Raw genomic sequence first — 140,571 nt, 5'->3', positions numbered from 1 at the left:
TGGGCAAGATCACACAGAACAGAGGGGTAGGGCTAAGAGGTAGGGCCAAGGGGTGAGATAGGAATGGGCCTGTTACCTGTATACAATCATAAGCATATGTGTAATGAAATTAATTTAGTGTGTTCAGTGTCCAGGTCAATATTCACAAGAATGTGGGCGTGGAAGAATCCACCCACGGAAACAGTGAGCAAATCCTAGTAAAACTTACTAAGGTTGTGGTTGTCCTTTTTCTGCCGTTCCTTAATGAGAGCTTTAGCCTCAGCATCTGGAAAACAGCATTAAAAGGTACTACTATTTAATTAATAACAGACAACATGAAATAGAATACAACAGAATATAGAAAGACTGTTCCCAAATACCTTACTGTACTCTACAAACATGACTAAATATGTGACAAAGGACTGACATCACACACTTTATTTACTATGTTAGGAAATTTCAGAACACCACTACCACTACCTGAACTATTAAATTCACCTTTTCCACTAGAGGTTAAAGATTACTAATCAATGTATAAACTCCATAGTCTGCAATGTGATTTTGTTGATTCAATATACATGCATTGATCCATATTGTGAAACTACACAGACAATAGGAAGAGCAAATTTACTGATATAGCACTTTTCATACACAGTGGCAATTCAAAATGCTTCACATAAAATTATTAAATAACAAGCTTAAAACATCTAGAGATGCATCACCTCAGGAATGTTTTGCAAAAAGAAACATTACATAGATTAATAAATATATGGATTAAAATTGAAAATGTAAATTAAATACATCTTAAATAAAACAAAATACCAATGGAGTGTCAAAATGAAAAATCCAAAGCTAGGAACTAAAAGCAAAAATTAAAGTGCTGAAAGAGTTCAAATTAAAAATGTAGTGTCAAGATAAAAAGATGACAATAAAGACAGTAAATTAAGAATTAAAATTATTAAAATGACATTGTAGCTTTGAAAATGAAAAGTTAAAAGTGCAGTGTTATACAAGGGCACAAGAAATTCAAATTGGCTTTAAAAACGTCATTTGATGAAGGTTAATCCAACATTTGGCAGCCCAGTAACTAAAAGTTTGGTTCTCATGTTTGGCTTTATTAGCTGACCAGTTGCAACCGATCTGAGAGGCCTATTGGATTACTATAAATTGTAAACCAAAGTAATCCAAATAATTATACAACTAGCTCAAAGATATTTTTGGGCCATTTAGTGATTTATATACATGTTGAGATAAATGCGTGTGTGATAAAATCAGTTCTGTACTAAATGGTTAACCAGTGTAGGTTTTCAAGAGCTGGGGTTATGAGGTCTATTCTCTTTGTTCTGGTAAGCATGCTAGCAGGTGCATTTTGAGTAAGATTAAACTGTTTAATTGTGGTATTTGGAAGGCAGGTCTAAATACCACTGTATGAATCAGTTTTTTAACATCCTGCTTAGACATGAAATGTCTAAGCAGTCATATCCTGCTTACACACTAAAACCTTGCTATGTTCTATAGATGGTAAAAAGCTGACTTGACACTGATTTGATGTGAACGCTGATGTTCAGATCTCAATCCATTATTATGCAAAGATTTCTCACTTGGTTTCCAGTCATCAGGGCTCTGGTGTCAAGATGAGTAATGACCTCATGTCTGTGCCCTTTACCGCTAAATATAATCACCTGTGTCTTTTCTTTGTTTAGTTGTGGAAAGCGTCCTCTCATCCAGTTGTTTACTAGCCTTCGGCACTGTTACGTGATCAACAAAACCGTAGCCATTTGAGTCCCATAAATCTGTGCGACATCTGCATAGCAATGAAAAGCTATTTTGTGATTTTGAAGGATTTGTCCTAGTTAAAGCATATTCTGATTGAACAGGTTCAGTGCACTGAACAGCATGAATACAGCTCTCACTCCATAACACAGAGGTTCATCATCACTGCCACAGAGCAACACACTCCTAGAGTTCACTAAAGCAGTGAAACTGGGAAGTAGAAACAGCGGGAACCACGTGAAAGGAACATACTGAGGCTGACCACTCAGACTGACTCAGTCAAACGTAACGGAGGGGTGTTGTGCAGAAATAAGGAAAAGGGGGATGAGCGTGAGACAGTGAAGACAGGAAGAGGGGGAGAGAGGAAGGACAAGGAAGTGACTGAGGTACCTGTCAGTTCTCTTTTGACGTTGTGCAAGTTTGCAGGACAGGAATTGCTGACTGTGATGGTCGGAGCTGCCATCCCAGCACTGCTGTACACATCCAGGATATTTCCTGAGACTGGCAGCTGAAACCCACCAATAGCAGAACGTTAAAACAGGACCACCCCACCACTTTATCTCATAACCACGTCCCAACCCCACCCAGTGGCACAGCGTGGTTGCCATGTGGACCCCATACAATAACTGAACCATACTGGAACATCTGAAGTTTCCCTCACACACAATCGAGCTCAGCAGACCCTGGGAGCATCACTCTGGCCTGTGTATGGTCATTGACTAATAACACCAAAAACTAGCCAATACAAAAGGTAAGTAAAATGGTCTCTCTCTTTCCCTGCCAGTCTTCCCAGTCTGAAGGCATCTTTGGCGGAAGTCAGATTGCTGCTTGGAAGTGAAAGAGTGTTGGCATTCGCTGGGAGTGAGGAACCCCCTCCTTGTGCACAGTCCTCCTGGACTCATCTTCTCCATTGCTCTCATGTGCTACACAGCTGAGAACATGAGCTAACTCTTTTGCTCACATTTACTCCTATAGCTCCTTCTGTGCTAACAAAAATAAAAACATACAATACAAGACTGCCTGATAAAATGCCTGTATAATTGATTTGGTCATGATTTACATCAATTATTCATTGTAAGTTAATAGTATCTATTTCGTTTCTCTGTGTACATTGTATGTGGTCTGAGATGGCAATAAAGCTGACTTGATTATATTAATCTCCCTCCAGGCCACTGTGCATAATAACATCATCTTAAAACTGGATTTTAAAGCCTGCTGCATTTCTGAACAGCTACAACTTGAGGTTTTGCCAACACTAGTGCTACTAAAAACAAATAGAAGTGTATGGCCATGTGCTGCACTGTTGACTGGAATCAGTCTTGGCATTCGTCTTGGCATAGAGACATTGGAAGAACTCATAACTATTCACCCACAGTAATAGATCTTTAAAAAAACAAAACCTAAAATATAACGGATACAGTGACAGATTTGGCACTCTGCACAAAACTACTAGAATACTACTTTACCACTGTTAATTTCTAGTAAGACGGAAAGTGTGATGTCTAAAATAATATTAATTCATAACTTTTAAATACTATTGTATTTGGTAATTATAAATTAATATTATTGATTATTAGTATCTGATAAGTTAAGTTTTCATTGTTGTGTTATTTTAAGCTTCTTGCTGTACTCTGACACAAATATGACATAAATGTATTATTCAATAAGGTTTAATCATAACCATAACAAAGCAGATCAGGTTGGAACTTCTGGTTTAAAGATTTTTAGGGAACACTGAGATATGAAAACAGCCTATATAAAAAATCTGTGGCATTTTTACTTCCCCAATAGCATCCTCTTTCTCTCCAAAACCAGAGCTTTGTGCACGCTCCAAAACCAGAGCTTTGTTAGCCATGTGCACTCTTACACTAACAATTTACAATAATACACATGATCTACAACAGTAAAGCAAATCAATCAACATCACAACATCCCACTGAACAGTAAACAATTGATATCAGTGATAGATGAGCTTGCAAAGAACAAATCTAGAAACAACAAACATCCTTCATAAATGCTGGAACAATCATCTGGTTTTAATTCATAAAATCAAGCAAGACAAAATTCAAAATCTGCCCAGTTTACCTCAGTTTTAATTCTTTTCTTTTCATTCTCCGGCACTAAAACCAGAATCCTCATCTTCTCCTAACAACAGCACACACTTCTTCCTCTTTCTCGGACAGTTAAAAAAAAAGAACGTTGAGAATGGGGAAATATCTTTCAAAGGGCAAAAAAAAAAAACCCTCCCACTGTTAGCTATCAGCTTAACACACACAGACAGAACTCCCTCTCACTGGCCACTCAGTACTGTGTGTGTGTGTGTTTTCTGACCCCCTCCCTCTTTAGCCCAGTGCATGTTCCCCACCCAGCACTACCCATTGGTAGCCATGTGTCAGAAGTGCATGTTGGTCTCCAGATCAGCAGTGGACTCCAGCAACTCTTGCAAAAATTCAACTACTCTGAGCCAAAAACAGAGAAAGAAATCCAGAAAAAATCCACCAACAAAAAAATCCCAAAACCTTGGTAGCTGAAACGATGAGGCACAAGTCCTCTGAGACCAGCCCTGCTGAAGGAATTCGAACTGCAGTGACGACCAGTGCTGCCTGTACTACACAGGAAGTGAAACTGTCTGGAATATCAAACAACTTTCAATAATCAGCGGGCAATTTTTCACAAACAAAAGTATAACGTTATGCTTAAAAATTCATATAAAAAAAAAAATCATAAAATGAAGAATTAAATTAATTAACAACATAGAAAATAGAATTACGCAAAAACAACAAAGTCTGGTTAAGACGAATTAAGAGTGCAATGCCAAAAAAAAGCGATGAGAGAAGCTTAGTGGAATTCATTAAGAAACTAGGCAGCATCTTTGCTCCATCTTTAATGTGACAGTAAGCAAAACAAACCAATTGCAATAAAGAAGAGTAAGATCTGCAGCGATTCAGACCACTGCCACCAGTGATACTCTAAGATCTGTGACTTTTACCCACTCTGCTTGCGAAATCAATGATAAGAGAAGTTAAATGGCTGACAGTAGAAAGGTCCCAGACTAAGCTCAGGCTCCAGCCACCAACACATACTCCTTGGGTATTACCGGGAACAGGGAGACATACCGTGCTGGGAAGCTGCAGGCCAGAGTCGATCAGCGTCGTCACAAATTCATCGTTCAGGCTGGACTCCAGGCTGATGATGTCATCGATGACATCTTCGATCTTAATCGAGAAACAAAATCAATTTGAAAAGTGCAGACAAAGAGGATAAAAAAAGTACAGCCTTTGCTAGGTCTTTACAACATGAATGTGTCTGAGTATTTCTGTGCTGAATCATAAGGTAGAAGTCTTTTTAAAAATTTGGAAAAACCTGACACAGATTCATAATGTTATTAGTGACATAACCAGCACATCCATGAGACACGGCAGCAGTCAAGCCCATGCATTTTAAACAGCAACAAAATCCCCTTTATAGCCTGCTGAAGGCAGGTATGATGGCAATCGTTACGAGATAAAAACACACTGGACCTCAGACAGTGTGCACTTCATAATGTGGCAGCCTGGCAGGTCGGGCCAGCAACCCACGCGAGCTTGGCTGAAGTAGTCTGTGCAGTTTAAGAGTGATTAGAGAGGAGTCCCACATGTCTTGCAGCTATGATAGCCAAGCCCACAGTGTGTGCTATGTGTGCAGGGGCCCATTGAGCCACTGGTGTGATATTTACCAGCACAATGCTGTACTAAACAGCAAGCGCAGGAGAGGGCTTGGCCCACTTGACGAGGACCTGACAAAGCATGCTATTGTATTTACAGAGGGAACTGACCACACTTAAAAAGGATCAGGACACACTGCCGAGGTAAACACCCTAGTTTTAAAGCATTAAATATTACACACGTCTACAAAGCTCACTGGACTTCCTTGAGCATTGCGATACAGTACCATTGAACACAGTTAGTTGTGAAATCTTCATGCACGCCATGCAGCTTTTTGGCAAGCAGATTTCTGTATTTCTTACTTCATATCCAGTTAAACCTGCTGTAGACTACCTCAGATTGGAGGGGGTGTTATTTTTAAGGAACTTCCAAGTTTGAACATCAGCATTTTGCCATTTCACATGCAAGTCCTTTTCCACAGCAACGTATTATTAGTGGTTTCACAAATAAGTAACCAGTTCACTGGACTTCAGCTAATGAACTGGACCCAGTTCACAATGGGGTCCTATGAAAATATCACCTCTAATCCATAACTAATCTCCAAATGGCATTTGTCGTGTGCCACCACTGGGAAATAAAGGCACCCATAAACTCAAAGGTCTCTAAAAAGATAGCTCTGAATTCCTGTACAGTCAATCGCACAACCTGTTTTTCATAGTTTAGATGTGTTTGTGTTTCTGCGTCATTCACGTTAAATGTTAGCGCTGCCACTCTGCTTTTTGGCCACACAGTGGGCGTAACCACAGTGACTCCCACCAATTATGATGTGATGTGTTTACACTCTATTGGGGCTGTAGTTCTATACTGGCTGTCTATTTATTGATTTATTTGCCATTGTACAATTAACATGACTGAAATATCAGCTATTTAGTCACATTTCACACTAGATAAAATTACCTATTCCCCTCAGCCTTATTCTTCTTAGAAGCAGATAAATGTTTTTTTTTTATTTAAAGTGAACAAGCACAGGATATGGTTAGAAAAATATACAAATATTATATATAAAATATATATATATAAAAATTCTTGTGTTAGTTATAAATACAGTCAAAACTTACTCAGTGCCTAAAAATACACTGCTTTACCATGATTACAAACAGTAAAACACACAGCTTTGTGTCTACTTTACGATCCTTTTTTAATTTCAGCTTTGTAAAAACTGCACTACTTTTACTTTGCACTACAATTTCAAATAATGGAATCACATTTCAAAAAATTACTTAATTAAAATGACATCATAATTTTATACTGTAATTTAAAAGTATCTTCTAAATATAATATGATGCATGAAACATAATGAAACATAATAGAGATATTATGAAACATAATAGAGAAGACATTTTATGTCTTCAAAATGCAGGGCATTGACCATGAGCCTAAATTACATTTCAAGGACTTCTAATATGAAGGGCATATCTTTTGGACACTATGAATGACTACCTGCCCATTAACACTTGTGTAACAATTGCTAAGTAACCAATGGTGCTGTGGCAAAACTAGGCTTGCCTAGTCTTATTTTGATTACTCACTTAATTATGTTAATTATGCAGTGAATGAATCCACACCATTATATTAAGGATAAGGGTGATCTAGAACAAAAATACATGCAGTAGAGAATCCAAGCCAACTGTGCTAACCAAAAAAATCATCAGTATTCTTATTTTTAATTGTTCTGTTGCAAGGCTTTCTGGTCAATGAACCAACACCCTTCCGAGATTACAAAGGTGTTGAAATAGTGAAATTCCAGCTACAGTCCAGTAGCCCATGATGGATCGGGCCTTACCTCCTCTTTGTTTGGGCCAAGGCTGAGTACAGCCAAGGGGCTGCTTGGAGTGCTGTTGGTGGCCGGCGCCAGCTCGGGGGCGGAGCCTGACTGAGGTGAGGAAGATGTGGCCAGCGTCTGGTTGGCCACCTTGTTGCCAAGCGTGTGGGAGAGGTACTGTTTCACCTGCTGTCTCTGAGCCTGCTGGATGTGGTACTTAGTAGGGTTCTCCAGGTGAGTCTGAACCTGTCGAGAGAGAAACAGAGCATGAGCACATCTTCTGTTTGTGTGTGTTGTAAAGATACATCTTCATTGCTGATCAGTAATTCATGTATATTTATAACAGGGTAATCAAGCCTGCACTGAAAACAGAGGCTCTTCTGTTTTACAAAAATAAATAGGTGTAACATAAGATGTAGCTATAACACTCCAGTAACCACAACTGTGGATCAATGAACTATTCTTTTAAACACCATTTAAAATCAGGCCTAAAGAAAATCAAGGTTTAGTGCAGCATTTCCGTACATGCCACACTAAGATAATGTGGAGATGTTGCCGGAAATGCCAGGAAATATACTAAAAACTGATCTGTCTGTGCTTTTCCACTGTGTAGCAGTGCAAGAGTCACTGCTAAATACCTCCCCAACTCTGCTCCTACCTTCAGCACCTCCACAGGGACCTGTGTGGGTGTGGGGCGAGCAGAAGGCAGGGTGGAGGAGACGGAGATGGCAGGTGAAATGTCGGTGGAGCGTAGCAGGGCACTGGAGGCCTGCTGTTGGGCTTCTCTCCGTTCTTGGTCCTGCGCCTGCTGCCTCATCAGGTCCTGCCTCATCAACACCCGCGACGTCATTGCCGAGGCGCCCGGGCTCGCCACAGACACAGCAGGGGCAACTGAGTCACTAGGAAGGGGGCAGAAGGGGAAATCATCTTCAGGATATGGGCAGGACCCCCAGCCACCCCTGCCCTGATAATAATAATCCTATTATTACTAAGCGGTTTCAAAAACACTGGGTGAAACCAAGCCGTAGGTTATAATTATGCAGCATCTTAAACTTCTAATGTAGGGCCAGTTTACATCTGTCAATATAAGGGTATTATAACTCTATTCACTGTACATCCCAGAGCAGAATTCTTACTCCAAGAAGTATAATAAATGTAGACCTATTGGTCCCATTTTTAAATGGGTGACCCAGGGCTTTTTATGTTATAAAGCATCAATGGGTTTGTTAAAGGCACTATATAAATCTAAATTATTGTTGTCATTATAAAAGTAGCCTAACTACCACAGACAAACCAACCATGGAAACAATGGGCAGAGATAACAAGTAAAGAAATGGAAACATAAGTAAAGCCGTGTTCCAACCGCATGGTATGCCACTGTCTAATCCATCATCTGAGAACACCTCTACTTACTCTAGTGGCTCACAGCTACTCAAAGTTTATGCTCAACTACAGAGTAATTATATAATGAGACACTGTAGAAGAGAATACTCATCATTATAAATGGACCACTAACCACACATTATAATTTACCTCTTGGCTATGAATTTAATATTACTAATAGTTGGGGGAAAAAAAAAATCACTTAGTATCTGATCAAATCAGTGTGTGTGTATATACTGGTAAACAAATGGTGAAAGCTATTAAATAAATCCTGCAGAAACAACAACAAAGCTAAGATGGTTGACATGGCTTCAGGCTAGTATTTCCCACAAAAGTACCTAACACCTCTTCCCAGCATGTCCAAAATTTCTGCTGAGTCACTGTGGGAACTCCCAGAACAGAGTCTCTCTTTCTCTCTCTCTCTCTCTCTCTCTCCGCATAGAGGGCCAAAGGGCAGTGTGCCACACAGATCGCAGCTGCAAGGCTGTGAGAGAGTTCAACCCGTGCACTCTGACTCCTCTCCTGACCCCTCCCCTGACTGTGCAACCCTGCAATCAATCTGGTTTAGTCAAAGGTTGGGTTTTACAGAACGGTATCCAGGAAAAAGAGCCCCGTGCAGTCCATGCCAGCGCAGGGCTGCTTCAGGAGCCCACAAAGACAGAAGAGACAAACAGCCTAGTTCTGAGTCCCTGGAAAGTATGCACTGAGACATAGAGAAATTCAGAGGTAAAGACCTCGCCATTTCACTGCTGATCTATACCAGCAGTACCATCTATACCATCTATAACAACAACAATGATGCACATTCATTACTTGATAGGGGTGCAAGGGTGAAAAATGAAGCTGAATCCACTGTTCACAGCCACTCATCTAAAGACACCATGAGTAACGGGCTTTCAAGTCCTTCTCTGAATAAACACTACAAATGAAAAACAAACATCTGATTATCTTGAGTGCAACAATCTGTTATGCCAAAGAGAGTGAGGATGTTCCCATCCTTTTAAGTAGGTCTGGAATGTAGGTGGACCTTGACACGTTGGTTCAGTTAGAGTAGATTACTGGGTAATCTGGTTACGGGTGAGTATATCTGAATTTGAGGTAAGAAGGTATGGTTCAATGAGATTTGGTAAAGCTGAACATTTTATAAAAAAATAAACAAACATGATTGTTTTTGAGTTAAACTGATACTGCAACCGTTAGGCTGCACAAGCACCAGTGCATAGATTTACCAGTATGTTCAGAGTAGATGCCAAGCAAATTTCTGTAACAACTCACAACAGAAATATCAAACAGCAAAAAGCAGTTTAAAATTAGAAATGCTTGATTGTGATGCACTAAATCAATACATAAAATGCATTAGTCGCATTTTAATTATGACCTGATCTGAAGTGCTGGCATGTATCTGAACTCACCTGATTGTGATGGGCTGACTCTTCAGCTGATAGAAAGTTTCTGAATCAGATTCGAGGATGCTGTCCACTTCGATGTCAGCAACGATTCCGGATTCTGGTAATAGGGGCTCCACACTGAGGGCATAAGAACATAACTAGACTGAAGTATAAGAATGGAACTAAGCTAGAATAGAAGATAACTAAGGTAACAGAATGTAAAGGTGGCTCCAAAGCAACAAACATCTCTCAGTAATGGACAAGCCCACTGTGAGACCAGCTCACCAGGAAATGTAGTTGGGGTGACTGAGAAGGTCATTAGTGTGGTAGACCACAATGCTGGATTCAAGGACTAGGGAATCTCTTTGAACTCAACTTAAAGCATTGCTGAGCTACTCTGGCTTCAGCCCAGACATGTTGAGATGTCACCTTGTCCTATCTGAATGGATGCTGGTGGTCAACATCATGCCCTCCCCCAAACTGCAGAGCTGGATTTCTTTCTCCCTGCACTGATCATATATTTGATTGACAGCTGTGAAGAATTTCTCCAGAGATTAGAACAAGTGTTTTGACTTTAACCTGCCGACTATACCTGTAATTGATCCAATAAGTGTCACCAAACCCACCACTACTGCACCAGTACCACTTCCACAGTAAACAGCGGCCCACCCCTCCAAACATATTACAATGACAAATTCATAGGTAGAGGACGCGGAACAAAAACATTTAGGCTATCTAACCGTTTAGAATGGCACAAATGTACTATTCTATAGGATAGGAAAATGGTTGCTTGATCATATTTTAAAAGAGCAAGGGAGCCATGCTTTATATTTTCTGCTGTGTGTGCGACACTTAGGAAAATGATTAAAAGTCCGTTGCTCCTGGTCTGCCCTACTCTATAATGCGTGCGCCGCCCGAGCGTCAACACAGACTCAGGGCCAAGGTGCTCACTTCACCAACACAGCATTACAAATGTCAACAAAACCAACCTTCACATCCGATCGGTATGAAGATGTAGGGCCCCGCAACGAATTTCCGGTAAATACACAAAACATGCGTATAAACTCCAGCCGCGTTAACGATGTACGAGAATGTGGGTTATCCAAGTGATGGAAAATAAACGTCATTCCAGTTCCGGTTATCCGACGGCAAATCTGCAATTATCAGTTGAATTAACAATGGAGAAGGTAATGTGTCAATGTTAAACTGTTTCTAAAACGCCAGCTACGAAGTAAAGCGTAGCTCTCTCCGCCGAGATTTGGTTATAGTCCAGGGACAAATCGTGCCATGATGGGACGTGCTCAGCTAACATTCCAGTAGCCTACCCAGTTCCTCCTGACGAGATGATAAAACAAATCTCATCGCAACTTACACAATACTGGATGTCAAAAGTGTAAAAAGTTCAAATAAAAAGGCTTCCCTCGATCCTGGAAAGTCCGCTTCTAATCGTCTGAGTTACGCACGACCAAGCAGCGCTCGGTATTTACGCCAAAATAGGAAGCTGTTTCAAAAGCATAACATACCGCTCTCACCGCCAGGGGGAGCACCTGCACCACTTCATGCACACTGGAGGCAAAAACATATTTCTCTACATGCGATAAATGGCGATTTCATCGCAACTTCAGTGTAACGAATATATGTGAAACTCAGATCACATAAAAAACTAAGCCTTTTATAAGATAAATAAGAAAGCCTTTTAAGATATTTGTCAATTATTTTACTGACAGCTGAAGAAACCTTTGAGTTAGAAAGTAGTTCTTATAGTAAATAAAACCCCCCATCCTTAACTGAATCTTCACGTACATTAACAGAAAAATCACAACAAAATTAGTTTACCTATACTATACTACTATACTAATAATCACCTATAACAATGTATTAATGGTATTACCAGGTTATACCAGTTATTTGTAGTAATTCTGACAATTGAACATTATTGAAACTACAGTCGCAAAAAAAAAAAAAAAAAATTATTTCAGTGTCATTTTAAAACGTAGACGTAAACAGCCCAATCATTTAGAAGAGCTAGTGGCTAATATTAAAATCCTGGCAAATATATGGTGGAGTAATGATTGTGTTGAACAACTACAGGATGTATGTTAAGAGAACATAATAAGTAAAAAGTTCAACATAAGCATAAGGCAAATTTAGAGCACAAAACAAGATAAGAGTTCATGCGAGGACTATCAGTCAATGTATCTGTCTAAAATATAAATAGTATAAGATATTTTTTCTAGCCTGCACTGCTTGTCAGTTGTTTTCTTTCTTGCCACATATGTATCTGCCATATTTCCTGAGGAACAAAAAAATAAAAAACCCACAAAACTCACTGGACTCAGCAATTCTTCATGTTCTATTCATTTAAAATACGGAGCTCACTGGAAACAAAGGTGTGAAACTTGCAGAGTCATTTCCTGTGAAATCTAAGTTCAGGATGGAGGCAATAAAATTGGGCCTGTGAGCTCAACAAGGCTCACATTTCAGCAAAAGACAGTCGTGCTCTCTGGAACACCTCATTAGTTTTGATTCCAAGAATTGAAAGTCTGCAGTTTTGACTTTCAAAAGATCTGCAGCACACTGCTCACAGCTAGATGGCAGAGTGTGTATTTTAAACATTATTTTCACAAGTTAATATAACTTCCACACAACCAGACTGTCAGATGGGACATCTCATATTTCAGATGCTCAACATTTCAAAGACCAAATTTAATTTTGAAAAGAATAGGAACCTCTAATGAGAGAGAATATTTTCGGGGTGCTTCATACTTTAAGCCTAGAAGATAGGACTTTGGGATATCAATAGGAAGGTTGTGGGTTAGAATCCAGGCTCTGCCATGCAGCCACTTTGGGCCCTTGAGCAAGGCCCTTAACCCTTTCGGCTCCAGGAGCACAGTATAATGGCTGACACTGCACTCTGACCCCAGCCCACAAAGAAGCTGGGATATGTGAAGAGAAGCATTTAATTGTACTATACACGTGTATATGTATATATGACAAAATAAAGGTATTTCAACCGACCTAGATTTACATTTACAGAATTTAGCAAACACTCTTATCCAGAGCGACTTACAAAAGTCATAGATCATAATCAAATTATATTACTAGGATTTCGCGTTAATTAAACACTACTATTCATTTTATAAACAACACTTCTGCCTTCCCAAAACAAGCAAGACTATCACAACAAATCGTTGTTTCCACAGCGACTAGCAAACACACTAACTATAGGCTCAGGCTAAAATCTGGTAGATATTTGAAGATTTACCACCCTATGTTTGCTGACTTAAAATGGCTTTACATCAACAGTATTTGTGGTCTATAATCATCCCAATTATATGTCTTAATGACGAGCACAAACATGTTGCTTGTCTGCCTGTGAAAAGTGAAAGTACTGTTCAAGAATCAGCATCACTCCAATCATACTCAGAGAAAAGGAAAAAGTTATTTTAAATCAGCACTTAAATCCTGTGCCTTGCACAAACCACATTTATTTTTCCAGTAAAGAAGCGCTTACTCTGCATTCTTCTGGATGACTTACCAATGGATCACAGAGGAATAACTTGCAAGTACTGCAAATTAGTCAGATGAGGCAGTGTGACAAGCATCAGATCAACAACCAGGTCAATTGCTCTCTTATGCCCTGAGAAACATTCTGAAATTACAGGTCTTAAAATGGGTGCAGGTGCACAAGCCTATATCTAGAAATGCCTTAATCAAGACTTCAGAGCTGCTGTACACATGTCTAATGTTATTTACAAGAAGTCAGTTCACTTTTGAACTGTGTTGCAAGCAGCCAAACAACAAAGTCTGGGATTATCTTCAACTGTTCAAAAGATACATTCCAGTCTTTGTTGTCATATGGCCTATCTATGGGCCCAAATCTCCAAGTCAATAAGGAAAATCAAGTTTCATATCATAACAGTAAACAGATTGATCAACTAAGCAAATGAAATCAGTCTAAATGTTATCTTACAGCTGTATTCAGCCATTGTGTAACATTTTAAGTACAATGTTTATACAATGTTACTGCCTGCCCTTGATTTTCTGTATAGAGACGAGAGCAAATAGTTGAAGATGCAACGAAGGTGAATACAATATATGCAACGTCAGACAGCGCAGCTCGTAAACATGAAGTCTGTAAATAACACAGTGGTTCGTAGACTCACCTGATGAGATTAACGGATTCAGCCGTGGAATCAAGAATCACGAAGACCGTCTGCTGTTGTTCGTGAGGTAGCACTATCTGACCGATGCTCTTCTGTGGAAATGAAGACTGCAAAATTCCCTTTCCTTCTCCGTGCTCCTGTTTTGTTACAGACACGCCAGACATTTCTCCACAGACTCGGCAGCAGATATTTGCTGTCAAACTATCTCGCTAGCTACCCAGCTAAAGTAGGTTAATTAAGATGCCCGAATAAAACCAAAAATATTTCACATGTAGGACAGTTCGCTGGCCCTCTAGTTTGGTAATATGATTTCAATAGCCAGCTAGCTAGTTGCGTAAAGCCTTAACTAAAAAAAATCCACTGGTAATGGACACGGTCGAATTGCGAAATCTCAACAGCTATGTCACCGCTATCGGTGTGAAACAAGGTATTATTTTGTATACTGATGGCGACACACCATTATCTTCGCTAACTCCCTTTAGTTGCCAGTAAAGCTCCGCGTACAGTAGCTATCTTTGCCTCTTAAGAGTTAGTTCAGATGACTCAGTCTAGTAACCTAAAGCATCCAGAGGTGGGGAACAACCGCAGGCGCTCTGGACCGGGAAAACCCCGAAATGACGGCGCTTCGAGACGACTGAGCTGCAGAGGTTGGACCGACACAGGAGTGGACCAATGGCCGTGCTCTACGGGCGGGCTATATATTTTCCTTTCCAATAGCACGGCGAGCGAAAATTCTTGTTTACTTGTAACATTAGACGGCCCGACTCTGAAATAATTTTTAGCAATTTCATCATCGTTCTGATAGACATCATAGATCACTATTATTTCGTTAAATGGGTAAAGATACATTTTTTAACGACTATAACCGAAACCTTAAGCACCGTATTTAAAATGATTGGCTTTAAATTCCTATAAATTTATGTAGGTGATAAAAAATAATTTTAACTTCTAATGTAACAGTAAACCGCGTTCACATGATCTTTCGTCGGGTTTTAACATCAAGTGTGGTTTATCACACATTTTATTTAGTCTTATATTTTTGTTCATAAGAGATTTAACAAAGGTAATAGACAAAACACATAGCATTTTGTAATCTGAAGTGAATTTTGACACTCAAGTCTTTCTTTTATTACTTTAATTCATAAACAATTTCATGATCTTGCACAGATTTCATTGGATCATTAACATACAATGGTACCCAGTGGCCTGCCACTAATATAATTAATGATAGTAATTAGAATAGTACTTGTAATAACAGTAATAGTCATCATGTGTACAGCAAATCTATACAGATTCAATGTAGATGGAAACAAAGAAAATTATTCTGTTTGGCATACTTAGGAAATGAATGACTGATTTGCATAATGCAACAGTGTTTATGATAATTTCTTGTCAGATTTTTGTTTGTTTCTTTAAATAGGTTAACATAGTGACATTTTTTAATACTTCCTTTTTGGGGTTATCTGGCAGTTTTCTCCTGTTTTCTTGGAGGCAGCTTTAACACTGGTATGATAAAAGAAGCAATACTCCCATACGCCGTATAATACTGCCATACTCATTCAGTAATGATGCCAGACTTCAGTAAGGTTTTCAGGTGTTGGCACATGTTTAAGATCACCATTTATTACGAACCGCAAACAAGCCTGTCCATGCTCAACCATCATTCAAATCCAACCTCATTACACTCACACATTTATCCGGGCCAATTATCTGTGTTCAGACAGGCAGGATGTTAGCAATTAATCCACTAGGGAAAAAAAAAAAAAACAATTTAAATCCGAGGCCAATTTATCTTAAGAATGATTGAGCACTGAATGGAATGCAAAGTGACTGTGATGTTATTAGAACTGTCTGGAAACATTAGGAAAGAGATCAAACAAAAACATTAGAGATGAGATAAAACAAAAACATCAGGGGAGTGATCTAACAAACAAAAACAAACCAAAAAAAAACCGCATCAGTTTAGATCCACCCATCTTTGGTCCAACAAAGACAAGACAAGACTTTAATCCTAAGTCCATGTGCAGTTGAGTACCTAGGAAGCACTGTCACTTGATTTTATATGGTTCAGTATTTCCATATCTGTATGTCTGTGTAAAATAATTAAGATACCTTCTATTTGGAGTATAAAAACATGTAGATTAACAGCAATATTGCCAGATAACCCTACAAGCCAGAACAATACTAAAAGGATATGTCCACCTACAGCACTGCTTTCTTTAAAAGCTTTGCCTACAATACCTTGGTAAGGCATTATGCAAGAAAGCTTAATTGTCCTGTCGTAGCAATGGGTGATTTATAAATACTTGCTCAGCAAAGCTGCTCCTGTGATTATGCATCACTTTCACATCAATTTCATTGTGCAACAGCAATAAAGGAATCCATCAAACTGGAAGGAGTGCTCAACTGAAACAGTTGTTCAGAAGTACTGAAATGTTACATATTCTGACGTCTTTTGTTAAAATATGCAAAACAGTGCAATCACAAAGATATGCCTGTTAAAATAGACTACATAGGAATCCCCTAAGGCATACTGTAAAGTTTAATCTTGTGTCCTGACACATCAAATTATATTTTAGTGCTTAATAATACCAGCACAGCTTAGAGGAGGAGTTTGTAGACCAGGAATGACAAAACTATACTGTGATAATGCTCGATTTTCAGTATTTACAAAATCAAAATTCATGCACCAGTTCAAAATATTTTGTAAAATACAGGATATAAGGAACTAATTGAGGATGGCTGTAATTCTCTGCACATCCTTCATAATTTCAATATCTTGTATTTTTGGTCTGCACTGCACACAGTCATTCTTGCTCATCAGCTGTCAAAGCAAGAACTGTAAGAAAAGAAGTTCTTAAAGTAAAAAAAAGACAATAAATATATGTGGTAAAAACATGATAACAGACCAACGCAACACACAAAATAATAGATATTTCCTGAAGTATACTTTGTCAAAAAGAAAAAAATTGAATAAAGTCTAATGTAGAAATGTAGTTTGATATGGCATAATGAAGATGAAAAAAAAACAAAAACAGGTAAACAAAACCATGCTTTCCAACAACAGGCAAAGAAAAACACGCGTTTTTGTGAGGATGCTGATAGTTGGCATGAGTGAAGGAGTGGCAGGCTCAACTGAAGACTAGACAATGATAAATATGCACCATGAACACACCCACACACACACACACCCACACACCAACCCACTCAATCCTCCCCAGACAAGCATACACATATCACTCTTTAAATGACCGTTTAAATGTCCATTCCATAGTGATTCAATCTTTTCAGCCCTACCCTTATCATTTAATTGCTCATTTCTCTTACATCTTTGTCCAGAGTGACAACAAAAGCTGAGCAGGCAACAACGAGGTCACTTGAACCGTGAAACACAACCGGACTGGCCGTGCTTCACTTTGAATCAGGCCCTTTCGACCACAGAGTGCAAGGTCAAAAACCAACGTCCAACAAAAACAGTCACAGAGGTTCCGCGTGAGTGACCTGGAGATCACACTGGGCCCATTTTTAAAAAACGATTTAATGAGGAGGGGAAAAAATTAAATTCTATTTTAAAACACTGCGTACCGACGTTTTGATAAAATTGGTGAAAAAAAAGAAGTTGGCTTTTGATAGTCTCCACAGGATTCTCTGACTTCCATCAAAACAGCACATAATGAAGGGAACACCAAGCTTGTCCGTAAAACCTGACCCACAAAACTGGGTTCTGAGGAATAAATTATATTTACAAATGCAGTTGTCTTTTAACCTTCTACCACTTTCATACACAAATACAACACTGTTTAAAACGCTTAATATTGTCATCAAAACCTTTACCATGTTTAATTTATATATACTCTCGATTTTCTTATCAAAAACCCCCTTCTCAGTAATGCAGAGCTATCACAGATGTTAGAATGATAAAAACTGGCCCAATACACAAATACCCTTGTTACATCTCTCACTCACTCTCTCTATATAAAGTCTCCCAATATCCAGTCTTGTTAAACAACAGTCTCCGTGTATACAACTTACAAGCACAACTGAACAGTCTCTTATTTTCTAAAGAGAAGCAGGAGACTTGCTCACACATGCGGTCACATATATCTAGAGCCCTATGATTTGATTCGGTCATTTTCTGTTGTACTACTTTGTGCTACATTATACGAGACACTCCTTTTGTTTATCTGCATGAGGTCGAATAAGAAAATCATGTAGCTTTAGGCTGCAATACAGTAAACTTCCACAGAGTGGCGGAAGTGAGCTAGTCTGATGGAAACGTTGCTTGTGGAAGCTGCCTGTTTTACATATGCTAATGTGTAACCAAGTTCTATAGTTTGCATTGCTTGGGAGAAACTGATCACAAATGGGTAAAAGGTCACCTTGACAAACTTCAGAGGCACAAGATTTGTGATTCTGGCAAAACCCTTCAAAAAAATTTTCATTCTACATGCATCCCATATTTAAGAGAACTCCCCAATTCCAGAATCTCATTGGTGTATTCCCACTATTATTAAATGCTGTAATCTTAGGACAAAGAAACTAGAATTCCATACTATTGTTTAATCTATTTTGGGGTGAAACTGGGCTTCTTGATTATGTGTGCAGCCTGTTTACTCTCTAAGAAACCTTACCTCTCTAAGAAACTCTTACAGCAAATTTAAGCATAGCCAGCCCTTCTTACCACTGGCTTTGCAATACTGAACTCGATAGCGGTATTGATACTGATTTGCCTAATCATGCTGTGAAACCCACTGGCTTTCTCCTCAAACAACATGTACAACTTTACAAGCATTGAAAACCCTGTCAAGAAAATCACTCATTTAGAACAACAAAGCCATGGCCGGCAGAACGAGTGGATCTATCTAACACTGAAGTCACTAGCTGCAGATGTGAAGCATGGCAACTGTATCTGACATGTCCTTGGATACGCAACGTGTAGAGGAGCACACTCACAGAAGATGAGCAATACACAGAGAAACGTACCTGTAGATATATCATGCAACTTACAACTAGAACAATTTTGTGTAAAAGTGAGTGTGTGTGTGTGTGTGTGTGTGTGTGTGTGTGTGAGTGTGTGTGTAGGGGTGCTTGTGTGCAGATAGTGTCCTTGCAGTCAAATTTGAACAGTTTATGTGTGCAAAAAGATATATTTATCAACCAGTCATGTGCTTTCTCCTAGAGAGGTTGGCTCCTCCCCCTCTTCTTCCAGGGCCTCAGAGATTGAGCCATGGGCTTGTAGCTCCTCCCCTTTTCCAGCTCTCGAGAGGACCTCCATCCAGCGTCGCTGTAGCTCCTCACTGTCCGCGCTGAAGTAAACGGTCAGGTGACTCTGGCTCATTTTGAAGGCGTTGCGACGCTCAAGACGGTCACATGACTCAGGCAGGGAGACTTCAAAGCCAATGAGGGGAATACTACGCTGGGCCTTCACATCCTGTTAATTCACACCACAAAGACGGAGGGAGAGAGAAGGGCAGAGTAAGACAGGACAGGAGAGAAAGAGAAAGAAGGAATACACAGGACCAAAGGATAAAGGGAATCCACACAACAGGAGAGAGGGAGGCAAGGGTGAGAAATGTTCCCTCTGTATTAACTAATGGCTCAGGTGCCTTCTCACCTGGGGAGCACCATAAATGTATAGCACCAGGGGTTCATTTTCAGGGACGACGCACCACGCCTTCTGCCAGCCCCGCCCACTGCTCTTTTCCATGTGATGCAGGAAGCTACAGAGTACACTGTTCTCAGCTGCCACAGAGGCCTGTTTCTGTATGAGAAAAATTAAAATAAACAAACTTTATATAATAACAATTTTCCGGTACTGGATGTCATTCATGTATGCAATATTGAGCAAATATACAAATTGATACAACTGTATATTGAGTTACTATATACTGCTATGAGTGACAGCATCTCTCATCATAAGGCTAAGAGTGACAGTATTAAGAACTGCAAAAGAGACTGAAGCTCATTTTGAATCAGAAGCGGAAATGTGGTCTTACTTCTAGAATGGAACGTCTCCGTTGAGTACTATTGGTCAGGCTGGCCGGAGAGGGCGGGACCCCCACCAGCATTGTGTAACAGTCTATACATACACGGTTTGCCCGATTGTTATCGTACAACAACCGTGCACGGAACTCCGAGCATTTCCCACACACCACCTGGAAACAAAACGGCTTACATCAGCCTCGTCCTGCTGCTACATGTGCTCTCTCTGTAGGGTACTGAAAACATGTTTTATGTGTCACTTCAAATCTTGGCATAATGACCAAAGATTTCTCCAACAAACACAAACACTCTAATTTTGGCTCACAGCATTCAATGTTGAGAAACAAAGGTCAAACCACACGAACAAACAGGAACGGACAAACCTAAAGACATTCAAAATAATTCCAAAAAGATGTGTTCACCCAACACCAGTGGATTGCCACTGGTGTGTTGTGACCTGGGTTACTATGGTAATAGCAGCTGTGTTATGGTGCGTATGTGTGTACTGCACCACTCACGTGTCCACATGCTTTACAGTGGTGGCGTCTCTTGGTGATGGAATTGAACGGCTCCTGACATTTCATACACAGTGTCACCTCTTTTTCCCGGATTGGAGTGGGTGCGCGTTTCCCGAGTTCCGTGCAGTTCTGAAATGGCAAGGGAGGGAGGGGTCATGCATACGCCCTGCATGACAGGGCATGACACACTACTGAACACAGGTACGCGGAGATCAGGGGAGCAGGAGGGGTCTAACCAGCCAGCTGGGAGGTGTGCAGTCCTCTTCCCGCACCGAGCTGTTCAGCATCCGGAATGTCTCAACAGTCTGCTCGTGCTTCTGGATAGTAGCCTGGATTGCCTAATAAACGCATGGGGGGGAAGGGAATGTAAGGGGATACAAGAGAAAGGAAAAACGGACAGTCAGAGAGACAGAGAGGAATCAAAACATAAGTGTGAAGATACGTGGAGAACAAGAAGAGGAAAGAACACACAAAAGAAGTAAATTCAATAAAATGGCAGGACCAGCAGGACAAGCTTACCTGAATCCAGTCTTTCTTTTCCTCTTCAGTCCTAGGAAGAAGGAAAAGACTCACATGACATTTCTGTTATGTCCAAATATAACTGTAAAATATAATAAATCCTTTGCAGCATATGCAAAAACTCAATTTTCTCTTGCTTTCGGCAAAACCAATGCTGTGACACTTCACAGCACCCATTAAGGGCTGTTTGCCTGTCCCTGAAAACTGAAATACTGGTTGTATAATGAAGAATGTCACCTTATTTTAGCAGGCTTAGCAAACAATCTGCACCTCTGTACGTTTGACATATTTTACTTTTTTGTACACATTTTTTACTTTGTTTCCACAATTTAACAGTTCCATGCCCTAAAAGAAACCTATGAACCTAAAAAATACACTACTTCAGTTACGCAGATAAGCAAAGCAGCCTAAAGAATCACGCTTTTTCTGTAAAAAGAAATATGCCACTACAACAAACACTTCACATTTTCACAACTTCTCTACTAGTAGACATAATATCAAGTCACACAGCCCACATGTAGACTGGCAAGAAAAATGAAAGAAAAAAAAAAGTGTTTACTTTCTCAATTAAAGGAATAATTTACTCAGAAATGGTAGCTAAAGTTGCAAGCTAACTAATGGGCATACTAAAAGGATCAGTTATCATCGGCCAAATTAAATAAAGCTGGCTGCTCCTGATCTAGTCTGAAGTGCTTTAAAACAGTTCCAACACCTTCTTAGACATGAGAATTTGTTCATTCATTTCTTCATTAATTTATTCATTTGTTTGAATATTTGTTTGAATACAAAACATTCATTTGTTCATTTGTTAAACTCACCTGGCCTGCAGTTCGAGTGAGCGCTGTTTTCCCGACACTAGAAACGTCCGTGGGACATTCATGCTGCTTGCTTCCTTTAGCTGTTAAGTACAGAGGCAAATTAGCACTTTTTGGCAGTGACAATTAAAATGATGAATACAAAATAAGGAAATAATATTTCAAGCTATTCTTGTTACAGCAAGGTGCAGAAGATGACAGACCTCCATTCCGTCGACATCAATCCTCGCCCGCACTCCAAATTTCTGTCCAATCAGTCTCAGTTTGGGGACGCAGTACAGTAACCTGTCATTAAACTTCAGCAGGAAGTGGAGTTTTACACACACACACACACACACACACACACACACACACACACACACACACACACACATGCACACACAGATAGACTTAGAAAATAAAATAAAAAATATATATTTTGAAATTCTGTCAGCACAAGTACCTCACCAGTATAAGGTATCTGTCCTGGGAAGTTCCATTCTTGGCAGACAGTTTTAGGATGTGTCCCTCCTTGATGAGCTCGTTAGTCGGGTTAACAATGTCCTCCTCTCCTCCGAGCAACTCATACACCTTTAGTAACTTTCTCATGCGCTCCTGAAGGACAGACAGACAGACATACAGACGCACACACACACACACACACACACACACAAGTAAACATGCACATAAACAGGCTGGCACATAAAATACAGCTTGTTGAGAGAAGTCACTGGTTCAAACTTGACATGGCTGACTCAGGTCAGTCACACACAGCTAAGCTTTTCTCTCCCATGACAGAGACCATGAAAGCAGAAACAGTTAGCAATTAGCAGTTCTAAATGACAGACTTAAGACATGCTCGTGCTCATGGAAAAGGCAACTGTTCCTAATTAGAAGGCAGCACAGCTAAGAGGCAGTATGGGATTTTGTCACAAGCCCTGAGCAGTCTTCACTGGGGCCTGAGGCAGGATGGTGCATAACAAGAGGATGGTGTGGTATCTCAGCAGCTCCGTCAGTTCAGGGTTTAACTCATCACTTGCGTACAGCAGCTGCGCATGCACAGGGTTTCAAGTCTCATGAGAAGACCCACTCACCATTTTTCTGATCGCAGCATTGGAATGTTCTGCTGCTGTGGCAATCAGCTCCAAAGATTCTAGTGGACAGAAATCAAAGAAAGATTGTTTTGACTGGCATGGGAGATACTGTAGCATACAGCATGAAGATAGTGCTATTGTCATGCTAATCCACGAGTAGGATTTATGGGTGAATCGTTCTGACCCGGAAGAAAACCTCAAACTTTAGATACGTTTTCTTATACTTAATCTGAATATTCTACATTTAGCATGCCTAATAGTTTAGGCGATATTTATTTGGACTAGTAAACCGCTGTCCATCAGGGGAAATAAGGCACTCCCGACCACAAAAGGGTCCTGGGCACTAGCAGGTAAAATGTCAGCACCTGTAAACTTATTGGTCAGAAAATGGCTTCTTACCACTGAACTATAATGTTAGATATTACTGCTCAGCACTTTTTACCCCCCACCTTCAGCACAGCAAAGGCAGAGCTCACTGTCTCCACGTATCACACACACTCACACTCACTCTGTGCGTCTTTAGAGTCGTCAGCATCCTCGGGCAGGCGGTGCAGATAGTCCTTTAACAGGAGCTCGTAGCGCGGAATCCGCTGCACGGGCTCCAGCATGTGGTGCTGGAGGGTGAGGTTACCACACATCTCCTGTTTCTGCCACACACACACACACACAGACAGGAGCATGGATGCCAACGCAGCTGAAAATTCAGTATTTTTTTTGAAACAGAAAAATCAGTATTGTTAAATTTGTATAAAGTATTTACATCACAATCCCCTAGTTATGAAAAGCCCCGAGTATAAATCTTCCCTGGCTGAAATCCTTGTGCTTCATTTTACCCTAATAAAACCTCTTAGGTTTTTCTTCACTCGTTTTTACCTTTAGTGCTTTAATAAAACAGGTTTCGTTTTATCCATCTTACTTTTACTGTTGTCACCGCTACAGTCTCTCAACTCAAGCACTTGTTTATTTTCATCATGCTGTCCCAGCAATGTAAGCAGGAATTAGATGATGATTGAAACCTGCTACATAACTTAAGCTGTAAATGCCAAAACAGATGACAGGATAAACGCAGGACAGGTGGGTAAGCCTGATAAAGGGTGTCTAGACACTGGCACCTGTCAAAACGTGACTTACCTGTATCCCAAGTGCACTTTGCTTGTGCCAAGGATGTAAAATAAGCAAGGTGTCATCCAATTAACACTAGATACATCTGCGACCGAGGTGGGCAAGAAATACTTTGTTTTTCACACATCTGCCAAAAGTGGAAGTCTTACTCATCTCAGCCCAGCATAGAGAGCACCGCCTCCACTGACTGATTGACACAAACCCTCCCATATCCTTGTTGTCCACCCACACACAAAAGGCGTGTTCCTCTGCTGGTGCGGGCTCGAAGCCAACTCATGCAGGAAGACCATTCACAAAAATCCCCAGGACTGGCGGATTTTTAAGCATGTTTACAGTGTGGAGCTACTTGCTTCCAGGCCCTCTAACACATGCAGGATTTGCGAAGACTAATGCCAAACTGTGTGCGTTCCAGTTCTCTGCTTACAATGTGTAATGTTGGCCTGCATCAAACAAATGTCACAGGTGTAAATCTTGCTGTTATTTTGCCCCGGGACTACAGCACAGTACTCAAAACCACGACACAAATACAGCTTTGTGTATGGAGAGCCTGAGGTTCTCTTTTTTTCCTTTTTGGCACTGACTGGGGCTCATATAACTCCTCATATTCAGAATAACCATTACAGAAGCTAAAATGAAAACGACAGGGTAGGTGCAGTCTTGCCATACCTGAATATCATGAATGATGGCTTTAAACTGCGAGGAGCGTTCCATCCAGGTGTTTACCAGCTCCATGGCCGTGTCAAAGTTCTTCACATACTCGCCGTACATCTTCAGGAAGGGAGCAAGCTTTTGCAGGATGTCACCTATCCTCGGGTTCGCTTCCCTAAGGGCAAAGGACAAATGTCAAGGTACAGCTGCCTGTCAAGCCGAGAACACTCATCCCACCTGTATCCCAGCTCTGCATATTTTTATCTACAAAGGAATGTACTGAGCTGCACACTGTGATCTCTCCGTGTTCTAGGATGGGGCGGTTATGTGAGAATGTGTACATTTTGGTTGAGAAGAGGAAACTACTAGGGCCTGAAGCAGATGTTCATCCTGAGATAGTACTGTTAGGATACAGAGATGATCGTCCTGAGATAGTACTGTTAGGATACAGATACAGCTGTCCTGAGACTGTAGTGTTAGGATACAGAGACAGTCGTCCTGAGACTGTAGTGTTAGGATACAGAAACAGCCGTCCTGAGACTGTAGTGTTAGGATACAGAGACAGCCGTCCTGAGACTGTAGACCCCCGAGACCCCCATATCTCCCTTAACTTCCCCCTCCCCACCCACCGCCCCAGTCCCACCCACCACTCTTCCATGCGTTTCTCCAGCGCTGGCAGCAGGAACTGCTGGTGGAAGCAGTAGATGGAGCAGATGTTGGAGAAGATGCCCATGACCACCTCGCAGGGGAAGGAGCCACGCACCCGGGCCTCCTCCATGAGCCGCCCACAGAACACCTGGTCGAGGAGGTGAAGCCTGGACACGTAGGCCTTCTCTGTATGGAGGAGCTCATTGGCGATGTTAAATACTCGCTGCTGGACTGACAGCTGTAAAGACAATGAAACACACATGTACACACACACACACATTCCTGTTGGGTCTTGCCAGTCTGCAGCCTTCAGCATTGACGAGCACTAAACTGCCCATCTGAGTGTAGGGAAAGCTCTGTCTCGTCCGAGAAGGCTGACATTCTTTTACTCTGCATTTGTAAGAAGGCTATCGAAGCTTCACCTTAAAATGTCACATTATTTTTGGTGATTTTGGAGATTTACTAGAAGGTTACACACAAATTCCAAATTAAAATAAGAATAAAATTCTTCCCAAAATTGCCAGTGCCTAATTGATTATTTGTAAATTCCCAAACTGAGTGCACCCAGACACACCATAGCTCACCTCAACAGAGTCCTGTCTGTCTGCTTTAGGCAGAGGCTGCAGAGCCATGGGGTTCATCTCACTTTCATCGCCACTCCCCTCCTCCAAGTCACTGTCACCCTCCGAGTCCCCGCCCCCTTCCGAGTCCCCGCCCCCCTCAGCTGCCACCATCACACCATCTCCTGCTGGACCTTCCACACAGCCGCACGAGGAAGAAGATGAGAGGCGAGGAAGGGTGACGGCCGAGCTGCACGGGCATGCCTCCCGCTCATGCCCAACTCGCTCCTCGTCTGTGGCGAAGCACAGCTCCTCGCTGTGGGAGGGTGAGCTAATGCTGTCAATGCCGCTGTCCCTATTGGCCAGCTTGACGTCCGTCTGCACCGGGGGGAGGGATAGCCGTTCAGAGGGGACATCCGATTGGTTGAGGTCCCTTACCTCGATGGAGTCAAGCAATCTATCAGAAGCACCGTAACCGGACTCTGTGGAGAGGCGCTTCTCGGAGGAGCAGGAGGTACCCGACTGGGTCTCATGCTCCTCTCGTGCCTCCTCCACCTCCTCCTCCACCTCCTCTTGTTGCTCCTGCTCGGCCTTAGCTAGCGGAGCATCCAGGGTCCCCTGGAGGGTGGTGCAGGGCAGGACGGTCCCCGTGGATGGCGGGATAAAAGCCCCCACAGTTGATTGTGGTTCGGGGACCCGTGGAAGACACATCACTCCACCAGTGATGTCAGGCACCACTATGATTTGCTCCCTAAAAATAAAACAAAATAACAGAAATTGGAATTTTTGGACATATTCCTGTATTATATTAAATACATTACTTTGTGGTATCAGCTTTATTTATTAATATTAATTAATTAATTGAAATCGTATCATATTGTATTTTACTATTATTTATTAACGGTATATATATATATATATATATATATATATATATATATATATATATATATATATATATATATATATATGGTAAACAACTACAGTACATTAAACAGCTAAACTTTGTGAAAGTCACTGATGTGGTGAGACCTCTCTCTGTCCCCCACCTCTCAAATCTCTCGATGAGCGAAAGGACACATGTTGGGGAGGAGCTTCCCTCAGCTTGTGGCAGTGTGGTCCGTGATTGGCGAGGGTCGGCAGGGAGTGGCCGAGATGGGGGTGGTGGGAGTGGCTTTTCTGGTGGGCGGGGTCTGCGGGTGTTCGGTTGCTGTAGGTGTGGTGGTTTTGGGGGCACTGAGCAACACAGAATCAATACCGCAATCGTTATTGCTTGGCCATGTTAAGTGACATGTGAACATATCCCAGTGAGGCACCCAGAGTGCCTCTTGGGTCCTCTTTTATATTACAAGCTTTTAATAATACTATAATATAATCTGACATATATCATAATTAGAAGCTGTGGTGCCACAGTTTAAAGTTCCTGTGGCGCTTATCCTAAAGCCCCAACACTAATCTACAACATCCAGAAACCATACTCAGAAACTCTTTGATAAGACATATCAGGTGTGTTAAATTAGGGTGGATACATAGCAGTGTAATGGTATTCAGGTACTTTGTTCATGAGATCACCTGTCACATTTCAAAAATCAAATCCAGAATTTTCTGCATTTTTGATGTTAACATTCGTTAATCCACCAAGCAAAATCCACCAGCCTACATCCACCTGCATCTTTTCTTAACATACAAAGTGCTGAGATGGACACCTTGTGGCTTGGGGCCAGGTAAGGGTGGGCGTGTCTTAGGCGGCAGAGGGAGCGGGTCTTGAGGCCCATTCTCACTCGTGCCATTGCAGTGCTGGGGCCCCAGGGGCCCAGGATCAGAACAGAGGCGCTGAGGGGTCTCGTGGTCTCCTGGGCAGGGGCCTGGCTCCAGGGACAGACTCTTAGTCAGGAGCCGAGGACTGGACGCGGACGGGCCTGCAATAGAAACAGAGCGAGAGAGTTGAGAGACAGAGGGAGAAAGAAAGACAGAGAGCAAGCAATTAATACAATTTTTACAGATATCCATATTTTTGTATCAAATGTCTAATATGTATATAATTTATGGTAATAAGGAAGGGACATTTTTAGCTTGCTTTTGAACAGATTAGTGACCAAGGCCTATAATTATTATCATGCTGCACTCTCTTTCTCTCTTTCTTTTTGTCATAATCATGAACACTACATCACCGTCTGGTTACAGTGTGTGAACACAGCAGGAAAAACTATGAGGCAAAAAGGAGTTATGATTGCACATTCCTGACTGCTGTGACTTGACTTTAGGCTGTGGTGAGAGAGCAGCAGATGAAAGAAGCACCACTATTCAAACGCAAATCCAAGCACCGAGTCCAGGCTGGATTAAAAACATTAATAAAAGGGCTCCTGATGGCTCTAAGAGGGTGAATAAGGCAAAAGCCCCTTTTACACTAGAAACACTTCAGCCTGATTTTAACATTTGAGTTGTAGACATTAACAGTAACAGTCTGGTGTAGTTTCAGAGAGAAACAAAAAACAGGAAATCCATACACAGTATAATTACGCCTGTTCCCATGTCATCTTTTAATCCAGTTTAAACTTTACTTTTAGATGCTCTTGAACTGCATCCAGTGGTCCAGTAATTGTACAGTTTGAATTGGTTATGTACAGGGGTGGAACTCTGTTACAGGAGGACCAGGGCATTGCACTTTAGTGCCCTACGCTAACACATCAGTTAATCTAATATAGGCCTCATAAAAAAGCTGAGTTGTTGCGCATATGTTGTCAGGGAAAACACTAGACTCTGCAGTGATGTGGCCCTCAAGAATTAGAGTCTAACACCTTTGGTCCAGACAACAAGAACTATGGCACACTGCTCCCATACAATGATGCCAGCTGTGTTATGTTCACCTGATAACATGTTAGTCAACACATGTCACTGCCCTCATGTAATTAGAGGATTTAGAGAACAGTCTGGTTAAAGAAAATGCCCTTACCCCAAATTCAGTCCGTCAGCTGAGATGTTTGTTTTCTAAATTTTGCTTATTTAGTTTTGCACTGGAGCTACAAAGCTCACATATCTAACAGGTCCAGAAGGTTTATTCATAGCACTAAGCATTGTGAAAACTGCATGCTGATATCAGCACATGCCTGCCTCACACCAGGTCTGTTAAACAATCTCAAAAACATGTGCTTATGTAGTTTCTGACACCATATGACATACTGCTATCTATTAAAATGACAAAAAAGGAAACCTTGACTGTCTTGACTAATCCGGGATAAGGAGAAAATTGTGGAAATTAGATTTTTCAGGTAACTATTCCTTTATTCTTGCAAAAAAGGATAAACAAGTTTTTAAATTCTTTAAAAAAACAAAATCTATAAAAAAATTATGTATAATACAAACTGCTTCCATGTTGCAATCTCATTACTCATGTGTGTTTGTTCCATAAAGATGTCAGCACTGTGATAATTTATCTGCAGTTGGCTACGTTAATATAGAGTATAGACAGAGTTAGTCGAGTAGACAGTAATCAAATTGCCTTGCTTGGCCTTTAAAAGCTTAATAGGAATGTTTTGAGAATTAGTGGAGAGATTGTCACTGTCTGGATCTGAATCGGATTATGTAGGTTAGTGTGTTAAGAATGCCAGACTGAAGTGTCTACATGCTGGTTTATGATTTGCCCATTTAGCAGTTCCATCAGTCCCTAAATGCCCAGGATTGCAAGCAGGTGCTGTAAGCCTCCCCCTTTATGCAACAGTGCCACAAACATGAAAACGTTGAACAAGCAATGCTGTCCACAGGGGCCGGAAAGGCCGTGTAAACACGTGTCCAAAATAAAAGGCTTCCTTTGATATTGAAATGAGCAAGCTTGTGCTTGTTTTGTTTTGGTTTGTTTTTTGTTAAACAAATCTCGTGGGGAATTTCTTAAAGTGGCATGTCCAGGTCAGATGGTGGGCAGTGCCAGCTGTGTGGCTTGAGTGATGTTGCCGTTTTAAAAAACAGGAAGAACCTGGCTTACATTCATAACGCAAAGCTAATTGGTTCCATATGATGACACTCATATCCATTGGGGCAGGCGTGGGGCTGGAATGACTTCCACATGGTGCGTTAAAATGGCTTAAAGGAGCGGAAAGACAAGCTGGAGGCTGGTCACAGACTTGACTGATCATCTATAGTTGCGTTTGTTTTGTTTTTATTTTCTACTTCAGAAACTTCCTCTGAAATACTTCAAAAACGTTTTCACAAATACGCAAGCATACAAAAATTACACAGACATTTGACCTGAAAGTCCATTTTAGGTGAGACATGAAATTTCCACTGCTGAGGTTGCACTTTTCAAAAGCAATGCAGAAGGCCATGCATCTAAAACATAATGGGCAATCCTATTAAGTAAAACTAAACAGAAATAATTACGAAGTACATACATTATGGGAATTTCCTAATTTCATCAAATAAGAAATGAACCATTAGCTCACATAGTCAAACGCTAATCATGTGGCATGGACAGAACGACTAAAATGCACACTTATTTCCATAATCATTAAGTCGCAACCCCCCATCCCAGTTACCAGTCATTCAGACATTTAAACAGATAAACAAACTCCCTTCCCTCTTCCCATTTGTCATCATTCTTTCAAAAGATTCCAATGAAAGCTACACATATGTTCAGTAATCCTGCATCACGCACACACACACTACATGCGAGACAGTTATAAGACACTGCTTAAACTTCCGGATCCAGCAGACAGGTCTAAAGATAGCTTTACTTCTACCACTACTACTAATATTACAGCACCTCTTTGCTCTTCACAGATTTATGCCTTTCTTAAGATGAGACCACGAAAACCGATGGCTTGGGCTCCTGTGACTGAAATCCTAATGGGTCACAGCTAGTCAAAAAAATTAACTCCATGTCTGTTCACTGCATTGAAGCCCCAGGCAGGGATTTCAGTTCAATAAGCTGATCGTCTGAAGACCCGCGGCAAGTTTTTGGATGCTTGTAGCACTCAACACAAGACCCAAGACTTTAGGGCATAATGGCCCACGGGGAAGACAGATGCTTCCTGGCTGGGTAAGGCAGGCTTAGCAGGGGGAGAGCAAGACGGAGCTGCTGTTTTGGGACAGACAGACTCTGCCTCCTGCTGGGCGTGATCACTGTTTAGGATGGACAGCTGCCTCCAGACAGGTCATGTCCCATCTTAAACTAGATAGCTCTCCAGGAGGATGAATTCCTAATTTCTGCAGTGCATGCGTGGTCTATTTCCCATCTCTGCACTGGAGAAATAACTGGATAGATTTTGGTTAAAGTAGTTTTATAAACATTGACTCTTGTTTTTTTTTTTTAAAGACAGTATAGTTATACCCACAAGTATAACATTAAGGCCCAACATTTTACATAATGGTATTCCACTTAAATGCTGAAATCCTTGGATGTGGTTAACAGATTGGCCTGAAAGCTTTACAAATTCACACTGGAAATCCATCGCCATTGAATGCAGGTGCTCTGCAATATGTTAAAGAGCTGAGCGCTGTGGAGGATAAAATCTGTAGGAAAGGGATGTGCTCCAAGGGCACTAGACACTGAGCACGTATCCAGAGATGGACACACACACACACACACTTCCCTGAATACAGATCACACTGCAGTGTAAAGAAGTGGGCGTTTAACTTTAAGAGAATCCCAGTTTAGGACACACAATTGGCCCATGCTCCCCCCAAAGACCTGTGGGTGAAAAGCCCTTTAGGGTGAGCTGTGCATGCCGGCTGGCTGCATGATGGAGATGGATGTGTAGCTGGCTAAGCAGAGGGCAGATTCATTTTTTACCACCGCAGCAGAGAGCACCTCCCACTGGGCAGGGCCATTTGTCCTGGTGATCGGCCTATATACAGGTCCGATCCAAACTGTGAAAGCAAAACTCTGCACTTCACTGTGATGTATTCTGCATTTTTGCAGAGGCAAGGCCACTGGTTTCCACAGCTTGTTCAATAACGACCACGCATGGTGAGAATATGGACCTGTAACCCCATGTGGAGGACCAACTTTGGGTTTATTTCTCTGCAATGCCACCCCTCAAACCTAGATGAGGGGGCTATGTTCAGATACTTGAAGTTATCTTGAAGTTACATTGGCAGTAATGCAAACATACAGACATTTGAAAAGTCCAAAACACAAATAGAAAACAGATAAAGATTACCAAACTGTATCTTGTGTTTTTCCGCTTATATTTTGTCTGTTCCCTGAGCATGTGATCTGAAATGCAGGAGGTCTGTTTGATGCTATCTGTGATTCTATGGATCTATTTGGGCTTTCTCTTAATGCACAGACCAATACAGTCAAGACCCTTCTGCCCTGCCAGTTGCTTATAAATCAATAAGCCATTCAAACTGTCAGCCTTCTGCTGACCAAAACAGCCATCTTATCTGACTTAATATGAATATTTCATGAATCCTGGGTAGCTCAATTGAGAGACTGAATCAAGAGACCAAAGCTTCTTTACTAGATCCAGTTATATGGTAAAAGGTATCTGCAATATAGCCATAATTGCTGCAGCATGAGAAACTTGCATCTTCTGAAACAGCTATTTAACTTTTCCAGAGAGAAGAAATACTTGTTTTCCATGTTGCATTTGACACATCACAAAACTTGTTCAGAAATGTTTATAGCCATTAAATCGCCAGAGGGCAGAAAAGGGTGCAGTGATTTCCGATTTCCGAACAACAGTGCAGACAGGAGGCTTTTGTGGTAGCACTACGGAAAAACACTTGAGCAGAGACAGAGGGTGTTTGACAATATCTAGTCAGCAGTGAGCTGAGAAACATGTTGAAAATTCTGAACCATGGACTATTTTTGTCCTGGCCTCATTACAGACTACAATGACAGGACAGTCGACACACGGCCAGCATGTGAGCCCTCTCTCATACGACACTCACACTCAACCTGACATGACATGAAAGATGATGGTGCACCACAGTGAAGACACTCTGTCAACAAATGAACGACTTTTCGACTTTTTTTCTCCTAATAGTGGAGGCTTTTCAAATACCAAACATAGGTTCCACGTTTCAAGTACCAAAAAATACTAAAAAAAACCACCATGGCCACAATAATAGAATTGGGGAAGAAGAACTACTTAAGGCAGTCAACTGCAGTAGCGCTGATATATGACCAAGATGAGATAAATTGCCTATGGCATCTGGGCCGCGGCTGTCTGCAGTAAAAGGGTCAGTATCACACAGAGCATTCTCAGATCGATTACACGGCACGTCATAGATCTGTCATTCACAATAACAGCTATGACACCGTATAACCATGTAATGTTACTGTGACAGGGACTGGCAATGCAACTGACCATCTTTTGGAAAGAAAACTGCAGTTTAGGTAAAGCCAGCAAAGACAGAGTGAAAGCTGAAGTGATTTCCATGATGCAGGAAGTGGGATGTTTGTGGAATGGGTCAATTAAACAGAGTGTGCTCAGAAGAGCTCAAACAGCAGAACTCAAACAGACATCAGATTGAGGAATTAGCAGCAGAGTGGAGAATTCATAATGTTCTCAGACATATCCACCACGTCACTTCATGACACTGGGAGTGTGTACAGTATTAGTATCCTGCAAAACATTTAGCTATTTGAAATCATAGCAGGTTTTTTATATATAAAAAATACTGCAACATGTGCCAAAACTACTAAACCTGATGCCAATAGCAACACTAACACACACATATACACCCTTACACACGCCACCTCCGACACACACACACACACACACACACACACACACACACAGACACACACACACACACACACACACACACAGAGCTATCACTCTTATTCAGTAATAGTAGCATGCAGACCCCACAATGGCAATGGCAGTAGTGCTCTCCACAATAGCATTTCTCTCTTGATTTTTCACTCACTCACACACACACACCTACATATCAGATCCTGGCTGCATCGCTGCCTGCAACCCCGCGTGCAGTATGGAATGCTGCGCCAGTGTGCAAAATGTAGGTGAAGCAGCAGCAACTCTAGAGGCTACTGTAAAGGCAGCCGATCGAATACAAATACGCACAGCGTACGAATCAGACCAGATGTTCTAAGACACATTAATCAAATATACTACGAAACGTGCAAATAGAAAATGGGCAGCGGTGTGGCCAACACATCAGACCTCGCATATTAGATCACTACGATGGAACGTGGGAATGCGGCTACTGATATCAGAAGCAATATTCAAGAACAGCAAATTTACGGAATGCATTTGTAACCTTATTTCGGTTAAACCGATGCACGCAATTCCACACTAAAATGCTAGCTCTATTCTAAATTATATTTCAACTCTAAGCTACCAAATGTTGCAGACGGATTTAGGGTCATGTAGCTAGCTAGCTCATACGTGGTGGAAATTCACGCTAGAAGCGTTTGTATTTGGGCCATTTGTATTGCAGTCATCAATCTATTAATCAAATAACCACATCGATGAGGGAAAAAATAAGTTGAATTCTCTTACCCCGGAGCACACTGGTTTTATCCATGTACATCGCGCAGCAAAACACGAAACCAGTCATTAAAATACAGAACGGGAGACTCTATTCCCCCACACGCCTCAAAAAAACGAAATTAAGAAAAAACGAGCACAATTAAGGCTTTTACAAATAATGCCGGTTCCTATACCACCGGTGTCGAGATTAAAAGGTTAAACAATCAAAAATGAAAGGGACTGCCCTCATGAAACAGCCAGGCAGACCGAGTGCATCTTCAGTAGGTCAAAAACAGCGGTGGTTTTCTCGATGAATAAAATTCAAAATTCTAATCTCGCATGGCTGAGCTTTAACAAAATAAAATTTACAAAATATTTATACTGCTAACATATAATGGCAGTCAAAAAGACGCCAATAACGAAATAAAATGCTTTTTCCTTACGTCCCCCCACCCGCTCTGGCTGCCCTATTAACGCCGACAGCAGCAGCCCACTTTAACATGGGGAATCACATACGAGATGAAACCCCCCCCACCCCCCCCCCACCCCATGTTCCCGCCCGCTCCTCAAAACAGCGAGCATCTCCCATCCTCATCTCTGTTTCCTTGACAACACATTTAGAGGCTTTAGTTTTGACTACTTGTCGCGGCTGACTCTAGTGCTTATTGATAGAGCTAATATTTACCATTTAGTAAACAAAATAATATCGGTAGTAACAAAGCAGTAACGCTGCAGTAAATGTTTTTTTCAACATAAGAATACCCTGCTGAGTGGAAATGTAACAGTAACAGTCTGAATGTTACAGTGACAGACCAATAATTCAGTGTAATTTTAATCTTAGGTCTAAGGAAGCTTTACTAAACTTGCAGCATCACCATTTGGAACAGGCATCATGCACTAAACAGCAGTGGAAAAACCTTAGAAAATCATATGTAAACACATGCCAAATCATGTGATCATAAGTAAATTCATATGTAAAAAGATGTGATCATATGTAAACTTGCATGTGAAATCATGTGATCATATGCAAACTAATATGCAAATCATGTGTTCATATGTAAACTTAGCAGAGAGTTGGCTGATTAGTAGCCTACTCTAAGATGCTGCAGCATCCTGGCAGTTCAGTAAATGGGCCTGGCTAAACTAAAATACATCTGAAGATGACAAATTTAAAAACAGATGTTTTAATTTATGCATCTCTTGGTACATTCTGTTTACAGGCATTAATAGCAATTCTTGTGTACATGTGTGTCCTTGTGGTGAGACTAAGGGTCAGATCTAGGATGTGTTAGGGTTTTGAAGTCAAGCTACCATTTACCCTTTATTGGGACAACCATCATTCAGTGGGGCAAACCATATTACACATGACTGGTTATAGGCTACAGCCAAAATCAGTTCAGCAACTCTGACATGACCCTGTTAATCTGTTTGCACTGAGGTTTTGAAATGTGCACAAACAGTACTACTAGTGTTAAATGTACCACTGACTCATATTTAAAGGACAACCAATCTTCGGTCAGCTGTTGTCTTTTAAAGCCTAATGAATGTGGTTCTATGGCCAGAGAGAACCTGATATGGGCCACTGATAATGATGACATCCAGTACTGTGAAGCCACTTTGACAAAAAAAAAAAAAAAAAAAGGTTTAAACACTGTTTACCACCATTTCACAAAAATCTATGTGAAATGATCCTTTGTGGCATGTAAAAGCAGCAGACAGACAAAGGCATATTGTGTTAGAAGTGTGAAAGACGATATGAAATGGAGGCAGTAATGGAGATCTCTGACAGAGGATCTCCAGATAGGCTTCTGGCTCGGTGAAGACATCGTAAGACTGGAGAGAGGAAGGAGAGACTGGTGTCATAGGCGGGCAGAGTACACCTGTCATCCATCCCACAATGTACTGATTACAGTACAGGTCGTCAGTGTCTAGCACATCTCTAACCTGCGCTGCCACTGTGTTCAGTCTGACAAACACTAATAACCTCCAGCAGGGACAGTGACATCAGATTTTGGCCACTGACTCTACACAACTATGTCCTTTCTCTTCCTTCCTCCCGGTCTCACTCCATCGCCCCCTGCTGGGGCCGTAGTACTGCTGCTCCATTTGTCCTTGGCGCAGGTTGAAGGATTTAAATGGAGAGATTTACCCCCCTGATTTCCCTGGGGAGAGGGCCATCTGCCTACTGTCACCCGGCCCACTCCTGCCTCTCTTACACACGCACACGTGCTCATGCTCAGCAACATACAATACGCTACCACTACACAGGCCATTCACTTACGCACACCCACCCACCCACACACACACCCAAACCCACACATATAATCGCCATCCATAAGATATTTTTTATCAGACCTAGCTGTGCATTTCAATTAAATTAAATATATTCTTTAAACGAGAAATATACAAATCTCATGTCACATAACACTATCCAATTCAATATCACTCTGAACCGTAATAAACCAAAGAAAGTTCCAGCCTGGGAGAAGCAAAGTCACATGCAGCTTGCAGTTTTTACTTCTCTGACCACAGACCACAGCTCATCAGTCAACATATCAAAACCCTTTGCGGGTAGGATCTGAGGCAATAGCGAAGGTCTGTAGCTGGGGAGGCCTGATGATCCTTTGTGCCCTGAAAGAGCTGGGTGAGCTGGAGGTTAATGGGGTCGCCCCGCTGAGCCCACAACCCAGCTCCACCCGCCTTTACTGTTCTCTCAACAAACACATGTAATGCCTTGGCGTAATTAACAGCACGCACGTCACACATGGGGACCTGCCATCAGTTTCGTCATCAGCTCAAAAGTGAATGAACTAAATGAGTCTGAAACATTGTTCAGTAACGATCCCTGCATGCAAGATAGCCACAGGAAAAGATGTATACAAATGGGTACCTTATTGAAACAATGCAGTGTTAAATCCTTGATATGACCCGTATTTTTTAAATACCCTTGTCATAAGAGTGCATGCTGAAAGTGAAGAGAAATAGAATTCAGGACTGTGACATGAAAGTAGAGTTTTTCAGGAAAATGATTCATACCCAGTTGCACTGGAAAGGTACAGCAATTCATCAACTACCACCGGTAGTGTGTGTTATACTGTTTCTGAGTCTCTTGAGATAAACTGAAACTTAATCACAGTGCATTAATTTAAATATTAAGTATGTCACTCACAAACATATTTCATTACAAACATCCTTCTCATGAGGGTACACCTGGTAAAAGCATGGATTAGCAGTGCAGAGATGCCATTATTACAGCTGGGAGTCTGAGAAATCTCAGTCCCAGCTGTGGAATGAGTTTCTCATGGCCATAGGACACTGAGAACAAAAAATGATGGCTACGTCCCAGTTGCCATGTGATGTACCAATCACTGGGCATCTACCTGGTATTTGGTGGTGTTTGGTCATCTATGATGGTCTCGGTGATCTGCTTGACCATGCCAGTATATAAAAAATCTGTGATGTCATACGTATCAAAGGTGGCAAGTGCTGAACTTCACCCCTCACAAACCCTGAAGCCATGTGATGAGGGTAATATACTAACCTGAGACCTGGCTCTGTGAGGTATTACAATCGACAATCACCAATTGAACTCTTTGCTTGACAAACCACAAAAACTGCTCCTTATTATGGGATGGGGATAGTTCAAGACAAAGGCTATAAATCTCCAGTAAAACAAACCCAGTAAACTTGGAAGGCCAGTTGTGATTGCTTTAAGAGCAATGCCTTTGGTTACAGTATTATGCATCCACATCAAGGTACATTGGACATGTCATGCACTCTCTTAATAACCTTAAAAGTACTAAGTACTAAGGTGGCTACAAACACGTGGACAACACATTTGGACACTGGAGATCTGAAACAACTGAGGCACCTGTTAAAATGAAGAGGAGCACATTTAGCAGCGCCGTGGCGCTGGTTGCCTCGGAGACTAGCAGTGCTGGTGTGAGTGGTGCCAGACAGAGCACAGCCCTGCACACTAAGCTGTTTGGTTGCTATCATTATCAACTCACTCCCAGAAGACTGCGTTTGTTTCAGTCCTTCTCCTTTCTTTTATTGACACACACACACACACACACACATACACACACGCACGCACACACACACACACACACACACACACACACACACACACACACACACACAAAGAAACTCACACAAACACACACACGCACACACACACACACAGAGGGCTGTCTTCTCCTCACCCCCATAAAGACAAGGAAACTTTAGATTTGTAAAGGTATTTGCATTCTCAGCCCAAGGTACTATTAGTGCTACTAATGAATTAAACTTATGGGCCACCAATTAGCAAATTAAGTGAATTAGAGCATTCAAATTGGTGGCTGCTAGGTTTCATTCATTAACAAAAGAATTATATTTAGCTAGATTAATAGTATTAAGGAAGCTCATTCCTTCTATATTTAAAAATAAATTCTTGTCCCATGTTTTTTTTTTTTTTTAAATTAAAATAGAATTCAAAGAACAACTTTAATAGACTTTTTCCTTGAGAGCCAAAAAGAGCTGGTGCAGCATAAAAAAGGAAGTGGTGCTGTTTACTTTGAGAACAAGGCAAAAACATCAAAAGAACCAAGAGAACCCACTGTGTGGCTACAATGGCTAGCTTTATCAGCACTTCCTCTGCTGCATACCAGGGCTTTCACTCTGCTTTAAAGAGACTGAGATAACCATGGCGAGTCTGGACCACTGCACAGCTAACCATCAGCTCCCAGAACAAGACAGAGAGAGAGACTAGAATTCAAGTTCTTTGAAGAAGAGGTTACTGGAAGTTACATTCTTATGTTGCTTGGTGAAGTTGCACTTTGGAATGACTGAAAGGAGAAAAACAGCCCTGTGTAGCAGACCGTAGCCATCGCACTGCTGGGATACTTGATAGCCCTGATCCAGAGTCTTTCCACACATTGCCTTACTTAGAGAGGATTCATATATATATATATATATATATATATATATATATATATATATATATATATATATATATATATATATATATGCGCATTTGTGTGTGTGTGTGTTCTGGAATGGAATGTGGTTGCTTTGTTAGCCTAAGAGAAGGTCGGAATGTTAGTTCAGTGATCTTTGACTTTGTATTTCAGAGCCTGGTATGCCACAGAAGGTCTGAAAGGAACCCAGCTGATGAGGAGGTGCTGGTCTGAGATTCGGGAGGTTCCACTGATGTACCCACGCATCAGAAGCTGATGTTTACCTCGTCCAGGAAACCCGACAGCGACAGACAGCAATTACTGACCGCATTTGAATGAAACCCATTTGTCCAGAATGCTACATGTTAAAGACCTGCAAGCAGTGTAAATGCTAGCTTATCCCATCACTCCTCGGGTGGAATAAAGTGTGGTTAAGGAGTCACGTGTCTTTTTCCTGCCTTCTCTTGTTACATTTTCTGCCATGCAACAGCAAAGGCTGAAGACTCTCCACAATGAAACAAACACACACGCACACACACACACACACACACAATTACTCACTTTACTTACTTTCTCAAGCATAGTAAATGACACTAGTAATTTGAGGGTCCCTCTCTAGGGTAAGCGCTTCCCTTCTCACTTGCTCAAAGAGATAAAAACACTTGAGAATTTGGATGAGGAGGTTAAATTTCTCTCCTGCGGCCTCTCTGGTGATTAAGACTTCTGCTTAGTCTTCCTCACACACACTTTCTCACTCTTCTCTGCCACGTTGTCTGTACTTTTTGATGGCAAGATGGCATTTCCACACACTGACACAGCGACACTCTTTCTCTCCTCTCCTCCTGCTTCTCTCTCCTCTCTTTTCCTCTTTCCACTGTAATTAGTCACATTCTCTCCTCCCTTCTTCGCTTGTCACTGTTCTCCTCTCTCCACTCCTCTCCCTTTCCTACTCTCCTCTATCTGCAGCTGCTGCAAATACTTTTTCATCATGTATGCACGCACACACACACACACACACACACACACACACACACACACACACATCCTAAGTATTAACATAATGTAAAGCCATCATTTCAATTCTAGGTTTTATACAAATAACAATGCTAGCTTTTCAGTGAAAAGTACCTACAGCGTTTCTCGGTGTAGTCTACAAAAGTTCCATCTCCTCTGTCTCACCTTGACTGCTTCAGGTAATACATTTGCATATCCCTATTTAAAAGTAGAAAGACAGGACAGGTTTTTTGGGGTTTTTTTTAAAAACAAAGTAAAAAAAAAAAAAAAAAGACAGACAGAAGGGAGAGAGAAGCCGGAAGAAGAAGAGGAAGAAGAAGATGATGAAGACAGAAGAAAGGAAGAAAAGCAGAATGTGACAGAACAGCCATTAAACTCAATCCTTACACAGTGTCACGCTGTTCGCAGCTAACCCACACACTCCCGGCGTACCTGCTAAAGATCCGCTGGGCTGCCGACACGGTGATTAATCACCCTCTCTCCAGGCTAGCAGGCAGAATGCGATACCATCACACACTTACTGTTACCTTTATTTGACTAAGGGAGTGCACGCTGGGGACTATCTCTAAAGTATGACCCAAGGCTGTTTTGGGGGGTTGGGCAGATTGAGGTTACTGAGGAACCAGAAAATTTGGATTGAAGGTTAAAGCTTTGTTCAAGAACATAATTGACTTGTACAGCCTTTGCAGAACCTTGCATTTCTGTCTTTCTGAACCTAAAAAGGAAAAGAAATCTGCAAATTCACTCATCTCCAGCAGCTTGCCTTACCAACGCAGCTGAGCACATGGCAAGGTAGCCCACTTAAAAGAAGAAGCAATAAACATAAAATTCCAAAGCTTTTATTTTTGTGGAAAAACCACCACACTATGAGGAAGTTATTTTTGTCCTTGCCCATCTGAAGTTCCGCTCAGAGTCCTAACTCAGGTTCTACTTGATAATCAAAAAGATAGAAAAAGGAAAACAATAATAAAGTTCTGTGTTACAGATCTGTGGTTCCACCCACTGGAATTCCATTTCTGTGGGTTCTACCGGCTCCTTTGTGACATCACTACCCTGCTCTTTGTCCCACTCTGAGGGTTGAGCCCCGGCTGAACCTCTGCGCGTACTATTTATACCAGCAGCTGGTGGGACTGTGACTGGAATTGCTGTCAGCCGTCCACGATAGCTACGTTCCCTCACTAGCATTAACTCTGAATGCACCATCCCCCTCTGCTGAAAGCAGCTGCACAGTATTGCAGTGTGCATTGCAGTTGCTATTCAGGTTTGAATCCTAGATTTGCCACATACAGTCTGGAGGTGGATGCTTCAATTAACTTTTTTTTTCTACGGCTGCATGGTTGTATCCTACTTTATGACATATAACACCAAACTAGTTGAGCTGCCTTCTCCAGTTATGTTGATATGAATGAAATGTTGATCTGCTCTGATGTCTCTGAGCCATATGGAAGTGGCATATTGTGGTATTTATATCAGAAAGTCTGAGATATTGATTTAATTAATAAATCAACTGGAACAATAGAACTTCATCAATGCGTTTTTTTCACCTTGCTGACTGCTTCACACTTTGTTTCCAGGGCTGAATTTCACTGAAACTTCTCGGTGCTTCCATCAGGCTTTCTAAGCTATCTTACCTTACCTGTAGCATCCATAATACATTACACTGTACACTGTGCTTAAAGACAGGTGCAACAATCCTTAATAGAGGCAATCTATGAATGCTGAGAGGAATATATCTTAACTGTCCCAATAGTGCACTGAGTTGATTAAATTATCCCACACCTTTCACCTCATGTTGTGTTCATTTCCAGCACATAATTTAAGTGACTGATACACTGTAGGAGTTAATCAAAACAACAAACAGCCAAGAGACAACAATTAGTGCAATTCTACAATGTTTTAGAGAAACGGTACAATTAATTCTCCTCAATACATGATGCGATTGCTCCATTGATTTATGTTTATTTTCCCACTGATCATAAATCATACGTTTCCACAGTAATGAAGTATAAACAATAAATGAATATTATGCAGGGCTTCTAAAACAATGCACTAAAATGGAAATTGCAACGAGCTGAACTCATTATGACCAAATCTCTGTATTTTTAACAGGGTAGGGTGTCTTCACATGGGGTTAAAGTACAGAGGAGAAAGGAATATTATTTTCACACCAGAAACCATATTTATCTGAGTTCAAACGCAATTATAGGTGTAACAGACTCAATTCATTGTAATACAATACAACACAATACAATACAGGTTTTTGGGCATCAAAATCTAAACAAAAAAACTGAAACTGAAAAAGTACTGAAACAGTACTTTTGGCAACTATATGACATCTGAAAGGAAAAGAAATCTAGCTCCTTACTTGAAAGGACAATGGGTAATTTATTCATGTGTCCTATAAATTCATGAAAACACTACAAACTATTTATCCTACAGCTCTAAAAGGTTTTCACACCATTATGCAATGACCAAAGAGCTACAACCACAAAACGTATTTCTTTCTTCTCTCTCTCTCTCTCTCTCTCTCTCTCTCTCTCTCTCTCTCTCTCTCTCTCTCTCTCTCTCTCTCTCTCTCTCTCACACACACACACACACACACACACACACACACACACACACAAACACCACACATGCATGCACAGAATAGAAATGGCAACTTCTATGTAATCTAATCTCTCAGCCAGATGTCTTTTATATGACTATGGGGGCGTTTATATACTCCTTAAAGGGCATGTCTACAGAACTGAAGGCACAGTTCCGGCTCCACTGGTCAAGAAGCTGAGGTCAGCCTGACCTTGTCCTGGCTGAGGAATCCAGCAACTGTTTCAAATTTTCATTTTGTCAATAACGTTGTCAAAGAACAGGTGGTTCCAGATTTCCTTCAGTAGAGCTGAGAGCGGAAAAAGGAAAAGTCAAAATTTAATCTTAATACAGAGCTTCAGCCAATGTCTCACTGGCTGGATGACTGCATTTATTATCTTGCAACTACTGACATTGAATACAGCCTGATTCAGCATCTGATGTTTGGCATCAATGTAGTGTCACAGCCATACAGCAAACACACTGGGGTAAGCCAACCCCTATACCATCAAAGCTAATGTTCCTCACTGCCTGCCCTGTATAGAAATATGTACAAAAGAGATTAATAGGATAAGAGTGTGGTTCTGTCTTGCACAGTGGGACCCTCAAAAGTAAGACATAGTTTGATACATCCGCGCTCATTCCTGCCCTATATATGGACACACAGACTGGTTCTCTGGGTACACCAGCACGCCACAGCTCTCCAGAAGGCCTGAATTACTCACACAAGTGTTATTCTCCTCACACAGCCAAGCTGAGCAGTGCGACAGACTTCCTGCTCATCCAAGACATAACTGGCTGTGGACCAATGAGCTCCTTGGAGTTTCCAAGCTGGCATAAGAACTACACATTAAGACACTCGGAGTGAGCGGCCCTTTAAATGTGGTTGAATGAGCCCTGCTTTTCTTGGGGTGAAGTCAGTCATGATCTCCTTCGGAGGAGGAGATAAGCATAGTTTACAGATGGCAGAGGTCCTGTGAAAGCCGTGTGACAGTGAGAAGAGGAGTTGTGGGCTCAGTGGAAGGCAGGCAGTGTAACAGCGACACACACCCATCCAGTGCGAAATGGATCCAAGATTTTGGACTAGATTACAGATCCACCAAAAATCCAGCACACTTCAATGTGGTACAGCCAGATTCCTTCACCCAAAATGTAGCCAGAAGAAGGGAAAGCATACGAAGATCTTAACCACTGCAAACTATTTCTACAATTGCTAAGCATGTTACTGTTATCAATCTCATACTAACCTCCCCTGCCAACTAGGGAGAAACAGAAAGGTGTGCACCTCAGATGAAACTGAAGAGCCTGTCTGCAGCAGGTGAGAGGGTCAAGGGATGGTTGTGCTATTTCTGGGCTACAATTTATCAAAACTCTCACAGAACCACCGATCATATGTGACTAGTCAGTCCATGCACTCAGTGTGCACAACGACCTAAACTGTCATCACACAATTAGTCAATAAAATGTAATGAGAGATGCCTGGATGTAATGCACCAGCCACACAGCCAAACAAAATGGATTAATATCAGCCTGTCGTGATTGACTAGATAAGAAGGCTAAAACCACAAGACTGGTTAATATATAATTAAATGTAGCCTTAGACTGTAAACATGTCTTATATACACACACACAGTCTCTTAATCAATAGGCTATAATTTATACAGCCAATTTAAAGAAAAGCCCTGCATGCAGGAAATGGCTCCTTCTTCCTCTCCAGCTCACAATACATTGGAGCAGAGCGCCTGCTCACATCGTGACAGGTAACAGTGTGTCCGCTGGTCACAACGGTCGCACCAGACACATGCTCCATTCTCCAGAGTTTAATTGGATTTCACAGCGCAGTGTTTGAACAAATAGCCCAAACTGACAGACGATGAAAGAAACACACACACACACACACACACACACACACACACACACACACACAAGTGCAAACATGGCAGCGCTGCACTAACGGAGGGCAAAGAGAAGCGTGCGGGCGCAATACCGTTTTCGTTCTTGCCTTGATTTGTGAGCATAGGCCACGTGAATATTATCGTTAGCATGTTACAAGCGTTTGGACCCCTGATTTGATTTCTAAATTGCATCAATTTCACTTAAGACTTTTTTGAAGACCTTATTTATGTGGCATACAGTGCACGGACCTTTCACGAAACCTTTTAAATTGACATTTTTACTTTCCGGTTATAGACTACCATCTACGTCTGACATCTTTGGCATTTCTTTCATTTGTCCTGATTGACGACCTTCGCTTGGAAGCGCATGGGCCGGACCATAAACGCAACTATCGAACTCATTTGAACGCTCCATTCATACAGCATACCGAATGTCCACTGATTAAATTCGGCAAGGTGTTTTTCATTTTAAATTATCTGTATGGGATTTAAAGCGAGAATGGCAATGAGAAAGGCAATGTTTTTCTCCAGGTAGGACATACCCTGTCTATCTGCGCTGGAGGTTCCTGTCATGTTTAACACCAAGATGTCATATTTGCGCTGCGTAAAACACCAACCTGTGTTAGTGATATACCGCGGGGGTCAAAAGTGCATTCTCTTACACGTTTCTCTCAGTGTCCTTGCACAATGAAATGACGCCGGTTGAACAATCAAACTGAATGACCAGAGGGGTTCCCTCGATTTTTTATTTGCATTATCCAGCAGAAAGACATCGCAAGGACACACACGATGTCATTTATCTCGATCACACCGCTACTTCGCTCAGGAGTCCGTGAACATGTTCTGTTCTCCATGACCAATGTCAAGCATTCGATTCATGCAAATGAATTGAAATGTAAATATCAAGTCTATGTAAGCTTAAAACCAAACCCTGTCTTTGTATCAACATCATTACTTACCTATTCTCCGCAAGGCAGGCTGTGGACTTGGGAAGCCACCGCTTATGTGGTATGAAAACCGCATTGTTTTGAACTGGCTGGAAAAAGAATTGTGTGTCTCCGAGGGCAGCAGCGGTGGAGTAAAGCTGACTAGAGCGCTCCTTGGTCGGTTCAGCTGCATGCCTGTTCGCTGTTAAGCGGGCATAGGATGCAGGATGTGGTTATCTTTCTTTGGGAGGAAAGGCAGGAATATGGCTTTTTATTCCAGCTTCAGCGACAAATTCCACCGAATAGGAATTCAGAGTGCTCCACTTCCAGCTCCAGACACTCCGCCAAGCTGCCTGTCCCAACAGTAGCCACGGGATCGTTGTCGTCTGTCTGTTGTAAACTGGAAGTTGAATGATCCCACAGTGGAACGGTAGCGATCAGACAGTATGCCAGGCAGATTGAGAGGGATGATCCTATCCACGGCCTGCTGAGCGGTATAAAACTCCATCAAAGACTATCTGGAATTAGGGGCAATTTCAGGTCGAAAAACAAGTTAATTACTAAAGCGAATTAACGATTAAAGTGGTTTAAACAATTATTTAATTTAACGTCACACTATATAAAAATTATAATACACATCTAAAGCGCTAATTTCATGAAATAACCTTCGGATTTTGCTAGTTTATAATTCCACAGATTACCGCTAACGGTGCTTCTGGGGTCATCGTGTCGGAAGAAACCCAAAGCCTTTCAAAGAAAAAAGTAACAATTAACACACTAGGAGGCTACTGACATCGCAGGAAAATGATAGATTTCATATCTTAATCCATCTTGTTGTTGGCCGTTTTTATTCAAGAATTATATCGCCGAAAAGTGGAGAAAAGACAGCAAAATGCATTTTAAAAGTTAGGCTTGCGCACGTGACTATAATCGTCTCCATATAACTTGCGTCCAATCGGTCTTTCTCCGTTTCCCGACAAAACGATCCTCAAAATATGCATACTCAGCTGCTTCACTAAAAATCAAAAGAAGATTTTCTCCTTCATGTCCTTGAATTGCTGTCCTCTAAAATAAATTTACCTAAATTATTCCTTAAATGGCTTAACTGTCGCTCCTTAAATCCGTGTACATTTTTCTTACGGTCTTCTCTGGTTGTAGATCCATTGTATGTTAAGAACCTCGGCGGTACCGTCAAATCCAGACTCTTATGAACGTTAAACGCCGACCCCCTCCTCTCCTTCTGGCTCCTTTTTTCACCGCTCCTGTGCGCATTACTTCGTCGACACATGAAACCCAGTCTCAACCCCCTCCTCCGCCATCTCTATTTTTCCCAAAGTCTGTTTCTCATTTGGGTTTTTTTCCCCTTGTCCATGGGGCTTGTGCTTGAAATTTGATGCGAAGAAAAACGTTGAAAGAATTTGAATGTCTTTCTCGTCACTGGAAAACGTCTTCTTTGAAAATAACACTTTTCATTGCATATCCTAATCGAGGGCGATAGTTTATGCTTCTCAAATTAAACATTTAATCTCAATAAAAAAGATGTGTACCAGGAGGGGAATGAGAAGGCTCTAAACATGAGCGCACAAGGTCACGCACTCCACTCCAATCTGATCCAAATTACTCAAATATCTTAAATTGCAGAAAAGTATATATATATATATATATATAAAAACAAAGAATATATGGAGAACTGTAGTTAAAATGTAGAGTGACAAGGATACGAACAAGGATTTTTTTTCAGTAAGTGCTTATATTTTACAAGTATTTACACTTTCAATAAGTACATGAAGCTTTTAAACCATATTATATATATATATATATATAAAAAACTACGAGATGCAGAAAAGGTCAGCTTCTTTGCTGACCAAAACAAACTGAAGTTTTTCCACCAGTTCAGTGAGTGGCAATTAACTACCAATTAAGATGTGCAAGGAATTGTTAACTTTGGATAGGGCAGTCACTGTAGCATCAGCCCTCAATTACCTGACTGTAGCATGTCTACAGCAAAAACACAACTATCTAAGAGGCCCCAGAGGATGATGCTAAAGCCAAGAACTAGTGTAAATACCACAGGCCAAAGGGGTCACTTCCTAATTCCGTGTCTGTTACTGGCTGTACAGAAATGGAACACAGAGCATTATAACACAGCTAAAGTAACTTAAAAATCCTTCTTCCATTTCTTAAAGAATGATGGGAAACAGATTTACCAAACTGAGTTGGTATTTCCTGTAAATGTTTATGTTGAGCTAAATTCATAAGAGCTGAGTAAGTAGCTCCTCTTAACAGCATGTAGTCCATCCCATCACAGAGCTATAAAGGACTTGCCTCTGACTATCCTGCCTTGATATAACTGAATAAGGTCATGGAGGTCAGAGTGAATGTACCCGGTTTGACACTTTGCTGCTAATCCACACAGTTTTGCCTTTGTTATATGTAACAAAGAAACCTACCTAGCCTTGACTACATTTTTTTCTTCTTCTTTTATCTACTTTATCCAAATAGTGTTGTTCAGTACTGGAGTTATAATCTATATAGGCCCCTTTGTGGTTTTCTTGGAAGGTTTTGCAAAGGGTACGAAAAGCAGTGACAGTATTTGACCAGAAGGTGGTGGTCTTGCTGAGGGAGTCCAACAGCCCAAACGGGCCCCTGTGGTATCCATGCAATACCCCCAAAACAAACCAAGTTTGCTCATTAAAGCACCAACATACTCCACCTGGGTTTATATACACATTATGTAGTCCAGACTATTAAAGTTACGTTTATTAGAGTAAGACACAAGAATAACCAATTTAAAACAAAAATAAAGAAAAACAACAACAACCCTAATTATAACAATTTGCAAGGCTCACTTGGCACTCTGTAGCTGTGGTTTCAGACATCAAATGGATAAACCAATACCCACAGACACAAATAGCTTTCAGAGTAATCTGCATCAGTCTCTCTGTCCTTTTGGCACCGGTCCACATAAGGATTTCCTGCTCCTCAGGCTATACCTTGGCTGTAGGGAGCAATTAAACCACATTAGCAAATGAATGTGTTCTAAATAAGATGCACTGTAAAACCAGAAGCAATTTAAAATAGTGTCTTAGTGAATTCCTCAAATGCCTGGACAATAGACAGGGATTTCCAGAATATACAGGCAAATTATTTTAAAACGAGAGTGAAATTAAAGGAGTCTTAAAACTACAATCGATCCACTACAATGATGTGCACGGTGGGAAATGGTTTTGTTTAAAAAAACCAAAAAAACCCCAAAAAACACATTCCTTATAATTAAAGCGCCAACTCTGGATTGACAACCTCTATGCAATGTCTCAGGAACATTCCTATTCATTTCAAATTTTCCCACACCTGCTTCAAGTCAAGAGGAGCTTGATTAGTCATGACTTGAAATCAGGTGCAAGGAAAACATCACTACATTGCAGATTGAAGTTCTAGGAATGACGCTGTGTCCTTGCCATCCATCTTTATCGGGGGGGGGGTATCTAGTTGACGTTCATACCTGGTTATTCTCCACATGTACGCTGTAGACCAGTGTGGAGGGGGGACATCTACCAGAGCCAGCGGAAGGTCTTTCCAAGATATCTGGGGAGCTTGGATCCTCCAGTGGTGGGACAAATCTGTCAATCTGTCTATCTGGCAAACAACTACAAACATGAGTTAACTATATAAAGAGAAAAATCTAATCTGTTATCTGACAAGAAAAAATGGTTTCTTACTGCTGTGAAGAGTAGAAATTGATGGTAAGGTTGCTTCTATGGCACTGGAAGAATGCAAAATAACCAAACTGCTCTCCTCTACCTGATCCCACTTCCTACCAGATAGCTTCTGCCTGGGTTTCCTCCACTCATTTATGGAACCTGAGAGACATTCTGGAAGGCAATTGTACATCAAAATCAGAACATACTCCAAAAACACCTAAGATGCATTTACAAGTATGTATTCCAACACAATCTGTGAAATGGTGTGTGCACTCACTGATGTCTTACCTGCTCTCTGCAATGTTTCCTGGAGATTAGAGTGAGTCTCTTTAAGCTCTCTCAGAATCTCCAGACTCTCTCTGTTAATGTTCCGGAACTGCACAGCAAAGTACACCAGAACAAAGCAGCCAATCAGAACCATGACTTTTCTGAGAAGTCCGACTAATGAGGAAATCTGCTCCTATATGACAACAGTGGCAAACAGTGAGATTACCTTGGACCAAGCATAACGAAGCAAATTTTACACAAGTTGATTCAATACAAGAAATATGAATTCTGGACCTGTGACTGAGTCCACTTATGTTTCCACTAACCCACCATTTGCTGATATCCTGGATTATCACTTTCCATCACCCTTTGACAGATCAACCTCTCCAGGTATATATTCAGGGCCACCAACCCAAACAGAAAAAATCTAAGACAAAACATTAAAAACATTACAGTTTAAATGGACATGCTTTTGCATTACTGTACAATATCAGCATGACAAAAGCAAAAAGCTGACGACTCAGGAATCACAATTAAGAAAATCTTACACAGCAAGGATGGAAGGTTCTAAAACTGCACATCAGCTAACGATGCTTCATATTAGAAAACTGAATCATGTGAATTCTCTCCTTTGAATGCAATAATGCTTCAATATGGGGTCTGGGTGTCAGGGTTATCCCCATTCATAATTATTTATTATTATTATTATTATTATTTATTATTATTCATTTATTTATTTTTTTTAAGACTATAAATGGTTTAACTCCCAATTTAGAGCTTTTGCTAATATAAGCAAGAACAGAAGCTTTCATGCACACGACAGTATCTATATCTTTGGCTGTGACTTGTTTAAATGCCATCAATGTGAGGTCATCAACCTCCAGACCAGTCACAAGCTTTGACGCGAGACCTGATGCCAAGGCAGCAGAGGGAGTGTGCACCGCTTCTGGCCTGGTGTCAAGTCAGCTCCTTGTTCACCTGGCCCCACAGGTGCGCCGTGTGGAGGTGAGCAGGAAGGAGGCGCAAAAACCTAGCGCATTGTAGAACAGAGAGCTCAGGGTGTGAGATTCTGCCATGATGAAGCTCTGGAGGAAAGCCACACGGTTAAAGACTTCCACAAATGCTATTTGCTGCTCCTGCACAGAATGTCTCATCTCAGCAAACACATCCCTCAAACCTGCAAAGAAATACCTTTAATTTAGTGGACAATAACAAGAATATAATAATAAACAATACCAGGAACCAAGCAAGACAACATGACAAATGTTTAAAAAAAAGTTTGCCCACATTTAACATTTTTGCCAACACACATTTAGATGATTTGGTCACAACAGAATATAAAACAAAGTCCTGTAAATGTTCAGGAATAAATCCCTGAACTTAAATTCTTGACAATCAGAAAACAAAACAAGGCTGGGTGTGGAGAGAAAGCAGGAAAAGCCTGACAAATTAAAAACCATTTACTCTCAGAGACTCTACTTTCTAAGAAACCGAAGATACATCAAAAATGCATTTTAACTTTAGGTTAGTGTTGAGTCTAGGTAAGTCAGTGAAAAACAGATCCACGTTTCAATATGAATATGTTCGATTTTACAGTCACTCGGTTTTATGACCTTTTGCAGAGTCCTGCAATGTGTGTTTAAGCTCCTCTCCATTGCGTAAGATGGCTTCCTGAGATTTGAGGGTCATGCTCTGGGCCTCTACTAGATCCTCCGCCATCCGCTGGGTGGACACAAGCCGCTCAGCCACGCTGGCCGAACTCTCTCTGAGTCTGAGACACAGAAGCACTTAGTGCCGTAACACAGATGCTTCCAATTTGCAGAAAATGACTAAAAACGCACATACACATTAGTGAATGTCAGGATGCTCACCTCAAGCACAAACACTATATTGCATTATCTGCTTGGTGTAACATCGTAAATTCAGAACGGTCAAATTAACGTAAGATTATAGCAGACAGACATTGCGTATGCAAATTTACTAAATAATTAAGCTTCTGTCAACCATGCACCACAAAACTGCACCCTCATTAAGAGTGACTGATCAGGTAAATTGAGTCCACTAAAACGCTACACCTAAAAACTGCTTTGTTTCTTGGAAGTACCTGTTGATTGTATTTTCTGCTTGATGCTGCCACCGCTCGCCCTGCAGATAATGACAGATGCTATGGGCATGGGTGAAGAACTCCGTGTAGGCGTTAAACGCAACAGGGTCCATGTTGCGGGTACAGGTTTTAACATCGCTGCCCTCCGGGCACTCTGGAAAACTACGGCCAGACCTACGATGACAAATATTAAACATTGATGTGGGAGAAAGCACAGACGGCATGCTGGTACTTGCTGGAACGATGCTGTTTGGTAGTAGCTTTCACCAGTCTCCTACGCATACAAAACACACTGGAAAAACAATGATGCATGCGTAGGTTGGTAGTGAGAAATTGTGACCTTCTCAGGTGACAGTGAGTGAAGGCCAACGCTATCATGCTTTGCATATCGTCGGAAAACTCTCGGCACCTCGTGTGGATTTTCTCCAGCGCTCGGGACCAACACTCGCCATAGCGTGGCAACGTAGCGAATTCGAGTACCTTTTGTAACTCATCTCGGCCTTTACTTTCTAAACCTTTATCGGCAGACACGATACAAAGAAAGCTGCAACCAACAATGTAAAGTCGTGTAACGGCACACATCTTTAAAGTCACAAAATTAATAAAAGGAATACAAAAATTGTACTGCGTCTACAAAAATAAAATAAAAATAACCTGGACACATCAGTTTCATCTCAGTGCAAAGAAAACTGCCGCGTGCTTTACCACGCCCTATTTTAATTAATTTGACGTTACCGCTTCCACAAAACAAGGATGGGGAACATTTTGTAGGCGTAATTGTGATTGACGCATAAGTGAAAAGCGATTCTAAATGTTTCAAGAGCGATTACGTTTCCCCAATAACCACTACAGTGTTTGGATGATAATCTATTCTACACTGATCGATGTGTTGCTGGGAAAGTCACTCATATCAGATTAAGTTTTAGCTCAAATAAAAATGGCCGTGAATTATATATTGAGATATCCAATTATGAGTTACTTGATTGTCACTGTGAAATTACGAAATTATCTTTCAAAAGCTTTTAGTTAAAATTTTGAATGGCATAAAGTAAATTGTGCTGTGCGCGCGAACCATTTGAGTCAGGTATTCGGGATCAAGCATGCGAGATGACCGTTCAACTTTGTGATGGCAAATGTAACTTGAGTCGGAGATGTTAAGGTTTCTAAATCTCTTACGAAACAAGAATAAGGATGGGAACGGAAAACATAATTAGTATGCGAATTCCAATGCATGTTACAGACAAATAGTCGCACTCAATTTTCAAGTTTATATAATTTCAAGTTTCAAGTTTAAATAATCGCAACTTCAGCGATTATTTTTGTTGGATCTTGAAATTGTAAATGATGACCAAAAGTAAAGCAGAAATTATTGTTCGTGTCCTGTCTCTTACTCTTACTCTTGCTTATTAGCTGATGGTAGGCTGCTGCACTCAGACTTCGCAGAGTCAGACTCCATATATAACCGACAGAACTGTGTAATTGTTCATAGTTGAAAATGTCTGAAAACAGCCCCTAGGTGTTTTGGGAAATATGTCAGGCAGTTTAGAGAATATTCTATGCATATAACAGGCCTACATGCAAAAACAGGTGACTTATACTTTAACCTGACGGTGACCATCAATTCAAGGCGCAACTTTTTTAGTCTATTTTGAGACAAAAAATCAATAATATTTAAAAACAAACGTAAATAAAGGGCGTCTAAAACGGTCCTGGACTGTTATTCTAATGTGCATTGCAGTGTCCCTTACACGGCCTAGACATTCTTCTCTGATGAGTACCTTTCACCAATTCTCGCGAGATGTTCTACTAATAACGGTTTCGTTTTACCTCGTATCTCGCGAGATCTCGTGCAGAAGCGATGGTGTAGAGGGAGTGGGAGAGGGTGAGGGGTAACCACAAAGATGTTGCGTGATTTTTTGGAAATTTATTTATTTAAATAAAAATGGCCGCCGCAGAGAGCGGAGAGGAGAGACTGTAAGTGTGAATTGCTACATTCACATCGCAATGCTGAGGCGGATTCAATTGTTGGGAATTGCGATTCGCTGTTGCGTATTCGTTGTACCATTGTGGAGTGTGGTAAAACGTTAGCTTGCTAGCCCGTTAGCTTCGCTCGCGAAGGCGTTGAGAATACGTCACTTGTATTTCCCCCGCTTTCCCAGATCATGGATGATCATGGCAACACTTTTGTGCGGCAGTTAGCTACTCGCTAGTCCGCTAGTAGTAGGAGGAGGTGTGTTTGTGTCATTTTCTGACGTTACTCAGAACTCTTCTAAAGCTCTGCAAGCTAGCTAATATCATCGAGTGTTTTTTTGTGGGACACTGTAGTGGCTTCATGTTTGTTGTCTGATATTCGAGGTTCTCTTAAGTGTATAAACTCTACATATTTTTTTCTAAGTTATGTTATTGCCGTTAGTGGCTGTCAAAACACCAGCCAGTTAGAAGTTAGCTAGCTAGCATACCTAGTTAGCAAACCAGCTAGTTTTGACGCTACACAGCGGCAGGCTGAAATTAGATTTATTCCAGAAAGCTGTTTAGCTAGCTATCTAATGGAGTTGTCTTAACATAGCCATATCATCTGGTAATCAAAATGACATAAACTCAGAGGTTCACTATTGGATATACAATTACACAGTTGTGGCCTTGTTCTATTTTCTGTTTATGTAGCCAAACACCCAAGTTTGCACATGGATGCAAGTTAGTTAGCTAGCTAGCCAGCTTGCAATCTATTTTTGTTTGTTGTCACTCAGCTTGAATTGCTACTCATTTGACATATAGCTAGCTAACTGGATAGCTAACCTAACTAGATGTATAGAGTGGACATATGCAGAATTGCGTTTTATCTCACTGTTCCTGAAATGTATGCAGCTAACATTTCTGTTTTTGGGAGGATGAGCTTGCGTGTAAATGCACAAGGCACTCCCATGTGAACAGGCTTGTGATTTCAGAGTAATATGGTTGAGCTAGCTTCCGGTTACTAGCTAACGGAGTCAGCGACATAACATTTATACATTTTGTCTCAAAAACCTTTCAGCACATATTCATGATATTATCGCCAGCACACATACCTTGCGTGTTCTTGCATGACTAACATGAAAATTCCTTTCCTAAGGGCAGTAAAGTGGCAGAGGTAGTACTGCCATATGGACATTTTATATGAATAAACTCAGGCTAACATGACCTGTATAATGCAGCATTAATTGCTACTACATCCCTTAACTGTGTGACGACCACATGCATTGACTTTGTTGACAGCATGGTTCTGAAATGAGAGAGAAGCGATATCAGGCAATTTCTCACCGACTGAAATTGTCATACATCACAAACATGGCGAGATATTAAAATGTATACAGATGTGCTCAGTTTCACTATAGTTCTAAACTGTATATTGTACACTACTCTTTAAAAAGTTGTATGCCCCTTGGTTATAAATTGTCTTTAAGACATTCTTCATTTGCGTAAAATAATATTTTTTCATGTGTAAAATAATGTGTTGTATTATGCAATTAATGTAATCCAGTAAAAATAAAATTTTGGGCCTAAACATTGACATTGCATAGCAATTGTGCCATTGATTTTCATAGCTGTTTGTAAAAATGGACTACTGTGTACCAAGCATAGCACTGTTTTCAAAGGTATATTAAAATGTTTTAATGCTACTCTTTTCATTTGCATTGTACTGACACCCAGCCCTATTCCTTGTGAAAACAGCCATGGGTAGTACATATGTGGTATTTGACAACAAATTGTGAGATGATTTATTAAAACTCCATGTGAACAATGTAGATATCACAATGCTTTTCACTTTGTATGTCAGAGTCAGTGAAAATTTAGGCGGGTTTCTGTAACACTTTGACATATCCGCTTTGCTATCTGACACGCATTCTTCAGTGTCGCCTGACCACAAATACGGTTTTCTGCTGTTGGTTGTCTTTGAATACACTTGTTCCAAGGCAGTCAGTGATAACTTGCTACATGAAATGACCCACTTTGTGAAGTGAACCATAACGTTTCTGTAGCTTACTAATGACACAAACAGGAAAGCAGCTTGATTACGTGCCACTCAAGACACAATCACATCACCTTGTTATCAGTATCTGCTTTGATAGTATTTGTAATGTAATAGTTTAGGGCTTCACATTTTCACATTTTAAACATTTATTTAAGTGTCAGTATTATATTTTACTGCTCATTGTAAAAATGAAAGATACTCTTTTCAAATGTATTTATTATTATTTTAAATTTGTGGGTATCCGTTAACACCTGACAATTTTTGTGGGAAGATTTTTGCTAAAGACTAAATGTTCTGAATCTCAAAAATTTGTACTCTCACAAGAAGCTTGTTTTGTGTGTCGCTTAGGAGAGTTGTCACTTGACTGAGAGATTTAGGATTTTAAACAGCATAGTCTATAAATTTACATAAATTCGGTATTATAATATTATATATTTTTCTTCAGATTGCTGTTCTTACATTAAATTTCAGTCTGTGAGAGTAACTCTCATGGGAGCAACTGTGAAAAGATTTCAGTAACTATAACCATTATACTCAAAAACATCACTGTGGAGTTTCACAGTATTAAATCATTAATATCCAGTTTTCCCTGCAATTGTCTGTATGGAAACCTCGTTCAGCCATTTAGAACCTAGTTGTAATAGGCCTATTCTCAGAGCATTTTTGCTACATTTTAAATATTTAAAGAAGGACGTTTGGAGGGGTGGACCTTGCACACATATGGTGACTTTTCTCAGCATAGTATCAGGACATATTGTAGAAAATGTAGCTCTTTTATCTGTAATAAAATGTATGTGATTTGACTTTCACTTATTATAGTTGAAACTATAGCATTTTATAACCAGCTCAAATTGGTATTTAAGTTTTTCTCAATACACAAGTCTGTTTTTATTATCAAATAAGTTGTTTTGTTGAGTAGCATAATGTATAATCTCACACTGACTGCCTTTCAAACACTAACTTCCAAATATAAATCAAATGTTGTAGACATGATAAGGTTTGTGAATGTGGCATCTCAGAAGTATGAGACATTTTGGAGTTGGAGACTTTTTGGAGTGGTACTTAAAGATGACATGCAGCTTTAGGGGAGCGAGGGTAGCACACCCGTCACTTAGAGCTAGTTCTGTGAGAGGCATTAGACATACTACAGTGAGCAGAAAAAGTGATCATTTCAACATGCTGTGGATAGAAGATGAGATTCTGACACCCTTTTGCATTTTCAGACCAGTGGGTGTACTCAAGGCCAAATATAGCCACTTAGGCAGCTTTGTAACTACTTAGGATTCTTTTTTCTCCTCGATAGCAAAACCACCTAAAACATGAGTGTTGGAGGTACATAGTGCAGTGGTCTTCCCCTCTCTGAACATCTGGGGTATCTTCACACTCTAGGGTGCAGTGGAAGAATGCATTTTACTGTTCCCTGCTGCACTATAATACATTGTCAGTGTTTCTAATTCTCTCAAACAAGGGAAGTTGATTAGAGACTGGAGACGTTTGCACTCATTTCACTGTCAACAGGTTGAGATCTGCGGTCAGAGGGTTTTTAGCCTTTTTCCTTTTTAGACTTTGGTGCCCCATGTGACTTCCTAGACTAGACAGGCAGTGTCAAATGTGACCTTGCCTAAAGTGTAATAAACATGTTTATTTGAATATGTGAAAATGAAGGCTGGTGGCACGCACACGCATACACACACACACACACACACAGATACACACACATACATATATTTATATATATATATATATATATATATAGCAAAAATTGTAGAAGGACACAAAGAAACAGCACATTTCAGACAGAGGTCCTTCATCAGCTGTGTAAGCAAGCTACATGAACAGGCACAGTTTTAAAAAAAAAGTCACCATACTATGCACTGAGGGGGGAATGAAAACCCTCGTGACCTCCCTTAGCAAATGAGATGACTTAAAGTGTAGGCCACGCAACATCTTGTCTGTGTAACTTTGAGCACCTCTTTCCTGTTGTTCTGCCTGCAGAGGTGAGGGGAAGGGGGAGGACCAGGAGGGCTCTAAAGAGAAGGCGCAGAAACAGAAGAAGAGCAAGAGGGAGCGGCAGGATGTGGAGGGTGTCGAGGCCACCGTGTCCACGCCCCCAGCCGTCATGGCCCTTGTGCGTCCTGATGATGGCCAGCAAGCTGAGGCCCTTGACGCTGGAGCAGCCAGCACTCCGGAAGCCACTTCCTCATCCAAGCAGCGGCGGTCCATCATCCGGGACCGAGGGCCGCTGTACGATGACCCGTCTCTGCCTCAAGGCTGGACGCGGAAGCTGAAGCAAAGGAAATCGGGGCGGTCCGCTGGCAAGTTTGACGTCTACCTGATCAAGTGAGTAGTTGGTAGTGCCAGTAGCGTGATAAGGACAGTTGTGGAACATTCACTAATTAAGACCAACTTTCTTCATAATGAGTTCAAGCCAGTAGTGGCCAAGAGTAGTCATTTACAGATTAATTAAATGTGATTCCCTCCATTTCTCAATGTTAGTTATGGTAGACATTTTGGGCAAAATATCCTTTTTAGAATGGAAAGGCTTTGTTCTAATTTAAAGCGACTGTCACTGATCAATATTTCAAGCATCTTCCTGACAGTCTCTGGAATCCCCAGACTTATTTTTTATTTATTTATTTTTTAATGGCCCGAAAATACACTGCCGTAGCTGGAGAAAAGGAATTGGATCAGACTTCCACAGTGTTATATTGCTCCATGGGCCAGACTGTGCTTGGACCCTGGAGAAACATGGACAAAACAACCTGGGTGACTGACTCTGGTAGTGCTACATTACAGCAGCAAATACATAAACCATAAAAGGACAGAATTGTCATGTGAGGGTTTATTTATTCTTTTTTTTTAAGTAAGATATGGTTTGTTCTGGTTCATACCTGGGAAATGTATGTTTCATTCTAGACATGTATGTGGACTCACTGTCAGAAGGTCGCTGTGGATAATTCAGTGGTGTGAAGTGTGTTCTACTGCCCATTATAACTTGATGGATAGGGTGTTTGTAGGTCAATGTGGACTGGCGCGTCCCAGTTCCCACAATGTTTATTTGTGCTGGCTTTTAATGTCAGCAGCACTGAAGAAGGCAGCCGGAATGATACACGGACATAAAGGTGTATTTCAGCTTGTGTTAAATAGCTCACATTTTCTCTCATCTCTGGATATTCTGGTGTTTTCTTCAATATGTGCAAATTGTTGTTTGTGTTGAATGTGAAGTAAAACATGTTTTTCTTTACTAATTTCTCCAGCCCAGAAGGGAAAGCCTTCCGTTCCAAAGTAGAACTCATGGCGTACTTCCAAAAGGTGGGCGACACCACCACAGACCCAAATGACTTTGACTTTACGGTAACAGGGCGAGGCAGCCCCTCTCGCAGGGAGAAGAGACCGCCGAAGAAGCCCAAAGTGGTCAAGCCGTCTGGCCGAGGGCGGGGTCGGCCGAAGGGAAGCGGCAAGGTACGGCAAGCCACAGAGGGTGTGGCCGTAAAACGCGTAGTAGAAAAGAGTCCGGGAAAACTCCTTGTCAAGATGCCCTTTGTTGCTCCGAAAACTGAGGCGGGGTCCCCTTCAGGACAAGTTCCTGTTCCCAAACTGCGTCCAGGGCGAAAGAGGAAAGCAGAAAAAGAACCACCAAGCACCCCAAAAAAGCGTGGGCGCAAGCCGGCCGCTGTATCCCAGTCCGCAGCGGGGATGGGGTCAAGTGCGGCTTATGCGGCCGCGGCCATCGTCACAGCAGAGGCCAAGAAGAAGGCGCAGAAGGAGACTGCTGCCAAACCCGTGCAGGAAAAGGCTCTTCCCATCAAGAAGCGCAAGACACGGGAGACAATGGAGGAGGCAGAGGGCTCTGCCACCGCTGCAGCCGAAGCAGCGCTGCCAAGTACCGGGACTGGCGTGGTGAAACGACCCATCCCCCAAACGGCGCCCCCTGCTGGAGCAGAGGCAGAAACAGGACAAAAGCTTCACAAGCACTCTGGCCGGAAGCACAAGGAGGCGTCGGCAGCGGATCCAGGAAATGGCGGTGCCAGCAGCAGTGGACCAAAGAGCCACAAGAAGAGAGATCAGAGAGGGCAACACCTCAAACACCTCCATCATCACCACCACCATCACCAACACCACATGCCGGTGATGGAACCTTCCATCTTCACTCCGCAGGCTCACCAGCTTTCCCTTGGGCATTCCACGCATGGGGGGCCACCAGCTCCTCCAGCTGCCCCAGTGGAGAATGAGCCTCAGGACCTGAGTACCTGCAGGCCCAGACAAGAGCCGTTAGCCTGCAGGGATGAGGCCAGAGCCGACAGCTGCGCGGCTAGAGACACTCCAACGGCCGGAAAGATGGTGGCCACAGAGCTCCGAGCCCAGCAGCAACAGCAGCATGGCACTGTGACGGGGGAGGGGAAGGAGCTCAGAGACATTGTTCCTCCCTCTGCTGTTCCGAGGCCGAGCCGGGAGGAAACGGTCGAGTCCAGGACACCTGTGAGTGAACGTGTGAGCTGACTGGCTGGCTGACAGATGGACAAACTGACCAATCAGCTGCGGCGGCTGTGTTTGTGTGCAGGAATAGAGGCACTCACAGGGGGAGGAGTCATTTTTGTTTTTTTGTTTTTTTCTTCCTTTTCTTTTCATTTTTTAACCAAGGGAAAAAACAACAAAAATACAAAAAAAGTAAAAATACTTAAACAAAAGGCAGCTGTTGTGTCTAGTTCTCTTTGTGAGTTGGATGCAGGGCGATAACTGACGTACTGCTTCCGGATGAATTCTCAGACGATTTCTTTAATTTGCCCATTTTGAGTTAATTAATATAAACATTTTGGGAGCCATGTGTTATACCTTTGTCAAAGCTTCTAGGTAATAGCAAGACACTGAAATAGTAATGGATGCACAAGTCATACTTCACGGAGAAGCTATTTTTAAACTAATTTTTCCCTGCCAAAATGCTTATGAAATTATCAAATGCCTCACAATCGTGTTACCCAGCACTATAAAGAAAAAAAATCCCCTTGTTTTCTAATGTCATAATCCCTCTTTTCCTTCATTTTATAGAGTTGTCTAGTAAATGAAGGTAGGCTGGTTGATTTCATGAAGAGTGTAAGGTGGAGCCGGGCTGGAGAGGGTAGTAAAGGGCCACAATGAAACTCCCTTACCTGTTTACGCAAATGTGGACACAGATGTCATAGCGCTGTCACCCCGTGACCATTGTTTTAAACCAGAGAGGCTAGTCAGACAGTGACAGACAAGAACCTCCTGTTGGTGGGGTTTGCATGATGGGAAGATGAATGTATTTTGGCGTATGAAGATCTTTGAGACATCAATCATGCTTTATGATGCCTGGCTGGGTTCTGAGCCTAAATGTCTTTTTCTCTGTCCTGCTGGTGTACTAAGTGCAGAGATGTGGAGAGAAGTTCTTGAATGATGAGTAATGTGATTGACCTTGTCACCCAGATTGAAGGCTACTGTATTGGGAAGGATTCTCTCTATTATAATTTGTTATGGGGAGGATAAAGCACAAATGTGTTTGTGAGGGAACGCTGAAAGCACAGTCCAAACTAGTGCATGAAATGAGCAGTTCACATAAAAGAATCGTTGAAATGAAATTCTGAAGCAGTGTATTCTAACATACAGCTTTTATTCCTTGTTTTCTGTATATATAAAGTGAAATTAAAAATGGTGGCCTTGTGTTTTCTAAACACATTACAGCCAACAGCATACCGTTTGGAAATGTAGCCTTTTATTTTTCCTCCTTAGTCATGGTGATAGAGTAGTCAAAGAAGTTGCTATGAAGAGAAGACACAATAGACCTGCTATATTTACTCAACTTCTAAGACAACAGCTGCGATAGTGTGCATGGGACGCTTATATTGGCGTGCTCCAGGTCTTAATGCTAAAAGGCACGGCTGTTAGCCACAGCACTTAGACATTTACCTTTTCTCTCACGTACTTACAAGAGGTCATCAAGCGATGCACAGTGCTACTGCCTAACAGTTAGTTGCGAGACAGTTTCCCAGATATCGTGAACTTAGTTGGGGGATAAAAAAGACACTTTAATTGTTCATAATCCATTTTTTTTTTTTTTTTTTTTAAATCCTTTTTTTTTTTTTTTTTTTTTTTTTTGGTCTTTGTGTTTACATTTAACATAGTATTGCTTTTGTAAAATAGGTTATGGTATTACATTGACCTAAGCCTTTTAAAATATATATATATTTATTAAAATCAAACGAAGACAAATTCAACACCTCATACAGTGCCCCTTTTTGGTATGGAGCAACACAAATAAACCCTGGCAAACCAAAATTAGCATAAGAATTTAGGATCAAGCATGGGAATTCTACATGCCTTAAATTTTTGTGCAGTTATTAGAAATAAAATAATTGCAATGTTATAAAAATGTACAAATTTTGATATCATGCATTTGGGATGGAAGTAGATCCCAGAGTAAGTAAACTGCAGAAGTGCTTCTTGGTCAACAGAGTAGAGCTATATTAATGCTGAAATGTTAACAAATGTGTGTTTTTTTAATGTGATAGATAAATGGCACTTTATATTTACAAAGTAAAGCAAACTCATAACCTGACTATTGAAATAGGAGAACCTCTCTCATTTTGCAGTCATGTTGGTTAGCCTTACATGAAATCATACTTTCTATTTCATGTCAGGAGGTTGTAGCTTATTTTACACAATAATAGAATTTGATTACTCATATTAAGTGCAGGGTATCTTTTAACTCATGGGGACTACCCCACCCCACACCCTGAAGACCTGCAGACAACAAGATGAAGTGTACTGCACTGAAGACAATATGCATAAAACTGAAAGATTTGCAATTGGGGAGTTTTGAATTTTTGGTCAGGTAGCCTTTACAGTGATTTTTTAATTCCAAACAGTAATGGCCAGTAGTACAGTGGAGGCAATTTAGTTGTTTATCTCCTCTCTCTTATTAAACAATTTCTTTGTGGTCAAGTAAACACTCAAATCTGTGCTTTTAATACCTAATGTGCTGACCTCCCCCCCCCTGTATTTTTCCTGTATATGTATATTTTTGTTTCATAATGTGACAGAAATGATGATCAGAATGTTGCAGTTGTGTCTTTTGAATAGGTTCACAAAGTGAACTTGGGCAAAAGGATTCCTGCCTAAAAGTGTGTGGTAGTCATAGAAGTATTTGTCATTTCAGAGAAGCATGCTATTCATTTACTTGTGACTTTGTACAAAAGCCTACGCACACTCACTTTTGAGGTTTGGGTGACGTTTGTGCATTGCACTGATTAACACGGGGAATTGTTTATATGTTTAAACCCTGATAAAGGATAAATATAAGTGAAATCAACATGTTCTTGAGCACTTGTTCAAGTGTGAATCCATTGGATTCTGAGGACTAGAACTATAACGTTGTTTTAGTGTTGACTGGGATTAGGGTTTAAAAATGCATGCAACTGAGAACTATTCATTGGTTAAAAAAAAAAAAAAAAGTGCTTTAGGATAGTGAGTGCTTCATTATCCAGTATCTTAAAAATATTTTTTTTCCTTCTGTTTTATGTAGCTTATTGGAAGTTTATTTAGATTTTTCACCAGGGGGAAAAATAATAATTATTTTTTACAATTTATTTAAATGAGGGTTTTTCCTAGAACATTTTAATTTTCCCTATTGTGAAAGGGTAAGTGTATATGTGGTCTATACCCACCCTCTTACCCATCAGCCTCCTCTTCACCTCGACCCTAGTCAGTGGGGAAGGGGCACAGAGAAACTAGAGCATTTGCGCTCTGGGGAAAAGGGCTATTTAACATTTTCAAACAGTCAAAATATGAAGGACGATTTGATCAAGAAAGTGAAGCCATCGAGGCATAAGCCTTGTTAGAAGATGGAATTCATTCTGTTACACTCACACTAGGTTAACTGGTTGAGGTCTGATCACTGGAGTTTCAAGCAGCTCCAGATACCACGAGCTTCCTTTGTTCAGCGGCCCACATGTATCAAACCCCAACAGATGGCTAATCCTGGCCAAGATCCTCTGTCCATTCTAACTAGATGCACTGGCCTATGAAAAGCAGAAAATCGGACCCTGAATAAGTACTTGGACAGGTTTGATACATATGGCCCACTAGGAGTTCTGACCGCTCACTTAACCAATGGCTGACGACAAAGCTGACCTACACATGGTAAATGTCGTCTCCCTGGTCTGACTAATGTTGGAGGGGAGGCTGTAGCAGGAGGGTGGAGGACTACAGTGTTGGGTAAGCAAGCACAGCAGGAGATAAAAGCTACCAACACAGAGATGCATATGTAAAGGACCATGACATTCAACAAAGGGGAAATCAGAGTTTTGTTTTGTTTTTAAAGAAAAACCTCCCGACATGAATTTCAGTCGTTATGGCTCTACATTAGCATTGTGTGTAAATGTGGATAAAAAGGCAACCAACAATGCTGCATCTGTATGAAAAATCGGCAGTGATGTATCTGCCATAGAATGGGTAGTGCCTTTGTTTTGGGAAACTGACTAAGGTGGCCTTTGATTACAGAAAACACCTTTATCCCAATGGAGCAAAACAAGTTAAACAAAGAGGGGCTGATTGGTCATTTTCACAAGCAGGATGTGCTCTAAAACTATAAAATATTATTGTTTTAAATCTTATTTTCCATCAGCTGGTCCTTTTTGTCTTCTTCATAGAAATGATGTATTCATGTAACCTTCTACTTAATGAACAGTAATTTATGCTTTTTGTAGCACTCAATGCCCACTGTCAAAAATGGAGTCCTACAAGAAAAGATGAAAATCACATTTATTTATCTGTTTTTGTGCCTCTGGCAGACAAATATGCTATGGAATGTCCTTGTGTCCCTGTAGTCAAAATACATGCTATGTACGTGAACATGTATCAGTATGCATGATTGCCATTAGAAGGTAGTACATTGCTTGCCCTTTACTATTCTTCATAATGATGTTTTTGGAACACTCCTCTCCAAGAGCTGAGCCTAACCAACTGGCCAAAAATCTGAGGGTAGATTCACAAGGGGTGGATGCTGTATATGATCAGTAATAGAAAGTGTTACCAAAAAAAAGAAGCAAAAACTCACAAATAAATAAAAAAAACAAAACAACACAAAAACAGACCCCAAAAACCCAGATACCACACTTTAGTTGTATTGGACAGGAATATCTTTTACTTTAAAGTAAAGTTTTCTTTCCCATTTGTTGATTTTGCCAATCAAAGATGGTTAAGGGCGGACTTCTGACATTGTTACCCCAATGCAGTGGCAAACGTATTCCAAGTAAATTATATTTGTGGATCTTGGTGTTGGATTTTTCCTTTTTCTTTCTTTCTTTTTTCTTTTTTTAAACCAATCTTGGGTGTAGACTATTTTACCTTAAAAGCAATAGTATACTTAGTAGACCTGATTTGCATTCTTTCATTTCTTGTGTCTTTAGATTGTGTACAATGTTATGTATTTAAAGAAAAAAAGTAAAACAATTATAAGGAATGCCTGAAATACAAATTACCAGTAATTACATGCATTAAATTACAGCACTTCAGATAATACAAGAAAGACAAATGAAGGTCAAATAAAAACACAAGTTCAAAAAATAGGTTCCAATCTTCATTGGTAGAAAGTTCATGGTCTATTTAACATAGTCTTGTGCCTTGAAGTTTCAGTAATAGAAATTTATCTTTATACCGTAGTTGTATTTTTATTCTGAGTCCTGTGTTTGCCTCTTGTTGGTATTCAGTGCTTTGGGTGTGTTAAGAATTTATAGAGATCAACAATATGTTTGCCTTGTTTTATTTTCATACAGAAAACCGCATTTGGAATAAATTAGGAAAATGTACTTGGGCAATATTGACTATGTAAAAGGTAATAGGATCTTGGTATTTTTCATCCCTGATATGTTGAATGTGTCACATTGGATGAAATGTGTGTTTGTCGGGAAATGTTCACCATTTTACATTGCGAGTTGTTCATCGTAAAAGCCTGCCTCAAATAGTATCTTCCAACTACAATTTTGCATTTTATGAAAGGAATATTTCAACCATGACTAATATGACAATGAATTTAAGATCAGCACTTTATAAAGTATGTTTCCCGGCAGGACACCCATTAACGTTTTGTATGTATTTTTTACCGTTGTCCGAAGTTGCTGTTTTATTTTCATAAATTTTGATTTAGTTTTAAATAAAAGGGATGGGTAGTACTATATATCTAAAAATATATTATTTTAACCAAACAATCCTACAGCCTAGGTGTCAGTGGTTACTCACCATTTGCCAAGCTAAGTCCTTGCCTTCCTGAAAGTGAAAAGTATAGTTTGTGTCTACTTTTATAGTACTGTGTTACTGTATTATTTGTTTGCCGTATGTAACAGATACACAACAGTAAACTGCATTTACCTTCTTCTTGTCTAAAACGTTTATTTCATTCATGTTTTCCCTCACATGTGCAATGTATGAATGTGTAGTAATGATTAAGGCAAGTTATGGACCTATTTTTGTGAGTCTTATTTTGAAATGTTTCAGGTTGAAAGAAGTATTCCAAATGAGTGACTCATACTTCACTGGTACGGCAACAGATATCGCAAGACATGGTGACAAAAAGTAATTGAGTTGGTTGTTCAGTAGTAGACTATGATTACACGTACTGTCAAAGCTGTTAAGTTATATTCATGAGTAAACTGTCCAGTTTGTCTTAAATGTCTATTTCTGAATTCTCTCCAAGTATTTTTAAAACGTAGGATTTTTTTTAACATTGTAGGACATTTTTAAACATCAGGATATATAGCAGGATAGCGCACAGTTGTATTTGTATCATACCCTCATTAAAACACTACATACTTATGACGTAACTTAATTTCGCTCCGTTTTTACGCCGAGACTGATTTAGTTTTAAATAACGAAAGACCTTTTCCTTTTTTTCTAAATAAAATAGTATACGTGGAATGTGGTCTTTCGGCGCAGCAGTTAGCTTTTCGCATTTTTTTCTACAGGTTTGAGATAATTTGATTACGAACGTGCGTAAATAGACGTTTGCTGGGCCACGGCTGGTTAGAGGAACTAAGGCCACCCTTCCGATGCTGAGTCAAAACAGCGCGCTTGTGAGAAAGGGCAGGGGCAAATCTCATGTTTACAACACTCACTAGCTCGACCGGCGAACCTGGATAATTTTTTGGAGACTAAGGCTCAGGCTAATAAATAGTTTTCTTTGATAAATTAATGAACGCGTTTTAACTGACCTGATCGTTAAACTTGCTACACATATCTAAATCAATAAAGTTTATTTAGACTTGACAGCATTTGCCGGTACTCGGCTGTATGACAGCTCTATTTTCTTATCAACGTAGGATGTATTACTGTTATCTCCTGTTGACATGAGTCAACTGTCCTAGGGATTGTGCGATTTTATTTAACCTCGTTTACCTTCAGTACCATCCAAGTCAGTCTTAGTCACAATCAACAAAGCCAAGCTTATTTTTTATAGTAGCTTCTACCAAAACCACCGGTGATGCATAACCGATGTACTCCATTTGAACAGCATTTTATTGCTGCTAGCTGCATGTGTTTGACAAAATGTCTAAGACTACTTTTGGTTACATAGACTGATGAAACTATACAAGTGCTGCGCCAGTTCTGTCAAATATTGGTATCAAACGTTCATGGCTTTTAACTTTGTGAGGAAAGAGGAAGTGTAAGCAAGTGGTATATGGTTTATACTGAATGTAACTAGTTAGTTAGCTCAGTAGGATAACTTGTCCAATATGACACCGCGTGGCTTGACCGCGCAAAAACTTAACAACCCTAAATTTTTAGTCAGTCAGTCACGCAAAAACGAGAATTGTTGTCAGACTGATTGGTTAAGAGTTACTCACTTCACCCTCCTGCAGTCGCTGGTAGAGCTCCCGAGAAAATAATCAGTCAGTTTACGGTAGCTGTTTTAGCTAACTTCATTTCTTTCTTTTAACTTCCAACGCGAAATTCTGGAAATGTCGAATTTGACGAATAGTAACGAATATATATACGATTTGCCAGCGGCTGGAATGAATGAATTTACGCGAGTTATGGATTCGTTACCGCTCTCAGACTGGTTGAGATTTGGTAAGGCTACGAGAATTTACTTAATATAGCTAGCTAACGCCAGCTAACAGACAGACAGATGATTTTGTATAGCTAGATAAACACAGTCATTTCTCAATTCATTAGACTTGCTTGCCTCGTACGAGATGGTTAGCTAAGCTAACCTAGCGTTAGCCAGCTAACCTAGCTGTTAGCGAACCAGGTAATTTGTGACAACTTTCCAAAAAGACGAGACATTTTTAATTAAGCAGCCAACTTAGCTAGCTAGCCATTTAGCTGACTTCCTCAACTTGAATTATTGTTACCCATTTAGTTAGCTAGCTAGCTAGCTGGCTAACGTAGCTATAGCTTACAATATCACTTTTTAAAGTTCTTTAGATGGCCAACTAGCTTGCTAGCATATCCATCTTAAATATGGTAATTTATTCATTTGAGCTGGCATAAATGTCTGATAAGCTAGTGGTTTGTCAATTCTGCTAATTAATTTGACTTGCACATGGGATGCTTTCATTAACCAAATATATAAAAGCTAGCTCGCTAACTTTATTTTTGTTTTTAAAAAAACAAAAACTGGCTCGTCAAGCAGTTAAAGTTTACGCTTGAGCTAGCAGGTTTTCCCCAAACTAATGTAACTAGTTACTTTAGATAACTATCGTTAGCTAGACACCTCCACAGACATGACGCAGCTTCTGAACATAACGAAGTTTGATGTCTAGTTACATCAGTAACAGGTGTAGAGAAAATGGGTGCTACGTAAAAAAAAACTTGCTTCAGAGAGTGTCATCCAGTCCTACCTTAATGAGCATATTTCTAAAACAAAACTGAATATCAGTTCCATAACTAGGTTAAGTTACCTGCTTAGAAGGGTAGATAATCTAGCCACGATATTGCGTGTGTTTCTCAGGAAACCTTGTGTACTTCACTACAATTTTGATTCTATATATTTTACTATATTGCACGGCAGTTACTCATCTGGAATCTTCGGGAATGGTGTATGTTTTTAATTTAATAACATAAAATGATTTCTCCCACCCAATCCAGCTTCTCAAGTAATATCCAATCAGACAGAACTACGCCTAGTGGAGCTAAGTAGCAGACGCACGGAAACACTAATGGGCAAATGGGGTTGTAGAAACGGTACCGTTGACGACCTCTTAGACGTTCTTCAAAGCCTGGAGCTTCTGAGGCCGCGAGATATTATTCTTAAATGTGAGTTAATGAAAGAAAAAAAACAAAGATTTTGCATTCTGTGTCAGATTTTGTTATTAGACAATCTGCAAAAACTGCACTGAAGTGCACTCCTGGGCTGTGATTAGTGATTTAAAAATTTAAAAAACCTTTATTTTAGCATGGAAAGAGGCTTAAGATAGTGTTGTGTAACACTAGGTTTGTGTTTTTAAAAAACAGCTTAAGTGTTTTTATTTTCCTTGTTATCATTTGCCTTTAGTACAGAGAACTGACCCCAAAACATGCAGTAAGCAGTCAGAGTTCAGGTCTAAATTGTACACTCACTGAACTAGTGCTGATGTTTTAGCTAGGCAGTTAGAATGAGTTACTTTTACTAATATCACAAGGCTGATATTTGTAATCACATGGATTCATATGATAAACAGTTCTCAGGAACCTGTAGAAAATACACTAGTCTATAATTTTAGAGCCAAAAATACCAGATGCAGTGTGACATTTGTTGCCTTTCTAGTCTACACAGTAAACTCAGAACTGCCTTTTGACCACTGTGAGGTATTTTCTCACCTCCTGGTGCATATTCCTCTAGGGAGGCATGCTCCGCAGCCTAGCTCTGTCACACCCCCCTCCAGATTTCTACTGCAGCCCCCCTCCTGCACTCTTCTGCCCTCGTCACTGTTTACCTCATCCAAAGGCATCACTCAGACTCATCCCAAGCCTGGTAAACTCTTGATCTGCTTGCTTTTAGTGTTTGTGTTGCTGAGAATAAGTATACTTCATAACAAACATACAGTCTTATAAATCCTTGACTACTTGAATAGTAACTTATGCTGTGTCTTGGTAACCATGTACACAGCCTGGGTGCACAATGTGTGTAACACATTTAATGTGTTCTTGGATTGTAGAGGTGAACTAGTTGTAGGAAATTCAGTCAGACTGCCACAGTATATCTAACCCATTTGACTGGAACTCAGGAAATGTGCTAGCTCATCGCAGTGCTTAATGTTCTCTTTTTGTTACTAGAGAACCAGTCACTGCCCAAGCCTGGACCTCCCCCCCCTCATCTGGAGTCGGGACGTTTTTCTGCACAGCAAACGCACAGCACAGCAAAAGAAGAGGTACTGTTGACTCAAAGAATATCAGAAATTGAGGTCAAGTGAAATAGAGGGAATTAATTTTTCAGAACCTTTTCTAAAATCACTGTTATTTTCCAAAGGTGGAGTTTAATGACCAAGGCATTGCCCATTTCAATAACTTCTGTCATCATTCATTACCTTTTCCTTTAGGTAGCTGATAACGACTGTTTGCAACAGTCCTGCAAGTGCCATGTGGACCGCCCATCTTTGTTCACTGGTGCCTTGAGCTGGCCCTTTGAAGAAGTGCAGCAAGGTACAGACAACTTCTCAGCAGTGCGGCAGATCGGAGAGGGAGGTTTCGGCCACGTGTACCGTGCTTCCATGAAGAACACAGATTTTGCAGTCAAGAGGCTGAAAGAGGCAAGTGAATGAACAAATTATTTAATGACATCATTGAGTAGCCTGGGGAGACTATCCCCCTCAACTCTTCCCCCAATACTTTGTGTTCTTCAGTGAGGGGTCATTCAAGTGGGATTGGATTTTGAGCAGTGCATTTTATGTTGGCCTTTTTAACTGGGTGTTAATGGGAAGTTCTTAATGTTTTAAGCAGGGTTCCCAAATGGGTTGGAGTGTGGTGAGGGAAAGTTTTACAACTGAGGTGGAAAGACTCTCACAGTAAGAAATTTCTCTTTCCATTCTGGCTTTGGCAGCTTGAGTCTCTACTTAATTCATCTGAATCTCTTGCTTAATTTTCCCCTCTGTTTTTAAAACTGTAGGTAGCATTGTTCAAAGTCCCCCCTCCTTTCTTACTGTGTCACCAAATAACAGATTGGGACATTCCTCCAACTGTTCTTTGTTGTTTGCCCTCTTTAGAGGCCAGAATACTGGCCTGGCCCAGAAAATGAAAGAATGTCTTCTCTCTTTTCTTCTCCTGACTTTGTTGTGGTTAGTTGTACTTTGTTTGATTTTTATGCAGGAGGTTGGGGCTTTTGTCTAACTCCTTTCTTGCATTGCACTTTAAGCCACACTGTAATCTCAGTTCCGTACTGCACATCTTTCAGCACAGCATCTTGCCTAAGACCCCTCCTTTTTTGACACTGTAGATACAGACACCCCAACATAGTGGACTTGGTTGGCTATAGTGTGGGAGGAGGAACATATTGCCTCATATATGTCTACATGCCTAGTGGGTCTTTAGAGGACTGGCTGCGTTGTAAGGTAGGACAACACATTCAAGCTTCAAAAGGCATGTCGGTGTATGGTGTTTTTTGTTTTTTGAATACACGGTGTGTGTGTGTGTGTGTATGTATGTGTGTGTGTGTGTGTATATATATATATATATATATATATATAATGTGTGTGTATTTTTCTGGTCTTATTGGATTGAACCTTTTGTTTGTTTGTTTGTTTGTTTGTTGGTGGCTGCTTGTGTATTTCAGAATAGTACTGCCCTCTGCTGGATGCAGCGTGTAAATATATTATTGGGTTCAGCGAAAGCTATTCAGTACCTCCATTCTTCCTCCCCTGCACTAATACATGGCGATGTCAAAAGGTGGCCCAAATTTGCTTTATTACCATAATTTGTTATTTCTGCTTTTTATTACCCATTTAATTTTTATTTAAAAAACCTAAATCTTGCAAACTAAGACTTCTTAATGTGGATATATAGACTTAAACAAATGTTGCCTTAAGTTGCTATATGACTTATGTTGTTAAATATTGTCTTATGTTGTGCTGTAACAAGGAAACATTAATAGGACATAATGCAAGGAGTATTTCTTCTTCTTCTTCTTATTATTATTATTATATAGCTTTATCAAACTCTAAAGTGTCCAAGAGATAGGCAATGTTGCAGTTTTATGTGGTTTTTGAGCTGTTTAAAAGTAAGTAATTTGGGATTTTTACATAATAGACTATTAATTCTGCAGAGCTTATATAAACATGTGATCCCTCCCTTCACAGCTCCAATATCCTTCTAGGGGAACACCTGGAACCAAAGCTGGGGGATTTTGGCATGGCACGGCTGTGCCACAGCCCCAGCAGAACTCCAGGCAAAACGAGCACTGTGGCTCAGACTGCGACGGTGCGTGGAACTCTGGCGTACCTGCCAGAAGAGTACCTAAAGGATGGCCAACTGGGTGTGGCAATTGATGTCTACAGCTTTGGAGTGGTACGAGCCTTGACATACATTGACATTTAAAGTGGGGGCAGGCAAGGTATAGAGGACTTTTAATATGTACAACACCTCCTCCCCACCCCCCAAAATAAAAGACCTAACAGTCCATAATCCTAGATTGGCTGGAATAATGACATGAGAATAATTGTTATGAATGAGAGGCCACATTTTTGACTGGTTAAGTATGCTTCTGATAGTGTAGTTAGTGTTTTGTCTTTGGCTTTTAAAGAATGATTACTATCAAAACATCACTATAAAGGTTTCATGCTAAAGGCTCAATGCTTAAAAAAAAAAGCCTGCTAAGTCTAATTTTCTGCATAATTGAGATTTTTGCTATCTTTACTTTCTTATAAGGAACTATAAATACTGATTTATTGCCATTAGCTAAGATTATTAATGTCAGTGCATGTCTGCTTTGTCAAATATTTAGATGCTGGGTAAAATACTTGATTTGATTTGTCTGATTTACCTTCTTCTGTAGGTGGTGTTGGAGGTGCTCACTGGGCGAAGGGCTTTAGAAACGGACAAGCAATCAAAGACTGTCTACCTGGTGAGAGAATTTTTGGTCACATCATACCTCAAATTCTGCTTGCTGTGACAGCCAAAACCAAAGAAAACCTCCTGTGTTATACAGAAAGACCTGGTGACAGAAGTGGAGGATAATGAGAGAGACTTCAGTAAAAGGAAGTATTCTCAGGAGACAGGCTTTTCTCAGGCAGCGGAAAACATCTGTACAAAACATCTGGATCCTAAACTGCTGAAAGACGGCTTGTCTGCCCCTCATGGGTCCAGGGAAATCTCTCAGCTGGCCTGCCGCTGCCTAGACCGACGAAGAAAGAAAAGACCTCTGATGACCGAGGTAGGTCAGCCATGGTTTTCTTCCATCACACCACTTATGATGTATGTTTTAATTTAATTAAGTAGTTTCATATATATTTACCAAAACTAAGTCCAAAATGAATAAAATTACATTTTTTACAACATTAGACACTTAACAACAAGAAGCAACGTCCTTAATAATATTAAATGCTGCAATTTTGCTGATTTTCTTTTGGAGTGCCACACTAAAATAGAAGTGGAATACATCTTTGTAATTCTAATAGGTGATACAGATGTGTAAGATGAGGCATTGATGGAGAAGTGTAAGATAATGCATGAGCCAGTAAAAGAAATTAAATATTTGACTTTTTAAATATAAGGTAGTGGTCATTATACAACGCCAACCTGCGGTTCACAATAATGCATGCAATAATGTGTGCAAAAAGTGTTACTATTTGCAATAGACTGTTATGCTAAGTAAATATTTAAAAGTCATCAGCATTGGCATATCAAGTTGTATTATAATCCATTTGGAATAAAAATTTGCACTGAATCAGTTTAATTTTTGTACTCTTGGAGGTCAAGCACGACATTAATACAGTGGGATGGGGTGAGAGGGACTCGTGATTATTGATCATGTAAATGTATGTTTATCTTGATAATGCATTAGATGCAAAGGTTCTGGTATCTGACTTGCGTGTTCATATTTTTTATAGTAAAGTTTATAAAATAACATGGGATTATGCTGTGTTAAACAAATATTCACTGTCTTAGTTTTTAGATTCTTCAAAGAATCCTCCCTTTTATTACGCTTGATTACTACTTCTAGCGTGAGACTGAAGTTCTGAATAAAAAAACTATTTGCAGAGGGAATTTTTTTTCTTGTTTTTTTTTTTGTTTTGTTTTTTACATAGGAAAAATTCATATGTAGGTTAAGTTTCACTATTTATATTTGTGTTGGAAACAAATGTAATCATATAAAATATTAGATTAAAATGCATTTAAGACTGAAAAACATTCTCGTGTGTCAACTTCAGACTAGTACTATATGAACAAATAATCTACTTCAGGTAACTTACTACTGATGCTTAAGTGGGTACTAATTTTAATATCCTTAAAAATGTATTTTGTACATAAGCCTTGCTAACTGACAGATGTACAACTCTTTTTATATGCTTGTTTTTTTGTTTACATTCACAATTTTATACTGGAATTAATTTTAAGTAGAATATTCTGTTTTACCAGGTCTTTAAAACGGTTGAAGATGTGTATGCAGGCTTGAAGGACTTCTGCAGATCTGGCATAGTCAAAACATCTCCTGCTCCTCCCCATCTATCTCCCCCAAACTCACTGCGCTCTGACAACTGCTCTCTGGACTCTCTCACTCATCGCTTCTCTAAGCTCGGTCCCCAAGAGGACACTTACTGCTGCACCCACAAACATAGCTCCCCCTGTCCCTCTTCGGCAGTGACTCATTCACAAGACCCCAAGTCAGGAAGAAGTGAAGGATCATGGAATGAGCTGCATAACTCTGTTCATGCACCCTGTGAATCTGATGAGAGTCAGGGCTTCTCGCAGTGTTGGGCGTCTCCATGCGCATCTCAGAGCAATAAATGTCCTGGTGGACACGGCGATCTTAATGTCTCACAGTCAAGTAGCTTCTCAATAGTTACACCACCCCTATCCAGTGTCAGTTCAGGTAAAAGCTTGAAGTTTAATGTATTACAAAAAAATAGTTGGCACTTAAGAAATCTCTCTATTTCAACCTAAAATCGAGTTTCAGTTGAACTTCTGCCACCCCATCCTACCCTGTGAATTTCTGCTTTTGCAGATGAGAGAGTTGTTATTAATCCAGTCAGGCAGCGCTTTGTAGAGAAAATGGCACTTTATGAGGAAGGCAGAATCCCAACTTCAGACCTTCTGTCATCAGCCACTCCATGTAAGTTCTGTAGGTGAATAGTGACTGTATATTCTCAGAAAGCCATACAGATGGAAATCTATCAAACATTTACATTCATTATGTGCATTTATGAAACAAAGCTGCACTCAAAAGATGATTATAATTTGGTAGCTAAGTGACTGATCTCTGTAACTGCCAGATATCTCAAGACTTATGAAATCAATAAGGTCCAGTCTTTTTTGTTCAAACAGGAAGAAAGTAAGTCATAGCTTGGTAGAGCTTGTGCTACACACTGGAGATGTTTTTCAAGACCTTACAAATTTACATTTATGGCATTTAGCTGACGCTTTTATCCAAAGCGACTTAAAATTATGACAGTACAATTTGAACAATTGCGGATTAAGGGCCCTTAGTCATGTACCTTAGTATTGCGCTACCACTGCCCTAGATAATTCTGAACAAATTTTGGAAATGTGGAAATATGTTGACTGGTTACTGTTCATCTCAGAATGGCTACAAAATTTGGTTTTGTGGCTTTAAAACATTTTTTATTTTGTATCATGATTTACACAATAAAGGGGCTTACATATTGGTATATCTTTGAAATGCTTTAATGAACTATGCTCACCATTGCAGATGAAGTGAGGAATACTCAAACAAGGGAACCAGAAGAGAGCGATGAGTTTGCTAGCTAGGCCACTGGAACTGACTCATACTGAAGTTCAAGGCCAGCACTTACTCCCTCTCCTGCTGAGGTACAGCAATAGAACCAACGCTTAAGAAGAAATCAGACACAACAGACTTTAGGTGGTGGTCGCGACTTCCTAAAATTAAAGTTCTCAACAGCAAATGGTTACTTTGACTACTACTGTCTACTATTGAACTACAGACAATAATATACATGACAAAAGCAAATTGTGTGTTATGTAACCACTGCATTGCAGAATGCTCATTTATGAACTATGACAAGAATGTGCAGTATTGTTGTGAGATTTAATGTTGAAACTCTTAAAAAGGGACACTGGATAAGGTGCATGTACTAAGTTTAGCACCAGGGCTTAGAATGTCTTATTCAATAAAGACTGAACACACACTGGTAAAATCTGGCCATCAGCCAGGTTCAACATATTATGGGCAGTCCTTACACTTAAACATCATGTGTAATGTACTTTTAAATATGTGTATTTGGCTGATTGATTTAATGTGTGGGGGGGGGGGGGGGTTGACACGACCAAAAATCTCCGTTTCATGTTTTTTAAATTAGTTTACACTTTGACAGTTTATGTTCAGAATGTATGCAGTGATGTAGACAGTGTTGCACAGTGTTGTCTTTGTGATTTTTCTATAAATATCAACACATTAAAAGGTTATATTTACTTTTCTTGTATTCATGTTCACATCACTTTTTTTTGTTGTTGCTATTTTGAGGTTTAGCTAGTTTTACTGCAGAAACAGTCCACTAAACTTGTTTCTCACAGTGAGTGACTTGATGCACTATGCTAACCCAACCATTCTGTCAACTGTATTGCACTGATATTCCAATACTGGTTTTATGGTAGATATTAAATCTTGAAAAAAATAAAATATTAACATGTTAAATTTAAAATATTAAATATCTAGTCGAGCATGTATACTTTTTGTTGTCTACATTAGACGATCATTTATGTTTATTGTTTGTAAAATCTTTGTATTTAAGAAATTTTGCGACTATAAAACCCAACCGGAATGCAATACTTAGTTTAACAGTGTTTTTCATTAGCTATCTTCTGCTTGGTCAGGAAAGGAAAAACAGTGGGATAACGGGCCAAATGCAATGATGAGTATATCGCACTACGATAGCGTTTAGATTATATGATAGTGCACCGCCGTACCGTTAAAAATGAAGGCTCTACGGAGAGCGCAAAAAGATTTCGCCATCTGCACTAGTGGCTGAGGCAAAGGAGCTGTGGACATAATTACCGAAGGGGTTGTCAAGAAGATGGCGGCTTCCTGGGCGGCATGAAAGGATGTAGAGTTAGCAATATCTACAGAAAAAGACATACGCGGGGTTGAATTCGTTTACTGAGTGTCTCCCTCGAATTTATTATTAAAATTACAACTCGGAACGAGTAAGTATTTTATGCTACGAGATGAGCCAGTCTAAATACTTTGCACCATTCCGATGACGGCTAACGGTACATCCGCCATTTTTCTTGAGGGAAGCTAGCAAGAATCTAGAGGTAGAACAATAATAGAGGGAACTGTAAAATACGCATAATGCCACTCTCCATGATGAGTGAATAAAAACACCAAAAATTAAACATGTAATATTTTTTCTGTCATACTGATTGTTTCCGCAGAGGTTTATTTAGCCGTGGCAGCCATTTAAGCTACCTAGCTAGCTAAATATTTCAGCTAGCGCATGGCTAAGTTAATAGCCAGCTAGCACAAGCAACTTATTATTTGCGACACTCGTGTTTGCTTTTCAGTTGCAATATTGCCTACATATATTATTTTGATTATGGCTATATTTCAACGTAGACCTTGAAAACGGTTAGCATGCTAGCTAGCGATGGAGGCGCATTTTGATAGGAGAGGATTGTTTGGTTTTTTGGTCAAGATGGCGGCACCCAGACAGGAGAGGCATGAACATCGAAAATCTTAAACTAATTTAAGAAAACATTAATAATAACAATTTTACAGCGTGGAGATAATTGAAGCAGTATTTATTCTCATGCGGTCATGATGGATAGTCATATTCTTAAATTAATTTAATAATTAACAAAAATATATCTGGCTAGCTGGTATAAAATTCGTTTTTTTGGGGGGGCGGCGGGGGTTCACCGCCCATTTTTGTTCTGACGTTAGCTAGCCCACTAGCTTAGCCATCTAGCAACCTAGCTATAATATTACCATTATTATCTTTTCCATTAGGTACATTATTACCGTTACCATTAGCTACATTATTATCTTTAACAGTACTTATTATAGTCACCATTATTAACATTTGCCATGATTACCTTTACCATTAGCTACGGGCTGCTGACTGGTTTGTTTAGTTGTTAGCAAAGCTACAAGATGGCGACACCCATGGACTCGCACCGCTTTTCTCTTGAAGATAACTAACAGACAAACGGGAGTTTCTTGAAAGTGATCTCTGATGAATGCGGGGGGGAGACGATCTGCATTGCGAATGACTGCACATGATGCACAAGGCTGCGGCAATCTAACAAAAATCCCGAAGATATTAGTTTGTTTTACCGGCGTGTCTGTTTGTTGCAAAGCGTCTACCGCTAAAATGGCGGCTTCCATGGATTTTAGCTAGCTGGCTACATTTGTGTGGTCTGCTAACCTGTTTAAAAACTAGTTAGTTGGCGAGCTGTTGCTATTTTGAAGTGCTCCAGTGTAGCACTAAATTATAATGGACTAGTTGCTTTGTTTTAAGAAAAGAATTAATCAGGCACGATTAGGTGATTATTTGCACTTATATCGACCTACTTGGCTGTCACAACTATTGTAGCTTTAGCGACTTGCTAGCTAACCCAGTTAGCACTGAGGGAATTAACTCCTGTTAGCTAGCTGGCTAATAACTGGCTAAGAAGCTACACTGAAGAAGTTACATTGTGTAATATTACAGAATTTGTAATATCTAAGGTAAACCAATTTGAATTGGATTTGTTTCTCGTTAAAGAGGAAAATGGCTTCTTCTGGTACCGTGACGTCTGGGACTTCGGGTTCGGTACTACAGCCGCGGTGGAAGCGGGTACTCGGGTGGTCTGGCCCGGTTCCTCGCCCTCGACACGGCCATCGGGCTGTCGCGATTAAGGAGCTTATGGTGGTTTTCGGAGGAGGTAATGAAGGAATTGTCGATGAACTCCACGTATATAACACAGGTAATATCTTACATAATTTACACAGAATCAATACCGATATATGCATACAACGTAAATGAAATCAAATGATAAGCCGCTGGAGTAAAATAAAAATTGAGTAATACGTTAGCTAGTTACCAAGCTAGCTAACGACTAGCAAGATAGCCAGGTGCATTGCTAAATAGATTTGGCTGTAAAGCAATGGTTAAGTCGTCGGATTTATTTATTCGGCTGTCTATTTAATTAACATAACTAGATACTTATTGTGTGAAAGTCTTACATGTGAAATATTTTGTGCATGAGTTGTCATGTCGATCGTCTGATCTTGTTACGCAAATAAGAGCAGTTGGTGATACGCTAGCTACAGATCCTCGTTAGCTAACTTGCTAACGTTACCATATAAAATACTGCAGTTGTACTCCCGTAGTGTTGGTAATGCACATTCGGTTGTTAGCTAGCCAGATATTTATTTATTTACTATTGAGGTGTGTTTATATTCAGCAATTGCTGTAAACTACTCAGTGTAATAAATGTCCTTGTCGTGATAGTAGTGCTGCATAATATTTAGAGCTGCTTGTTGTTGTATGAAAAGCTACCGCAGTGGTGTTACCGGAATTGTATAACTTGGATGGCTATCTTAGCCATCACGCTGTTAGCAGTTTCAAAGCGTCGGCTAATGCTAGTTAGAAAGCTAAGATTTTTTTGAGCTAGCCTGTCGCCGCGAGACGTCTAGCCAGCCCGCGAGAACGTAGAATGGAGGGAAAAATGCAAAGAGAAATGGCGGGTTAATAGAACAGACTACGTCATCACGTCAACAAACTCCACCCCCCCCCTTAATTCCCGCATTGCTCTGTAAATATTTACGATACTGTTGATTTGTTTTTGCCTGATGTGCCTGTTTTAATATGAAACGCGGCATCATGGCTACACTAAGTTCCTGGAAAGCTGTGAAAAAGAAATGTAGAATAAACTTAATTGTTGCTAAGTCAAGTCACGTGTTGTATTTCACTGGTTAATCATACAGTCTTAAAAGATTACAACTATCCCACTGTTTTGTAATACTGTCTATAAAAAGCGCGGGGGGGGGGGGGGGGGGGCTTCTATGTGTTGGTTCATTACACTGGAATGTTATTAACCAATGTCTTGGTTGTTCCACTGCAGCAACCAATCAGTGGTTTATTCCAGCTGTCAGAGGTGATGTTCCACCTGGCTGTGCTGCTTATGGGTTTGTGTGTGATGGCACCCGACTTCTGGTATTTGGAGGCATGGTGGAATATGGAAAATACAGTAATGATCTCTATGAGCTACAGGTAATTGCCAAATATTAACTTGATTAATTCTTAATCTTTACAATGAATAACTGGTGTATGTCTCATACCTTCTCTATCTGGCAAAGTTTAGAGGTCCATCTGCTACTTTCATTAGGTTGATCATGAGCTAAGTTTACTGTTTTAGAGCAGTAAGAGCATCTGACTATATAGCCAAGTACCTGATAGCCCAACAATTACATCTTACAAACATTTTGAATTGCCAATTAATTTTTACTGTGTGGTGTTTGTGGATCATGCATTTTATAATAACTGAGCGTTACCCCTTTCATACTGAGAGATTTGCCATTGTCATGCAACCCTCACCAAGGTTTATTGTTTCTAACAAAATGGCAGTGCTCTGCTTTAGTCAAGCTGAATGTGATTTCTTTTTGCAGGCCAGTAGATGGGAGTGGAAAAGGCTGAAGCCAAAAGCTCCAAAGAATGGCCCACCCCCATGTCCCCGCCTGGGCCACAGCTTTTCTCTGGTGGGAAACAAATGCTATCTGTTTGGAGGTCTTGCCAATGACAGCGAGGACCCCAAAAACAATATTCCAAGGTAGGCAGCCAATTTGACGTATTTTACACCTTTGTGTCTTTTTTTTTTTTTCACATTCCATGAGGTGTAAATTTATGCGCTTTCAGCACCTTTCATGCTCTGCCGTGGTGTTCACTGAAAATATGCGAGTGATTTGGAATAGCAGCTGATTGTCTGTTGCCTCAGACTGGATTTGCTGAGAATTACAGAACAGTAATGTCAATTTTCCCAACCCTCACACGCAGATACCTAAACGACTTGTACACGCTTGAGCTGCGTCCTGGGTCGAACGTGGCAGGCTGGGATATCCCCATCACATATGGGGTTCTGCCCCCTCCTCGCGAAAGCCACACTGCTGTGGTTTACACAGAGAAGGCCTCCAAGAAGTCTCGCCTTGTCATCTATGGAGGCATGAGTGGCTGTCGCCTTGGAGACCTCTGGACATTGGACATAGGTGAGAAACTGAGAATGGTGGTGTCTTGTAACGTTTTAGCTAATGTCCACTTGGAAGAAGCAGATGGTAGATTTATTTAAAGTAGAAAATATTTAAAGATACTTTATATAAAGTATAAAATACTAAACAATAGTTTTGAATAGGGAAATGCAAACTGATAACATTTGCAATTAATGCATAGAACATGTACAATTCTTTTTATCTGATGCAAATAAATGACAACATTGTGAGCAATGATGTTGATTTGTACTTGGTAGGAACTTCAAACAGCCTAATGAGCATAAATTAAACAAACACCTTTGTGGGATACCAGCACCTCACATTAAGAAAAGAAATTTTCATCTAAAAATGATTAAAAACAAATTTTAATTATGTTTCAAAAACAATTTGTGGTCTGTTTCTGTAATGGGACCAGCCTACAGAGTCTACTGTTTTCCAGCAGCTTTGAATGAATATTTCATAAACACGTTTTGTCCTGCAGACACTCTGACATGGAATAAGCCCACCATCAGTGGCATGGCTCCCCTCCCTCGCAGCCTCCACTCAGCTACTACCATAACCAACAAGTGAGTGCTGTTTTAACTAGGGCAAGATAAACAGCACCTTTAAAACGCTGTACCTCTGGGTTGTTATGCACCTGGGATATGTTGTCTCTTTATATCTTCCAGTTATAGACAAACTGTATTAGGCACCTTGCAAACATATCTTTTAGTTAAAGCTGCCTTTATGCTTTATTGCTTAACATTGCCTATGCATTTGTGGCTTTAAAATCCATGAATACCTCTTTTTAAACTTTAGTCTTCTAGAAATCAAAAGGGGGGGAAAGGTATGTTTTGTAACTGTTTAGGCATGAATAGTGACTGGATTTACAGTTAATGTACTATTGCTGATTACTCTAGAATGTATGTATTTGGTGGCTGGGTGCCTTTGGTGATGGATGACGTGAAAGTGGCTACTCATGAGAAGGAGTGGAAGTGCACAAACACACTAGCATGCCTGAATCTTGGTAGGTTTCTGGTAATGCGCTAATTTGCAACCCATCTGACGATGGGGTAAATTTGTTCAGAAATGTGTAAAACCCTCTACCACTGTACAGCTTCAATGCAATAATCATACCTGATTATATTGTGGGGGTGGGTGAATGCTTCTCTCTCTCTCTCTCTCTCTCTCTCTCTCTCTCTCTCTCTCTCTCTCTCTCTCTCTCTCTCTCTCTCTCTCTCTCTCTCAGACACAATGACCTGGGAATCCATTTTAATGGACACTTTGGAAGACAACATCCCAAGGGCTCGAGCGGGACACTGTTCTGTAGCCATCAACTCCAGGCTGTATGTCTGGAGCGGCAGGGATGGCTACCGCAAAGCCTGGAACAACCAGGTGTGCTGCAAAGACCTCTGGTACCTGGAGACAGGTGGGTTCATCTGGCTGAGTTGCCTCAGAAAGGAGTAGTTCAACATGAATTATAATCTGGATGGTGTTCTTTTATGTTACCACAATTTAATACTCTGCCTGAGTTCTCTCTTTGCATCCTTTAGTTTTATTCTGTAATTTTCTGGGGGGGTATGTGAGGTTATTTACAAGAAATACTGCATAATGGGAGTTGCGCACAATGCCCATGGCATTAGTGCTTCTTGTGTGCTTTTTTACAACCGTTGAAAACCCACTGTTTCCTGCAGAGCGTCCCCAGGCTCCGTCGCGTGTGCAGCTTGTCCGTGCCAACACCAACTCTCTGGAGGTGAGCTGGGGGCCGGTGCCCACTGCCGACACCTACCTTCTGCAGCTGCAGAAGTACGACATCCCAGCAGCAACTGCAGCCACCTCGCCCAGTGTGGCCTCTCCCACCTCCTCCTCTCTGCCTGCCAACTCTCCTAAAAGCCCCGCCCCGGCCGCCGCTGCTCCTGCCTCCCAGAGCATGCCCCTGACTGGGGTTACGCTTGTGCCCCAGGTCCCCTCACCCATCGCCTCCACACCTGGGAGTCCACTTGCGGCAGCCTCACCCAGAGGCCCAGGTAGGAGTTAGGACTGCACAGTGCTTGAACAATACCAAATTGTATAGTACTGTGGTTGAATGAATATTAAATTATTATTGGCTAGGATTGATTTGAAGGTGTTTACTGAAACTGGAAAGTTCTAGTCAAGCTTAGTCACCATTCTGGCCAAAAGCGACATCAATAAACTGCAACATTAGCAGGCCATTGATGGTTATAAGAATTGGCATGCATTGTTTATATGGAAATCATTAACATTTATTTATTGTTGTTTTTGGTGATTTGTTTATATTTCCTCTCTGTACTTTTGCAGCCATTCTGAAAGTCGCTGCACCTCAGTCCACCGCGGGGACCTCCATTGTCACTGTGCGTCAGGCCAATCAAGGGGGAAAATCCCCAGTCACTGTTGCTTCGCTTCCTGCTGGAGTCCGTATGGTCGTCCCTGCACAGAGCACTCAGGGAACAGTATGTGACCTCTGATGTAATTTCTAACCGAGCTCCAGTTTCCCCCAGAAGCACAATAATGTGAAACGCACCTTATGATTGAGTATGCAGGATGGTGCTGCTGCTTTCACCTTACAATGGATCCTTTTTTTCTGCAGAGAAATCTGAATCTCTCCTGGTCTTCTGTGTCTACTTTTCCACCAATCATTTATTTTTCTTTAATTTCATTGTTTACTTTAGCCAATTGGTAGCAGCCCCCAGATGAGTGGCATGGCTGCTCTGGCAGCTGCTGCTGCCGCCACCCAGAAGATTCCACCCTCCTCCGCGACCACTGTGCTGAATGTTCCTGCAGGAGCCACCATAGTGAAGACTGTTGCTGTGACCCCAGGGTCCACAAGTCTGCCTGCTACAGTGAAAGTAGCCTCGCCAGTAATGGTGAGCCACCCCCCCCCCACCCCCCTTTTTTTTTCTAATTTACTTTTATTTATTTAGAACCCTTCTGGATATTTACAGTTGGAAACAAGAAAGTGAGGTGTTTAAAAGTAATTTAGTGTTTTAAAAATCTTTTCTTTTTTTTTCTTTTTTTTTTGTGGAGACCCATGTTACTCTCAGTAATAGATCAGTAGGCCCCTGTGCTAAGAGAAGAAGCTTAGAGGTATATGTCAAAGATGAAGTAAACTGAAAAATGACTCATCATTTTATCTACCACATGAAAGTAGATGTCTTTCCAAGATCATGGAGTTAACTTAACAAATTGTGTAACACAAAAGTACAATTGGTTTCCTTTCAAATCGTTTGTATGTCCTATATCTGTCGAATGTGTTCTGCTTGTCTTCATATGTAATGAAGTGTTAACATCTCTCTTGCTATCCCAGGTGAGTAACCCAGCGACCCGCATGCTGAAAACAGCTGCCGCTCAGGTGGGGACATCGAGCATCTCCACCCCCAACACCCCAACGCGTCCCATCATCACCGTACACAAATCTGGCACTGTGACAGTAGCTCAGCAGGCCCAGGTGGTCACCACTGTGGTTGGAGGAGTCACTAAAACCATCACCCTGGTCAAGAGCCCACTCACTGTGGGCAGCGGTGGGACTCTGGTGAGAAGGAGTAACCAGAATGATTTGGCTTGTATATTTTGATGAAATTAGAGAATTGTTGTTTGAGCATAGGTACATTCAATAGACTAAATCTTGTGACCAACTCCTTTTGAAGGTGTTTCATTTTTTTTCTTTCCTCTCCCCTTTAGCATTTTTTCTGCATCACCAGAAATTTCTGTGGTCTTTTGTTACTAAGTTTGTTTTGCATGCTTTGTCATTTATGTACTTCTAGTTCTCTGTGTCTAATGCTGCTGTCTACACACCAGATGCATTAGGCTCACTAGGAGTGAGGCTTTGCTCCTGGTAATGGTGTTTACCCCAGGAGCTTTGCACAGTGGCTTGTCAGAGTGCTCAAGGTTTGGATGTTCCTTTTTTTTCCTCAGATCTCTAGCCTGGGCAAGGTGATGTCTGTGGTACAGACCAAACCAGTACAGACCTCTGCAGTCACTGGACAGGCTGGGAGCAGTCCTGTCACTCAAATTATACAGGTCAGAACAGCAGGATCTTGAGAGTTCACACTCATGTTGTGGTTCTCAACACTGCCCCAAAAACCATATACTTTTATGTGTTTACCCAAAATGCATGGGGAATTAGTGTATCATGGTTTGATAAATGATTTGTGATTTTAAATTTTTTTGTTTTGGTGATCTTGCACTCCTGTCTCCCAGACTAAGGGTCCCTTGCCAGCAGGCACCATTCTGAAACTGGTCACCTCTGCAGATGGCAAGCCCACTACCATCATAACGACCACACAGGCAGGCAACACGGGCACCAAACCCACCATCCTGGGCATCTCCCCTAACACCACCACCAAGCCTGGCACCACCATCATCAAGACCATCCCCATGTCTGCCATCCAGCAGGGAGCTGCAGGTGGGGACTAGCACATTTTCTTTCATTTTAGAGCACTGAGTCAGACCTGAGATCAGGTAGTGGGGTTTGATGAACTGGCTTGTTGTTTTGTACAGAAAAAGCTAAGATGATGATGATGATGATGATGATAATACAATAATGGCCTTTCTGTATAAAAAACAAAACAAAACAAAAAAAAACTATTAACTGACACAACTTGCTTTTCAGTATGTTTTGAACAAGACCATTGACAGTCTATAGAAATTTTGATGAAAAATAAGGTGTGTTGATTTGAAGTTGCCTGTTGACGTGGATGTTGTTTGCATTGTTTATTTATTAAACTTGTTTAAACTGTACCTGGCAGGTGCCACCAGTAGCCCTGGCATCAAGTCTCCAATCACCATCATCACCACAAAAATGGTCACGCCTGGCACTGGCACCCCAGGCAAAATTATCACAGCTGTGCCAAAATTGACTGCAGGAGCCGGGCAACAGGGGGTCACGCAGGTGAGCTGCCTTTTGACCTTTAGACATCATGGCCTTGTTGGAGCTTGCTAAATTGTAAATTTTAACTTTGTCAAACAATCAACAAGCCACATTAATATTCTTTGTGTCATGGTTTTTCCCAGGTTGTTCTGAAGGGGGCGCCAGGGCAGCCTGGCACCATTCTACGCACCGTGCCTATGGGTGGCGTGCGCCTTGTGTCTCCTGGCACTGTCTCTGCTGTCAAACCCACGGTTACCACACTAGTGGTAAAAGGAACCACAGGTAAAAACTTCACAGCTCTGCTGTAGGTTTCTTTAAAAATCCCATTGTATTTTTATGGTATGCCTGATATAACGTATGCTTTTATTTAGGGCTGGCCGATATGGAAAAAATCTTAACACAATTTGTTTTTCAGTCAATATCATTCATTTGATATAAATCAAATCACTGTTTTTGTCAAACTGAAAGGTTCCTTGTCAGAAGTTGAACATTATACACCTGTATTTCACGTAAGATGGATATATATGTATAATAAACAAGTCTTAATTCTGACCAGTCAAAGCTTTCAAGTTTTATGGAACACAATTTGTTTTGTTGACTGCAAATAAATAAAACCATAATTCTAAAATCTTAAATCTAAATTCTTAAAACTGTCAAGTTTTACAGGAGAACACAAAGTAAATTCTTTAGTCAGTTCCGAATAAATAAATAAAGTATGTATTAATACATAAACAGTTACCTGTCTTTGTGGGAATATGCTTTAGAGTGCTTCTTTTGCTTCTTGTTGAACTTTAAATACCCCCCAAAAATCTCCACACTACCGAATTTCTCGGGCCATTTCTGTCAACAATCTCTTCGTCTTTTGAGCCTTGCGTTGTCTTGGGTTGTTCCGTTTGGTAATGCTATTGTTCAAGTTTTCGTTTAGCATCTGGGCTGCTACCGGCTGCTACTCCTATGTTCTGTAATGTGTCCATAAATCTGACGTGGCTCTAACTGTTCCAGGCACATGATTGGTTTGCCGCGGCACTATTCTCATTATCACTGAGTTTTCGTGTTGTCTGTAAAAACATGGAAGGAAGTTATTTCAAAGTAATTATCGTTTTATCGCCCAGTCCTACTCTTCTTATTGTGCTGTTTCTACTTTTAATACTCATGTCCCCTAACGTACCTTTCTTGTACCAAACTGGTATTTATAATGAATATTTTCCCTCTGAAATAACTTTTTATCCTCCAACCCCCTTGTTTCAGGAGTAACTACCCTGGGCAACGTGACCGGCACTGTCTCCACCACTTTGGCAGGGGGCAGTGTTGCTACTACCAACGCCAGCCTGGCTACTCCCATAACCACCCTGGGTACCATTGCCACACTTTCCAGTCAGGTCATCAGCCCAACAGCCATCACTGTGTCTGCAGCCCAACCGAGCCTGACTACCGTACCCACCGTGGCCATACAGGTAACGCAAAAGAAAGAAATGGGATATTCCTATTCGGTTAATATCTGTTATTTTTAAATATGAATTGAGCTGCTGTTTGAGGGAAGGTCCCTATAGATCTTTGCTGCTTTTTCTCCTTTCATTTTCTGAGCATGGTGAGTGGTCATATTATTGCTTTCCTCTTGCAGGCAGCTGCGCAGCCCACTCAGGTGACTCTCATTAGCACCCCTAGTGGTGCAGAGGCACAGCCTGTGCAGGACCTCCCAGTCTCCATCCTGGCGTCACCTACCTCAGAGCAGCCCTCCACCACGGGGTCAGAAGTTGGCGACACACCTGGTGATGTAACTCTGGTCTGCTCCAATCCACCCTGCGAGACTCACGAGACAGGCACCACCAACACTGCCACCACGGCTGCCGCCAACATGGGATCAGAGCGGGTGTGCTCCAACCCGCCCTGCGAAACGCATGTGACCGGCACCACCAACACGGCGACCATGGCTTCGGCCGACATGGGCCGCGTGCAACAGGTGTGCAGCAATCCGCCATCGGAAACTCACGACACGGGTACCACCAACACAGCCACAACTGCCAGCTGCAGCATGGGCTCCCAGGAGACGGGGATCGTGGACAGCAGCACAGCATCTCAGCAGGCCACGCTGACCCTGCCCACCACCACGCAACTGGCACAAGTGTGCTCCAACCTGCCGTGTGAAACCCATGAGACAGGCACCACCAACACAGCCACAGTTGCGGTAGCAGGCGGAGGAGTCCGGCAGGTTTGTTCCAACCCGCCATGTGAGACACACGAGACCGGTACCACCAACACAGCCACGCAGGCATCCTCAAGCATGGGCAGCGGGGAGACCAATACAGTGCAGAGAGTGTGCTCCAACCCACCCTGCGAAACCCATGAGACGGGCACCACCAACACGACCACCACCGCCACCAGCAGCCTCGAGTCAGCTGACGGCACAGGTATGTGGATGTATATATCCAACTACTTGAGAAGTTGTGTTTCTGCTGTCTAAACTTTTAGACTGTTTAGAAGTTTCAGTATGTTCAGCTCAGTGATGTTGGCTTTTTCATGCAGTTCATCAGAGTGGTGAAGGGCAAGAAGACACTGGCACTGGGGCTGAAGCCACATCAACTACAGAACCAGCAAATCCCACAATTCAGAGCAGAGCAGTAACCACGGTGACACAGGCTACACCCACCCCAGGACCTTCTGTCCCGGTACGTCTTTGATCTTTTTCCAATCATATGAGTAGTGTTGTTGATGCTTTTTATAAAGTGGTCTAACACAACAGATTCCACCCATCAAGGGCTTGAGTTCAGTAGAATCAGGAGTGTTGGTCCTTATACCCTGCATCACGGTTGAATGTTTGATTTGGTTTGATGGGACAGTATGCACAATCAGATTGTGTGTGTGTGTGTGTGTGTGTGTGTGTGTGTGTGTGTGTGTGTGTGTGTGTGTGTGTGTGTGTGTGTGTGTGTGTGTGTGTGTGTGTGTGTGTGTGTGTGTGTGTGTTCACTGATGCAATACCCATCATGCTGTTGCCTGTGACATTGCCCCCTGCAGGAGATCTCGTCCATGGCGGGTTCGGCTGCCATGGTGGAGGCCTCGGGTGAGGCCGAGGCGATGGAGCAGGGAGAGTCCGAGGCGCTGGCCACCGGTGACGAGCCCATGCAGACTGAAGGCGAGCTGAGCGAAGAGGGGGCTGTCAGGGTCGTTGCTATCGAAGAGGGTGCCGCCGGCGAGGCAGGGACCATGCTGCAGGTGCATGTTGCCATGGAAGCGCAGCCTGGCCAGGGCGAGCAGGCTGAGGTATGATGTCATTGTTTGATTATTGTTTGGTTTTGATTTTTATTTAGTTAAAACATTGGAACATTTTGACACCCCTTGTTTTCTTTTCATAGTAGAATTGCTTTTTTTTAAGGTGCTCCTTCCCATTTAAATTTGTGTTCTTTTGAGCAATTTGTGCATTTATAATTGTATGGTTGTGTAAGCACGGACTGTAAAAGCGTGGATTTGTAAGGCTCTTCATTTACCAATGTGAAGGAAATTATGGTTGGAAAAATTATGGTGGGTGACTCATTTTTAGCTGACACTTGATTTACAGTTGATTCACACCCACAAATGATACACAAATGTGTTTTCAATTAAATACATGCATCTTTCTTTCAATGCTCTAGCCATCAGGCTTTTTGGGTGTAATAAAGGTGGTCTAATGTAGTGACTTCTGTATTTAAAATAGTGTTAGTATTCCTAATACTATGGTCTGGGTGCCTGTATGTGTGCGCGCAGATGGAGCAGGGTGGTGAGGATGCAGAGGCCGTGGGTCTCGCGGGCCAGGACTCTGAGGCGTTGGCGCTGCCCCAGGAGCTGATGTCAGCAGAGGGGCAGCCTGCCACGCTGATGGTGACGGGGCTGACCCCGGAGGAGCTGGCCGTCACTGCTGCGGCAGAGGCTGCTGCCCAGGCTGCCGCCACAGAAGAAGCCCAGGCCCAGGCCCTCGCTATACAGGCTGTACTGCAGGCAGCCCAACAGGCTGTGCTCAGTGAGTGAACGCCACACAAGCTGACCTGTAATGGAAACATGAGTCACAGGAGTTAAAAGAAAATGATTTTTGTTTGTTTGCTGGCTATGCAGAATATACCTCAGGCCTTGTAGTCTGTCTTGATCATATCTCATATACACTTTCTCCTTATCTCCCTTTTCTCCTTTTTCTCCTTCCCTCCCCCATCTCCCTATCTCCCTCTCATCTGTCTATCTCTCAGATGAAGGAGACGGAGGGCAGGATGGCCAACAATCCACCACCATCCCCATCGTCCTCACTCAGCAGGAGCTGGCCGTTCTGGTCCAACAGCAGCAACAGCTCCAGGAGGCCCAGGCCGCGGCCGCAGCCGCTGCCCAGCTCCAAGAAGCTGACTCGGGCTCCGCCGCTCTGCCTACCGAGGGCCTGGCCCCAGCCGACAGCCTCAATGACCCCTCAGCCGAGAGCAATGGTCATGAGATGGCGGCGGCGGCAGCTGCCGCTGCCGTGACAGGACCTGTGGCTCAGCTTCTTCCCAGCACGTCAGCAGAGAGTGAGGACAGGATAATCACACCCAGAATCCCTGTAACACACTCCTGTGTTCCTGTGGCTCACCTGGTAGAGCAGGCAGAACATGGGGCTAATAACACTGAGGTCGCATTTGTTCTGAGATGTGTAAATCTCTCTGTAAAAGCGTGTCTGCCAAAAGCTTGGGGATGCCGTGTGGCCCAGCGTCCGATGTGTGGTTGGTCACTAGAGCCAGTTTTGTAGTCTGAAGCCCATTAAATTCACAGCCACAAGGATCCTGGTAATACAGCTTGGTATTTCTTTATACTGTAATAATTTGTTGCAGTAATACTATTACTCAGAATATGCTTGTAGCAGTCAAACTGCTCTCCTGTCTGAAATGGCCACGGGGGTCCAACCTGAGGAAAGTTGTGTGTTACTGGCATGGCATAAACTCTGTCCGGGCCCACTCTTAAGAGCTTCATGACACTCGTTGGTACTCTTTCTTGCAGCTTTGGCTCCATCCAGCACGTTTGCCCTTTCCCAGCCGATGACGGTGGCCAGCCCCGCCAAGCTGCAGGCAGCCACTGCTCTTGCAGAGGTGGCCAACGGTATTGAGACTGCGGCTGGGGTGAGCTGCCTAATCTCATTATGCTGTTGTTGTAGCTAACCACCTGATATGTATTAGGTTGATGCGCTGTAGTGTCTTAATTCCTCAGGTTGGTCTTATTTTCCCCCTCCTTTCTTTAACAGAAGCAAGGAGCACCCCCTGCAGTTGTGAAGCCGCCAGTAAAGAAAGAAAACCAGTGGTTTGATGTTGGAATAGTCAAAGTGACCAACATGGTTGTCACACATTATTACATGCCATCTGATGATTCTGAGGTCACGGATGTAAGTTGAAATCAATTTGGTTCTTGTAAATTATAGCCTTCTCTTTAAGTTAAACGAGCATAACTGATATTTGTGTGATATGCATGTGTGGATGCAAGAGAGCATAAGATGAACAGCAGTAGTAAGTCCAGTGTTCACACGACTTTACTGGGAATGATGTTGCAGGATGATTCGGGAACCATACCAGACTACAGCCAGATGAAGAAAGTGGAGCTTGCTCCAGGCACGGCATACAAGTTCCGTGTAGCTGGCGTCAACGCCTGTGGCCGTGGCACTTTCTCTGAAGTGTCTGCATTCAAGACCTGTCTGCCTGGCTTCCCTGGAGCACCGTGTGCCATTAAGATCAGCAAGGTATGCCCTTAGGACAAACTCTCTTCTCCCTGACCTAAAGAAATACTTTTAAGCATTTTTGACGTAGCCTAACGCTCCTTTTACCCTAACTCTCCTTTTACATTGGTTTTCCATCCTGCTCCCCCTTCCTCCAGAGCCCTGATGGTGCCCACCTTACCTGGGAACCACCATCGGTGACATCAGGAAAGATCATCGAGTACTCCGTGTACCTGGCTATCCAGAGCTCGCAGACGTCCGAGGCTAAGGCGTCTGCTCCTGCGCAGCTGGCCTTCATGCGCGTGTACTGCGGGCCCAACCCCTCGTGCCTGGTGCAGACCTCCAGCCTATCCAATGCCCACATCGACTACACCACCAAACCCGCCATCATCTTCCGCATCGCTGCCCGCAATGAGAAGGGATACGGGCCAGCCACGCAAGTCAGGTGGTTGCAAGGTGAGGACACAGGAGGTGCCAGTGTTGTAGATGGAGCCTGACTTAACAGCGAATTTTCAAATCAAATTTACTGTCATTGCATTTGAATTTGAATTTTTAAGTGGATTTGGGTTCAGGCCTGTTGGAACTATGAGGGACCATAACTGCAATGCTGTGGCCCTCCCAAGACCATGGCTTAAATGTATGCTATGATTGATTTGTGGTTTGCAGAAACCAGTAAGGATGGATCTGCTGCCAAACCTGCAGCAAAAAGACCGGTCTCATCTCCTGATGCGTGAGTATCTTCATAATCTTCCTTATGAAGGACACACATAAAAGGATAAATCCAGTCCTCATTTTTCAGCGGAGAATCTCTTTTGACTATGTACCTTGGTCTAAAATATATACTAGGTGATGTCGGTTTCTTGAACATGATCCCTGCTTGACCTCACTTCCTGAATCGGTGGATACTTTTAAGGTAGTGTGATGCTTGCAGTGTTGAATATTTCCTGACCGCTGTTTGCTTCTCTGCTGCAGGAAAGGTACCGGTCCAAAAAAGGCCAGAGCTGACCAATGAGGAAGCCCCTCCCCCCTGAGACTAAGACCCATGACTGAATTCCTCCTCTTCCTGCCGATGCCTTGTCCTTGCCACACCTGTAACATCTACTATATGAAATGGCAGCATAACCAGGAAAAAAGAAAAAAAAAAGTCAAGATAATCTTTTTGTGCCCCACCCCGATCACTGGACATTTCTGGTGCCATGGACGCCTTATCCCTCCGTCGTCTTGGATTCATTTTAAAAAAATTTTTTGTTGTTTTCTTTTAAATCATAACTGTTCCTTCAGATAAACCGTTAAAAGCACATACTTTTTGCTCTTCCTAGCAATTTTGTGTGATCTATTTCAAATGGCAGCATTCAATCCGGTTGTTTTAGTTGTTTCTGGAGCTTTTTTTTCCCCCCTCCCTTTCTATGTATTTTTATTTTGGCTTATTGCAATACAAGCAATAGATAAAAGGAAAAAAAAAGTATCTTCACTCATTTGTCAGTTGAAGGTTTGTTTTTGGTTTTTTTTTCTCTTTCTTTCTTCGAGACGACAGGGAGGGACGCATCTCTGTTTAGGCACAGACAGCAGAAGGAAGGAGATTTGAACAGGACTGCAAACAATAAAGTCCTACCTGGAAGACCTGTCAAAAAGTGGAGCGTGGGGGGGGAAAATGAACAGCAGCACTTGGTGACCCTTCAGAGGAAAAGACTTCTTTCCTTCGAAAGACAAATCTGTAATTGTACATTGAATCTTGAGTCCAGTAGCCCATTATTACATCACTGTGTCTTCATACATTGGTGAGAGGAACAGATTTAAAAACTGTACTATTTTGTACCAAGGACGCAAGGACTCCAAACCTAGTAGATGAGGACACATGACCTTTTTTGCATTGCATCAAAAATACATCTTGTATAAAGAAGAAAAAAAAATCCCAAAAACAGTAAGCAGTGATGCAGAAGCTCTCTGTGTGTGGTTTATTTTTGTATTATTTTTTTTCTTTCTTTTTTAAAGAGCCCCTCCCCTCTCGTACATGTGCATCAGCGCAGTTTTAAAACTCAGTTTCTTGCTCATTCCTGTAGTCTGAGTGTGCTCAAGGGATTGTGAGGTAGCTTGTCCCCGGTGCCACAGTATTTTTACATCCCATATTAAGAAACCTTTCAAAAGATGATTTGGAAATTGGCATTTAGAATAAACTTTTTGTACTCTGGAGAAAGATGACCCACTTAAAAACAAGCTTGAGAATACTGAATAAAATAGTCTTTTGCAAGTTTTTTTTTTTTTTTGGTCCTCCCAACTTGTATATTGTTGGACATTTAGAGGAGTCTTGCAAGAGTAATGCTTATGTTCCTCTTTCGTTCATGTTTCTCCTGTTAACCTTTCACTAGTCAATAGTTTATGTGAAATTTACTTTCTGAATATGGAGTTTCTGTGGAATATTTTTTTATATGCTTGTTTGTGAGTTGGTAGAGGTAAAAAGCAAAATTGGGATTCTTCTCATAGTGGAGAATGAGGCATTTTCATTATTCTTGGGGTCGTTCTTTGGGATGCAGGGTATAAATTCTCAGAGTGAAAAAGCTGAACCGAGATCGTCTTATTAATTGCGTTCAATATGATGTGAAAGGCAGAAGTGGAACCAACATCCGCACACTCACTCTGAATCGTTATACATGTGACCCTGGATGCTAGAATGGTGTTTAAAGATGGACTGATGTGAATGGAAATGAGCAACATTGCTTGGTTTGTTTTTCTGGAAGATGGAAATTGTTTGATGGATTATTGGCACAGCCAGCGTTTGAACTCAGCTGTAAATTAGTTCTTTCACGTAGCAAGAAGTAAAACAAAAAAAATCTTTGCCTTTTTTATATAATTATCTGTAACAAATGTTTTTACATGTTGTCATCTATTGATTGCTTTTGTGTCTTGACATATAAAAGTAATGGAAATCTGTCTCTGTGTTCATTTGCGTTGTGTTGCCTGCGGAATATCTTTTTTTTTTTTTTTTTTTTTTTTTTTTTTTTTTGTCGTTGATGACTGTTTCTTCCGCTTATGTCTCTGAGATATGTACAAGTAATACGAAAGATCAGTAAGAAGTCAAATGTCTTTCTAATCCGAAACAAAATATGCGTTGGGATTTTATCACTGTTTATTAAAAATGAACACAAGACTACTTTACAAGGATAATAAATCATTTTAGAGAATACTCGTTTATGTAGTTGCCTTCTGAATCTATTGACCTTTGCTAGTCTAATTCAAGTAATGAATGTCTGTCCTGCATTGGTACTTTTTGAAAGCATTAGCTCCGTGCTTTGGTATCCATGGAAACGGCGGATGAGGTAGCTAGCTAATCATGACACGCACCTCTTTTCGCTACTTAGCCAAGTAGCTAGCTACAGATTTAACGTCGCGAGTGCCATGTTTGAGTCATATAGTCAGCTAGCTAGCAATTTCGATATTTGTTCGTTTTCGTTTAAATCCTTATAGTTAAGGAATCAGATATCTTGGGAGTTAGCTGGCTCGTTTTGCTTAAGCCATGGATCAGTACAGCATTCTTGGTAGAATTGGCGAAGGAGCTCATGGAATTGTCTTTAAGGCTAAACACATCGAGGTAAAATCTACTCTAATATTTTTACCTAGTAGCGAAAATAGCTTTATTTCCTTTATTAATGTTGTAAGCCGCCTGTAACTAGGTAGCTTGCTAGTTGGCTATCTAGCTAACTAGCTAAATCAATTGCATATTACAATAAAACACGTTCCTCTGTTAAATGGAGTAAGGGTTTACTCTTTATTTTAGGAATATAGAATTTCCTTTTAGGCTGCCTGCTGCCAACCTTAAAGCTATACCACGCTAAAACTACATTATGCAGTAGCTAGCTGTTCATTGTAAACCTTTTCTCTCTAGACCGGAGAGACGGTGGCTTTAAAGAAAGTGGCCCTTCGAAAACTAGAAGATGGAATTCCTAACCAAGCTCTGAGAGAAATTAAAGCACTTCAGGAAATTGAAGACAACCAGTATGTGAGTCTGCTTCATTGTATGTGGCCTTTATACTTTGGTGTACTACTGACCTTAGTTGTCTAATTCTGACTCATTACTTTTCTCAGGTGGTAAAGTTGAAGGATGTATTTCCTCATGGCACAGGCTTTGTGCTTGTCTTTGAATATATGCTATCAGATCTATCAGAAGTCATTCGAAACTCTCAGAGGCCCCTGACTGAATCTCAGGTAAAAGGATACATGATGATGTTGCTCAAAGGGGTGGCATTCTGTCACGAAAACTCTATCATGCACAGAGTAAGTGGCTTTTGTTTCCAGTTGCAAAATTCTCTTCTTTTCCATAGTCTTGATGTCATATGAGGATGTCTCTAGAGAGCAGAGTATAATATAATATTTAAATCAGATTAATGTTTCCTTTGTTACCTGATATGATCTAAACACTTTTGAAATACAACATTCGTAGCAGAATGTACATTTATCCAAAGCGACTTACAATTATGACTGAATACAACTTGAACAATTGAGGGTTAAGTTAAGGCTCAATGGCCTAGTAGTGGCAACTTGGAAGTTGTGGGGCTTGAACCAGCAACCTTCAAATTACAAGTCAAGTACCTTAACCACTGAGCTACCACAACCGCTGCGACCACACCTAGAATTTAAAAGATCTGCTTAGTGGTTTAGATTTGTAAGCCAGACATTAATCATATTTGATGTGACTAAATTCTAATTCACTTGATTCATGTTATTTATTTATACATACTGTAAATACATGTTTTATGCAGGATCTGAAGCCTGCGAACCTTCTGATCAGCTCGACAGGTCATTTGAAAATCGCTGACTTTGGTCTAGCCAGGCTTTTTTCCAATAATGGAGAGAAGCTGTACAGCCACCAAGTGGCCACCAGGTGAGGATCAGGTCCATTTATCAGAACAGTGAGACGTCACCTAATATGCCACTATTATGTTTATTTTAGATCAGTGTTTCTTAGGTCAGCCTTCAGGACCCACCATGCAGTTCACAGTATACCTGAAATGAATACCTATGGAATGAATCAAGAAACACTAATTTAGATGGTTTGGAATTGTTCATTCAGTTTTATCCTTGGTTGTTTTATCCTTGGTTGTTCATAGACACGGGTAGTATTATCTGTCTGACTGTGAACCTTCACATTAAAGTTCAAATAAAAGTTGAAAGCTAAAGATATAATTAAATCTAAAATAGTTCCAAATAACGGCAGCATTTTCTACCTAAAAGTAGACACAATGAAAATCAGTTTACATGCAGAAACTATGGTTTTCTAGGCATTTATGCTGAAACTATGATGAAGTTTAAAAGTTTCAAGTATCTGCTGGTGATTTCAGGGTAACATGAAACTTACTCATATAAGGTTCACTGAAGTTACTGATTAATTTACAGTGGTTACTATAATGAACCTTAAGATTTAGATTTATAACTGAATAAAAAGGAGGTTTAAGTGGCTACACTTAGTGTTAATAACAGCTTTCAGAATCTGCATGATTGCTCATTTCTGTAGGGTCAGTCCACTTATGCCCTTCGTAAAAAAACATTAAAATATGTAAGCATATTCACAATATTTTTGGATAATTTGATGGCAGGAACTGATGCTGGATATTTGAAAAGCTTCAGGTATGGTGATAAATGTAAGATAGTTATTCCCATTTCATGATAGCAACAAAATATACAAAATTCAAATCAGATTCAAACCTGGTAAGACAATCTTAAATGTGCCTTTATTGTGAAAAACCTTTCCTGATGTGTTTCAGATGGTACAGAGCTCCAGAGCTTCTTTATGGTGCTCGGAAATATGATGAAGGAGTAGACCTCTGGTATGCAACTTTAAAACATCATGTTTCATAATTATATCTAGCAGATGATCAAGACTAATGAGAAAACAAGGTCATTTGCAAGGATCAAATTACTGTTAAAATAATACTATTATTCATTACAAGTTCACTGTTTACTTAAAAGTAATATTTAATTAAAATCTTTAATGCTCCATTTGTCCAGTAGGTTCTGTGTGTTATGCTGTCTTGTGCCTTCTGAAAAGCATACACTAGATGGCAGCAGTTTTACTCATTTGAGTAGTCCAACAGAAAAGAGGTTAATTAGCGATCAGGTGAGGTGTGCTGCTAACCTCTCACATGCAGATGGTCTGATGGATGGTTGTTGCAGGGCAGTGGGCTGTATTTTTGGGGAGCTGCTGAATAACTCGCCTCTGTTCCCTGGAGAGAATGACATTGAGCAGCTGTGCTGTGTTCTACGCGTCCTGGGAACTCCTAACCTTGAAGTTTGGCCTGTAAGACCCTTGGTGGTACCTGTGTTGGTGGCACTCAAAGCCAGTGGTTTTCAATGAAGCCACCTGCAATGGCTTCATTGCTAATAGGTTTAATCAGGGATGTTGGAGAATGGAGGGTTAAGGTAAGGTTAAGATTAACATTCACCATCATTTTGGAAAATCATCTTTGGTAACACATTTAATTTTAGAGGCAAAAGAGGCAGTGTAATTTATAGTGATGATACATTTTAGACTGCCATAACTTGTTATAGTAGTCAAAGATTGTGAAAAGGATGACATTTTTTAAAGTCATTAAATCAATTTGATGATTGTAGTCCTTTAGGCTTCAACTGTAATATCATTGTCTCTTGTACAGGAAATCGCAGAGTTGCCAGATTACAATAAGATCACTTTTAAAGAGAACCCACCAATTCCCCTGGAAGAGATTGTGCCTGATACATCCCCTCAGGCTGTTGATCTGCTGAAGAAATTTCTTGTGTATCCCTCCAAGCAGAGGGTCAGTGCCATACAGGTCAGTTCATACAAATCATAACTATACTGAGTCTGTATTTATTGTTCAGCAACCCTAGATACAGGGCCCATATTGTGCTGTTAAAAGTATTATTGTAGCAATGCTAAAATGGTCCTCTTGGCTTTTGTGGGTTCTCTCTTTCTCTGTAATCCTTATACAATTATTTTTATTTTTTATTTTTACAATGAATTTTTAAAAATTTTCATTTTCTTGCTTTCTTTCTGACTCGCTCCTTCTCTCTCCCTTCCCAGGCTTTACTCCATCCATACTTCTTCACAGACCCTCTCCCTGCCCATCACTCTGAGCTTCCCATCCCACAGCGTGGGGGGAAACACTCGCGCCAACGACTGCAACCCCCCTATGAATTCTCAGTGGATCGACCTTTGCATGAGAGCCTGGTGGATCCCAGCCTCATTCAAGTGCATGCATGGGGGTGCTCATGAGGCTGCTTGGTTCTGGTTAACTACACTTCTTTGTGCTCCACAGACAAATGATTCATAGAACCAATTTATAATAATTTTACAAAGATGACTTTAAATTATTCTGCTTTTTGCTCTAAAAATATTTATGATGCTAGCCACAGTTGAGAGATACCTGTATTATTGGTATTCATGGTACTTTTTTTACTAGCTAATACTCAAAACTTTGAGTGTCAGATGTTAAATTAATGCAGTCTGACATGATTTTTAAAAAAATTGGTTTAATTATTTTTAAACTTAGAAAATTTGAATTTGAGAATCACATGTATGGTATGATTTCTAACCGGACAGAAGCTGAATCTGTGTGAAAACCATTGCTCTCATTTATTAGGTCAACATTTGAATAGATTGAGGGATTTCAGAACTGCTGATTTAAATGGGTATAAACTATGAGGCCCTGTCTTTTTACTGGAAATATTTTTGTTTTGTTTTCTGCTTAGGACCCACATGAAACTGTCACAGATCAATGTTTTGTATAACCGTTTTAGTGTTTGTACCCAACTCTCAAGCATTGGCTCTGAGTATGTGTTAGCGAATGTCAAATGTGGTTGTGCATTAACATTTAGCGATTTGACAAAAGCTAAACTCCCCTTTAAAGATGAAGTAATTGCCCTCTTGTATTGAAATGATGACCCTTTGAGTTATTCATAAAAACTTCCAACTACCGGGAAGCTACCAGCCCCATGCTGTATGTTTAGAATAAAACCTCGAATCATTCTGTAAGATTTTTCTGTGAAATGCACTGTGATTAGTTATTTAAATTAGATTTACATTCACCTGCACTAATTTCCTAGCACAAGGATTATTATAACATGTTAGTGTGACACTTTAACTACTCTTACCAATGAATCTAATCTTAATGCTGTGAGAATATTGAGATACAGTGTGTTAGTATAGAAATAAAATCTATTCCACTCTGAAATGTGCCTTCTTAAAATGTCAGGCATGTCATTACCAATGGTAATGTTAAAATACATGTGCAAGACTTCACTTTAAGTCCAGCAAGGACCACAAAGTCGTTTTGACCCACATTTGGAGCCCCTCTTAAATTAAGGCTAGCAGGCTGTGGCTTCATCTCCTGAAGAGCTCACTGTTGTCTCTTTACTCATCAGCAGGACAGGGGGAAAATCTTGTCTTCTGAATATTACATTCTTAAAAAGCCTTGGAGGAAATGGCCCGTGATATCTGGACATATGCAAAATGGACAATTTTGATTGCTCCAGTTACTATGAATAGGGTTGAAATAATGATAATAATCTGTTTGGTTTTTTTTTTTTTTATTGTAGTTTTATCATGATTTTATAAAGTCCATGCATATTTTGGTTTTGTTGGAGATATATGTAGTAATTCTTGTAATGTAAGCCTCACCAATTAATTTTTTGTAGTAATTGTACATCATTAACATCCAGTGCCCTTGATGTCAACACCATTCAGATATACACCGATCAGCCATAACATTAAAACCACCTGCCTAATATTGTGTGGGTCCCCCTCATGCTGCTTAAACAGCACTGACACATCTAGGCATGGATTCCACAAGACCTCTGAATGTATCCTGTGATATCAGGTACCAAGACATTATCAGCAGATAAATCCTGCAAGTTGCGAGGTGGGCCTCCATGGAATATTCATGTTTTTCTAGCACATCCCACAGATTGGCTTCAGATCTGGGGAATTTGTAGGCCAATTCAACATCTTTAATTCTTTTTCATGTTCCTCAAACCATTCCTGAACATTTGCAGTGTGGCAAGTCTCTGCTTCATGCTGAAAGAGGTCGCTGCCATTAGGGAATAATGTTGCCATGAATGGGTGTACTTGGTTGCAGCAGTGTATAGGTAGATTATACATGTCAAATTAACATCCACATGAATGCCAGGACTCAAGTTTTTGTGGCAGAACATTATGATCACACTCTCCACCAGTTTGCCTTCTTCCCATAGTGCATCCTGGTGCCATCTCTTCCCCAGGTAAACACCACATCCACCTGGCTGTTCACATGATTTAAAAGATGTGATTCCCCAGACCAGGCCACCACCTTCCATTGCGCCATAGCCCACGTCTGTCTCCATAGCCAGTTCTGTCTCATGTCTCAGGCCCTGTAGGCCAGTCTGAAAAACATCTACGCCTGAGCTACTGCAGAAGGTCCAGGCATGTTCAGCATTGCTTGTTTTTTGGATTCCTCAGACACCTTTCACCCACAAAATTTAAAACCACCAACAGGTGAACAACATTGATTTTCTTGTTATAATGTCACCTGTGAAGGGGTGGGATACATTTACATTTATGGCATTTAGCAGATGCTCTTATTCAGAGTGATTTACAAAAGTTCTTTGTCATTTACTCATCTAACCAGTACAGTAGGTTAGAGTCCAATATACCAATTAACTAGAATACTATTGCCTAGAAATGTAAAATACATAAGCTCTATTTCATACAATGATAAGTGCAATAAACAATACATACTAGAATCTGTTAGTCAACAAAGGAGCAGTCAACATCAGTATAATAAACAATACCCTTACAATAGGCACTAGTTTGAGTTAGTCAACATAGGTGCAGGGTCAGTGGTCATTTAAATATTCCAAAAATAGATGGGTCTTCAGTCTGTGTTTGAAGACTGCAAGGGACTCTGCTATCGGCAAGTGGAAGTTCGTTCTACCATCTAGGAGCCAGGATAGAAAATGGTCTTGATGCTTGTCTTCCATGAGACTTGGAACATGGTATTTCAAGCTGAGTCATACTTGAGGTTTGAAGTACTTGAGTTACGAATTAACTTTTTCAGCAATTTGTACTACAGTAGCCTTTTTGTGGGATTGGAGCAGTTGGGCTAGTTTTCACTCCCCACATGCATCAGTGAGCCATGGGAGCCCATGACCATGCCGCTAATTCACCAGTTGTCCTTCCTCAGACAACTATTGATAGGTACTAACCACTGCATTCCAGGAACACCCTACAAGACCTGCCATTTTGGAGATGCTCTGACTCATTCATCTAACCATCACAATTTGGCCCTTGTCAAAGTCGCTCAGATCCTTACGCTTGGCCATTTTTAAGAACTGACCGTTCACCTTCTGTTTAATATATCCCACCCTGTCACAGGTGACATTGCATAATCAATGTTGTTCACTTCAGCTGTCAGGGGTTTCAAATTTTGTGACTGAGCAGTGTGTGTGTGCTATTTCTCAGTCAGAGTAATCTAAAAACAAGCAATGTTGAATATGGCTGGATCTTCATTATGCTGTAATTCTCAGGTGTAGCTGTTTTTCGGGTTGGCCTCTAGGGCCTTGGACATAAGACAGCTCTGTGGCTGCTACTCCGTTCACTAATTTCCCTGAAAACTGAATGAACAAAGGAAACAGGAACAGTATGTTTTGATTAACAAATGACCTCCCCACAGCTGAGCTGCCCGCTTGCAACTCTGCACTGCTCTCTCCCATGACTGCAGACTTTCTGTCCATTTGCATCTCCCCATTCTTCTCAACTGCCCCACTTGTGCTCCATAGAAAGCTCTGTTTTGCATCTTTTATTGGCACCGAACAGCTTAAATTTCCTTTTGTTTTATCTTTGGTTTGGTTTTCATCTCGATTGTTTGGTTTGGTTTGTGTTTGGTTTTTTTTCTTTGGTTTTCCTTGGATTCAAGTGAAGAGAATTTTTGTTGTCCAAGCTGTTTGATCATCTTACGTCCCCACATGGTGAGCACTCTCATAATGCATTCCAGCACTTTGGGCTCTAATTATTATATCTACATTAAAAAGGCAGCAGTTTTTGTTTGTTTTTAATTTTTTTTTTCTCATTTAAGTATTAGTAATAAATAGTTATTTGGATGAGAGCAAATAAAATCCCCTGGCAGGAAATGTACATTTTATTTACAGATTTTGATTTTAAATTAGATTCTGCATATTGTCTTGCTGAAAAAAAAAAAAAAAAAAAGTGAAAAAAAAGAATCTTTGCTGGTCTATACGTTTGTATTATTACAGAAAAGGGATGACAGTAGGGACAGCTTAACTGATATCTGAGGGCTTACTGGTCCTGGAGGTGTGTCTTACAAAACAACAGCATTTCCTCAAGCTAAGTGCCTGCCCTGTACTGGCTACTCCCCGCCCATGTCCCACACCCCCTGCCCTGGCTTACCTCTGCCACCCACACCACCATGGCACATTCCTTTTCAGTCCAGCCCTTGAGAGCAGCGACACATCCCTGCTCATCTAGAGCTCCTGGACATCTTACTAACACACCTGCAAAGTAAGCAACCAGGTAAGCAGCACCTGTTGCAGTCTACAGCAGTCAGCTTACAGAAGCACCAGGTGTCATGGAGTGGCTTCCCCGCCCTGAACATTCTTGGGTTTTGCTCTGTGAGTCTCTTTTGTTTTTATTCTCATGCTGCAGCATGCCTTACATATATGCCATGCTATCTTGCCAAATATGTAAGGCATGCCTTTGTGCAATATCAGTTTATTACACCTGCTGTAAAAAGGTAACTAACTGGTTCATATTCATTTGTATTATAAATGCCATGTTTGTAAATGAGCAAAATGGCATTTATAATAAATATGAATCTGTATGTATCATTTAGTTAATTTTTTACAAATACTTAAACAAATTGTTGTATACTTTATAACAAATAATTAGTATTGTTGTATACTTATATGCTAGAGAACAGTATTAATTATTACAAATCTACGTATTACTTTTTCACCAGACTAATCAATACTTAACAAATAGTAGTTGGTTCCTCTTGAGGTTTGTTCCTCTCTGGCTCAAAGACCTTTTCTTCACCACTGTCGCCTTTGGTTTGGTCTACTGGGGCTTGGACCTGGACATATGTAAAGCTGCTTTGTAACATCAGTTATTGTGAATGCATTATACAAATAAACTATTGCATTGCTTTGCTTTGCTTAGTAGTTATTAATTACCATTGTTATCAGTTGAATAAATATAGTTCTTGTTTAGTAATTACTGTAAAGGATAAAAGTAGTTTGAGTACTGTAAGAGTATAAGGATGCCGTCTCATGGGCTTGTCCTTGTAAAATCTAACATGCTTTAACTGTTGACTTTCCATTAAACACCACCATGATGTGGCTGTTGGTTTATGGTAAGTAACCATTTCATTCACCTAGACTTTCTCTTTTTACTATTTCAGGAACAAAATAAATTTTGTCCATGGAGGCCACATTAGAGCAGCCACGTTGGGTGTCCCCATCACTGATGCCAGCCGAGGTGACGCATGGTTACCCAGCTGACTCCAGCTATCTGTCGCACATGGAGGAAGACTTGGTCTTCCCTGGCACGGAAGCAGAGCATGGCTGTTTGCCCTCTGTCTTCTCCAACCCCATGCACGGGCGCAACGCTGCAGCATACAGACACAGCCCAGGTGAGAGCTCATCACACGCAGACAAGGGTTCTCCATTCCTCACCCGTATGCAGGTACATCCAGCCCTGCCATTGGAAAATTACTGTGGACTTTACTTCTAGTCCTAATGTAACAAAGCTTAGTTTAGTATGAAAATGCTGTTGAAGGCCTTGTGCATCAGATTGAGTTTGTTAGATTCAAGTTTAAAATCTAAGGACTGAAGGTACCAGCACTAGTTGAAAAAAAAAACAAAACAAAAACCCTTAATTGTATTAGAAATTATCTTTGAGCTAAAATTCTATGATTTAGTTAAATTATCTATTTTAACAAGTGTTTTAACAAATGATTGATAACACAAGACCCTATTTAGATATACAGGGTAATACTATAAGTTCTATAATAACTTTATTGGTTTGTTTGATTTAAATACTTTTATGATTCATGTTTTCTTCTCGCACTCTCTCTCTCTCTCTCTCACCAGTGCGGCAGGGGTACTCCGCTCCCTTTCTGAACGCCCTGCCGTGGTTGGAGGGCTCTGGTGCTCATTCTCTCTCTGCTCCTTACCCCTCACCTGCCTCCTCCTGGCATAGCAGTGCCTTCTCCAAGAGCTCGGCGCACCCCCAGTCCTCCAGTGCCTCCGTGTACCATCCGTCTGTCCCTCTCTCCTCTGTTAAAGCCCCGCAGACCCACCTTCAGTCTCCCATCCCGGACTGCAAGGAGAACCTCCAGCTTCAGGATGGCGTGAAAGATGAGCGAGCCAGCCCTTCAAGGGGTGACGAGGGCTTTGGGGGAGTTTATTCAGTTAACCACACCACTGGTGGCGCGTATACCTACGCTCACGTACCGCCACAGTCGCACATCCACACCCAGTCACTGGGACACTACAGTTCTTACGGCAACCAGGTTCAGGATTTCAGCAGCACCCTGTACTCGCTCTCTTTCTCCCCAAAACTACGTGTCAATATGAGACTGTCTCCAACAGGTAGGCAATGACACACACACACACACACACACACACACACAAAACCACTTACACAATCACCTGGCTTGGAATTGACTATGAGCTGGTTTCTTGTCTGAATTCAGTGGTGTGTTGCAAGTTAGCTGTATTGCTGTGTTTTTCAAAATCACCACCATGGCTTCTTAGCCAGTTCTCTCAGAGAAAGCTTTTTTTGTTGCTGCATGCACTGAGCTTTTGCCATTTCGTCACAGAAGCACGGGAGTGTGTGAACTGCGGGGCCACTGCTACACCTCTGTGGAGGCGGGATGGTACAGGGCACTACCTCTGCAATGCCTGCGGCCTGTACCACAAGATGAATGGACAAAACAGACCCCTAATCAGGCCAAAGAAGAGATCGGTGTGGTTTATAAATCATAAACTATCACAGTAATGCATAGCTGATTATGGGAAAACATACATGTCCTAGAAATGTTACACAAATTTCCAATTATGCATTTTTGTTCTTTTCTCTTCCCCTGTGCTGCTGTTTCTTTCTCTCGATACTGCTCTCACTCCCTTCTCCCTTGCTTGCTGATTTGCCAACTTCTGTTTTCTACTATTTCTCTCTCTCTCCTATTCCTCGTTGTCCCTACAGGTCGTCAGTAAGAGGGCTGGCACACAGTGTGCCAACTGCCAGACCAGCACCACCACGCTCTGGCGGCGGAATGCGAATGGCGAGCCCGTGTGCAATGCCTGTGGCCTCTATTTCAAACTGCACAATGTAAGTTCTCCTCCTCTTCACACACCTGCAGAAGTTCACTTTTACTACAGCACCTCCCCACCAACACACCTTTTCAAATCTCTATCAGCAATCTGACAACCTGTCAAGGTAATTTTTATTGTCAAGTTATTCATCAAGTTCAAAGGGTCTGAGTATTGATCCAAACAAAAAGTGATGAGAGGGAATATCACATTGTTACATCCATTGTATAGTTTTGTATGAACACTGGTGCAGTGAGGAGTTTCCTAAACTGTTTTGAAAAGACACAGGAAGAATTTACATAAAGCTCTGTGACTGGCCAGTGCAGCAGCCACAACTGGCAAGAAAACAGCAGGGAAGTCTGAAGAAAGTGTCTGGCTATGAAAACAACACAAGAAAGATGATCAAATATATCTAGAAAACTCATAAGCTTAAAACCTGAAAGCATAATACCTGAAACTTTAAGCATAAGACTTGAATAGTTATGGAGCAGTGGATCTCCAGATTTGAATAACAAAAAACATTTATTCACAAAATGTAGTTTTTGTGAACTTGTATTAACTAGCTCTTTGTTTAAAATCATCCTGCCCAAAGGTGAACAGACCCCTCACTATGAAGAAAGAAGGAATTCAGACCCGTAACCGCAAGGTATCCAGCAAGAGCAGGAAAGGCAGGAAAGGGAAGAACACTGCCGAATTTGATCCGTACTTGGACGCCTCCAAGACCCATGGCTCAGAGCCGCCCTTCGACTCCTTCTCCCAAGGCACAGCGACCCTGGGGGCCTATGGCCACACCTCCTTCCCAATAAGCCCCTCCCCCACTTTCCACAACCCCACCCACCTCTCCTACCCATATCATCCAGCTGCAGCCATCTTGTCCAGCATGATGTGACAGCATAGACCCAGTACTTAAACTGGAAAAAAAAAAAGAAAATGGACAGAGTCTGGCAAACATATATATATGCAAAAACCTCCTTTTAGAGACATCTAGATGGACAAAGATATTTGTTAACTGTGAATGGATTTTTTTTTCCTTAAAGTTTTTTTTAGCTTCTTTTTCACTGTGATTTTTACTAATATAAGTGAGATAAATATGAAGGAAAATGATGAAGGTTTGTACATTCTAAAAATATTTGTACTTTTTATAAGTGTCATAACCCTTAAATTTGATTACTGAAGGTGTCACACTGGAGTGTGAATAATGTGAATGTGTGGTGGATGAAATTTGATTTCCATGTTTTTTTCCCCTGCCTTGCTCTCTCTGTGCCTCCCTCTCTGTAACAGGAAAACACATGTTCACATGTCCATCAACTAACAAATTCCTAATAAAAATTAAGAGACCTTTTAGAATTCAAAACAGTTTAACCAAGTCTAATCAGCACAAGGCATCCACTTAAGTAAGTTCATGCTATCGAATGTGTTCATTGGTTACTTTTTTGGCAGTGTGGTTAAGAGTTTTGGTAGTGTCATTGTGAGTGGAGGAGTGATAATTGCTTCGACTGCTGAACAGTGTGTATGCAAATCCAGCACTTTCCATATTGCAAAGGAGTCGGTACAGATCCTAGCCAGGGTGATATGCCTCAGGGATTCAAATCTGTGGCTTTATGGAAACAGTGAATGACTCAGATGAACCATTTCAGCACTTGTACCATTTCACATGTTCCAGTCCACTACCCAGAACAACAACAAATGAGCGATATATCCTTATTAGTGATGTGGTAATATGGTATGTTAGAGGAAGTGACATAAATATGAATTATTTTCAGTTATGAATGATAACTTTTGGATATGTTGTAAACTCTGCTAAATTTACTTTATGTTTGGATAACATGTAATACTGTGTGTTTCATGGTTTGTGAAATCCATAGAATTTACTAACAAAATTTACCAATTTGCTTTTTCGTGTGATGCTGAATTCTTTCAATTGTGATTTTATTTATTTCTTATTTTTCCCTTTATAAACACTATTATTTTTACTGTGAAATTAAGTATAGAATTATTTTATACATAAGCAAAAAGGCAGCCTAATGGGAATCTTTGGTTTTGATATTCGTCTTGGTGCAGTGTTTGATAATATTAGATAACATCTATTCAGTATCTATAGATTCAGTCTCTCTGAACTTTCTGTACACCCAATCCCACAGTTGTGGCACAACAACCATATTTACATCATTGGGGTGCGTGTTATCCTGTGCCATTGTTTTAAGGAGATGAGGAACTCTTATTGGGTCAGGTTTATGGAATAACATGCAGAAAAATGTTGTAGAAATACTGTTGATAGAGGCAATGATTTTTTTTTTTTTTTTACATTCCCATATTGGGTGAGCCAATCAATTCTATTAAATGTAGTACTGACTGCTGCATGAGGCGCAGAGCATACAGGTACACAGAAGCAGATGTGTTTGTGCGTGTAAGTGTGTTTGGTAGAGGTATTTAGAAATATCTTTTTTTTGTCTTTTGTAAAACCACAAATGCCATCTTTTAAAGAAAACAGACTTGAGTGCTGACAGGAGCTGAAGATAGAGCATATGACAAATGACAGTCCAGTTTTTGCCTTTTTGGACTGTTCGAATATCTCAGCTTTTCATCACTCAAGACTCTTTGCTTTAGAAGCAGAATGTCCAGTCAGCCGTGCCATGTGCAACAAGCCCTTGGTTCCTTTGCAAAGGTGTCCCAGCATAACGCCACTGGTTGATCTCTGTCTGACAGTAGCACCAACAGTCTGTCTTTCCTCATGACTCCCTCTCTCCCCACTTCCCTCTGTCTGTTTCCCTCTCTCAGCATTGACCACACAGCTCTGCTCCTCATGCCCTGTGATGGAGCCCCATTGTGCAACGCAGGCAGCTTTTGGTTTTCCGGAGTGTCTGAAAAAAATGCAGAAGGGAAGGAGAGATGCACAGCAAGAGGCTTCAGGCAATGGCATGGGCCCCGATCGCTCATTTTTTTCAAGAAGCCATACAGGTCACATCACTCTGTTTTCTGTTGCTGGCTTCCTCCGTTCAGGGTGAACCAGGTTTATCTGACTCTTTGGGTGGCTGTATGAATGGGAAATGGAGCAGAATGACATGTGGAGATTAGCAACCACAGGCCAGGGCCAGCCAACACACGGGCACAACCGTTACTGCTCCATTGCTCTGTCAACTAGACCTGTCACACACACATATACACACACACACACACACACACACACACACACACACACTCATTCTCAGAGACTGTTGCATACACTCAAAAAATACACATAATCAACCAATAAAACATTAATATGAAAATGTGAAGTGGGTGGAGGGTTGTTACAATTTACTAAAAAAACCCAAGCATAGTTCTGCAGTCATACATGAATGGCCCTTTTTTGGCCCTTGACCTTCTGACCTTTGATAAAGTTTTGAACTGTATTAAACTAGGCAGGAATATACTGGTGACAAATTGCACTGAAGAAACTGAATGTCACTAAATCACAAGAACTAATGCATCTTTTGCCACAACTAATTGTATAGCTACTTTCTCATGGCTGTTTGCCTGTTGGTTAGTCACTAATCCAAGAAAATAGGAAAATAATCTGCCTTTCTGTGGTTTTTAGATAACATTCTTGTGCAATTTATCAAAACAACCTTACTAAAAAAAAAGAAGAGATGTACAGATATATAATACTGAGACGTTTTTAATCCCTTTTTTCGCTAGGTAATAGTGCCCCCCTGTGTTTTTGAAAGTCCCTTGCTAAACGTCATTTGTTTGCGTCTGCTGTGCGACAGAATGGTGTGATTTAGCGCGTTAGCCTGACTGCGAACAGAGGATTTAGCTATTTCAGAGTTTATTTTGGTTTATATTTTCCAAATTCCATGATCAAGTATTTTACATGCACTCTCTATCGGCCCACACCATCACATCTTTCTCTTTTTTAATTTAGCTTTTCAAAAATGGGTCTGAAAACTTAGCTAGCTCGCTAGGTTAGGATAACTGGCTCCCTAGTAATAGGTCATTACCACAAACCGTCGGGGCTTCCTACCGCGAATTATTTTTAAAAAATCTGTTTCGCTCCAGCTGGTCAAAGTCAGCCAGCAATATATTTTACGAAAGACAATTTGGAAAAATTGTAAGTGATCACACTAATTTCTATAGCTTTGTACATTTAAACATTCCATTCAATTTTGTGACAATTTTATGATAACCGGGAATTGTTCTGAAATGTAGCACTCGGGCTTGGGCGTTTGCTCTGGCGTTTAGATTAGAAAATATTTAACTTCACTGGCTCGTAGGCTGCCTGCTAACTAGGTTAGCCATCTACAACACTAGTTATGATACATCTTGATAGTTTAGATAAGTATCAGAGATTTTGGTAGCTCACAAAATGACATGCTCTATTTTTAGGGTAACCAAATTAGCAGAAATGTATAGTTAGAATAGTTGTGCTAGCTAGGTAGCTAACATCAACCCAAACCCTCTGAAACCAGGTTTTCTGTAAATGCGCTTTCTTTCTTGTTACTTTTTTAGAGACATTAAACACAAGATACCGGGGCTCCTTTCTCGTCCGAAAAATCTGCTTTTCGGGCAACTCTTCCCTATGTCTAATGATATTGTTTAAGTCTTTGGATCTAAACCCTTAGAGAGCTCACCGCATTTCATGTTTGGTTTATTTTGCCCCAAATTAGAAGGGCTGAGGAATTACCTTTATCATGGATTCTGCCTCAGATCCCACTCCACCTAGACCTAAAAACTGCACTGGTTTTCCGCAAAAGCCATCACACAACTCCAAGGTAAGAAAGGATTAGTGTCTTAAAAAATTAAATTGCGTACTTTGAAGACCATTGATGGTACAAAGTTGCTTCGTTGCGAAGGTTCTGCCTGTTATGCACCTGTCAATGTAATACAGCATGTGACTGTTTTGTGATGCCAGGTTTAACATTCTCAGATGCAAATTATTATCCAATGGGAAGAAAACCCCGCAGATTTCAGCATGGACCACACCCTGAAGTTTGCCCACTTGGCCAAGTGTCCTAACCCTGAACTGTGCAGACAGAACCTTAGAGTCACTAATATTCTAACTACACTTCTGGATGAAAACACATATACAGCTGTGCTGGTAATAAAAAAAGTGATAGTTCAGAAAAGCACAGTTTGGCAATTGAGAGCAAGTGTTAGAATATTCCTGCTGAGGAAGCTAATGATAAGAGTGTAGAGGGAGCCTGATTTTAGGACTTTGGCTTTCAGAGGCAAAGCAGCAAACAAAGCCACAAGCAGAGTCTGCAGGAGACCAGGAGGAAGGGCAGAATGGATCGGGGAAAAGGCGAAGACGAGATGACCAATAAGCTCAAAAACCTGGTATGCAACTCTGCTCCATTTTGGGAGAGTGTTTTGATCACACAACATCCTATTTGGTTTTCTCTTGAAAGGTTGTTGTTTTTTTTTTCCTTCCATTTTTTTCATTTGACCATACTAAGATTATGAAACATACTGTTTCCAGCTTGAGTGGTGCTAAGTAAAGTTTTGTGTTGGTGTTTGTAGGATTTGAAATGCAAGCAGAAGGCAACTGGAACAGGCGTTGCTTACTCAGATGCCTTCTCTCGCTTTCACTGCCTGTGGGACACTAGGTGACTGCAGTAATGTGTCTATGGGAAATACCAGTTAACATTTAATACTCATACAGTACTTGTTTATTCATATATCTAATAATTCAATATTTATTTATCAGTGGATAAATTGCTCATGGTTGATTTGTGGGTGCCATACGAAAGTTGTTCTGTAGTAGTGAAGGCGTAGGCTAAAACGTCCTAATGCTGCTCACCTTGCCAGCCACTCGGAGTGTCCAGAGAGGGTGGTCACCATAGTGAAGATGATGGAGGAGGAGGGACTGCTGTCTCGCTGTGTACAGGTGGAGGTAAGAGGCTTCATCTCCATCCTTGGGTTTTCGAGTTAAAGGGGAGCATATTTGGCTGAATGACGCCAACTAAGCAATCTACAGAAGGGAACTATTCAGGCAGATGTCAGTATTAATTTTCCTTAGACATTAGTCACATGTTCTCTGGCCTTTCACGTCTCAGCTGTGTGTGTTCATGTTTCAGACCAGAGCTGCATCAGAGGACGAGCTTTCACTGGTTCACACGTAAGACATGATGCGCAAGATTGGCAAGATATAGATAAAGGTGAAGGAATATCAATTTTTGTCACATTTGATTTTGTTTGTTTTACAGGAAGGAATACATTGATCGGATGAAGTCCACACAGAAGATGACAGTAGAAGAACTGAAGTCTGTCTCTGAAGATTATGACTCTGTCTACCTCCATCCTGTAAGAATGCCCAGAAGCAAGTCTATTGTTCAGTTTGTCACAGTATTTAGTTGTGTCTTGTGTGTTGTATATTGATAGGGCTCTATTGTTCATTGTTTTTGGTGTTTGTTTGAGGGTTTGTGTTGCATGTGGAAAGGGGTAGTGCCAAACTTGGGGTGTTAATTTTGTTTGTGTTTGTGTGTGTGTTTGCAGGAATCTTTCACCTGTGCCTGTCTAGGAGCTGGCTCCCTGCTCCAACTGGTTGACAAGGTGATGACATCAGAACTTCTGAATGGCTTCTCTGTGTGTAGGTGAGTGCTCCTGACATTCTGTTTCGGTGTCTTCCTGTTAGCTGGTTCCTGATCCCAGAGCCACTGGTCCTTCCCTGCCCTAACACACTGCACTCTGATGGGAAAGCCATTAGGAAAGACTATTTAGTGTGGCAGGCATGGTAGAGTGGAGAGCAGTAAACACAGCATGGATGTGGTCCTCTGACTGGGCTTGGGAGTGACTCCATGGTTCATACTTTGATACGGTGTGTTGGGCTTGGTTTGTTGTGATTCTGGTTTGTTCTGTTTCTTGTCCAGGCCTCCGGGACACCATGCCCATGCCGACAAGATGAATGGCTACTGTATGTTTAATAACCTGGCAGTAGCAGCGCGCTACGCCCAGAAACATCACGCCGTCCAGCGGTGAGGTGGATCAGTGTTATGCTCACAAACACAACACATAACATATGCAGGCAGGACGCTTGTCTTTATAACTGTTATAAGTTGTTTTTCTAAATGCACCTACATGAGCACTGGTCTTGCACTCAGTGTTGGTGTTGTATACATATGTACATATTTCCTGTACTGACTCCATGTCTACGGTAGTGCTTTAGTGTGATGTCATGCTTAGACTCTAGCAAAAGGAAAACCGTTTCCATGGAGACAATAAAGCAAAACAGTTTTGTAGTCTCTGGACAACATTTGCAAATGTTAAGTGTCCATGCGCTTGTTGAGCATTGGCTTTTCTCTTTTATATGCTGTACATAGTGTGTGGTGTTTGCATTGCAGGGTTCTGATTGTGGACTGGGATGTGCATCATGGCCAGGGCATCCAGCACATCTTCCAGCAGGATCCCAGGTACAGGGCTGGAAATGAGAGAGGCTTTATACCACTGCTGCTTCCAGCATGGGGTTCCACAGCACAGAGCCATGCCTGTGTTTACTGTGTTGAACAATGCAGTGCTTTTATAGCACATCTCATCACCACAGCTGCATTTTACTTACTCTAATGTGCTGTTTTATAGGTTCACTCTTGGACTGCTTTTGAAGTTGTCTAACTCTCTCTCTCTGCAGTGTTCTGTATTTCTCTGTGCATCGCTATGAGGGTGGTTCATTCTGGCCACACATGCCGGAGTCTGACAGCAGTGCTGTTGGTTTGGGAGCTGGACAGGGTTACAACATTAACCTTCCTTGGAAGAAGGTACAGAACTTTGCCTTCCTGTACTTTCTCTAACAAGAACTGCCTGATCTGTCTCACATATTGTGGGAGCAGCTGGTTTAATCTTTTACAGAAAAAAGTAGTTGAACAAGCCAATATGGAACAAGCGCATGCATGTTCAAAGGGCATGAGTGAAGTTGTGGTTGAATGGCCTTTGGTCTCTTCTCTGCTGCATGGTGTGGTGCTCAGTTAGGGATGGGGGATGGAGACTACGTCACAGCCTTCCAGAGACTTCTGCTACCCATAGCCTACGAGGTACTGCCCACACTCCTCCACACTGAACTACATTGCAGTGTGCAGAGAAGTTCTGATCGATGAACCATCATGAGTAATGAATGAAATTGACTCTCTGTGTGTGTGTGCGCGTGTGTGTGTTTGTATGTATACATGTACAGTTTCAGCCGCAGCTTGTGTTAGTGGCCGCAGGCTTTGATTCTGTGGTTGGTGACCCCAAGGTGTGTAATGCTTAATGAATTTAATACATCTCTTTCTTTACATGCTAAATGAATTAATAGTATACCCAAGAGCCTTGGGTGCAAAATTATATTTCACTTAAAATGTTCCACAGTAATGAACTATAACCTTTGTGTGTGTGTGTGTGTGTGTGTGTGTGTGTGTGTGTGTGTGTGTGTGTGTGTGTATTTGTTTAGGGAGAGATGTGTGTGAGTCCCCAGTGTTGCTCTGTACTCACACACATGCTGATGGGCCTGGCTGAAGGCAGATTGGTTTTTGCACTGGAGGTATGACACTTTGCCCTGCAGACCATGTACTTAGAAATAGATGACCACTGATTACACATTTCTCTGCTTCTGTCTATTGATCACAATATTTTAGTCATAGCACATTTAGCACCAAAATGTACACAGCACATCAGATGAACCAGTTTCTAGTAGCCTTAGTATATAATGCACAGTGTTCTCTTTATAGTTTGAAAACTTGCCTGTCACCACCACATTAATTTCATAATGGCATCACCCACACAGAAGTATCATAAATGGCTTTGTGCTTCATCTTGTGTGTTCAGACTTCTTTATGTCAAGCCATGTGTGTTCCTTGTCAGGGTGGCTATAACCTGCAGGCCACAGCAGCAGGTGCCTGTGCTAGCTTGAAGGCCCTACTAGGTGACCCCTGCCCTCACCTGCCCTGCCCAGGAGCACCGAGTGAGAGGTAAGACCCTGCACAACATCTCCCTGTGTCTGTCCTCCATGGTGTGCGATATCTTCTCCACCTTGTTTGATTGGGACTATGGATGGTGGTCTGTTGCAGTGGTCTGAAGTCCATCTCTGACACAGTCTCTGCTCTGTATCCATTTTGGACCAGCCTGCAGACTCTGGGTAGGAACCCTGTGCAGAAATCTACCCACAGTATCAGATTTAGAGTACATACATTTGTAATATGCTCGTGAATGAGATATACAGAATATGTATAAAAAGAATATGTGGATAAAAAGAATGAGTAACTGGGTAAATTTGTCATTTGTAGTTTGTTGTTGATTTGCATGTGTTCGTGGCCTGTGTGCACGTGCATATCCTACAGAGGGAGGTCCTCTCTCCGAGAAAGAGCCTCTTCCTTCTCCAGTGTGTGTCGAGATTAAACTGGAGTCATCATCACTGGGCACTGGTCTTGTGTATGACCAGCGCATGATGGAGCACCACAACATGTGGAATAGGTTAGAATATGCACACACACACACACACACACACACACACTTGTGTTTACATAACAGGTTATAATGCACTTAGACAAACATACATGGCCATAAATGTCTGTCATTTTGCAATCCTATTTATTGCAGTGTTTTTTCTCTGTGTGTGTGTGTGTGTGTGTGCACGCGCATTTGCTTCTCCAGCCATCACCCTGAGCTCCCTCAGAGAATCTTTCGGATATTTTCCTGCCATGAGAATTTGGGGCTTGTGACCCGCTGTGAGCGCATACCGGCCCGTTTGGCCACGGAGGATGAACTCATGCTCTGCCATGGGTAAAAACCACAAAAGAAACACCAGAGCTTCCATTAGACAGTGTTTTAGTGTTTTGAATTAAATTTTGTTTAAATATGAATTAGTATTTAAAAAAAACAGAACACTTTTTCTCTCTCTCTCTCTCTCTCTCTCTCTCTCTCTCTCTCAGTTCAGTTGAATTCACTTCAGTAAGCTTTACTGGTACGACCATATTAATTTACAGTATTGCCAAAACAGAACTAAAACAAGAATGAACTCTTATGTTAAGCTATATAAGAACTGTGCTGTGTTTATAATAATGACTGTGAAAATAAATATAATTAACATGAATATTTGAAAGCAAGATGAAAAAAGTAGAGAAAAGAAAAGAATTATTAATAATACCAATAAGAAATAATAAATAGTTAGACATAACGGTGTTTATAAAGATGATTTGGGTAATGGAGCTTTGTCTTTGACGTGTAGCAGTGTTTAGTGTTTTTCATGCACTTCTTGTCAGGTCCATCTCTCTGAGGGCATTCTTTTCTCTGCTCAGCTCTTTACATTGCAGACTTTTATAGTGATATGGAGGCCACTATTTTTTAAATGTACCAAATATTTAATAATCCTTTTTAGAATTTTGAGTAATAATGGAATTCATTTTTGTTGGCATTATAATTAGTTGTTTACCTGTGCACTTGCAGGAAACTTAAAGTTAATTGTGCATAATTTAATTTGGGTGTTGCATTGGTCCTTAACCCCCATACCTCAGTACTATACAGCAGAATAGGTTCTATGATTGATTTAAATAATTTAAGATACATTTGAATTTGAAACTCACACTCTGCACTCTTTCTCTACCCATTCCAGCTCAGCGCACATAGCCACCATAAAGAGCACAGAACAGATGAAGCCCAGAGACCTGCATCGGCTTTGTGACGAGTACAACTCCATCTACATCAGCAACGAGAGTTACAAGTGTGCACTGCTGGCGGCGGGCGCCTGCTTCAACTGTGCCCGCGCCGTCCTCACGGGCCAGGTCCGCCTCTCGCTGCTGCCTCTCGCACAGTTTAGTTCTCTTCCAGCTCCTAATACTTGAGTCAGGCAGTCATAGGCTGTAGAGCACGCATGGCCCGATGGCTGGGAATAGAACAAAACCCTGGACTGGCTAGGCTTTCCCAGGGACTGGACTGAGAACCTCTGGCTTAGCTGACCACTCACGAGCAGTTTTAGGATATAGCCACATGAGTCAAGACTTTACCAGGGACAGCTTCTCTGCTTTTTCTTGTGAAATCTAGACATCGCTGAACATGAACAGCAGTGAACGTTGGCTCCAAGTCATGAAAGTCCACATTATTCAGCAGTTAGATGTTTGGTGCATATTATTCAGTTTTTCAGGAGTCTGTTATTCAGTTGTCTGCTGATAAGGTCATGGGCAAATGAAGCAGAAGTTTGAAATGTCAGGAGATGCTTATGACAAATGTTAGAAGTTATTAGCCGATCGTTTCCTCTCTCTGAGCTTATGTTGCATCTCTCCGTCCCTGTGCAGGTGAGGAACGCCGTAGCCATTGTGCGTCCCCCTGGCCACCATGCCGAGAGTGACACTGCCTGCGGCTTCTGCTTCTTCAACACGGCCGCCCTCACCGCCCGCTATGCCCAGAGCATCACCCACGAAGCCCTGCGCGTCCTCATCGTCGACTGGGATGTGCACCATGGCAACGGCACCCAGCACATCTTCGAGAGTGACTGCAGGTGTGCTATGAGTTTTGTGTTCTGCACACTGTGTGTGCTATTTGATCCATGTAGATGCAGTGTTTCTTTGGGAATAAGGTAGACCCCAGTGTAGGAAGCCTTAGTTCAGTTTGAAGGGAAAACATTGCTAATGTACTCTGGCGCAAGGCTTTTAGTCTTAAGCTGTTCCAGTAAGCTTGCTAGTAGATGAGCATGTGTTTAGATCAGGCTTGTCCGTGCTGCGTTTCTTTTTTTTGCGTTTCTCTGTTGCTGTTTTCTCTGTTTTATCACAATTTTGCAATTAATGGGTGGCCTGAGGTGTGTTGGAGCAGAGACAGACGCCTGTCTTAAACCCTCTGTCTCCTGCAGCGTTCTGTACATTTCTCTCCATCGCTACGAGAATGCCACATTCTTCCCCTCGTCGGAGGACGCTAACTACAATAAGGTAGGCCAGGGGAGAGGCACAGGCTACAATGTCAACATCCCCTGGAATGGAGCCAAGATGGGGGACCCTGAATACCTGGCAGCTTTCCACAACATAGTGATGCCTGTAGCACGAGAGGTAAACATGAAACACATACACCTCTTACTTTACGTCTCATACTTCAGTGCATGCACACGCTCACAAAATCTCTCACTCAAGGAAACTTTAGTTAAATTTTAACTTTTTTTTCCCCTAATGAATGGATTTAAGGGCAATTTGGAGCATGACCATGCTCTCGTTTTCTTGGTCTAGTTTGCCCCAGAGTTGGTACTGGTTTCGGCTGGGTTCGATGCAGCACGAGGTGACCCTCTGGGCGGGTACCAGGTGACCCCAGAATGCTACGCCCACCTCACCCACCAGCTGCTGAGTCTAGCGGCAGGCCGGGTGCTCATCATCCTGGAGGTATGTCCCTCTGTTATGCTCCACCCTCCGTTTTCAGTGTTACTCTCAGTACTCCACATGGGCCCTTGGCACTGAACCTGATGCTTTTTCTTTGTCTTCCTAATCTTTGGTAGGGTCTTTATTTAAAAAATGAATAAACAAACAAAAAAGGCCCTTGGGACTATTTGGAGCTTGTAAGTTCAGTGTTGGCAGTAGTTCTTATTTCCTTTTCACATTCTATGTAGGGGGGTTACAACCTCACCTCCATCTCTGAGTCCATGGCCATGTGCACTAGCATGCTGCTGGGAGACACACCCCCACTGCTGCCCCCTCTTCCTCCTCCACACCCCAACGCCACTCTCACCATCAACAACGTGCTGAGAGCGCACGCCCCCTACTGGAGATCTCTCAGAATACAGAGTAAGGCTGCTGTTAGTTTTGCTTCCCACATGGTAGTACAGTTCGGACATGCAGCACACTGTTTTATGACTGTTTTATGGTTTCTATATTCTCTCTTGTAGCGTGTGACAGATGCATGTTAGAGAAATACAAAATAGTTGGTTAGTTCATGCTGAAAGACTGGAGTCGAATATGATGAGTAACCTCACCCACTTGTCATTTTTAAGTCTTGTTAACATGCCATGTCGGTGCCAACACGGTGCTTCTGTGTTAATCTCAGTTCCAGAGTCTCTGCGTTTGTCCTTGCCCTCTCTGAAACCCAAAGGCAAGCGACCATCAGCAGGCAAAAAGTCTCCTCCTCACATCACCCCTGACCAGCGGCGACAGCAAAGTATCCCAGTGACGACTTCTCCAGCATCGCCCGCTACTGCTCAGGAGGACTCTGGCCTAGATGAGCTCACTCAGGGCCTGTGCTTGCTGGACCTTAGCACATCTTCCTCTGCCAACTCCAGCCCCGCCTCTGTGCCTGTGGGCGGGGCAAGACCAAAGGTGAAGCCCAGCCCACAGAGGGACGCCATGGCGATGCAGGAGGTGTCGCCACTAAAAGTGATGGAGAGAGACAGCGAGGAGGATGGCATGAAAGCTGAGTCCACAGCTGTCAAAGAGGAGAAGCAGGTAAACATTGGAATCTCTCTGATGTTTCCATAAATAAAAGCTGGCAGGTTGGACATTGTACTGCAGAACTGCATTGCAGATGTGATGCAATGTTGGTTATACATGTGGGGTTGGTTGGTTTGTTTCATCATTTGACATATTTTAATAATAAAGAGAAGGGTAGGGCTGTTTCTGCAGTTTTCACGGGTTTGTTAGTAGGTCCCCCTCCTGATGAAAACACAAGTCATTCTCTTTATGACTTTCAGTTAGCGTCAGAGGTGGCGGTAGGAGGAGCTGCTGTTGCCATGGACGACCAGCAGAGCTGTGAGCCAGAGGGAGCGTGTGGCTACACGAAGAAATCTGTGTTTGAGCTGGTGTGTGGCACTGTGGACGTGGGCGGGGTACGGTACCTCTTGGTGTTCGGCAGCAATTTTAGAGACTTTATATACCCACTGGGAAATTAGAGAATCACAATAAACAATCTGTGTCCTGCTGATTCTGAATATTGGATAAATTGTTAACTTGCCAACAAACTCACTACCACCAATTGCCAGCAGGTGTCTGTGGGGTGTTGTTTCATTCTGACCTCCCCCCACAAAGGCCAGAATGTTTGCTTAGATTTTGTTGTTTTTAAGTTTTGGATTCCAAGCTATTTGTTGGGCTGATGAGAGTCAGATATTTTGTGAGCTGTTCTGTGTTAAGGGTGCTGTTGCTATTCAGATCAGGTGTGCTCATGAGGTTTCTTCTGGCACGTGCGACCCAGCAGGTGGACACGTGCTCACTGACGTCCACGTGTGCTCTAGAAAGCCTCTGGAAAGTAAATAGGAGGGCTAGGGGTCTGACAGAGCAGGGGAGTGCAAGGCTAAAGTAGCGTTCCCTTACGGAACGAGCAAAGAGGCAGGATGGCTGTATGTCAGAGGGATTTATTCTTTTATCTGTAGCTGACCATTTAGTTTAGTTATTTAAAAAAAAATGAAAGGACCAGATTTTGTTGATGTTCATCACATAACATTCTACAGATTGAGTAGTCCCAAGAATGAAAATGTTCTTTATTTATTTTAGTTTTTTTATGGTGAGCTTAGTGAAGGGTTTACCCTTTAATTTAATTTTCGCCACACTGCTTGACAAGTGAATTTACATATCTTAGAACCGCTTAGAATGAGGAGGAAAGATTTGGCCAGTGAGGAGCATTGTTTGTATATTCACTTAGAGCAGTGTGAACAGGGCCATACATGGTACACAGCCCTCAGAGTTAAAGACCCCTTTGCCAGACTAGCAGCTGACTTCCTGTGGCCTCTTCACCAAGGTCATCGTGCCGGTTCTCTGTTCAGGACACAATGTACGTGGTGGAGCCGCTGTCGTGGTGCCCCCACCTGGACTCGGTGCGCCCGGTGCCACCGGGGGGCATGGATGTGTTCCGGCCGTGCGAGGAGTGTGGAGCCGAGATGGAGAACTGGATCTGCCTCTGCTGCTACAAGGTGCCACCCTGCCCCACACTCCCACCCCCCCAAATAAAACCAGCGGCCCTGGCACACCCCTGTGCTGTATGGGCCCACTGATGTCGCAGTTATCACCAGCATGTTGCTGTAGTGTATTTCCTGTTTCTCATTCTTAAAATTGAGCGGGTACAAAGACTGCAAAAAACCTTTTCGTGAAAAATCTCTGATATAACTTAAAAATCTCTGGTTTGACACGTGCACACCTATTGACTAAAGTGTTTGAATTTTTCAGCTTACTTATTTGAGCTACGAACAGCACCTAATAGACTGCTTATGTACCATAATTTTATAATGCATGTTTTATTAGATAACTGAGTTCAGAAGGTTAAATGCTTATTGTAGGCCTCTTCTCTCTCTTGCACTGATGGCGTTGTCCTCTTGGCGCTGTTTAGATTGTCTACCGTCACCATACAGTCGACTGCACAGTTTCTGTCCACTGCCCAGATAGCCTGGCATGGATTCAAGGACCCCAGCCGTGTTCCGTTTTTTTTGCCCTCCAGTTCTCGCACGGTGTGATGGGGAAGGCGTGGCGTGCGCTGATAACATGGATCGTGTGTGCCGAGGCCTGAGGTTGTCAGCATCTGGGATAGGAATACTTCACAGTAGATCTAGAGAAATTTATGGATGGAGTTAGACTTTCAGTAAACGCTTCTGAATGTTGAGATGAGGAGCAGGTTCCCAATCTGAGAGAAGGTGCTGGTATGTGATCACTGAGTGGGAGATAAATTGTTAAGATTTTGTCTTGCTGATGCAATTTGTGATCATGATGACATGTATAGTGACACTTTAGGAACTGTTGAAGTGATGTACTGTTCGTTTTCCTGCCTGGCCAGGTGTTATGTGGGCGCTTTGTGAACGAGCACATGGTGACCCACAGCCAGGTGTCTGGCCACGCCCTGGTCCTCAGCTTCGCTGACCTGTCCGTCTGGTGCTACCCCTGCGAGTCCTACGTCCACAACAAGGTCTGTTCACCTGCCAGGTGCATGACTCTCACACTGCCAGAATGACCTCTGCAGTGCAGGGGGTGAAATACAATGCCACTTCTGTCATGCACCGGGCTTTAAAGAATACCATTTTACATTAATATTTTATTAGGTTTAACATTAGGATTTTAGAATCATATTAGATCTGTCCACTTTTTATTTCATAAATTAATTTTATTAATTTATCTTTGGGGTTTAATCATCTAATATCTTTTGTTTTCACACTTCTCTCTGCTGAGTTTCCACTGTAGATAACTATTAAAGGAATGTGTTTTTTCTGTTTGTTTTGTGTGTGTGTGTGTGTGTGTGTGTGTGTATAGATGCTGTATGAAGTCAAGAACTCTGCTCATCTTACCAAGTTTGGGGAAGAAATCCCCCCCATCAACTAAAGTAGAGACAGCAGGAAGACAGTGTGTGGAGGCATGTGGAGATGTGTGTGCTTGTGAATGAGTGAGACGGTTCACATCTTTCTTCTGACTCATCCTTGGTACTCATGAGTGCAAGTGCATGTGTGTATGTGCAAGTGTGTATGAGCAAGTTATGTGATGGCACATCTTGCGTTTGAGAAGCCGTTTTCACATTGAACACTTCCTGCCCCAACTCTTGACAGCCATCTCATCACCTAAAACAACCTTGTCTCTGTTCGTGTGTGTATGTGAGAAAGATATTGATCAGCAGTATGCCATGTTCTTGACGCATGCACTCCTTGCCAAAACAGATCATTTGAAAAACAAGGTTTATAGATAGTGTTGTTTGTTTTGCAAAATTTCACATGGTACCAAACTTTCCTTACTAATTTCCTGTTTTCCTTAACTGCACAAAATTACATTTCTAGGTTTTCTACTAATTAGAAGTGAAATGTTTGTGAACAGTAGTTCAGTGAGAAAGAAAGCTCAGATGGTGCTAGCATAGTGCTAAGTACACGTGTGTCATCCCTTGCCAGTATTACAGCGACCAGCATGTGCTGTGCCTGCTAATGCTCATGCAGGACTGCGATTATTGCAGTTCAGCAAAGCTCATCATCCAGGTAGTAGGATCAGCAGTAATCAGCAGTGTGATCTTCAACCAATCCAACTCCCAAGCAATAATCAGTGCAATATTTCTCTAAATGAACAGTAGTTCTGAGTTTAACGTTGTTGATGTCTGTGTTCTTTAAAAAAAAATTTTTAACGGTCCTTTTGTTCCTCTATCTGTGTAATGGCCACTTATTTTAAAACCGCAACAAAAAATGTATAAGTTATGATTTATAAACTTTGGTACACAATACCCCACTGTAAAATTTGTCTCTTTGTCTTTCTTATTTAACTTCTTTGGATAAAATAGAGGTGATTTTTATGAAGAAGCGGTGTATATTTTATTTTCTGTTTCAGTTTTTATGGTTAACCTAAAAAAAAAAACCCTGACCAATACAAAGTATCTCTTTAAACATCCTGAGAAAGTGCACACACACACACACACACACACACAGTCAACACAGTGTGAATACAGTCGTTCATTTCGCTAATGGATCAGAGCCATCGATCATTGTTGCATCATCTGTAAGGGTAGAGCAGACCCTTGGGAAGGGTGTGGTCATGTTGGCTCTAAGAGCGAGATTGCCCCTCCCACCGTGTGTGTATGCTCCTTAACAGCCCATGCAGGCTCACACATGGGTGCTTTATGACCCTGCATTTGAAGATTGGTCTCTACTCCTAATGAAGCAGCAACGGCAGGACCTGGATGTTCAGGCAAGAGCCCTGCCTTCCTTTCTCCTCTACTCCTGCTCCTGGCGTCCTTTTCACCTCCTCTGGGGAGGCAGCGCACTCTGCTCTTCCGGAGAATATGTTGTCTCTCTCTCTCTTTCTTTTTCACCATTTTTTTTCCGCCCTCATTCCATGCCGCATTAAACATGACAGAATTATTCTGCATTGGCCCATGACACTGCACCACTGGCGTGTGTGTGTGAGTGAGGGAGACGGAGCCGCTGGATGGAAAATTCTCCCTCCCTCCCTCCCTCCCTCTTTCTCTCCCTCCCTCCATACGTGTAGGAAGGGTGCTGTTGCTGTTGGTGTGGGTCCGTCGTTAATGTCGTGCATCGTTGCTACCGTAACCCTGCAGGAAGGAGGAGGAGGAAAGGATAATTCCACTCGTTTAATTTTTGATTTCTTCCCTCTTGCTCCCCCACTTTGATGTGCTTTCTGGCCTTCACTTCCGGCTAAAGGGGAAAGACTGTCACAGACGACTGGCCATAGGAGATCTGAGGTGATTTTCATCATCCCATCCCATCCGGTCATCCCACCCCCATCTGTTCATTCTCATTAGGATGCGGATCCTGTGAATTTGGTTTTGGCTGGCTGTCATTTTTCTGTCAGCGTCGTCTCCTCTCGTTCGGCTGTTTATCTCTGAAGTGTCCTCCTCTGAAGTGTCCTCATGACTCTTCCCTACAGCATTAAACAGTGCTGGTGTTGTCATGTATTGCTCGGCCTACTTTCCTGGGATTAATGCTTCAGCTGTCCTGCAGGTTGTCTGCCCTTTTAATACTTGTTGATCTTGGAGACTGATGTGGGCTGCAGATCCTGTTACAGAGTATAAGTGCAAAATGAAAGGTTTGAAGTCCCCTAAAATCCTGTTTCTAAAACTATTTCAGCAGTTTTGTTGTTCCCAGTGCACAAACCAATAGTGATTTAACCTAATGTAGCAAATGGAAGTATTGCTTATTTATATGATTATTTTGACTTGTGAACTACAGAATAAAAAGGTTTTACCTGCAGAAATCCCAGAAATGCTTTAAACTGAATGACGTTGTGCCTCGTCTGTTGACACAACAGCCGGCAGCTGAAGTGAGTGAGCTGTCCCTCCCACAGGTCTCGTCATGCACTCCCATGCCTCGGACATGGCTCGGCTCTACCAGACAGAGTTTGTGCGCAGCGCACGGGCTGTGGGTGTCCTGTGGGCTGTGTGCACCCTCTGCTTTGCCGTCATTGAGGTGGTCATCCTCATCCAGCCATCGTGGGTCGGCACGCGCGAGCTGCGTTACCGTGGTGGCACTGTAGCCACGCCCCCCCAGGCAGGCACCCTGGGCCTGTTCGAGGTGTGCGTGGAGACGGACTGGCCCGTGCCCGAATGCAGGGGTTCCCTGCGCACGCTCACCCCCCTGCCAGCGTTCCAGTCTCCGGCCGTGCTGGTGTGCATTTCCCTCACCATGGTGTGGGTCAGCGTCGGCTGCCTGTGTCTCTTCCGCTTTTGCAATGCTGCTACCGTGTATAACATCTGCGCCTGGCTGCAGCTGACCGCAGGTGAGGGCACTTCACACGGACTACCATACCAGAACCTGTCCCGCCATTCAGCAAAAAGCTTCAGGGATGACCCTAAAATTAGCCAGGACAGCAGAGCCCTAGGACTTGAGAGAAAAGCTTTGTTGTAACATCGGTATCCAGCGCACTTCTTGAGGACCTTAGCCAGTACATAGTGATGTTCCAACTCTCGCCTTATGCCGAGCCAACCCTTAATACCTGACTAAGCACGTATTTTCAGTTCCAGTGCTTTGTAGAATGCACAGTTTGCATTGTGATTTCAATGCCACCATTGTATGCTGAATAACCCAAAGCTACAGCTCACAGAAAGTGAATTTGGATGCCTTGCAATAAATCAGAGGATTTTAACCTTTGTCCAGTGCATTCCATCTTTGTTGTGTTCCCCAGGTTTCTGCCTGGCTCTGGCCTGCGTGGTGTTCCCGGACACCTGGGAATGCAAGGAGATGCGGGCTCTCTGTGGCGAGGCTGTGGGCAGTTTCTCCCCGGGGAACTGCACCGTGCACTGGGCCTATGTGCTGGCCATTCTGGGCGTGCTGGATGCAGCCATCCTCGCAACTCTCGCATTTGTGTTGGCTAACAGGCAAGATGCACTACTCCCAGATGATGCCAAGGATGGTGAGGGTAAACACTTTTAAAATTCAGTCATTTATTCAATCAGTGAGAATTATATTTAGAGACATTTTACATGTTTGATGTTATAATCAATAGTTTGTGATTTGATTAAATAGAAAATTTATATATATATATATAAAGGTCACCACCTGGATTTAACTAAGCAAATAGATAAGCGCCTCCCATTGGATAATTACTGCATGGGTGATTATGTTTCAGCTGGCAACAAGTTATTGAACCCTAACTGCTGCAGTGAGTGGCTTCTCATTTGTTAAACTACCATGTTGAAAGACACGTCCTGTGGTCGTGGAAAAGATGTTAATCTGTTTCAGAAGGGTTAAATGATTGGCATGCATCAAGTCGAGAAAACATCTAAGGAGATTGCTGAAACTACTAAAATCGGGTTAAGAACCATCCAACGCATTATTAAAAAGTGGAATGTGTATGTGTTCCTCAGTGACTGGGCTGTTACTGGCAGCGTAGACTGGTGTTGGAGCGAATGCCACAGGTATGGCTGCCTCTCAGCATCTTGTGACTAAACAGAACATTCCTATATGTGTGCCTTTCGTATTTTTGTCCGGAGTAAATATATTTAGATGTTTTCTGTAATAGCTGAAGATGTACGATTAGTCTATTAGGACTTTAGCCATACCCCCACCCCCCCGTTTGAATCCTGTTTGACTTTGATGTCTCTTTCTCTCTCTCTTTCCTCTTCTCTTACACCTTTATCCCATTATCCTCCATTTCCTTACTTTATTTCCTGTTCAATTATGCCCAACACCTCCCTCCCCCACTGCTTTAATCTTCACAGTGTGTTCCTTTTATCCTTGGCTGATCGTTCTATCACACTGCCCCTCTCATTGGTCATTTTTCCCATCGTATCCTCTATTCCCTGAGCAAAAAAGTGTAAACAGCTCACTTCCTCCTCCCCCTTAGTATGACATCATCTTCCTGCTAACGTAACCTTTCTGCATAGAAACAGTTACCTGGCAACTGTATCCAAGTGCCCCTGCCCTGGAAGGAAGAGATATGGTCCCCTTTCTGAAATGGCAGAAGACATCACAGGCAAAGGCACACTTGACTATCACACATTCAAATCTCCATGATTCTTACATCTGTTAAATGTACAGATCATCACAGAGTCTTTTTCAGTAAAGATTACAGGTTTAACCTGTGTTTATCTGTCATGCTGCTGTGTGCCAAACTCATATGTGGGCTATGCTGTATTCCTTTTGTACACTGATTTAGTGGCTGAATATTGTTTTTCAGTTCATAGTCAGTTCAGTTGCTGTGGTATATGGTAATATTATAATAGACTTGCAGGTATTTTACAGATGAATGAGTGACTTTAACTAGGCAACTTTAAGAAATTTTGACTAATAATAACAGCGTTTCAAGAGCTGTTCACACATTACCTACAAGGTAATTGAGTGATTGCTGAACTCGGCATCAAACATCTTCATCTTTGGCAAATAAACGACTTTTCCCCTGCAACGCCCTATTCAGTGCGTATTCATACTTGTGTAAGGAAAGCATCCATATACTGTAAATGTAAGTTTGTAACAAATAATAAAAAGGGAGAAGCTAAACTTATGGGAATTGTAACTTAATTGAATGATGAAAACACAGGCCAAAACAAAACTTTGGTGTTCACATACAGTTTACTTGAACTTAAAGTGATTTTGTTTTACAAGAAAACCTGCAGTTCACATGTGCATTGTTGTATAAGATTTCATGACCACACAGATAGAGAAACACAATGCTATAATATGTCAAACGCAGCTCCTTGCACACACACTCTCTTAGGATAGTCAAAGAACTCACTAGAGAACGTGACCTGGGAAAGCCAGCGTAACTCTTTCATTGGCACGTTGTGTACTGAAGCCACTGGCAAAGCAGAGGGGAGGACAACAGCGACTCTTCAAAGCGAGGATAGTCAGAACACGGCGTGCCGTCGAGCAGGAGATCAGAGAAAAAGAGACCAGAGAGCCTACTTCACTGCCAACATACCGACCGTCTGCTTGCTAGGCAGAACCATTTCGTGACTCACTGGCGCTGCTGACAGATGAAATGAGATTAATTACGCTCATATAATATGCCACATGGTTTAATGTAGTGGACAACTTTAACCCTTGTGCACAGTCTGGCATCCAGATCTAACTACACACAAACAAGAAATTACAGACAGCTAAAATGCTCTTCATTAAACCTGGGAAAGCACACAGTAAAGGAGCAGATAGCCAGTGTGAACTCAGCTATTCTGTAGTCAATCAAACATCATAATTTCTAGTGCCAAATATGTGACCAGTAAAGACTGAAGTGAACCACTGCACCTGTCCCAGTGTTTGGTTTGGAGAAGTTTATGCAGAAGTGCTTACTATGTCACTAATGACTAAAAGTAACTTTCCTAAACCAGCCCCATTAAGATTTATGTAGCCTCACAATATTGCCAAGTTTTTATAGCCATCAACAAGCAATTTGAGTATTTTATAAAAATAAAAACAAGAATTTGAGTATTTTTAAGAACAACAAATTACAAATCTTTTCTTAATGTGTAGTGGTAAATCAGGTGCAATCTGTGCACATTATCATCTGTGGAGACATAAAGCAAGATTAATCAATGAGTTATAACTTATTCCAAAGTGAAAAGGCCCAATGTTTTTTCTCTCTGTCTTGGCACTGGATTTTTTTTTTTTGGACCGTTTGCAAATTTCTAGCTAGCAAAGAAATCCTGCTTCATGAAAAGCCCCAATTCTGCTGGGACGACTCTAAGGACTTTGGGAGAAAAGCATGTGTCAGCATTGGTAGAATAATACAGGTGCCAGCTGTGAACCTTTGCAGGGCTGGGGCACTAGTAAGAGTCTGTAGGCCTTGCCTGGTAAGAAACCTCTCTTTTCAGTGCCTTATATAGACAAATGGGTTACACAGTGGACACAAAAACAACGCGACACACAAAAAACAAACAGTATACACATATAATGTGGGGAGACTATCCTTATTACCTAGATTTACTTTGGTATTTTGCATTGCCTCAAGCTTTGGATAGAAAGGTTTAAGGATTTCACTTATTTTAATGGAAAAAAAGGTTCAAAATCTTAAAAATAATCCATGTTTGGACATGGATTACAACGCACTATATCATTTAGATCTGATAAAAGTCTTGGCATTCAGTATAACAAAACAGAAGTGAATTTCTTACATGGGATTTATCTTGGTGCACTCATGATTTCCATAAAGTCTAAAAAACCAAAATATGGATGTTTAAGAAACATCATAATTTGGTATTGAAAACTACAAGGGTCTGTCTTATGAGCTGCACGCCCATAAATATTCTGTTCTGTTTGTGTGCAGTAGCAGCTAGCATAGTTAAGTAAACATACTTGCAATTTATTTATAGCACTGGAGTAGGTACATTGATTTGCTGAACATTGTCATGAGACAGTGGGTTCTCGCATATCTGTCAGCTTGGGAACCTCTAGAATCTATTTTCTCTCTCTCTCTCTCTCTCTGTCTCTCTCGCTCTCTCTCTCTCTCTCTCTCTCTGTCTGTCCTTATGCTGGTAGGTACTGCAGGATGTGCTGAGCAATGACATTGGGATCGTAGGTCACTGCTCGGCGCTTACGGCTGTGTTTCTGAGGTGGGGTCAGGTCTGTGTCGATACGTTTCATCCTCTGCAAACCAACACGGGGGGATCTGTTACTGTGACTGCCAAAACCTTCATCATCATCATCATCTTCACCCAACCTCTTCACCCGTATCAGGGAGGCCTCAGCATTGGGAGCAGACACAGGGACAGAGTCTAGAGAGCGTCTGGCCCGTCTCAATGTGGTAGCTCCTCCCTGTCCGATGCCGGCCACTCCGCTCACATCACGCTTGGCTCGTCGATTGGAGGGGCTCAGTTGGTTCCCTGATGCCAGACTGGAGAGGATTCTCTTAACCAGGTACCTGAGAAAAGTACTGACAACTCAGGAGATTTATTCTTAAAGGCAACCAGTATAACTCTTTGTTGATAATTTCAAGCTAATTTCTCTAAGTATTTGTTGATATATTGTATTGCATCATACATTGTCATATTGCACATATGGTCCAGAACATGAAAAACAGTTTATTGAATGGTGGTGTTCTCACCGGAGTTCTTCCTGGTCTTGCTGCTGCCCACTCTCCGGGACACGGCCAGCTGCAGAGCCAAGCCGTGTCTGCAGCAGCCTCTCCTGTCGGTAGCGGTTGAGCAGAGCTTCACTCAGCTGTGGGTCCAACAAGGCCTGGGGATTCACAATGCTGAGGGTCTGCTCTGTCTCATCATAGTCTGGAGGGTACGGCCCCTGGAAATCTCCTTCCTCCCCCTCTTCTTCTTCCTCCCGTTTGCCTTGGCCATTGTTCTCTGCCTCGCTCAGCAGGCGCAGCAAACCTGCCAGGTATGCTGCCTCGTGGTCCCACTTCTGGTCATTCTCCACCAAACGCTGGATGGCTTGGCCCAGCTCCTGTGCCCTCAAGGCATCTGGTTGGTAGTACAGATCGTTGCCCCTGCCCTTGAAGTCTGCAGGGGCGTATGACATCATCTGGGCCTCGTAAGGCAGCGAATCCCGCAGGTCACGGCGAAGGCGTGCAGCTCCGCCTCCATGAACTGCAGAGAGAGGCTGACCAAGAGAAAGAAAGTGAGGGAGCAAAAGTCACAGCCATTTGCTGCATTTGCTTGTTTTTCCTTTTACCAGTGACACACGTGACATCTTAAATTACTAATTAGATAGTTATCACTTTAAAGTAGTGGGCTGTTGCAAGGAAAGGAAAAAGTCAAATTAAAAAAGGCAAGTAGATATATAAAATGTGTACTGGAGTTTGGTCTGCCTTTCTCATGTCAGAGGCAGGTTGGGATTTTGAGCAGGCTTGGTTCTTAAATCCACAGACCGTAAAACTGAACTGATTTTACTTTTCTGAAAACCCTGACAGGGTTGACAGAGTCTACTCAAATACTCAAAATCTTGCCATGCTGCTGATATTCAAATCTACATTAACATCAATCCCACTGAATCATTTCTACCTTCCTTATGGGTTTCCTGTATTCAAGAGATAAAGTATTGATTAAGCACTAATTAAATGTCAAGAAAACCAAATTTATGATCATAGGTACTAACATCTACCATCTCAGCCAGTTATTTCCTCTCGATGATACTGCAGTCAATCTATCTGCAATTGTTTGAAATCTGGGTGTATTCTTGGATCCCTGACCCCTAGCTCACCTTTGACTTACATATAAAATCTCTGACTACGACTGCATTTTGCTGTCTTCACAGTATTGCTCAACTCCTTTTCTTTCTTTTAAAGATACAGAGATCCTGGTATATCTAGGTTAGATTACTGCAACTCTGTTGTGTGGGTTACCTTATAAAACTCTGCGCTCTATCCAGTATATTCAACATTCTGTAGCTAAATCGTAATATCCACTGAGAAATCAGCCAGTATTACCTCCATTCTTTACCAGTGACATTCGCTACCAGTTTCAGACCGTGTGTGCAACAAAGTCCTGCTGTTAGTCTTCACAACCCAGCGTGGGCTTGCACCCACCAGTCTTTCCTCCTAAACGTCTACATCCATATGCGCTATCTCACAGACTGAAGTCCTCTGACTCTGCTCTGCTAGCTGTCCCTAGCTTCAGGCTGGTCACTATGGCTGGTAAGTCCTTTATTGTTACTGCCCCCACCCTCTGGAACTCCTTACCCACATCTAGTCATTTTTTCTCACATGCCTACAAAGCCCAACTTAAAATCTAGCTTTTCTCAAGACTTTCCTCCCTTTCTAATTCTTGGTAGAGGTTTTTGTTGTTGTTGTTGTTTTGTTTTTATTGTTTTTCCTCCCCTTGAAATTGTAAAGTTACCCTGAGCACGCGACAGGCCCTGTATAAGTATATATAATTTATTATTGTTAATTTTGTATTGTAACTAATGACAACAGTAGAAGTAAGAGTAAAAAAGCAAAAAGATAAGCAACAGCAATGACAACAGTAAAAGAAAAACGTTTGAGTCACCTTTCAAACCTTCAAAGCCATTAACATCACGGCCAAGTTCTGTATTAGCAGTGTCTGGAGTACTAGCTGGACATCATGTAAAGTAATACTGCCTGGGGACCAGAGATGGTTCGAAAGCCACCACCCACATTTACCACAGTGTTTGCTAATGCTATGAGAGTTTTAAATTTGCAGTGGGAAGGAAGTAAGACAGATTAACATTCACTTACCAAATGATTGCACTGTACTCTACAGTATATATAGTGCACTGAATGTATTGTGCTCATTGCAATCAAAGCCTGAATTCTGGTTTAATCACAAATGGGGATGACACAAGGACAGAGCCTACACTGTTTATAGGAGGACACCCAAGATGGTTGAACAGAAAACGAGGGAGAGAAGGAAGGAAAAAATCAGATGAAATCAGGGAGAGACAGAGGGAGCTGGAGACCCTATAACCTGAAATCACTGGAGTCTGCAAAGCAGTCAGATTCTGAGAGCCTGCAAAACCAACCCGTTCCTCCCCGTATACATCAGCCCTACTGCAGGCTTTGATGAACGCAATCCAATACTGCAGCTAAAGCCAAAAAACTGCGGGCCCGTAATATATTACATTTTATAGCTGGCGTGGATAAGCTAGTGATTCATAGTGGGAAGTGTCCCATTTATTTCAGTTTAAACAGACTGGCCAAAGGGAAAAAAGGGGAAGTGTGTGAGCCCCAAGAGACAGATACAGTGCTGAGACATGCATGCATAAAGCTGCTTAATGCTGCCCGTACCTTGGGCACATGCTGTGCTGGACCTTAGCTGGTGTTGCATTCAGAATAATGGCCATCTGTCCCGGTTTGAGGCTCTAATATTCATGCTCATGTTCTTCACAAGGTCTTTAAAATCTGAGTGCAAAAGGTATCTAATTGCTGGAATTAATATTAACCTATTAGGCTGTTGCATTGTAGAATAATATAGTGTATTGTATAATGATTAATTGCAACAGTCATGTGTCCATTGTAGCTGAATGATAAATGTAATCATAGTCAAATGTGAGAACTTCAAGATGGGAGCACAGCATCTACTAACAGTCAGTTGTCTGATGATGAAAGCATTGCCCTGGGTGTGAGGGTTTGTTACATGTTTGATGAATAACAGGTGAGGTGTGAGTGACATACCGAGGTGAAGAGAGGGAGGCAGAGTGTGAGTCAGGGAACTGATGACTCACTCTTGCGCATTATGACGTCTGTGCTTCATGGGAAATATGCATGTGTGTGTGTGTGTGTGTGTGTGTGTGTGTGTGTGTGTGTGTGTGTGTGTGTCATATACATGCATACATGTGTTTTTGAATGTAGACTGAAACAATCTGTTCTTGTCATGCATCCAAGTACTGACTTACTACAGTTCTTCCTTACCCAACAGTTTTGCACTTTAGAAGTGTTCCAAGCAAGGCACTTGTATTTCAGTGCAGAAACTGTAGTGCTACGTGCAATCCTGCAAGATCTACTCGAATTCTGTGTCTGTATCTCCATTAATCTACAATTCTGTAATTTGTTCACTGTTTAGGAATACAATGCTTATTTGCATAATAATAAAGTTAGGACCAAATACCAATAACAAAATGTCAGGAAAAGACCAACCTCATGGGGGAAGAAATACCAAATATTGTGAGGTTGAAAAATCATTACTGACGTCTCGTTATTTCTTTGTACTGATCAAGATCACTCTGTTCATAAATCTAAATTGTTCATGATATGTTTTACTATTAACTAACGTTTTCTGTCTGTTTAAATAGCTAAAAAAATGGCCGAGAATACGATGAAGATGAAGACTTCAGAGCTTCAGACATCTGTGAAATTAGACTGTATCTTTCTGCGCATCTATGTGTATTTGCAGAGGAAAATGAGCGTACCCATACCCACGGAAAGCAGTTGCCATGGCAGCACACCGCCTCCGCTCGCAGCATTGTGTTTTCAGCTAATTAGATTGCGCAGCCACTCCTATCGACTGCGTTCAATCTTGCGGAACATAATTTTTTATTCTTATAAAATGTTCCTAAACAGCTACTTCAGTTTCGTTTCTCTGTACATATGAGAGCTATAGATAAAATAAAATCGCTGTCCAAAGTAGGCTACCGAAAGAAGCCGCTAAAATGTGCAGTTAGGAAAACTGAATTCTATTGTCAAAGGTCGCTTGCAAAATCTAACATTTCCATACTGGTGATTCTATACTTCGATGACTCGAAGCCACTAAACTACTTACCTATTAGGTGCAGATGGCCTGGTCGATGCTCATATCTTTAGCTTCCAGGATGCTTCTAGTATGGACTTTTGTGTTCTACTGCCAGTTTACGTTTTAAAGGTAAACATACATAAGTCGGACAACTAAAAATGCAGTCATTGGAACTGAGTTACCTGACAAATTTCTTTCGCTTTACCAGGGAAAACAAATGATCACCACCATTTAGGCCCACCGCGTTGTGATTAGAGCATGATGTTCTAACGTAGAGCACACTCAGTGAGCTTCAGGATAACAACCTTCCAGTATTCTTTCAATTTAATCTTTGTCATGCTTGGAAAAAAAAGTTAGAATATATGCCATCGAGTTTCATATGGGGAAATGCCAAAATTACCCACATATTGCATAGGGCAATAAATATCCATTAGATCTTCATTACTGAGCCAATCATTTTCTTAGAGATAGTAAATGCTTAACATCAGATGTAGGGCTAATATCTCCTTTCAGTATTATGAGGTGTGATGTCATCTATAAAGGGGCCTACAACACATTAGTCATTTCTCAATCTTCTTTTATGCTCAAGGCTATTAAAAACAGCAGCATAGTCAACACATCAATCAACTCACAGATCCCCAGATGCACAGAACAGGAGGAGATCACATTTATCAGGTTCTGCACTGAGATGGCTCCGTGCAAACCAACATCCAGAAATAACCTGGAATGCTCTGATTAAAAAACTGGTCCATTGTTTCAGAAGAAAAGTTCTGTACATCGTTAATACCACTGGGTCTTGATTTTTTACTTTAACCATGATAGCTTGTAAGGTCAGGAGGATTCTTGCATCTGTAAAATGCTTCTGCAACCTACACCAGTATGTTTTTTAGCTGCCAGTATATGCCTTGCTGTTTTGTCTCTCAGAACTTTCTGGAATTTAATAATGATTTTATAAGGGAATGGGATCATGGCATCCGACCCTTTCTCATGTTGCCTGGTAATGAATGCAGGTCTATTCACCTTCTCTGCGTAGAGACATTGTAAGACAAACACCAGCCCAGCACAAATGAATGCAATCGACCAGATGTTAACATGCTATCATTACTGGAAATTCTAACAGCGCCTAGACTGCAGACTACATTCATGTATTTTAGACTGCCTAGAAGATAGGTCATGAATAGCATCAATCACTCTAGACCCACCCCAATCATTTTTTAGAGAATATTTATATTTACAGTACCTAAACCAATAATACACAATACCTAAAATAATGTTCATTCCTTTATTTTGCCAGTGCGTTTCTATATTAGATTCTTAAGATTTATTGAATGAAATCATAAGCATTAAATGATCTACAAAATGATGACAATGACATGTTTAAAGTACAACTATTCTGACTCCTTCTAATTCACAGAAGCAGTTGCATAATTCTGTAATTGAGTTTTAACTGATACATAGCACATTTTAATGCAAATCAAGTGCAGACTAATGAAAGAATCATCCAAAATATAACACAGAATAGCAATAAAGACATGCTTTTATCTATATCTGTCATCCATTAACCCACTAAACAAACCACTGAGAAATCCAGAATGTGTGTACTTCCCATGATAAACAAGTGTGTGTGTGTGTGTGTTACCTTGGCGTCAAGCAATGGGCTCTGGAGGAAGGCCACGGAGATGAGGAGCAATACGGAGCTGGTCCAAGGGCCCGACATCCTTCAGGAGAGAATGAAGCTGCCCCAGTGACAGAGACATACACTGCCACTGGGCTCCTAAACACAGATGGAGAGATCCCGAGATGCAGGAGGGAGGGGGAGAAGGGAGGAGTCTGTCTTTGAATAGAGAGGGATGTGAGAATACTTAGGGGAGGGAGAGAGGGAGAGGATAGCAAAACAGAAGGAGCATAAAATACTGACGAGAGAATATTAGAGGAAGGTAAGGAAAGGCCAGAGAGATGGAGAGGATAAAATGGATGATAGCAAGCAAGTGGAGAGTGCAAGAGAGAAGGACTTCATGCACAGAAAAAAAAGCATGAAAAATGATTTAAAAAAAACAAAAAACATTTCTTTATCAAAATCTCTCAATTTTCAGGTGGTTACTGTAAATGGTTTATATGTCCAAATAGATGTGGTCCTGGACATTGCTGACTGAACCTGAAAAAAAAGCAGAATATTACTTCCAAAGCCACATTATTATATTCCACCAGGAGGCCTTACATCTATCTATCTCTCTCTCTCTCTCTCTCTCTCTCTCTCTCTCTCTCTCTCTCTCTCTCTCTATATATATATATATATATATAGATAGATAGATAGATAGATAGATAGATAGATATTTTTTTTTATTTATTTATTTATTTTTAAAGTACTTGCCTGAAAATGTAACAGTTACCTGTAGTTCTATGCCCATGGCTGTTTGAATGCTTAGTTATAGCAGCAGCAGAAAAGCAGAAATATTTCCCTATGAAGACAACCTAATGGATTTGAAATGATGTAGCAATAACATGTTGGTGTGAATGGAAGCTGAATGCTAATGGAGAACATGTGAGGAATTTATCACTGTCAGGAATGTTCAAGCAAGCACAGAGAGTAGTAATCCCAGATCTTAAAAATCTTGTAATTGTAATTTATTACATTTCACATGCAGATTCTAGATTGTGCATGAATTTATTTATGGCTAAAGTTTGTCTACACAGAATAGTGCACCACCTAACAAAGCACATAAGATCACTAAATCATCCCAGCTTCATGACAGCTAGTTTTCATTGCTTTAGTCATCTCTACAGTCCCTGGGTTTCAACCCTATTGATTATCTTTGAAAAGAAGTGAAAAGCATTGTTCACGTCACGAGAGTGCAGCTGTCTGATTTGCAGCAACTGACAAATGCAATCATTTTTGCATTCTCTATCTTCATACTCAAACACATTTATGCTGTTCTAAAAGACAGATTAACCACTACTAGGTTTGCCTAGTAAATGGGCAACTCTGTGATTGCATAAGAAGTTAATTGTATATGAAACAAGATGCTGAGACCCTGATTCACACCTTCGTCACCTCCCGTCTTGACTACTGTAACTCTCTCTTCGCTGGCATCCCAAACAAAATCATCTGCTCACTTCAATATGTCCAAAATTCAGCCGTGAGAATCCCCCTTCATATAAGGAAATCAGCCCTAGTCACCCCTAGTCTACGTCAGTTACACTGGCCCCCGGTCCCTGAACACATTCAGTTTAAAACCCTCCTCCTTCCATTCAAAGCTCTGCACGGTCTTGCACCTCCCTACCTAGCTGAGCTCCTACACTCACACTGCCCCACCCGTACACGTCGGTCCTCTGATGAAGGTCTCCTCTCCATCCCCAAGTTTATATTGGTCTCTGTAGGAGGCAGATCCTTTAGGGTCATGGAACTCTTTACCTCAATCTCTCCGTCTCTGCTCTTCTCTTTCCTCTTTCAAATCACAGCTTAAAACATACCTCTTTTCTCAACATTTCTCATGACTTCTCTCCCCTTTTGTATTTAATTAATGTGTTGATTATGTTAATTAATGTCTTTTTTCCCCCTTTTCCATCTGTCATTGTAAAGCAACCTTGAGTCTGTGAAAGGCAGAATCTAAATTATGCATATTATTATTATTATATTGTAACTAAAGCATGAATAAATTATGACATATTTATAACAATGATAGCAAACTTTGAAAATGTGGGTCGAACCTGTCCATGATGGAGCTAAGATAAAGAAAGATAAAACATGTCTTTTAATATAAATCTCTTTATTAATAATACTCTAAATATACTAGACTTGTGTGAAAGTATTTTTGTAGAATAGCAGCAGCACTGTTTGTACAAGGTTAAAAGGTTCATTATCATTAAACAAGGTTACAAAGTTCATTAAAATGTTAAAAGGTTAATTATCAAGCATTATCTGGAGGTAAAACCATGTAGAGGCAAAACAAAAGTTCAATAAAAAATAACTACAGACACATACAAACAACAAAATTCTTTCTAGTAATCAGGGACTTAAGAGTACACCTACTATAATTTAAAACTGTAAATTTACAGTACATTTGGTACCCACCAAAATAAACATTGTATCATTGCTAATTCAGAACACAAAACAATTTATAAAAAACAAAAACAAAAGTCAACACTTACAACACATTGACCAAATTGCCAATAAGAAGACTATAGGATTGTTCATTCCACTTAGATGGCAGAAACTGTTTCTGTTTTCATAAATGGAAAGAGACAGATAGATCAGCAATTCAACATAGTGTGTTCTTAAGGTATTCAATGGGGAGTGAAACCTAAAAGCTAATTAGGAGGTCTATAGTATCTTCTCAAAAGACTTCTAATGTTTGGAAACAAAGTTTTTTAGTGCCTCAACTTTAATTAACCCACTTTTATTTCCCTATGTTGAGCTATGTTGAAATCGTGCAGGTCCTCCATGAAGTACAATTTAGCAGACTTTGGAATGTGTGACGTTGCAGATGTAGAGCGTGATGTGTGTGGATAGAACACAAAAAGGGGGTTTTAATGAAAAGCAAAAATCAGACACAAACAGGGAAAAAGGCACTTGAAAAATCCTGCACATGTCAGCAGTAAAAGCAGCCAAAAGTAGCATTGTAATAGATGGGAATAGCCACAAGTTTATCCACCACTACTATGTCCAGTTGGTTAGCCATTTCCCACAGGCTCTTAGCATGGTCATTTTCCACAACCTTTGGGAGTGTATCCCACTTAGACCTTGGACCTTATTAGTGGCTTCTATCTCCTCTTTTGGCCAGCTAATTATGCCAGTGGGGTATTTGATGACTGCTAGAGTGTAGGTGTTGGGGCGGTGGCGTCTGTTCCTCCTAGTGGTGCCACTGGAGATTTCCCCCTACAAGGCGGCGCTGAGCTGAACACGGACCCGACGTCAGGCTGTGGCCACAAACCGGTTGGTCATCTTTCGTCGAAGCCTGACGAAAGGATCAAAAAGATCCGAACAGCTGACCCTGCACTGGCAGGACAATGCTAGGAAGAAGCAGAGCGTGGCATTGTCATGATTCTCATTTGCCTGTGGGATTCCAAGGTATTTGTAGCTGCTCTCAGCATCTCTTATGTTGCCTTCTGTTAGTACAGTCTCCTCAGTTCTAGCTGTTTTCACTCTCTTTGTATCCATCCAACCACACTTATTCAGTCTGAATGACATTCAGATGTCATCCGTATATCCTGGTGAGATGGATTAGTGAGTCAATGTCTTGTTCATTTCTGGCATACAGCTTGATGTAATCAATGTACAGGAGGTGGCTTATGGTTGCTCCATTCCATATCTGGTATCTGTAGACATTCTTGGTCTTCCACAGCCCCATTGTTCTTTATGAGGGACCTGTCCATATTATACAGCCTCAGGCTTTCTTGTTGGTTGGTCTGTCTGGTCTTACAGACTCAAGTGACTTACAGAAGCAACACCAGGTGCTTGGCTCCTCTGGTCTTCTTGCTGATGCCAATGTTAGCTAACAGTAGCTTACCACGTCTTGCTTTACTCTCATGTGCAAGATCTAAAAACAGTGGATGAACATAAACCTTCTAAAACTAAATCCTGGCAAAACAGAAGTTCTACTTATTGGTTCTAAATCTAAAATTCTCTGATTTTAAATTAAATCTGTATGGTGTCTTGATCAAATACTCATCTGGAGTTAGAAACCTTGGTGTACTTTTTGACTCCTCACTCTCTTTTGAACTGAAGTCACTGGTTAAAAATGCCTTTTATCATCTCCTCAATATCACTAGACTTAGGCCCATACTCTCCAAACAAGACTATGATACTCTCATTCACGCTTTCATCACTTCCCATCTCAATTACTACAGCTCTCTTAATTGGCATCCCAAACAAAACAATTTACTCACTCCAATATGTTCAAAATTCAGCCGGGTGAATTCTCTTACATGTTAGAAAATCAGCCCACATAACCCCAATTCTATATCATTTACACTGGCTCCCGGTCCCTGAACACATTCAGTATAAATTCCCCCTGCTTACATACAATGCTCTGCACGGTCTTGCACCTCCCTACCTACCAGAACTCCTACACTCATACTGCCTCACCCATACACTTTAGTCTTCTGATGCAGGTCTCCTCTCCATCCCCAAGCTTAGTCTCTGTAGGAGGCAGATCTTTTACTATCATGGCTCCAAAATTATGGAACACTCTCTCCGTTTCTGCTTGTCACTTTCCTCTTTCAAATCCCAACTTAAAACATACCTCTTTTCTCAACATTTTTCTCAGTTAAATAGTAGTTTAGCGCCCAACTAGGTCATTATTGTTAGTATAGCATAGCTGTCTCATTAGCCAAACACATCAATTTAGTAGTTAGCTAGCTAGTTCACGTACATTTAATCAGCTAGCTAGCTGTGTAATGTTAAACTTGTTTTTAACTAGATTTAACCTGTTGCACAGTGGCAATAGTTCCGTTTTC

At 41.4% G+C, this 140,571-nt stretch overlaps 10 protein-coding genes and 1 long non-coding RNA gene across 35 annotated transcripts in view; 7 read left to right on the top strand and 4 right to left on the bottom strand.

Moving 5' to 3' along the window:
* The window catches only part of tfe3a (transcription factor binding to IGHM enhancer 3a), a 21,131-nt gene extending 6,355 nt beyond the window's left edge, over positions 1-14,776 (bottom strand). The window contains exons 1-7 of one of the 3 annotated variants that reach the window (XM_081707394.1): positions 14,156-14,776; positions 10,014-10,127; positions 7,877-8,117; positions 7,240-7,464; positions 4,869-4,967; positions 2,143-2,260; positions 209-265 (exon numbers count right to left, since the gene is read on the bottom strand). In XM_081707394.1, coding sequence (XP_081563520.1) covers positions 209-265; positions 2,143-2,260; positions 4,869-4,967; positions 7,240-7,464; positions 7,877-8,117; positions 10,014-10,127; positions 14,156-14,319 — 1,018 coding nt within the window. In that variant the 5' untranslated portion in view covers positions 14,320-14,776. The other 2 variants (XM_081707396.1, XM_081707395.1) reach the window with 2 other exon arrangements.
* A 4,408-nt stretch (positions 14,777-19,184) lies between these two features.
* fgd1 (FYVE, RhoGEF and PH domain containing 1) lies at positions 19,185-47,129 on the bottom strand. 8 transcript variants are annotated; one of them, XM_081707604.1, is made up of 19 exons: positions 46,917-47,128; positions 46,502-46,583; positions 45,870-46,354; positions 27,747-27,959; positions 27,090-27,276; positions 26,065-26,791; positions 25,480-25,718; positions 24,851-25,007; positions 23,571-23,709; positions 23,063-23,121; positions 22,437-22,583; positions 22,193-22,285; positions 21,993-22,072; positions 21,175-21,205; positions 20,892-20,993; positions 20,656-20,784; positions 20,152-20,310; positions 19,770-19,916; positions 19,185-19,586 (listed from the first exon to the last, which is right to left on the bottom strand). In XM_081707604.1, exons 3-19 carry the CDS (start codon positions 46,027-46,029, stop codon positions 19,317-19,319), a joined length of 3,039 nt encoding a protein of 1,012 aa, XP_081563730.1. In that variant the 5' UTR covers positions 46,030-46,354; positions 46,502-46,583; positions 46,917-47,128; the 3' UTR covers positions 19,185-19,316. The 8 variants fall into 8 exon arrangements, with proteins under 8 accessions (XP_081563730.1, XP_035377887.2, XP_035377890.2 ...); XM_035521994.2 differs by having other exon boundaries at positions 46,538-46,583; XM_035521997.2 differs by having other exon boundaries at positions 45,870-46,320; positions 46,538-46,583.
* Positions 47,130-48,690: 1,561 nt separating this feature from the next.
* Positions 48,691-49,914, bottom strand: LOC145653713 (uncharacterized). Its single transcript, XR_014119872.1, has 4 exons — positions 49,826-49,914; positions 49,556-49,708; positions 49,339-49,472; positions 48,691-48,834 (listed from the first exon to the last, which is right to left on the bottom strand). It is a non-coding gene; the product is annotated as an uncharacterized LOC145653713 (long non-coding RNA).
* Positions 49,915-53,784: 3,870 nt separating this feature from the next.
* mecp2 (methyl CpG binding protein 2) lies at positions 53,785-66,304 on the top strand. Its single transcript, XM_027007677.3, has 3 exons — positions 53,785-53,882; positions 57,913-58,257; positions 59,175-66,304. Exons 1-3 carry the CDS (start codon positions 53,851-53,853, stop codon positions 60,415-60,417), a joined length of 1,620 nt encoding a protein of 539 aa, XP_026863478.2. The 5' UTR covers positions 53,785-53,850; the 3' UTR covers positions 60,418-66,304.
* A 1,176-nt stretch (positions 66,305-67,480) lies between these two features.
* On the top strand, positions 67,481-77,433 carry irak1 (interleukin-1 receptor-associated kinase 1). 3 transcript variants are annotated; one of them, XM_027007583.3, is made up of 14 exons: positions 67,485-67,998; positions 69,019-69,186; positions 69,752-69,883; positions 70,186-70,280; positions 70,449-70,658; positions 70,849-70,913; positions 71,342-71,456; positions 71,678-71,790; positions 72,201-72,408; positions 72,896-72,964; positions 73,049-73,273; positions 74,479-74,932; positions 75,065-75,172; positions 75,770-77,433. In XM_027007583.3, the coding sequence occupies exons 1-14, from the start codon at positions 67,887-67,889 to the stop codon at positions 75,826-75,828; spliced, it is 2,133 nt and encodes a 710-aa protein (XP_026863384.2). In that variant the 5' UTR covers positions 67,485-67,886; the 3' UTR covers positions 75,829-77,433. The 3 variants fall into 3 exon arrangements, with proteins under 3 accessions (XP_081564078.1, XP_081564077.1, XP_026863384.2); XM_081707951.1 differs by lacking the exon at positions 75,065-75,172 and having other exon boundaries at positions 67,484-67,998; XM_081707952.1 differs by lacking the exons at positions 74,479-74,932; positions 75,065-75,172 and having other exon boundaries at positions 67,481-67,998.
* Positions 77,102-94,770, top strand: hcfc1b (host cell factor C1b). Of its 2 annotated transcripts, none has more exons than XM_027007602.3 (28): positions 77,102-77,241; positions 78,804-79,005; positions 80,146-80,294; positions 80,690-80,850; positions 81,075-81,283; positions 81,765-81,849; positions 82,183-82,289; positions 82,512-82,691; positions 82,957-83,289; positions 83,582-83,733; positions 83,953-84,147; positions 84,588-84,812; positions 85,196-85,300; positions 85,481-85,685; positions 86,029-86,171; positions 86,294-86,432; positions 87,399-87,604; positions 87,772-88,558; positions 88,674-88,816; positions 89,163-89,408; positions 89,889-90,141; positions 90,362-90,670; positions 91,137-91,255; positions 91,378-91,515; positions 91,681-91,866; positions 92,001-92,298; positions 92,509-92,572; positions 92,815-94,770. In XM_027007602.3, the coding sequence occupies exons 2-28, from the start codon at positions 78,810-78,812 to the stop codon at positions 92,852-92,854; spliced, it is 5,373 nt and encodes a 1,790-aa protein (XP_026863403.2). In that variant the 5' UTR covers positions 77,102-77,241; positions 78,804-78,809; the 3' UTR covers positions 92,855-94,770. The 2 variants fall into 2 exon arrangements, with proteins under 2 accessions (XP_026863403.2, XP_035377804.1); XM_035521911.2 differs by lacking the exon at positions 77,102-77,241 and adding an exon at positions 77,747-78,582.
* Positions 94,771-95,162: 392 nt separating this feature from the next.
* cdk20 (cyclin dependent kinase 20) lies at positions 95,163-100,043 on the top strand. Its single transcript, XM_027007578.3, has 8 exons — positions 95,163-95,428; positions 95,723-95,836; positions 95,923-96,111; positions 96,597-96,718; positions 97,599-97,661; positions 98,008-98,131; positions 98,487-98,642; positions 98,894-100,043. The coding sequence occupies exons 1-8, from the start codon at positions 95,354-95,356 to the stop codon at positions 99,083-99,085; spliced, it is 1,035 nt and encodes a 344-aa protein (XP_026863379.2). The 5' UTR covers positions 95,163-95,353; the 3' UTR covers positions 99,086-100,043.
* Positions 100,044-103,050: 3,007 nt separating this feature from the next.
* On the top strand, positions 103,051-107,069 carry gata1b (GATA binding protein 1b). 2 transcript variants are annotated; one of them, XM_027007610.3, is made up of 6 exons: positions 103,051-103,473; positions 104,262-104,492; positions 104,953-105,453; positions 105,684-105,829; positions 106,067-106,192; positions 106,766-107,069. In XM_027007610.3, the coding sequence occupies exons 2-6, from the start codon at positions 104,282-104,284 to the stop codon at positions 107,060-107,062; spliced, it is 1,281 nt and encodes a 426-aa protein (XP_026863411.2). In that variant the 5' UTR covers positions 103,051-103,473; positions 104,262-104,281; the 3' UTR covers positions 107,063-107,069. The 2 variants fall into 2 exon arrangements, with proteins under 2 accessions (XP_026863411.2, XP_081563870.1); XM_081707744.1 differs by lacking the exon at positions 103,051-103,473 and having other exon boundaries at positions 103,815-104,492.
* Positions 107,070-109,909: 2,840 nt separating this feature from the next.
* hdac6 (histone deacetylase 6) lies at positions 109,910-123,268 on the top strand. Of its 6 annotated transcripts, none has more exons than XR_014119934.1 (28): positions 109,910-110,263; positions 110,820-110,924; positions 111,379-111,489; positions 111,673-111,758; positions 111,961-112,045; positions 112,230-112,270; positions 112,359-112,455; positions 112,648-112,745; positions 113,022-113,126; positions 113,493-113,561; positions 113,777-113,903; positions 114,111-114,176; positions 114,317-114,376; positions 114,572-114,661; positions 114,982-115,088; positions 115,188-115,255; positions 115,458-115,590; positions 115,771-115,899; positions 116,729-116,897; positions 117,408-117,610; positions 117,959-118,151; positions 118,326-118,475; positions 118,700-118,874; positions 119,134-119,528; positions 119,774-119,908; positions 120,839-120,985; positions 121,507-121,968; positions 122,310-122,329. XR_014119934.1 is itself a non-coding variant. In XM_081707742.1 (28 exons), exons 2-28 carry the CDS (start codon positions 110,844-110,846, stop codon positions 122,376-122,378), a joined length of 3,291 nt encoding a protein of 1,096 aa, XP_081563868.1. In that variant the 5' UTR covers positions 109,910-110,263; positions 110,820-110,843; the 3' UTR covers positions 122,379-123,268. The 6 variants fall into 6 exon arrangements, 3 of the variants coding, with proteins under 3 accessions (XP_081563868.1, XP_026863429.3, XP_081563869.1); XR_014119933.1 differs by having other exon boundaries at positions 121,399-121,968; XR_003410446.3 differs by lacking the exon at positions 122,310-122,329 and having other exon boundaries at positions 121,399-121,705; positions 121,840-121,968.
* Positions 123,269-123,905: 637 nt separating this feature from the next.
* lhfpl4b (LHFPL tetraspan subfamily member 4b) lies at positions 123,906-127,487 on the top strand. 5 transcript variants are annotated; one of them, XM_027007641.3, is made up of 5 exons: positions 123,906-124,230; positions 124,833-125,264; positions 125,670-125,903; positions 126,352-126,402; positions 126,706-127,487. In XM_027007641.3, exons 2-4 carry the CDS (start codon positions 124,841-124,843, stop codon positions 126,375-126,377), a joined length of 684 nt encoding a protein of 227 aa, XP_026863442.2. In that variant the 5' UTR covers positions 123,906-124,230; positions 124,833-124,840; the 3' UTR covers positions 126,378-126,402; positions 126,706-127,487. The 5 variants fall into 5 exon arrangements, with proteins under 5 accessions (XP_026863442.2, XP_081563915.1, XP_081563913.1 ...); XM_081707789.1 differs by lacking the exon at positions 123,906-124,230 and adding an exon at positions 124,489-124,574 and having other exon boundaries at positions 125,670-125,897; positions 126,871-127,487; XM_081707787.1 differs by lacking the exon at positions 123,906-124,230 and adding an exon at positions 124,489-124,574 and having other exon boundaries at positions 125,670-125,897.
* A 49-nt stretch (positions 127,488-127,536) lies between these two features.
* Positions 127,537-135,894, bottom strand: pcsk1nl (proprotein convertase subtilisin/kexin type 1 inhibitor, like). 3 transcript variants are annotated; one of them, XM_081707784.1, is made up of 4 exons: positions 135,755-135,894; positions 130,023-130,531; positions 129,517-129,851; positions 127,537-127,952 (listed from the first exon to the last, which is right to left on the bottom strand). In XM_081707784.1, the coding sequence occupies exons 1-4, from the start codon at positions 135,830-135,832 to the stop codon at positions 127,885-127,887; spliced, it is 990 nt and encodes a 329-aa protein (XP_081563910.1). In that variant the 5' UTR covers positions 135,833-135,894; the 3' UTR covers positions 127,537-127,884. The 3 variants fall into 3 exon arrangements, with proteins under 3 accessions (XP_081563910.1, XP_081563909.1, XP_026863440.2); XM_081707783.1 differs by having other exon boundaries at positions 127,537-129,851; positions 135,755-135,893; XM_027007639.3 differs by having other exon boundaries at positions 127,537-129,839; positions 135,755-135,892.
* Between the last annotated feature and the right edge of the window lie 4,677 nt (positions 135,895-140,571).

The sequence above is a fragment of the Electrophorus electricus genome, chromosome 25 (genome assembly GCF_041902795.1).
Source record: "Electrophorus electricus isolate QZ-2024a chromosome 25, ASM4190279v1, whole genome shotgun sequence".
Lineage (NCBI taxonomy): Eukaryota > Metazoa > Chordata > Actinopteri > Gymnotiformes > Gymnotidae > Electrophorus > Electrophorus electricus.
Note: the sequence above shows the minus strand (reverse complement) of the source record. Positions and strands in the feature narration are given on the sequence as shown.

Excerpts from the sequence above, each read along its gene's own strand:
- irak1 (XM_027007583.3), top strand. The coding sequence starts at position 67,887 with ATGTCGAATTTGACGAATAGTAACGAATATATATACGATTTGCCAGCG. Across the intron at positions 69,187-69,751 it reads GCGAGATATTATTCTTAAAT|GGAGGCATGCTCCGCAGCCT; the intron begins GTGAGTTAATGA and ends ATATTCCTCTAG. Across the intron at positions 72,409-72,895 it reads ATGTCTACAGCTTTGGAGTG|GTGGTGTTGGAGGTGCTCAC; the intron begins GTACGAGCCTTG and ends CTTCTTCTGTAG.
- lhfpl4b (XM_081707786.1), top strand. The coding sequence starts at position 124,529 with ATGTGGGCTGCAGATCCTGTTACAGAGTATAAGTGCAAAATGAAAG. Across the intron at positions 125,265-125,669 it reads CTGGCTGCAGCTGACCGCAG|GTTTCTGCCTGGCTCTGGCC; the intron begins GTGAGGGCACTT and ends TGTGTTCCCCAG. Across the intron at positions 125,904-126,351 it reads TGATGCCAAGGATGGTGAGG|TGACTGGGCTGTTACTGGCA; the intron begins GTAAACACTTTT and ends TGTGTTCCTCAG.
- cdk20 (XM_027007578.3), top strand. The coding sequence starts at position 95,354 with ATGGATCAGTACAGCATTCTTGGTAGAATTGGCGAAGGAGCTCATGGA. Across the intron at positions 96,719-97,598 it reads AGCCACCAAGTGGCCACCAG|ATGGTACAGAGCTCCAGAGC; the intron begins GTGAGGATCAGG and ends GATGTGTTTCAG. Across the intron at positions 98,643-98,893 it reads AGAGGGTCAGTGCCATACAG|GCTTTACTCCATCCATACTT; the intron begins GTCAGTTCATAC and ends CTCCCTTCCCAG.
- gata1b (XM_027007610.3), top strand. The coding sequence starts at position 104,282 with ATGGAGGCCACATTAGAGCAGCCACGTTGGGTGTCCCCATCACTGATG. Across the intron at positions 105,830-106,066 it reads TCAGGCCAAAGAAGAGATCG|GTCGTCAGTAAGAGGGCTGG; the intron begins GTGTGGTTTATA and ends TTGTCCCTACAG. Across the intron at positions 106,193-106,765 it reads TCTATTTCAAACTGCACAAT|GTGAACAGACCCCTCACTAT; the intron begins GTAAGTTCTCCT and ends TCCTGCCCAAAG.
- hdac6 (XM_027007628.3), top strand. The coding sequence starts at position 110,844 with ATGGATTCTGCCTCAGATCCCACTCCACCTAGACCTAAAAACTGCACT. Across the intron at positions 110,925-111,378 it reads AGCCATCACACAACTCCAAG|AGGCAAAGCAGCAAACAAAG; the intron begins GTAAGAAAGGAT and ends TTTGGCTTTCAG. Across the intron at positions 119,529-119,773 it reads CTGTCAAAGAGGAGAAGCAG|TTAGCGTCAGAGGTGGCGGT; the intron begins GTAAACATTGGA and ends TATGACTTTCAG.
- hcfc1b (XM_027007602.3), top strand. The coding sequence starts at position 78,810 with ATGGCTTCTTCTGGTACCGTGACGTCTGGGACTTCGGGTTCGGTACTA. Across the intron at positions 86,172-86,293 it reads GGCAACAGGGGGTCACGCAG|GTTGTTCTGAAGGGGGCGCC; the intron begins GTGAGCTGCCTT and ends GGTTTTTCCCAG. Across the intron at positions 90,671-91,136 it reads TCCCAGCACGTCAGCAGAGA|CTTTGGCTCCATCCAGCACG; the intron begins GTGAGGACAGGA and ends TCTTTCTTGCAG.
- fgd1 (XM_081707604.1), bottom strand. The coding sequence starts at position 46,029 with ATGCAGCTGAACCGACCAAGGAGCGCTCTAGTCAGCTTTACTCCACCG. Across the intron at positions 22,286-22,436 it reads AGGACAGATACCTTATACTG|TTTAATGACAGGTTACTGTA; the intron begins GTGAGGTACTTG and ends TTCCTGCTGAAG. Across the intron at positions 20,785-20,891 it reads GCACACCTCCCAGCTGGCTG|AACTGCACGGAACTCGGGAA; the intron begins GTTAGACCCCTC and ends TTGCCATTTCAG.
- mecp2 (XM_027007677.3), top strand. The coding sequence starts at position 53,851 with ATGGCCGCCGCAGAGAGCGGAGAGGAGAGACT. Across the intron at positions 53,883-57,912 it reads GAGAGCGGAGAGGAGAGACT|AGGTGAGGGGAAGGGGGAGG; the intron begins GTAAGTGTGAAT and ends TTCTGCCTGCAG. Across the intron at positions 58,258-59,174 it reads TTTGACGTCTACCTGATCAA|CCCAGAAGGGAAAGCCTTCC; the intron begins GTGAGTAGTTGG and ends TAATTTCTCCAG.
- pcsk1nl (XM_081707783.1), bottom strand. The coding sequence starts at position 135,832 with ATGTCGGGCCCTTGGACCAGCTCCGTATTGCTCCTCATCTCCGTGGCC. Across the intron at positions 130,532-135,754 it reads GCCCATTGCTTGACGCCAAG|CCTCTCTCTGCAGTTCATGG; the intron begins GTAACACACACA and ends TCTCTTGGTCAG. Across the intron at positions 129,852-130,022 it reads CAAGACCAGGAAGAACTCCG|TACTTTTCTCAGGTACCTGG; the intron begins GTGAGAACACCA and ends CTGAGTTGTCAG.